This window comes from Nesoenas mayeri (genome assembly GCF_963082525.1).
Source record: "Nesoenas mayeri genome assembly, chromosome: 6".
Classification (NCBI taxonomy): Eukaryota; Metazoa; Chordata; class Aves; order Columbiformes; family Columbidae; genus Nesoenas; species Nesoenas mayeri.
This window is the reverse complement of record NC_137545.1, coordinates 41,979,158-42,123,336: the sequence shown is the minus strand read 5'-3', so window position 1 is coordinate 42,123,336 and position 144,179 is coordinate 41,979,158. Positions and strand designations below refer to the sequence as shown.

Here is a 144,179-nt window from a genome sequence, read left to right as displayed (position 1 = left end):
GGTTGTCTCCTCTTGCAAATCATCCTCTATTATTTTGAGCTACCCCGAGATCTGGCAGATGTGAATGCTTCATGCTGCACTTAAACCAGAGCATCAATTTAGGCTCTCAGCTCCTGTCAGGGGTGGTATTTTTCCCCTCCATCCCAGATCACCAGATCTTTTCTCCTCCAGGCCCAACTCACAAAAAAGCTGCAGTTTCCAGTCGTGCTGGCTCAGATTTGGGGAGCCCTGTGACACTCCCGTGCTCTCCAGCTGAGTTTCGACAACATTTCTCTTGACTCAGACTCTTTGCTTCCATTCTGCCAAACTTTGCTCTTCCAAGCACAGATTTCTCTCTTCAGTTCATTTTTTCCAAAAGTTAGTTGCCTGCTATGAAGACACCGGATGTGGTTTATCCAAAATCTTTATGGCGTAACTCTTCCCACAGTGGTTCATAATGTTCTGTATTCAATACTCTCCTGGAAACCCAAGCCTACATTGCTCATTTCAGCAGCATTTGGTGATAACTCACCCTGTGCGCTTCTGCATCTCCGTAAATAGGGTTTTCTAACATTTCTGAACACTTGCGCATCCTTCTTTTGCCTTCCCAAATCAGCAAACCTCTCTCAGGTGGCCACGCTCTCAGCTCTAGTAGCCAGGGCCACCTGGGCTGAAGCCCAAAGCCCTTTTTCACAGATTTTACGTGGTGGCAAATCCAGAAATCCACAGCCACTTTCTTAAAAATGAAAGCATATTTTTGGATAGGAAGGGAAAGGAAGGCACAACACGACAGAAAACATGCCCGCTTTTTGTTCCAAACCTCACACAGCCTCTCAAACCACAGAATGGTTGGGGTTGGAGGGGACTCCTGGAGATCATCTAGTCCAACCCAAAGTTCTATCCTATGTTACTATGTCTGTAAATCAGGCAACCACTCCCAGCCAGATAGGTATTTGGGAGAGCAGTGCTTACAAAACCCATATTCTGAGTAAGAGAAGATTAGTAAGGGAATTTTTCCTCTTTCTTACACAAGAAGTTGCAGCGTTAGCAGATGAGTTACACGGGAACGGGAGCAAAATCAAAGGCAGCAAAGCTGAACCCATCAGGTGTGTGCACACATGGGCCTGGGCAGGTACCTGCAGCACGAGGAGCATGGGAAAGCTCTTCCCTGCACGAAGAGCGGAGTCTGACGGCAACCTGAGCAAACACCAGGCAGGACCAAACCTACCAGAACACGCTGAATGCCGCTCGAGATGGCTCAGAGCCACACGGAATCGGAGATCGAGGTTTGAGCCCCGGAAAGAGAGACGTAAAGGATAAACTACAAAACCAAACGTATTTTCCATAAGAGTTATCCTATGGTGTCAGCTCTACGACGCTTCACCAAAATCTACGTTAAGACTGTGTAAGCTGACTTGGGCCATCTCTCTCTCTGTAGTAAATGATAAAGTACTTTTTTGAGGAAATATATCTCGATTTGATGATGTTAGCGTCACTTGTGGAATTCTGGAAAACAGAGGTGGGTCATTTCATACACGCAAGAGTCAGCCTGAATTTCAAACCCACAGCGCGAGGGAAGCTAAATTGGGTATATCAGCACTTGGACCAAAACCATCGGTTCTGGCTTTCACACCATATAAGATCTCAAATGGCAGGGTGAAAAAAACCAACCCAATTCCCCCCAAAAACCCCAAAAAGCTGTTTAGAAGCACAATGGATTAACACCAATAGGCAGCTTAGATCAGTTCAGCAGAAACAGTATTTTGGTCCAGCATATTATTAGATGCGTAAGACACCATTTGTGTATCTGATTTGCAGTATTCCCAGCACGTATGAAATAATTTAAGAGCCAGCAGCAGCCCTTGCTTCTCTGCCTACAGATTCAAAAATGCTCTTTTTTCCAATATCTCTTCCTATATAACTGTGGAAAGGAACTTCGCCCCAATTTTCTCAGACCCAGAAGGGTAGGTTGACTATTTAATCGCTCATTTTCCATCTTTGACGACCAGCATGAATAACACCATTGTTACACACACATCAGTGCCCAGTGCTAGGGTTACACTATTTTGGAAACAAGTAGCCTTCGGATTGACCCTCGTAACAAGTATATATATATATATTTTTTTTTCTTTTAAAAAGGCATAATGGTATATAAAACAAACACTAGAAAAAATAATCGTTAGCTTATATTCAGAATAAAAAAAAATGAATTTGGACCAGCTAGCAAACAAAGTAAACCACTATCTTTCCTCCACATAAACAGAATATCCCAGCCTTCCATTCGCACTATCTCCTTGCATTTATCAGTTTAAACTAACAATAGGAATACTGAAGAAATCCAGCGAGGAAACACAGAGCTATTGAGTTGCTGCAGCCTATCGAGGATTCTATCAATCTTAATGTCTAATGCCGCATTCTTCCTCGCTTAGATTTCAACGGATACGAGAAAGAGTTGAGCAAATTTTATGTAATTGCCGTGCACTTAAGAGCTCCAGAGGAGACTGTATTTCACATTTAGATGCTTTACAAGGCACAGACGAGAAGTGTAGTGGGCTAAGAGTCACCTTATTGAACCCTCAGAGCTTCTATATTGGTCACGCAGCGCTGTTTGACCTTCACTTGTCATATCCAGAAGAGTAAAATACTTAAAAAGTTCACAGAGAGATCCTTACCAAGACACTTTACTGGATCTTTAGGCGAAACTCGCGTTAGTGCGTTATGGCCGGAGACAACCGGCTCGGAGGGAGAAGAACAAGAAGGAGCAAAGCCGCTTTTCACGTGAGACAAATTGCTCGGTCTTTATTTGCACTGAGAAACGCATGTTCATGCTAGTTCTCCTATTTGAACTCAGGCAGGATTAGTCATATGAGTAAAACACTCAATCGAAATCTGTACCTTAATGCATTTCTGGCAGCTTTAACAATAAAACCACAGGGATTTATTAGCAATAGAAATTACGATGATTTTTATCCTCTGTGGATAATATTTTTCAAGTGTGCTTAACGACTTACAGCCTATTGTCCACTCTAAGAATTTGGCTTTGACATTTTTGGCCAGGTTTTTAAGGGGATTGGAAAATTCCTTAGGAATAGTTTTAAAAACGCTGCTAAGTAGCAACTTTAAATCCCTATTTTACTGAAAGTGAGCAGAACTTCAGCCATCACCTCCCTTCCCTTGTTTGGAAAAGAAAACTTGGTACCTCAGCATCCCAGCAGTTAAATTTGGAGCCGCATTGCAGGGTGACACGAGCCCAGTTGGGATGACAAGTGTGCCCAGCTCCGGATACACCTGGGAACGGATTCTCCCCTCGCTGCTTTTGATGGTTGAAAACTCAGGTTGAGGGTGTTTACACCATTAAATTTTAAAGCCTTAGGCAGGTTTGGTGCCTTCTAATATATCCCCATAACACCCCTGACACGCACCAATCGTGCACTTTACAGAAGAGCAAAGATAGGAAGTATTGCATGATACAATTACGGAAAAAGAATTAGAATTACCCAAGTGTTCAAAACACTTGGTTCTGTGCTCATGGTTTGTTTGGTTGTTTTTTCCCCCAACACTTTCTGATGGGCAAACCTTTTTCAGTGCTACTTTATTAGCCATGGCCAGAGGTCTAATTACTAATTAATCCTAGAGAGTAGGGGGGGTTTAAACAGCTGCTGCAGTGCAGTTCTGGAGGGTATTGCTGCAAGATGAGGTTATATACAACTAGTGTGAGTGCACATATAGTGTGTAAACTGGATAAAGCGACCAATAAATTAACTAATAAGGTCTCATAAAAGCCAGTGGCACAAAAATGCTACTATGACTTGCAGTTTGGAGGAACAAATGGGATATAAAGATTATTACTATGTCAACGAGACCACACACAAATGCATTCTGTAGGGGTACTTCTTGGTTAAAAATTAAAGGGAAGTCGTGAGAATAAAACAAAGAGGGAAATTTTTCCAACAAAGGGATTTTCCAGCACAACGCTCAGCTACAGTTTATCTTCTGGAGAAGGTTGGGTTTTGTCAGACGGACCCTTTTGCTTCACTTTGCAACTAACAGGGAAACCTGAGCACTTCTAGCCTAAGGCCCCGCATAAATTCTTCCCTCCTTACTAGATGTTTAGATCCAGCTTTTGAACAGAGAAAAAAGAATAAAATAAAAGAAAGAATAAAGTCCATGAGTCCCATGGTCCTTGTTGTCCTGTATGGCCCACGATGGTCATAGAAATAGCTCCCACACAGCACAAGCTGAGATCCTACAGAGATTTCTGTTGGGTTCCAATTGAAGTTTAAGCAGGCAGGGGCCACAGGTTCCTTCCAAGTTCATCACAAGGAGAAATAGTGAAAGAACATAAAAATCAATACATGTAACTGAGGTATAGAAGTGAAGAGCAACGACTCTGCCTCCCTATGGCAGCTCTGGACCCCTATATCTGAGATAAACACGGATCAACGCGCAGCACGTGGGGACAGATGCATAAAAGATGAATAAAAGAGATATTCTGAATGGTATTTCGGTCAGCAGCTGTCTGGCTGTTAATGGAAGCTGCTTCTCTGAAGAAAGACTAATAACACGTCTCACAAACACCCACGGCGGTTTGTGACAAAGCAAAAAGACTCTGCCCTGGGCTGTTGAAAAGGACGATGTTATGGGGAAAACGCAAGATACGTACTTACAACACACACAGAGCCTCCAGTCCGAGCACACAATTATTCTATAATGGTTAACAAATTATAATTATTAAATTAATAATTTAAGTGGGACTCAAATGCCTTCTCTAAGACTGAAACCCAAAAGACACATGTTCTTCATGGTCATTAATCCCACACGGGTTTTGCCCCCCAAACCCAGGCAGAGCGAAGCTGAGGGGGTAGAGAAGAGATTTTTGCCCCACTTTGCAGAAAGGGAACACAAAGTCAGCTGCAATCATATAGGGAACATATAGAGGTGTTTCCCACATCCCAGCGCTGTGCCTGGCCACAAGCCTTTTGCATCCTCACCAAAAACAAAGCACAAGTGTCTATAGGGACCACATAAACACTCTGTGCCTTTGTTTTCTGGGTCTGATTAATGACTAATTTAGCCACACTAAACATATCAGGAACCTTCCATCTCAATTATAATAACGCCTGAAAAAATTAGTTTAGCGTATTAGCTTCCGAATCCATCGAGCACTTTAATGCATCAGGTTATTCTTTTGTCCATATCACTAACTTCTTTCTCCCTCATCTGTTTTCAAAAGTAAAATACAAAAAGAATCCCCACTGTAATTCAGTCACTATTACTATCTCCAAAATCATCTCCCTGCGCTGGATTCATACCAGAGAGATTTACAGGACTTAATGGCAGCGAGGGCTGGAGGTCACTTAAGGAAGCTCTGAAATTACTTGCCTTAGGACAGTAAATTCCACAGCCGCGGCAGCGAAGCACCGTCGTAATGACTGTCCTGAGCGCCGATGACAGACGGGACAAAGCTCTGTTACACGTGCGGTGCCGATGTCCTTGTGTATGGAGTGATTTTCCTCTTGGTAACATTCCTTCTTGAATCAAGGTGTTTCAAGCAGCATCACCAACACCTGGACTCTACCTTCACCTGAGCTAAATGTCGGTGCAACCGCTGTTACAACCGGGATGCACACACTCAGACTTCGACACAAGCGTTATCTCTCTGCCTCAGCCAGAACGGTTTTAGGTTTCAAATCAAATTTACACCCTGCAGTTATATGATGAATTGCTGAGCTACCGCAGCTTCAGTAACCACGATTGCTCTTTCATCCTCCACTATACAGAAGATTTCTGTAAATCAAGTTTCCTCACGCTACCGCTGTTCTTTGCCTTCCCTTCCCCACGTTAACCCTCGGATTGCCTTGCAATTGTTTTTTCAGGAGCGGGTGGCCGTGCCAGAGCAGCTCAGCAGCTGCCACCCCCCCACGCTTTCTGCTCGTTCTCTCCCAATTCTCGCAGCCTCCCAACCCATGTATTTCAGCAGGAATCCCCTTTTCCTCCACACTTACTGGCGATGGTGTTTCAGCGAGGGAGCAGCAAACAAAGCTCCCTAGTGAGAGACCTCGCTGGCTCTCCTGGTGATCCGGGAGATGATTTGGCTCGGGGGGACATTTGACACTTACTCTGCGATGAGTTGAGTCCTGACCTCAGCAAACATCACCCCCCGCCAAACCCCACTGAGCGCCCCACCTTGGCCATTGCGGTACCAATAAATATAGAGAACAACAGCAGAAAAGGTGTAATGTTGACTTTTTTTTTTAAATATCAATAACACATTTCTTACAGAACCATATAACCTCCTTATATTTCCAGCCTACACAAGAATGTGTGAAAATACGGTAAATGTAGCTTACTATAAGTTGAATAAGCTTATATTGAGTCTTTTTGGAAGCATCTACTGTAAAATAGTTAGCACAATAAATTACTGTGTCATCTGTAATTTGCTTTTGGCTTTTATAGGCAACAAGATGAATGGTTTTTTTCCAACAGAACAGTATTCTCAGTAATTTTCCTCTGCTCACAGTCACCTACGAGTTCTTAGCAACTTTCTAAGGCTACTGGTTACTTAAAAAGCAGGAGGCTAAACACACAGAATAGTTACATGATAAAATGAGAAAGGCACGTTTTGCTCAGAAGGCAACGCAAAGGAGGGAAAAGGAGGAGGAGAGATTTTCAATCTGCTGGAATTGACTGGGAGCTCCTGAGGATGAGGCCATGAGAAAGATAAAGATGATAAATACAGAAAACGCCCAATTCTCGAGCAGAGCAGACAGAGACTCTCTCGCTTAGTAAAGCAAAAAAGATAACCATCTCTTTCAGAAACTTAAATTGCCAAAGAAAAGCTCCAAGATGTTATCAGACGGTTCAAAGGGGGCCTGCGTGAGGCACACAGAAACGTGGGCCAAGCAAAGCTGTGCTGCATCTCTTCTACAGCGACAGTCACCCAAGGACCAGAACCACCCTAAAATCCCAATTAGTTATACCAGAGGGAGAACACCTCAGGTTTTAATGCAGAATCCTTCATGAATTCCAGTGATTAGACCTCATTTTGCAGCTAATCCAGAGGAATGTCTTAAAACCACCAGCTCCTGTCCTGCAAACACATGCTGGCTGAGAAAAGGCATTAAGTGAAGTGAGAGGTTCACCCTTTAACCTGTTCTGACCCACACATCCCTTAAAGTTTCCTAAACAGACACCACCTCTAGATCTATCAAAAATACTCTTCCCTTCCCTCCTCCCCATTAAAAAAAATTACCTTTCAGTGGGGCCTTTAGAGAATCCACAGCTCACTCAAATTTCGTTTACAGCCATAGGCTGAGACAAACATTTCATCCAAAAATGTTGATCCAGCATTTTTCTGGAGATTGATTATATTTTCTATCTGTCCCCAAAGAGGTTTAATAGAATATTATTAGGAAAACTGATTATAAGAAAAAAGAACATTTGAATAAAAGAATAAAGCCCATGAAATGAAATTATAAAGGTCATTGATCATGACATTTCATATGAACTCCAAAATTTTCAGGAACATTCAGAATTTAGAAGCAGCTTTACTAAGTGGCAATCCCAGGAGCTCCCACTGCTCTTCCTAAGTTCAAACAAAAAGAACTTCAAACACAGCTGCTGGCAGATATCGGTGCAGAAATCTGATGCTCTGACTTATATTCAAGCTATGCTAGTAATAAAATCTTAAAATCCCTTCATGTTTCACATTTGCTTAAAATTAAGGGCATAAAGCATATGTTAAGACGAAGGGTAGGAACATCTGGGTAGGAACAACCCCAGGTTCCAGTATAGGGTGGGGAATGACCTATTAGAGAGCAGTGTAGGGGAAAGGGACATGGGGGTCCTGGGGACAGCAGGGTGACCATGAGCCAGCACTGGGCCCTTGTGGCCAGGAAGCCAATGGTACCTGGGCTGGGTTAGAAGGGGGTGGTCAGTAGGTCAGAGAGGTTCTCCTGCCCCTCTGCTCTGCCCTGGGGAGATCACACCTGGAATCTTGTGTCCAGCTGTGGCCCCTCAGTTCCAGCAGGACAGGGAACTGCTGCAGAGAGTCCAGCGCAGCCACCAAGATGCTGAAGGGAGTGGAGCATCTCCCGTGTGAGGAAAGGCTGAGGGAGCTGGGGCTCTGGAGCTGGACAAGAGGACACTGAGGGGGCACTCATTCATGGTTACAGATATATAAAGGGTGAGTGTCAGGAGGATGAAGCCAGGCTCTTATCGGTGACAACCAGTGATAGGACAAGGGGCAATGAGTGCAAACTGGAACACAGGAGGTTCCACTTAAATATGAGAAGAAACAACTTCCCAGTGAGGGTGTCAGAGCCTGGCCCAGGCTGCCCAGAGGGTTGTGGAGTCTCCTTCTCTGCAGACATTCCAACCCGCCTGGACACCTTCCTGTGTAACCTCATCTGGGTGTTCCTGCTACATGGGGGGATTGCACTGGATGAGCTTTCAAGGGCCCTTCCAACTCCTGACATCCTGGGATTCTGTGATTCTGTAAATATTAATCAATGGTATAAAGTTGACCAATGTTTCAAGATGTGCATGTCTACATGCGCATGTATTTAAATCATGCCATGGAGCAGACAACAGCACAAAGTCTTGGCCAGTCCTCAACTGCCTTTACACTCATTTAAATTAAACTTCTAAAATTTAATTTAAAGGAGGGAAAAACTTCAGCTGCTGAAAACCCTGAGAATCAGAGACGTACAAATGTGATTTAAAGCCTTCACTCACCAGTGACTATTAATACTATATGTGAAGAAAAGCAGAATGACTGCATGTCAAGACCAAGTCTTCTTGTAAATGGAATACTTATTTATAGGTGCAATACCAGAAAAAGCTAGTTCTGGAAATAATTCACAAACAGAAATAAACTGCGAGTTGCATGTCACTCAACTAAACCCCCCAGCACTGCCGATGTTTGACAGCTGGGGTAGAAGCTGTATTAGATTTATATGACTTTAAATGAGAAGCTTTTCAATTCAGATTAATCAAAGCATTTTCCGAGGGAACAGGAGGAAGTTGCAGAGAGATGGAGACTTTTCTGGCTGATGGATGACAAGCACTTCTAGTGCAGTGACACTGTAATTCCCCAAGCGACTCTATGCATCTCGACAGAGTCAATTAAACACACAATTGTCGGCAAATCAATAAAATCTATCGAAACCAAGAGACTTGTGCTGTTCGCTGCGGTTTTCCATGCCAAGTTCCGTATGCAGACACCCCCAAAAAGTTCTATGACCAGGCTATCACCTGATTCTTTCACTCTGGTGAATCTAATTATGCTCATTCAAATTACTTTCAGTTATACTAACTCTTGAAATATGGAGTTAAAAATCACCTTAAATTCATAAACACTGGTTAATTCCATTTAGGTAACATCCAGCCATTACAATATAGTATAAAAGAGTAAGTATATAACACACACAGATAAGAGTCTGGTATAGAAATCACAGTAAAACAGGCAACTTCTAGTGATAGGAGAAGACAGTCTGCACATCAAAAGAGAAATAAGGTAGAAATCTAATGTTTTTAATGATTCCTATTAAAATTACCTGCACTAATGCGTTCCAATGGATCACTTAGAGAATCATACTAATAAAAATGTTCCATGTTCTCTCATTTTGCAGAGGAATAGTCAGATTTCTCACCAAGCCTGCTGTGCTGGTCTCTACATGTCTGCTAAGACCAGAGTCTAAGGGGTTGTTCTACAAGGCTTGAGAGTCCAGAAGCACCAAAGCATGAAAAACCAAGATATAAGGCTGTAACATCTACAAAGAATCTAACCTGTAATTAACACTCTGCGTCAGGAATGATTTAAAGCACAATGCCTACCTACATCAGCCACAGCAATAATAAACCTCCCGACAGAATTACAAGTCACTATTGCCCTAAAAAGATAAGTATTCGCCCAGCTTTTCTTCCTTTCAGACTTCAGTTTGAGAATGACGAGGGATATGCTATTTAAACATGTATTATTTGGGTTTTATGACTTGAATGCACCTATTTACAGTTTCAGAGGAGGCGGTTCGAAGAAAACTAGCAATCAGCTGAATGAAACACTGAAGGAAAACAATGAGGTTGACGTAAACCCTCTGAAACCGGCCTGCAAATGCACAAATCAGTTTAGCCATGGGATTATAATAAAATAATATTCCTTTCAAAACAAGCAAACAAGCAGCTTTCCTTCAAACAATTGCTACTTGTAGCTCTGAACAATCTAGTAAAACAATCCGCAAGGATCTGAAGCACAAAGAGTAGAGAACGATACTTTGGTTTTAAGTCTTAACCAACTCCTGATATCCTGATGGGTTTTCCAAAATAACTTTTAATTTCAATTCAGTCTATTCTTTCTATTTACTGTAGTGCAAAGTAGCAGAAAATCTCCTGGCAGGGCGCAAGAGCTGATGTTTTCTAAAGACTGGTAAGCAGTCACAAACAATGACACTATAGAAAAGCTTAATTAGTAAAATGTGGTTCCTGTGACAAGAATATATATATCTATATATATTTAAACTTAAGTGCCAATACAGACACAACACATACCCAGGGCAACTGCCCTCTTGAACCAAATGGTGACCCCCAACCCACGAGGTGTTATGTGTTTGCATTGTTTTGGCAATTCAGGCAGTGAAAGTCCTAAGGCGGCAATTAAGTTGTCCCTAAACCCTTCCTTGACAGCTTCAAAAGGTACAAAGTGCCTCACAGGCCTAGAGCTGGCTTTCCTTACCTAAAATACGGTATTGATTACAGAGGAGACAGCATCACTTTCAGTTCCTACTTCAGTATCTTATCTAGAAATATATTAGAATCTTTCGCATATCTAAATTTCTTTTGTTTTCAAAAAAGCTGTTTTATTCTCCCCATTGCTGGTCCCTGACAAATCCCAACACTATTTAGTGAGATGCAAGCGAACCATGAACAGGAGTGGGCTTTACCACCATTTGTCTCATCTCTTCCAATTTAGGTCCCACATTCTCCATTAAGGCAAAATAATCTTCTTTAAAAACAAATGAACACAAACCACCCCAAAAAAACCTCCAGTCCAGTTTGGGGGGTTCTGCAGGGAAAAATCATTAATATAATGTTCTCCGTGAGACGTTTCTGAAACGTTTGCAATACTGCCAATATGCGCTGACTAATTGCGCGTGACAACTGCCCTCCCAGGCTAAATTAAAGTATTTGCACTCGGCACAGATCTTAATCAATTACAGTAATGAAATTTCTACTTTGAAGTATTCGAGACTGAACTCTAGTGCAGGTCAGTGGAAAACACCTTCCCAGGGTCTGCAAAAGGCACATCTTCATTTTCTGTAAGTTTACTGGTATTTGTGAAAGAAAATTAATGTATAGTTGCAAGAACACTTCCATATTATCACCTGATATGATTCCAGTTCATCAAGAGATACAACAGGAAAAGCAAGACATTACTCCGTATTTTTTAGGTGCTTAATATATGAAACATAACATGGATTTAGTAATAGAAGAAATACATCAGATATTTAATACTGGAGGCCAAGCACTTTTAAAGTATTTGCCCTTTACAGAGCAAATAACGCTACGATTTTCATTTAAATATCTGCCCATCTTCAGATCTTTGGCCTTAAATCGTCTCACCGTTATACACTGAAAATCCATTTTATGCAACTTAAGTGGTAAAACAGTTTGGAAACAGCAAAGATACCTTGAGAGGGCTCAGATCCAAGCAACAGAGGACACGCTGTCCCTTACCTATGGCCTTCGGGACGTGCGACTCCATCACCAGCTGCTTATACAAGGTGCTTGTGGGCAGATGATGAAAAGCCAGAGGAGAGAGTAATCGCATTTTCCTGATCTTCACCATTTCTATCAAATTATTCTTATGCCCTAAAAACAACAACAAAAAAATACTTTAAAGATATCTCACTATTATCTTCAAAAGAAGATTTTGAGTATTAATGTTTGGTCTTTTAACTCCTAACTCAACAGCTCATGAGTTTCCAATAAATGAATTTCCCCACTCCTTGGTGTAATCTCATCTGATACGTGTGATGAACTGCAAATCAAACCCTAACAAAAACATCTCCAGACACTAAATACTTGCATAGTCTGTTCCCTTTAACAGAGATACCTCCATGGTGTCAAAACAATTAGAGTCCAAACTTAAAAGAATTTAAGTGGCAACAAGGACCTGGCAATAAGGGATCTGGCTTGTTTTCAAGCAAGAATCGCAGCCCATGAGATGAATGTTACAGGCTAGAGATGGTGAGGAAGAGCTTCGAGTTCACCTTTGAGAATAACGTAATTTTTGTGATATTTGCTAGATTTTTCTGCTTTCGCTTCATTTTCCTTTCTGAAATCACATCAGTTTTTAAACTTCTAAAGATTTCCTGCATCATTAATCTTATTAACATTAAAGCCAGTAATGATTCTTGCTATTTCTTAAAACCATGTCTAGTCAGAGCCGTGCAGCATTTCAACAGGGATGACAATTAGGCTTTGATTCTTTGAAAAAAGCCTTTTTGGCTATCAATTTGCAGGGCAACTTTCAAACAAAGCCTTTCAGCTGCAAGGAACACTTAAATGAGCACTTAGATCATCTGCAGCCAATCTCATTTGAAGTCATTGGGTCTTTTAAAAAGTCCTTCCTAATGGTCACATTACCATGACTAATCTCCAGCGTAAGCTTCTGCAGACCTATATATATATATATTTGTCTTATTTAATCAAAGCAGTAATATAAATTACCTAATTGCACAGCAACACTGACATATATACACACTGGTTAAAGTCCCAGTCCTACCCATGGTAAAATTGCCATCAACTCCAATGTAAAAAGGAATTAATTCACAGTATTTAAGACCTCCCCAGTTAATGAAAAACAAGGTTTTTACAAACACATCTCATGAAACCATCCACATCTCACATGGATACTTTGGCAGCAATTTCTTTCTTCCATAGTTAAACCAAATAGAAGGGACTGCATATGAGGCTGGAAATACTAGTCCATCAAACAAAGGAAACCCCAAAAATGTATTTTCTGATTGATTTCCCAGTGACACACGCTCCATCTGCATTCAGCAAGGGGAAAAGATATACTATACTTACTATCTACTCTGCTCCTTGAGAAAATAAAATAGCTATAGTGCTATAACCATTTAGACATGCATAAATTACTCGATATGCATCAATGTTCACTAGACAGAAAAGCCAAGTGTTTGCAAAATATCAGAACAATATCTGACAACTGCATTGTAGTGTAAAGCTGCAAATAAGCAGGACAGTCTGCAGCTCAGGACCCCAGCGATAGAGCAGGGAACAGGGTGTCAGATCTATTATTTACCTGCAGAATAAGAGACTGGAGAAAAATCAGCCATGAAAAAGTCTTCAAGGGAGCATTTTAGTTCATTCTGCTCAGCTCAAAGTGCCTCTAGTGAAACCATCCCCAATGTGAACCCTGAGCAAATTGCTGCCTGAATCCTTCACTATAAAATGAGGATAATGCATTCCTAAGAGGCAAAATTCAGTAAAAATACTCTGAGGACCACCCTGTGATAAATAACATTAATGTACACTTCAATGTTAACCAAATAGAGAGATGGGCAGGAAAAAAAGAATCAGATGCAATGTAGTTTCTGGTACGAACTCAGAATTAAATAAAGAAATAAGAATCCAGCACGTTTAAAGGAGACACCAACCAGTACTTTGCTATAAAGAGAATATTTCAACTTCTGGTGTTACAGCCACCTAATAACCAAGTTAAACTGCAAATTGGTCTGAAAATACATAGCTACAAGCTGGAGTTTATTCTTATTCTTCCTTCTGTTCATAGCAGACTTTGAGATTTTCTACTTCTTTGCAGATTGGTCACAAATTAAAACTCAACTGACTGGCATCGACTGTTTCCATCCCTCATTGGCCATGGGTGCGTTGTGGGAACCCCATTCTTCACAAATCCTTTGAATCCCGGCCAAAACCAGCCCTGGGAAAGCCCAAGAGCAACCGGGAAGTGTAACAAGTTTGTGGGATGGAGCCATGGGCAAGAGATTAGTTTGTTTTGCTTTTTCAGAGTAGGAGGAATACACAAGGGAATCCGTGAAATTCAAACCACAACAAAACGCTACCACAGTTTATAGGACCTAAACCATACATACTTTCTTTAAACACAAGTGACATTTTGTATAAATTCAGTGAAAATAACTGCAAGCCGATTTGTCATTCACTTATTTTTTTGCCTCATTCAATATATCACTTAACCCACCTCCACTCACATATTTTCTACTTACTGCAGTTTATTTTGCCCCAGCATTCCCAGTACGGCCCTGGTTACAGTGGCACAGTTCAAAGGGCAGAGATTAAAAAAACCCCTGAACAATAAATGCTAAGACTGGGACAAATTAACACAAATGAACTGTGCAATGTGACCTTTAAACCCCCATCTAACAAAGTTACCTTTCTTCTTGCAAAATCTACACAAACATCAAACATCTACAGTTTTACCTCCTTTAACAACAGCTCCTTAATAAAGTACTGACGAGGATGTTAAAAATGACTTTAATAAATCATTTAAGCAATCTAAAATAATGAATTATGGCTACTAAATATTACTTTATGTTCTCCAACCATGTCCCCCAAACTTACAGCCGGTTTTCTGCATCTCCATGACTTCTCAAAGGCAACAGCAGAATGGGTGATATTAAAAACTCACACACACCACCAGACATGTGCTTTCTGCAGAGACATAATAGGGACTAATTAGTTACATGGTGCCTGCCTTGTTTCTACAAGAGCTGAAACTGCCCCCCCGGCTTTGGATGGGTCATTATTTGCCCCACCTGAGACTCAGACGCAGCTTCACGGGGGTGAAGTGTTGATCTGCTCCTTGTTTCTCTTCATTCGAAACACCTGCAAACAGCAAGACCTGGAAGAGCCACACACTTCTCACATGGTAAACCAATATTTTGTACGGAAACGGTTTTGTCCTCTGAAATACCTTGGTTTTTATGTTTTTAATCTTTTGATGTTATTTGCTACAAAAACCAGAAACTGCACCTGGACTTGAGTTTCTCTGGGAAGAGGCCAACGTAGAAGCCCCATTCTTGCTTTAAAACCTTCCTGTTTAAATGTAATGCTAAAAAACTTACTCCCACTTAAATGCCTCAAAACTATACTTAGAATTAGTAATTACTACAGCAAGTACCTTTTCAGAAACGCAGCTGAAATCCAGCTCTTCATACCTTTTTAATGCTTCTGGCCACGGCACGTCTCCACCAGGACAAACTTCCCTCCAAGGAGGGAGGGTTGGCAGCAGAGAAATACTCCTGAAGCTACTGCTGTAAAAGCAGCTGAAATAATAAACCATACCCAGGACATGGCAGAATTCCATTTACACTCAGATTTTGCCAGCGTTCCCTTAGCTGTAGGAGGAGTTTAACAAGCAGGCTCCTCAGGGTACATAAATATACACATATATCTTATATACCTGCGATTTTTTCTTCAATGGAACTACATTTTCCTTAAGAAAATCAATAAAGGATCTTCCTCATAACTGGTCTTGTCGTCTTAAGAAGCGAAAGGATTTTTATCTTTTTCACATCAACCATTTTTTACCAGCAAGTGTTTGAATATTTTTAATGAAAAGTGCAGTTTCTGAAGACGAATTGAAACAGTGACACAGCAGTAAGACAGCATCAGATAATCCAACACTGAAGAGGAAAAGAAGCTTTGGAAAATAAATCTTCTATAGACTGTCTGTTGCAATGTAAAATAATTAATATTACAGGCATATGTATTATAAAATGAGATTTATCTTTCCTCAGCTGCACAAATTGATTTACTTGCCATTACTCAGGAATTTGTTCAGGTCCTAAGGGGAATACAAAGGGATTGTTCTGCCTGTGAACACACAGAGACGCCTTTGCCAAAGCTGCGTGGCTAATTTAGGCGTTAACAAGTCATATAGATTTCAATGACAACACCTGCGAAGCCAAGAAATACCGACATTATGAGGATTCATTTTCTCAAATCAAACAATACTGTTGTAGGTCCCTGTGAGTCCTTCAGGCAGAGAAAATACACCTGATACTTGAATCTGTTCCATAAAACAGAAACGTTCTACCATCAGTTAAAGCCTTCCTGCCCAGCCAATCATTACTATGCACTCTGGTGAATTTTAGCACTATTTTCTTTAATAAGCAGCACACATTGCTTTTCCTACAAATTTAGCTTTTAATGTTGGCCTAAAATAAACTGTAAGCAGCAGCGTACAGGTTTTTACATACATGAAAAGCAGCGAGGGGTAAAATTGATATTCACTCCTAAATTCCATATTTCCTCAGGCAAGTGCCAATTTGTGCAGCATTAACATGGCAATAATCACTTTTGCAGATTCATTTTTCTAGAAACAACAGCCCTAAACTTTGCAATAACAAAGGTGTTGATGTATCGCAACGATTAGAACTCATCCTTAACATCCTCTGCTGGTGGGATTCTATTACACTCAAAACCAAACCTTTGGTGACACCAAATCCTTTCGTACACCCAGGTCGCTGTCTTTGTTGCTAATGTTAAAAAGATGACAAAACCAAGCACACCATTTTGGCACTCCAGTGGAATTCCTCAATTATTTGCTTTTTAATTATTCCAAACAATTCTTTACCAAATTATGAGCAGATTTCTTGATTTTTGAGTGTGGCAAACAGGAAAGAAAAATCATTTAAACAAGAAAAGCAAACATAGGGAGGCGTCCCCTCCCAAAAGGTCTTTTGGCCTCAACCCCCCCTGGGCAGCTCCAAACTCTCTGGAACGGCATTTGCAGCATCAACTCACGGCAGCACTGAAATCATTGTAAATTATCCGCAGTAAACTCATGTAAGACTATAGGGCACTTGTTTAGATTGCAATAATTATTCCCAGGAAAAAAAGGCTGAATACCCTGCAGATCATGTGGCAAAAATGTGATGTTTAATGGTGAAAATCACTGAATGTGCTTGGTAGGATGTTGGACTCCAAGATTAGTCTATTGAGCTGTTACCTGGGGATGATCACTGAATAAAACGAACCATTTCCTCCAAACATCCTGAGCACGTTGGGCTGTGGGATGCACAGCGTCATCGGATCCCACAGCCTGCAAAACCTCGACTTAGGCAGCAAGAATTATTTTGCATTGGGAAGCAAAAAGTGTTTCCATCCAGTTTTTGCAACTACACAACTGCCCATCAACACATCACAGACTTTCAGACATATTCATATATTCTGAAAATACTGTGTTTAGAATGTAAGCAAACCCAAAAAGCTTTGAAAAATCTGTTTCTCCACTATTAGTCTAAATACATTTCGTTATGTAAAACAACAAATAATTAAGCCAACATTTAGGTTTAAAAATAATCCCAATTTAAAGTTACTTGAGTTTTTCGGAGAACAGTTACAAACCTTTTCTTAAGAGTAACTTTTAATGATCTGTCCTCCCTGAAAAATAATTCAAGAGTTAATCGTCATTTTAAGTGCCTCATTTAAAATGAGAAAAAGCCTCTAGGTCAGAATGATCTGTCTTAGTGGTAATTGTATCAGGATATTCATAAATGAATGATTTAGGAACAAAGTGCAATTGAGTTCTTCAAACCTGCCAGGTGAACTCCTCAGCTGTGCCGCAATGTCTGAGATTATCAGACAAAGTTTATGTAAACGGTCTTTTAAAAGACATGGAGTCAAATAATCAAACTACGCAAATGAAGCACATTAAACCGCCAATGTTGGAATGCAAAATAAAATCTTGACACAAGGTTTTCAAATGGGGGTGGGAAAGCTACAAAACAACGATGGCCAGGGGTCTGGGACACCCAGCATTTCTGGGAGAAGCTTCTGCAAATCAAGAGGGAACACAACAGATTTCTCTCCTTATTTATACCAAGGGCAATGTTTATGGTAATGCAGCTGCGATTTCAAAGTCACAATATTACCACCACTTTGAACAATATCACAAAGGTTCAGCTGCGGTGAGACTCTATTGCAATAAAATAACCCCTTTGGGGTGAGGGGAAGAATTCTAATTTAGGTGCTCAAACAGTTCATCATTTTTAGACAGATATTCTACATAATTTCACACTGGTTCAAAATCTGAGTGCAAGACAAGGTTTTACAGAAAATAAAGATAGATAGTATTATTTTGTATTATTTCCCGTAGAAATGATAGCTCTGATTGAAAAAGAAGAATATTCTCTCATATATGTTCTCTATGAAAACCATAACTAAAGATAAGCTTAAATACACCTGTTGATCACGTCAAGAAACTCCGTGCCATTTATGCACAATGAAAAACAGTCTAAACACAGTTTCCTTTGAGATACCTGTTGGCACATCATCCATTGAAAGTTCCTTTTTATCTCACCTGGCAAAGTCACTTTCTACAGATGAATCTTTTATCTGTTCAAAAAACATGCCAAGCAATGTGCATTTTCGTGATAAAACAGTGAATTATAATACCTCGAGCACAACCCACTGCTTAGTCAACCAGTGGGTTGTTGTGTTGGCTTATTTTTTTAAATACTGCAGACCATATGAAGTATCTTCACTAAAACATCCAAGGACTTCACGAAGTACACTTGTCTTTCCGCTGTCCCCTTATATTTTATGTATTGAAGCGCCAGTGATTTCTCCTTGCACGTACTGAAACCGTCTCCTCGCGGTGTCTTGCGGAGCCTCTCGAGCGGGTGTCACCAGGGGACATTGCGTCATGACAACGCGATTATCAGGACCGACACCAGCACGGCGAGGTTGACTGTCCGCCTGCTGCCGTCCGACGTTCTCCGGGCATGCAGCACGGCAAATACCGCGTTTGTGTGGTTGGTCGGGATTTCAACGTTGCAAATCATGCCTTCGCAGCAAGAAACGCACTCCTGGGGAGAAAAAGGAGATCCCTGGACATGGGGTAACTCAGCAGTGGCTTTCAGAGATATATGTGATTTTCAACGGATTGCAAAGGTTGCAGCTAAACATGTAGAGAACATATACTACGACTTCTACTCCAAATCACACACCACAGCCTTCCTGGAGTAACTTGTCACCTCGTGCTGTCACTGGGCTTGGGAACTGTGATGTGATGTGACACAGCCACGTCAGCTGTGCTGACAAGTTCACTAACATTGTAGAAAGTAGAGAAAACTTTCCACCACTTTCCCCTTCCATTAATAACTAAAACCATGCATTTGAATGTTTCAAGTTTCAGCTTTTTAAGCTGAAAAATTCTGACTGTAAAGACTTTGTTCCAATTCACTTCTGCCCCTCAGGTGTCTGTATTCAGTGTAGCTTTGCATGCTGAACTTCTCATGCTTTCAGTTTTCCAGTGCCACTGAACCACTGACACAGCTGATTTTCAGGAGAGAATCTGAAAATACATTTTCTTACATGACAACCCTTACTAGGAAAGCCAAGATAGTGCCAATTTTTATCTAAACCAAAGGCATCAAAACTCTTGTAAGTTAAAACACAGCAGACGGCAGGCTGCACACTTGTTTCATGCCCAGTCCACCAAAACCTGTTGAGATCAACAGAAGTTGATTCAGATAACGTACAGATCCTTTTCCATTTAACATGGGTGTTCTCTGCTTCGTCTTTGGTGTCTGAAATCTTTCATGTTAAAAATAACATCACGAGCCTCCTCAACTGTTAAGGGATTAGTGGATAACGCTTTACTGCAGTGAATACTTTGGTGAGACAAGGCAGAGCGTATCCTGGGCTGCATCACAAGGAGCAGGATCAGCAGTGGAGGGAGGGGATTGTCCCCTCTGCCCTGCTCTGTGAGCCCCCCTGCAGTGCTGGTCCAGCTCTGTCCTCAGCACAGGACACACATGGACCTGCTGAGAGGGGCCAGAGGAGCCACAGGAATGATCTGAGGCTGGAACAGCTCTGCTGGGGACAGGCTGAGAGAGCTGGGGTGTTCAGCTGGAGAACAGAAGCTCTGGGGAGATCTTAGTGTGGCTTTTCTGGACCTAAAAGGGGCTGATAAGAAAGATGGGGACAGACTTGAGCAGGGCCTGTTGTGACAGGACAAGGGGTGATGGTCTTAAACTAAAATAGGGAGATTCAGGACAGACATGAGGAAGAAACTGTTGCCCCTGAGGATGGTGAGAGCCTGGCCCAGGTTGGCCAGAGAGGTGGTGGCTGAACCATCCCTGGAGACATCCCAGGCCAGGCTGGACGGGGCTCTGAGCAGCCTGAGCTGGTGCAGATGTCCCTGCTCATGGCAGGGGGGCCACTGGGGGAGCTGGGAAGGTCCCTCCAACCCAAACTATTCCATGATTCTATGATTAAGAACAAACTTTTCCTTAGCACCCCAAGGATGAGACAAGGCAGCGATTCTCACTATTTGTCCTGGAACAAAACCTCGGTTGTATCTTGCTCAAGCGACGGCCTTCATGGGCAAACGCAGCCCCGCTCTGTGCACCGTGCAGCGTCACCCACGCTGTGTTGTGCAGACATGTCTGCAGTACCTGACTCCCAGGCTGGTTTGCCCAAGGGCTGACGGTGACACAGCTGTAGCACTGTGAACATCAGTGCTGGTTGCACAGAATCAGAGAATCATAGAATAATTTGTGTTTGAAGGGACCTTAAAAGTCACACCCTACCTGAGCACCCTACTCAGAACTCCGAAACCAAGGCCCATACACACACACACGAAAGCCCCACGTTTTTCTTTAGTAGTTATTACATCCCACCACACAGCAGCACAAATAGGAAAGTAAGGGCAGTCATGCATCTGTTGCAGAAATGTGATTTCTATTGTTAAATACTAGAGAGTGTATCTTGGCACATTTTCCTCGGCTCAACAGGAAAAACAAGTACTGAAATGCAAACCGCCAAGGCAAGGCGCTGCTCCTGCACAAGGAGTGGTGCTTACTGTGTGGCCGCTCTCCTGGTGGTGCTGGCAGCCCACAAAGTGACATTCTTCTCCAGTGGCACATTTTTTGGTGACGGATGTGCTTTTCCCATGGGCTGTGAAGAGGTGAACTGTCAAACAGTACCGAGTACCTGCAAAAGTACATTTTAAAATGTTTATTTGCAGAAAGTCTGCGTTCTTTTACAACATTTAAAAGCTTCACACAATTTAGCAAAATATTCCCATAAAAGTGACTTATTTTGGTTGTATAAAGCCATTTTTCAACTTGATCAAAATACCATTTAGCGATAAATTAATTAGTGATGAAATGTGAAGCTTAACTGATTCTTCAAACCTCCAATAAGGCTGCTATCACTTCAACTACTTAATAGCACTATAATCAACATTTATATTCCATTCTCTGCTCTTTTTTGCAGCACATTCTTGATTTCTCTGTTTCAGATGTTTCCTCATTCCTCCAGTGCGTTTCTTCCCCTTTCCCACTGTTACTGTGAATATCACTGCGAAGATAAATGAGGAAACATATTTCCATTCTTATCTATCTATCTACCTATCTATCTATCATCTATCTATCTACCTATCATCTATCATCTATCTATCTATCTATCTACCTATCTATCTATCTATCATCTATCTATCTATCATCTATCTATCTATCTATCTATCTATCTACCTACCTACCTATCATTCTTTCATCCAATATGATGGCTAATCACTCAGGTCTTGCTGCTCACAGGCAAGTCGATAACTTAGAGACCATGAGAGCTGGGGATGGTATCCCAAAGGAAGGGGATAAGGCTACAAAAGAAATTCTTCACTTATTTTAAACAACATCTTTAATTCCTAGGAAGCACAGCGTTATCTATATATACACACATAATCATTTATTATACTGTTAATATATTGCTTTCTATGTTAATAATATATTATTGTATGTTATATTAAATGTTTTCTACATACATATATATAAATAATTTTTCACTGCTGCTTTCCACACTGAAACGGCCAAAATATTCCCCTCAGCAGAAATCATATGAGTCAGTATTACTAATAAGGCAAGCGAGGGCACCCCTGTGTTGGCATGTTAATCCTATTCAGTGAGATTTCCACACGATGGCTGAGTCAGGAAGCAGCGAATTGAACCGTCATGAAGAATCTCCTCAGGACAGAGGCACTTACTCTCAGGACACCACCTGTCTTCAGCCCATCTGTTACAATTGTAATTGTCCACCGCATTATCGCAGGTAAAGCACTTGAAACTGTTTGGAAATGGAGTGGCTTTAAAAGTAGGAAAATATAGTAAGTTTGCAAATATTAAGAAAAAAAATATTCACAATAATACTACAAGTACTTGTAGACACATATACTTACTAAATATATGACACACTTTGACACATTTTCAATGACACATCACCATTTGACAAATAAAACCTATTAAATGACTTTTGTTGGAAGCTTTTACATTTTTAACTGGTTTTGCTGTGCCTGAACTTTAAACCACCTCCTCCTGTTTTCATTCTCTCACAGTCCAAAATGCCATTCAAGCAGTGGTGTGAAAAACAGGAAAGAAAGAACATCTTATATATATGTATACATATATATATGCGCACACACGATAGTACATCCGCATGTACAGATACACAAACACAATCTACATTCAAATGGCTTTTGATTCCTTTGATGAAAAAAAACCCACATCTTCAAAACCAGCTTCAGATCTTGACAAAGGGATCGAGGGAATTATTTAAAAATCTTATTTACATTATATAAATATCTAAATGATTTTAAGCTGCACAGTTCCCTAGATGCACATACATTCCTATGACATCTGGTTGTCTCGACTGTTCTCATGATACATATCATGAAAATCTTCTGCCCTTAAATGAAGGGATAGAACACTTGTGATGCGAGATGAGAGGCAAAAAAATGATGCTATTAGTGACAACTGGCTTCACAGGTCTCACAAGGTTTTTAATTACCTTCAGTTTGAATTAATTGCATACAGCACACCTATTCTTTCCCTTACAAAAACGCCCACAAGATAAAAGACAAAAACATCCCTTCTGTATTATGAGAAATCCACTGCATAATGTGCTCTGTGGGGAGACGTTTCAGAGACAGAAAAGTATAACAAAAGCATTTAAAATGTGAAGACTGTTGCCCTCGTGCACTCTTTAACTCAGCAATGCATGCAATCGTTTGCTTTCATTCAGCCAACTCATCAGATCTCAGGAATAAACTAAACTAATGCAGGTTGAAAAGGAAAAGTTTCATTTTAAACTTTTTTTCCTTCACGGTTGAAAGAGACAAAGAAGAGATTGAATGAATATGGCAATCCACCAAATTATTAAGCAACAATTGAACACACAAAAAATGTATAAGTGTCTACTTACGGTCTAGTGGGGGTCTCACATTGTAAAAGTTGATGTTCTCAGCTGAAACCCAATATCCTGAAAGCACGAAGAACGGAAGAAAAGCTCCAGCCAGCATGTGATGGAACAACAGCATGCTGAGTATTGTTGGGCATGCAAAGCAGAACTCCCAGGCCTAGGAAAGAAAGGGAATACGGTATTTTGGGGGAATTATAAAGAACCGAGCATGGAGAACAATAAATTTCCTAGGAACGACTTCAGGAACTTGACAATTCAGTCGGTAGCTCTAGGCTGTGAGGATGGTTAATGCAAGCGAGCGTGAAATGATGAACAACGCAAAGCTGAGCAGTTGCTGCCTTCTGCTGGCCAAGGTCCTCTACACAGTGCTTACATTGCCACAAATGCAAAAGTTCATTTGCTTTCTTTAATCTATGTGTCCTTCTAAGCAATGTCAATCTTACAGATTCCTTGTAAGCATTCCAAAAAATCAACCCCAGAACAGAGCTCCTTCGTATCCTACTGGAAACAGACAGGATTGCAATAACATTAAAGAAAGTAAAACGCAGACAAATGTCGTTTTTCACACCAACAGCCTAGAACCCAAGACCAATTCCTTATCTGATACAGATCTATGTCTATCTAGTGACTTCAGATAAGCCACGTCATCTGAATTGTAAGTGCACTTATCAGCGGCATAGCATTAATCATCATGAGTGTAAATTAGATTTATTTCTTTGTAAAGTGCATACCAAGGCAATGCTAAGGAAGATGCCTGGTGATGTTCCACAAATTCGGGAGAACTGCAAAGTGGAAGATTCCGTTTTAGCAGAACATACATGTTTTAGGCATGGCACGGCACATTTATTTGGGCCCCCCTGAGTACTTTGGTAAGACTTCATCGAGAGGAAGAACTCATCAATGAACTTTTTGATCAGTTTGATATTCAGATGCGCACACACAGGTATGTAGAGCAAACTGGAGTGACACTGGAGACCTGGTGCAGATATTAAAAAGCAGAATCAGATTAAGTGGCACATGGCCCATGCAAATTCCCAGCAGGAGAAAAGAGCTCGAGGAGAAGTGCCGCTGAAGCAGAGACGTCGCTTGGAGCTGCCAAGCGTGTTAACTCATAAAACCGCACAGCGCGGACACGCGTCTGCGCAGGGGGACCTGAACCAGGCCAAGCACGCAGCTGAGAATTTGGGGGGGTTTGCTTTTATTTTTCTGGTTTTTACCCCAACTGCCACAGACGGGAATTACTGGAAATACGGCTTCGCCAACAAACCAGTCAACAGAAAGTTCAACTTCACGCACTGAGTTTAGCCGTCCTACTTAAGTTCTGGTTTTTAAATCATGGCTTTACGAATATATTACAGTAGATACTGAGAAAACCACTGCGTACCTTTGCTTGTGGCTGTTTTCTGTGGATGGTCCAGATGCCTTCTGACTCCAGCCCAGGATCTAAAGAAGGGTTAAGACAATAAAAAATGAGGAAAACAAACTGCAACTGCTCATTGTAATTCTGTCCCGAAGGAACTAATTAGCTTAAACACTCTGTGTGTGTATTTATATTGAAAATTAAGACAGAAACCTAGAAGTGTGGTGGGTTTTATTACAAAATACCCAAAGAAACACCTGAACCACCCATGTGGCTCTGTCTTGTTGAGCGCTAGCCCATTGCAGGTACATGGATTCCCTCCTCCCCGTGATACCCCAATGCCAAAAAAGACGAAAGATGAAAAGTGAAGCAAGGAGACTCCTTAGTCCTTCATGAGGATGAGTTTACTCCTCTTGCAAAGGAAAAACATCATTCAGACAATGATCTAGACAGGACCAGGCTACACCAGCTGAATATATATTTTGTACTCTAGGGTCATCCAAACTTTCAACACATGCTACCAGCAAAATAGAAGCACAAATCAGCAGCGGGGCAGCACCAAAGAGCAAAGAAAACCATCGGCTGCACATTAGAGGTTATCAGCAAACAACAAAGTAAACAGGTCCCCCCAGTTCAATCCTCACTGAAATCCCCAACACCACTGCAAAATCCAAACTACATTTAAAACACAGTTACAATTAAGCACACGACATTTGCACAGTGAATGTTCCATAGCATTAATACGTAACCTGCTTGATTTGTCCCACTAACACATACTCAAGGTGCACATTTCAAATGTACACTTAGTTTTAATGTTCTGTTTTGGTTTGGGTTTTTAATTTGTTGAGAGACAAACCTGTGCATTATGGCTGGATGATCTTCTGACACGTCACCCAAAGTCTATTTCATGACCCTTTAATATCTAATAGATCAGCAGAATGTGGCATTATCCAGGACAGGATAAAGGGAAAAGAGGAGACGGTGCTGCTACTACAATTCATGAATAATCCAACATACTATCAACTTAATTTCTCCAGTTTATGTTGGTGACAACATCTCTCCCTCAAGTTCCTTTTGTTTCACAGGCTTCATTTTAAGTTAGTGTTTTAAAACTCTGTCTTTTGCCATCTCTATCTAAGGCTCTTCAAATCAATTTCTGCTCACAAAATAACCTTTTATCCCCATGTCAAGAGGCGACAGAATTTCTGTTCCAGCTGAGAAATTTGATAATTCGCCAAATTGTTCTGTCCCCATCGTCTGCTTAAAGGTATTTTGGATCAGGATTCAATAATCTAACCAAGAGAAGGAAGCACCATAGTGCACCAAATGCCTTCATTAATACCATAACCATTATTCTACATCAGTTGAAGAGTTAATATAATAACAGAATATGTCAGCATAATTTCTATTAAATTATACTTTCCATGAAAATCACCAATCTGAGAAAACAATAAGAGCTAAAGATGCAGAAAGGCTAACTTAAGAGAGCTTTATTTCCCACACAGAGGAGAATGGTGGTTTAAAAACCCAGATACCCCCAAAGCACAGAGTATGAAACACAATCACGCAGCACTGAATTAGCCGGCGCTTCGGGAACATTTCTGACATACAAGACACATCCCTCCTGTCCCTGTGCTTACAGGTTGTTCTTTCCCCCACGTACCTGCTGCCACTGGAGCCCGAGCACAGAACAACGAGATGTTTGGTCCCACAGTTTAAAATCTTTTAAAAATACAGAAACTGCAGTCAAAGTGTGGGCTCAAAACAAGAGGAACCCCAGTTCAAGCAGGTACCGATTTTCAGAGCCACACATTTCCGATCCCAACTACCTCCCTTGTAAAATAACCCTACTTATGCTCTTTGAATAGCACAAGCGAGTTACTTTTAAATTATCAACCTGGTTTTAAACAGGCAGTAAATTTCAGTGTATTTTGGGCAGCTCAACAGCATTTAATTCTTTCCGTTTCACTCTGTAGGAAGACGGGGTATTGAAACGGTTGCAACATTTCTCTCCTTAACTTCTATTTTCTGCAGTTTCTCCCAGGTTGAGGAAAATCTGCCTTTATGGGGAGACTGGTCTGTCACTTGATCTGACGCACCTGGACAGCAAATAAAAGGCGCAATTACACTTGTGCCATGTTTCTACAAATTCAAGCTCCCTGCGGTTCCCCCCCAAGTTCCTGCTGTTTTCCCCAGAGAAGCTCAGGCCAAATGGAAAATTGTAGAGAATATAAATACCAAAAAATTCTCCTCTTCAGCTGGTGCAAGGCACAGTAAACTGACCTCCCAATTTGCTGTAGTCAAAGGTGTCCCTGTTTGCTAACCAGGCCAATAAATAATGGATGTCGTTTGTGACGGCCTTAGTTACACAGCTGCATCACAAGCTCTTCTCAAATATAATAGGAAAATATTGGAGGAAAAGAAAAAATAAGGCTTCCATATGTTATGAAAAATATATAAATGTTTATTTTCTTCATAGTCTCTCTTCACTCATGCTTTCGTATCTAGTAGCGTGAGTAAATATTTCATTACGCCCAATTAGGGACTCCCATTAATGAAGGAAAGAGCTGTCACAATACAGAAGATTAACTCCTATAAACAAGAGCAAACATGGAAACGTCGCGTCCCTGGGGTGAGGGGACACCCAGGAGAGATGGGCTGTTAACCTGTGATCCGCTAAGAACTTGGAACCAAAGGACATTTCAAGAAAACAAAGAAGAATACAATGGCTGAAATAATTCATATATTCCCGAAGGTTTGAAGGCTCAGATTGCAGAGTGCTGGATTTCTGATTTTAATAAAATTCAAGTCTGTCTACATTGTTTTCGCTGGCAGACTCTGGAGGATTAGCAGATTGAACATCAGATATGGAATGCAAATGAAACTTCCTCCTGTCATTTAGTAAGCAATTTTCAGGTGCTATTAGATAATTGCGAATGCTTATGTAAAGCTTGTTAAACACCACTTCAGGACATATGAGTTAGAAATACATAGGCAGAAAGGTATTTATATTAAGGGCTGAAAAAGTTCCAGCCAACACCTGACATCATCAGGTGTTGGTGACAACAACTCAGAAAGGCCCAAACTGACACTTTGACTTCTCTAAAAGGACAAAACCAGCTCCTTGGCGTCCCCGTTTCTTAGACAAATCCTGCCCGTCTCATGTTCTCCCCTGGAGACCATTTAATTTGATCTGTACGCCACCACTTACCCCACCTGAAAACTCAGGCAGTGAATGAATGGATGGAACGAACAAGAGAAAAACCTTCATTTTCTTTGGGAAAAAGGCAGAGCATTCTCTAAACAAGAAGAGGGGGAAAAGGAAATATCATGAAGGGCCTACAAAAAATAAATACTATTACAGATCTGCAAATTAAAACTATTTGTTACACTGACCTACTGAGCTGAAGTCTCGGTTTTCTGATTTTTCATTAGTACAGAATAGCACAGCAAACCAGATGTTTCCATTGCACTGACAGACATCTGCGACTCGGAACACTGACAGAATAGAATTTCAGAAATCAACATCATTTTTAAAGACAGCATATTTCCTTATCTTCACCCACAGTGCACTTAACCATGCCTGGAATTAAATTTGGTCTTAATTACAGGAAATTATAGAGCTCTTTATCTAAGATCTTCTAAAAGTAAAACACACGGAGATCTGGTAACGACACCGTCTTTAGCTTGGGGTGTAATGCTGGCATGGGAAATCGTGATGCAAACCAATTGGGAGACATGGAGGTGTCTGAATACACAACACATACAACTTCAACAACTCTGAAAAAATTAATGGATGATTAACATGATAAATCTGAAGTGGAGGATTTGCAAGAACAAAGCATGTGTTTGTTTTTAAGCTGATATAAAAGAGAAGATCTGTGGAATGAAAATTGACATTGCACAACATGATGTTGTATCTCATTCCTTTTATAGCCAAAACTGCTCAGCAGAAACTAGTCTGACATTGATCTTAAAATTCAGAATCCCTGATCATCTTTGGAAAGCAACTCGTTCTATCTAAAGATCCATTAACGAGAGATAAAGGTCCTATTCCCTTCTGCAAGTGCACAATTTCCTCAGAGAACTGCATTGTTTTGATGTTATGGACAACCAAAAGTTTCACACTTCAGCTTGTAACAGCTTCTATATATCACATAGGCAACTGCTTTACATTTCTCTCTCCCACCTGTGCAAGATTGGAAATACGAACTTAATAGCACTCTAGAGAAAAGAGATTATAGGAATAAGCAGCGTTTCTTCTTTCCTTGAGCTCATTAGAGCATTTTTGTAAAAATGAGTCTAACCATAGGAATTTCACAGAATATTTGGTTAAATACCTTGGTGTATCAGACCAGTATTAACTCGTTAAGCCTCACTCCAAGTGGGGGGATAGAAGTGAAGCAGAACTACCTCTCTACACAAGGTATCGGGACCCCAGCTTCCATCAGCCAGAGGACCCAACCAGCTGAAAGTACAGTGCAAAATGCCCATTTTCAGTACCCTTCTACAATTTTAGCACCAAAACACAGCCAATATTTAAAAGACTTATATTCCTGCCAAGCTAAAGTTACTCATGTTCAACCCAGACTACAAGGGAAAGCTACTGCTTGTCGCAAAAGAATGAAGTTCTGCAAGATGTATTTTGGAACATGACAACGGTGGGACAACGGCACTGCTCCAGAAAATCATATATGTCTATATACCATCCACTAACTGCTATTAAACAGAACATGCAGGTTTTAGCCAGTTCAGCCTCAGAAATATGCTTTGGTTTTAATGCCTGTTTTTCCAGGTGAGACCTTGTTTCTAACACACACTTTGCCCAATATACAGTTACATATGCCATAAAGTTACATATACCATTCTAGACAATAAAATATAACACAACAGAAATGAGAACCTACATGATTTCCAGGTGTGAAATTAATTATTACATTCCCTTTCAGACTCAAATGCCAAATCAAGATTTGCACAGAAAGATTTGCTAGGAGAAAAGGGTGTTTGCACGCAGTCCTACTTCAAATATTAAATGCACCAAAATCTGTTTGAATGCAGAATGGCTCGATGGGATTAGATAAATTAGAAGGTATGGCGGGTTCTGCATCACAAAGAGCTTCACTAAAATCACAGACACTACATTTTCTACACTAACACAACACTAGAGGGACTATTAACATTTTGCCTTCACTTTCCCAGTGACAAGAAAAGGGTCAGCGATGCCCTCCTGCCACCAGCTTATCCCACTTTAACACTAATCTGCTGCGCAATTGAAGAAACCCACACACAGAGCCAACCACTGGTTTATACTGGCAGGGTCTGATGTGTGAAATCCATAGTGCTGGTACTTGTCTGATACCATCTCTGCCTCATGTTCCGATTGACTTTTTGTCACTACGCAATCCTGGAAATAATAAACAATATTATCTCCTTGAATGCACCAGGAACAGCTGCAAACGCCACTGGGTTGGCTCCAGTGGCTCCCAGGTGTGCTGTGCTGAGTCCAGCTTAACACATCAAGTTTAGAAATCAGTTTTGAAGAACAAATTGTCTTCATATTGAACTCCTTGAGAAGCTTTTGTCCAGAAGCACCAGTAAGTCCCATTATTAAGAAACAAACATATCTGAATTAAACTCCTTATGGAAAAATGTAACTTTAAAAGCACAAATCTTTTGCAGGTTGTATTTTCAATGGCCTACATGATGCTTACATTTATTAAAAGGACAGATTTGTACTGCAAATGTGCCGGAGGCAGGGAGTGAAATTCTGATTACAAGTCAATACAGAATCTACTATCCAGTTGACATAACAAATACCCCCTTGACATGGCATCACCTGCAGCTCGGTGTCATCAGCATATATAACATCTATATACATATATACATCACATACAACATTACTAGCAGTGAAACATAAGTAGCTTTGAACAGAAAATTAATCAGAGTGTCACTAATTACACTTGTGAAAAATGGTTTGTGCACAGAATTCCCCCTCTCCCACATTACTCTTCCACATCGCTAAGGCACGTACTTTGAGTCACTGAAAACGGATCAAGTATTTCAGTAATTCCCATTATTCTGCCTTGCCCTACGCAAGCTGACACAACATCTCAAGACTGCAGATGTACTTCTCAGTAGATTAAAAGAATTGTGCATTTCCCCCTGTTTTGTCTTTGAAATCTCATACCACTCAGAAGCTATGGATATTTAAATATTGCTTCCTAAATTATAGACGAAGATTTTTCTATTTGAGATACAACCACTAATGGAGAAGAGACGATGCAAATCCCACTCGCCAACTAAGGTTTGCTGTTTGTAACGCTCTGGTTTTAAAACCCTTTTCCAGCTGAACTCACTATTTGCCCCCAAAGGGTGATGAGAGGCCTTTTGATGACGGCTTTTAGGAAAATGTTACTATATAATACATGACAGAATGTATCGACACATGTATTTTACAGCATTTTCTTCTTGAGGATTTACTTGGAAGATACATGCAGAGGCATGTGAGCTCTGAAAGGGGGTAAGGAGAAAAAGGCTTGGTTTTTCTAAGAGTACCAAGAAAATCTGTTTCAATTCTTTACATGGTTACAAACACAAAAAGGTTTAGCAGTCGTTTGTTTGGTTTGAAATGCTTTGAATGAACTAGGCTGAATAAATTGCTGACCCGTCCAATGTGACCTGGTGTAAAACGGCATTTACTGCCAATCGACGCTGAAAACACCACAAAGCAAATCTCAGTTTTACCAGCCGGGAACTATTACCCACGCGCAGTATTTGGCAAAGCTTGTTATTTGGACACCTCGGTCAGCCTCTGTTGTGTTGTGAGAGAAAAGAGATTTGCCCTCATGGCAAAGGGAGGGACAAGACAAACAGAAAAAGTTCATTTTCACAGGTTTGCAAAAGCTGTGCGGACATATATGACATATCACAGAATGGACTGGGTTGGAGAAGACCTCAGAGATCATCAAGTCCAACCCTTGGTCCAACTCCAGTCCATTGACTAGATCATGGCACTAAGTGCCATGGCCAATCTCAGTTTAAAAACCTCCATGGCCGGTGAGTCCAGCACCTCCCTGTGCAGCCATTCCAATGCCTGACCACTCTCTCTGCACAGAATTGCTTTCTAATATCCAGCCTCAATTTCCCCGGGCAGAATTGAAGCCCATGGCCCCTTGTCCTATTGCTGATGCCTGGGAGAAGAGCCCAATCCCCACTAGAACTGCCCTTCAGGTAGTTCTAGAGAGTGCTGAGCTCAGCTCTAAGCCTCCTCTTCTCCAGACTAAACAAGCCCAGCTCCCTCAGCCTCTCCCCATAGGGCTTGTGTTCAAGTCCCTTCCCCAGTCTTGCTGCTCTTCTCTGGACCCGCATCTTCAGCTACAAACCCAAACGCTCCATTGGTTTCTTCCTCTAAGGCTCCAATCTCTGCGGCAGAAGCACATAGCTACAGACACAACCTGGTGTTAAGCATTTATAATTAAATAGGCTAATATTTAATTAAAATTATGTGAAAATAATTATTTCTTTACACTTGCTCTCATTGCCCTTCACCATAAACATCCACGCTCTACAGCTGGAATCTCATCACTATGTACGACAGCAGAAAGACAAATCACAAAATCATACTTCCATCATCTTGCAGTTACTTGTTATATTTGCTAGAGGCTGAGCCTTGAATATTATAGTAGCTGAGGGAACATTCCCAGCATTCAGAAAAAACCCAACATCCATCATTTCTGGTCTTTTCATCATTTTCTGGGACAGACGTACAGCATTTCAGAACATTTTTTCATAGTATTTTTAACTGAAGTGTCACTATCTTCTTTTTTTAAGAAAACCCAAACATTTTCAGTCCCAGCATCAATCTAGTCCCTTCACTTCTTGCAGCTTTAGCTCCCACTTACCCCTGCAGCAGTAACTGAACAGCACTGGTTATCTTACCAATCCGAACCATTCGCAATGGTCCCGTCCCCAACTCGGCTGCATATTGAATATTGGAAGGAAACGGGTAAAAGTCTATTACATGAAAAAATCCAACCCCGACATGTGTTCTCTGCCCCCCGAAGGGACAGGGTATTGCTCCTCATCTCTTCACGCGGCGAAAGATCCTGTGACCGTGGGTGTGATTTGTGGTGGTTGTTCTACAGAAAGGAACCGAGCGCCTTGGGTTTGCCTGGAACAAATGTTCCCTTCCCGTGATACACAATTCCCATTTCTCAGCCGTTTCTTCTTTTTTGCTGTTGGGTTTTTTTTGCTTTACCTCTTCAGTGTGATGCTATCAGGGCAGTGACATTTTCTGGCTTGCTAGAGGGGTACAAAAGAGTTTATTTATCATTAATGTGACAGAGCTGCTTCTATTCAGCACCATTCTGGTTCTCCTGATACTCTCCAATGACAGCAAATCTATTTACCCTTCCGATGTGTCCTTCCCACCTTCACTGCTCCGAAATCCTCTCTGAGACCAAAATACCATTTAACTTTTGGATATTCCCGCAGAGCAGAGCCTGGCTTGTATTTCTCAAAGCCTAACACTTGCTAAAGCCTCACGCCTGGCTCCTTTCAGTCAATGCAATAATATAATAAAACAAAACATGGGAAGTAATTTATTGCCTGGAATAAAAGATAGTTTTCATTCAATTAGAAGAGCAACAAAAAGAGACGAAGCGCACACTCTGCATCTGCACTTACCTGCCCTAGGGACAATGACACATTCTTAAATAAACTGGCAGTGGGTACAAGATCAATAAGGACGCCCCTGGGTGTGGAGATTTATTTCCTATACATATCACCTGCGATACGCAGAATTTAATCTGACAAATCAAAGTTGGCAAATTTTCTGTTTCCTTCATTTCCTCTTGACAAATTGAGAGTGATGATAAACGGAAAAGCACTACAAGGAGAAAACCCCAAATCCTGCTTTACTAAAACCAATAGATCCCTGGCAGGTAAGAGATCTATCCCTTTTTACTTACGTCCCCTGAGTAAAAACATCCAAGTATTGTATTGTAGAACCAAGTGTCAATTGCTGTGTCTGAAATGCCATCAGTTGTTCTGCAGCAGAGTTATGAACTGGTACGAGGGGACTAAACTCCAAGTCAAGAGCCAAGTGCTTTATCCTCCTTTTTTTGTTCTTCTTTTAAAAGTTTCAGCTGCTCCCATCATTTCCACACAACCTGAGAATTGCTCTCCCTCTGAGCAAGCAGACGACCAATGCCGCAACCACTTAGAGCAAACTAACTTTGAATATCGATAAAGTTTACCAGCTCGGACACAAACAAAATCCTCCATGCAAACCAGGCGATATTTGCATGCTACATCTCCAAACAGGTGCCCGGCTGCACAGAAAGGGTGAATAAATGGTTTATTGTCGCGTTTCTTGTGCTTTTCATACGCAATAGGCCAGTTCCAAGAACTATCAGATGCCATTTGAGTGAAGTATCCATATAAATGAACACAGATGAAAACTTGCCTGGCTGCTCTTCCCCTCCGAACAGAAAGCAATTCACTGGGGAAAGAAGAAATCTTATTCCTTTTGTGCCGGGGAGCTCACTTGGGAACTCTCCGCAATCAAAGGCACCATGAGCTTTTTCGGGAGGTTACTCAGAAACCCTGGGTATGACCTGCGGGGGAGTTTAGGCAGACGGGTCATTATCAAATTAGCGCTGGGATACACTGGAAAGAGAGACATAAGGGAAAAATAAATCACCAGTAAGAAAAAAGTACCACCAAACCCAAACACTAGTCATGGAAAAACACCAAACACTGTTACAAACGGAAAAAAGAAAAAAAGAAAGAGAAAAAAAGGAAGGAGGAGAAAAAAGGAGGAGGGAAAAAAAAGGAGGAGGGGAAAAAAAAAGGAGGAGGGAAAAAAAAGGAGGAGGAAAAAAAAGGAGGAGGAAAAAAAAGGAGGAGGAAAAAAAAGGAGGAGGAAAAAAAAGGAGGAGGAAAAAAAAGGAGGAGGGAAAAAAAAGGAGGAGGGAAAAAAAAGGAGGAGGGAAAAAAAAGGAGGAGGGAAAAAAAAAGGAGGAGGGAAAAAAAGGAGGAGGAAAAAAAAGGAGGAGGAAAAAAAAGGAGGAGGGAAAAAAAAGGAGGAGGGAAAAAAAAGGAGGAGGGAAAAAAAAGGAGGAGGGAAAAAAAAGGAGGAGGGAAAAAAAAGGAGGAGGGAAAAAAAAGGAGGAGGGAAAAAAAAGGAGGAGGGAAAAAAAAAGGAGGAGGAAAAAAAAGGAGGAGGAAAAAAAAGGAGGAGGAAAAAAAAGGAGGAGGGAAAAAAAAGGAGGAGGGAAAAAAAAGGAGGAGGGAAAAAAAAGGAGGAGGGAAAAAAAAGGAGGAGGGAAAAAAAAGGAGGAGGGAAAAAAAAGGAGGAGGGAAAAAAAAGGAGGAGAAAAAAAAGGAGGAGGGAAAAAAAGGAGGAGAAAAAAAAGGAGGAGAAAAAAAAGGAGGAGAAAAAAAAGGAGGAGAAAAAAAAGGAGGAGGGAAAAAAAGGAGGAGGTGCCCAGCCCCACAGGAAAAAAAAAAGGAGGAGGGAAAAAAAGGAGGAGGGAAAAAGACGAGGAAGAAAAGGAGGAGGAAGAAAAGGAGGAGGAAGAAAAAAGGAGGAGGAAAAAAAAAGGAGGAGGAAAAAAAAAGGAGGAGGAAAAAAAAGGAGGAGGAAAAAAAAGGAGGAGAAAAAAAAGGAGGAGAAAAAAAGGAGGAGGAAAAAAGGAGGAGGAAAAAAGGAGGAGGAAAAAAAGGAGGAGGAAAAAAAGGAGGAGGAAAATAAAGGAGGAGGAAAATAAAGGAGGAGGAAAATAAAGGAGGAGGAAAATAAAGGAGGAGGAAAATAAAGGAGGAGGAAAATAAAGGAGGAGGAAAATAAAGGAGGAGGAAAAAAAGGAGGAGGAAAAAAAGGAGGAGGAAAAAAAGGAGGAGGAAAAAAAGGAGGAGGAAAAAAAGGAGGAGGAAAAAAAAGGAGGAGGAAAAAAAAGGAGGAGGAAAGAAAAAGGAGGAGGAAAAAAAAAGGAGGAGGAAAAAAAAGGAAGAGGAAAAGGAAAAAGGAAGGGAAAATGTCCCCTCTCCTTCCCCACTCTTGCCGTGATTTATTAATAACTGTTTGCTGCCACATCCCCGGCTCAGTTGTCTCTTTTCCTAAGCCAAAAAATGTAAACCTTTCTCATAGGTGTTGAAGATCTTTAATGTCCTCTGAATGTTTCTTTTGGTTCATAGTGTATATTATGAAATCAAGGGGAAAGCAACCACCAAGCAAAGCGTGAGTACATATTACAAGGAGGGGCAGTAATACACACACACACAGATATATATATATATACACATAAGCCCTATACTCCCCGCAATCAAACTTTGTATCTAAACTGAAGGAAGAATTAAATTTCCATTACTGCTAATAGTATAATAAATTTCCTATTGTTATTTCTATATTAATTTTCACAATGCAGGTCATGCAATACATGAATTGTCCATAGGTTAGCAATATACCTTTCCAGAGGTTAACTGACTTCTAGAAATAATCAGTTAATTCCTACTCACACATCAAGCAATTCCTCAAAACGTATTCTGTGAATGTCAACGGATGAATAAAGAGTTTCAGAGGGTAACTCACAGCTTCATTACTTTTATTCTGATACTTCTAATGTGATGCACGGATTATGCTGATGTCGACGCAAACAGAAAATTAATTGTCTACTTCAAGGATTTACAGCTGTGTGTAAACAAAATAAGAACATAAATGAAACATTTCCAAAGTCAGATCTTCAGTTCCAAGTGTCAGCCTGGAGCAAAATGTTATGTCTGAGCTACAGCATTAAACCCCCCAAACACGGGAAGGTTCAAAAAGAACAACCTTTCAGACTCTTAATTATGACTGTACTGCAAAGCAGAGGTTAGCGAAACGTCTTCACTGTGCGGTGACAGGAGGAGGGAAAACGGAGGAAAGAAATGCAGGATGGGCTGCATCAATTAACCTGACAAGACAATGAAATACAAATACAGACAGAAAGGCCAGGATAAGTTAATTGGAGGAGAATCTAAACAGTGAGCTGAATCACTAAATCTTAGAGCTTTAATTGAAAGCTGAAGAATTCCCCAGAACTAAATTCCCCAGCAAGCGGAAAGCTATCCCTTCCGTAATAGCAGGCAGATATATAGGAAGCAATAAACTTTATTACAGGAAAAAAAGAAGTTCAACAGTCTTTTGAAATAAGAGAAGTGTCTCGCTACAATTCTGTGCTCTCACTTAATCTACCATGAATGGGCTCCAGTGACTGAGAACAGGGAGAAGAAAAAGAGACGAACAACATTCCTGAACAGTTCTGAGCTGAAGCTTTAATCATCCGTATTAGCAGAATGAAGGGATGCTGCACCGCAAAACCGCCTCCGTGCTTTCCACAAGTATCTTTATACATTACTAGAGAAATACTGCAATACGTACAAAGCAGCGGATGAGGAGGTGAAGGGAACACAGTTTAGAACAGAAGGGACGTGTGTCCATCAACCAGCATTGCCCAGCAAACAGAAATTATCATCATGTGCATCTGGTCACCACCTCTGTCCCTGATGGAAGAGATTTTCACCTTTCAAAAGAGTTATATTGACATATGTGGCTGTATGTGCTATGTAAGTATTAAAATATACAACACTACATGGGATTGGCCTGTGCTACAAGTATGAATCTGTAACTTAGCTACGTGATCTTAATAAAAACTAAATATTATGGACCATTTGACCACAGCAACTGATTGTTTAACAAAACAATCAGTTTCACAAAATAAATCAGCAGCAGAATAAGGCAGAACAGAAGGGGAGAGACCTGTCTCTTCTGTCGCTGAATTCCTGCGAGCCAGAAAGAAGCAGAAGTTGCATTAAACTTTGGTGACAACTGCAGCCCCTTTTCCTCAGCACCACGGTTTCCACCCCCAAAAACATCCTTCCACCAACATACCAAGAAGATATGGTATGATGATGATGTTTTGAAAGCAAAACAAGATTAAAGGTTAAATACAACAACAACAACAAACCTTTCAGACAATATTTAATGAGCCTCAAATCCTCCCGTTTGCAGGGAGGGCTGTGGATCCAGCCAGATCTGCTGATGTACAAAAGGGTATGAGAAGAGGCTTCAACTCAAATGCCTAAGAGCACAATGCTAATTTGCAATGATTATCTATACGTCGCTTCCTGCACTTGCCACACCAGTGCGAATTAAACCTCTTTGAAGTTCCACCGCTTCAGGTCCAGCAGGGCATCACCCCACTCGCCTCACCCTCTAATTCCACCGCAAGAAACGCTTGTGTCTGTGTCTGACCTTTAATTTGAACCATCTGCGAGGGCCTGGAAGGGTGGATTGCAGGGCTGGAATGGGGTCGGATGATTTCAAGGCTGGAGTTAGGAAAACACTAGAGACAGAACTAGAAGTTTCCATCACTGGGCAGGTCTCTGATTTCTCCTATAAGCGTCGTCTGGCCGCTGCTGTTCTCATCACGGGTACACGGAAGCAGCGATATGTTGGAATTTCTCATTGATACATCCTTCTACCGCACCTTCTGCACAAGGAAAATAGCAATTCACAACATTCAAACACAATCACCGCAGCGATTACCCCATAGCAAGGGAAGCACCAGCTCCGCACCCAGCCTTCGGTTCTCCCCATCGACCGTGGAGATAAAACCTACACCATGAAACTTATTTGAGGTCTTTTGTTCACCTACCAGATCCAGTTTAAATACTCACAAGCCTGTTCCACAGGGCTCAAAACACAGCCACAAATCACAAATAACAACCATAAAGGCACGGTGGAAGGATTCTTAGGTAGGAAAGAAACTCCTTAGCCAAGAAGAGAATAAAAGATCCTCGTTTTCCACACAGGATCAGTGTGAATCACAATCTAAGTGAAGTGAGTTTTTTATTCCTACAAAACAATTTTTCACTGACACAGGGTGATGCTATAACAGGGGCAGAATTCCTCCAGCTCTTATCTGACCCTGTGTAAACACCATAAAGTGCTGTGGAAAGATAAAATTCTCCATCTGCTGATGGTTGCCACTGTTGGCCAAAACGGGGTCAAAAGTTAACGCACCCGGCTTATGCATGAGGTTTTATAGCTGAGGCCCTTAAGAATGAAGCCACGTTACTGTCCCTTTGGAGAAAAAAATATATCACGTTGTATGTAAGAGATTCAGCCAGAGACAAGAGATAAGGCATGGAAAGGAGAGATTAACCTGAACCACCAACAGCTTACTCAAAACCCATGTGAGTAATCAGTAACCAGAGACAAGAAAATGAATTGTTGGACAATCTTCTCCAGAATTGATTTCAAAGACAAAAAGAGCATGAGGAATTCTCATTAGTTTTCAAAGTTATTCATAAGAAGGTTTAAGTTCTCTCTCTCACAAAAAAAATAATCAATTGACTGAGCTTTTAGTTGCACATCAAACAAGGAAAAATTATTCTATTATTACAAGCCTAAGACTTGGAAGACGTGGTCCCAATTTCCCACTCCACTACAACCATCTACCACGAACCTTCTCATTTTTCCGTCATGAAAATAATAACTGCATACCTTCAACACATTTCGTCTTACACTAATCCATGACAGGCTGGGAGGTATTTGTTGACAGCCATAAATGCTGTATTCTTACAGACAGGAATCCAGTTTTACACTCAATAACCCTGAAAGGAAGCAAGTCTGTTGAAACCCCCAGTCACACCTCAAACAAACATCAGACTGTTTCAAAATCTAATATGCAATTTAGTCTAATTACTTTTATCTGCATAGAAATAGCCAGTATTTAATCACTATTGCATAAAGGAAAAAGGATTATTTTGTCCACGGTTTAGCCACAGAAAAATTAAGTACCAAAGGGGCTTCCTACAGAACAGAAGCAAAAGCATCCAGCTGATGATCACGGGGACCCACATGTATAAACTAATATGCATTTCAATCCAGTTAGCACTGGGATTTATGGCTAGTCGGAGATTAGCACTGGTATCGAACTGAGCCAAAGCCAGCATCATTCTCTTTCTATGTTCTCACAGCGCTGAATAAATAACTTCAAAAAATAAGTGCACAATATTACATCAATATTCACACATGCACATCCCAGTTCATCCCAGCCATTTTCAGTTCTATCTTGCGGGCTGGAATCTCTGTGAGCTTGGCTCTCTGCTTTACTCTGGTGACACAGAAGGGCAGGGACGCAGCAGTTCTGCTGGGGTGACCATCTCGATTGAATTCTATAACCTGCCAGCAATCTCCGGCACTGGAAGCACTCCAGGAGCTCTGAGACACGCCAGAGGCTGCGCCCTCTTCAAAGCCTTCCGAGGGGAGGGTGGGGAAACTGGGGTGGAGTGAAAAAAACATAATCCTAACTTAATTATAAATAGAGCTTAAGAATCCCATCCACGTGAAAGTTCTTCTGCTTTGTACCATGAATACCTCCAGGGCTCAGAAAGCCGCCTTGAACAGAAAACACTCGGAGTGATCCTCTTGTGAGTGGCTCTTAAGTGCTGATCCACGTGAAGAGGACAAGGGAATATTCCCCAGTAAGTGCTCCTTCAGCAAATTAGTACAACAATCAGTTACTTTGCTCCAAGTTGGGCCGCAGTCTGTACCAACAGCTGGCAGCCTTGGAGAAGGAGAAGTTCGGAATGACCCATGGAGTCATGGACCCAGGGTCCAAAAGCTATTTCCCCTTGACTGTCACCAAGCCGCCTGCGCTTTTTGGTGTCATTCTTCTCCTTATTCTCCTTGCTCTCCCTGGTGTTATTATTTTCAGGTTCAGCTGTTTTAACCACTCCTGTAACAAACGGGTGAGAGGAAGGAGCAGCGGTGGGGGATGGAAGAGAAAGAAGACATGAGATGATGCTCCGGAGAGGATCAATCATGGCAATCTGAGAAACTTCTTCCAACAGGAAAAATAATATGAATACTCAGAGCTCAATCAGTTCGCTACAAAAAGCTCTCTTGGGCCTCCCTGCAAATACAGGAGCCTTTTTGTTACCTATTTCCTTTTTCTCTCTTTGTGTAAGCTGCAAAGAAATAGCATTTTGTAACTCCCTATGTCAACTACTTTCAAATGCATTCCTCAGGTTCCACCGACATCGCAGCAGAAAAAGAAAATACTAATAAACCTAACATGTAACAAATAGCAAGCAAAGGTCAATGCAGCACTGCCCTGAACATGGAAAGAGCTAAAGGTGCTCCACAAAGCCATATTTATTAAAAAAACATACGGAACTAGTTCTTGAAACATCACCTCCTACTTCAAAACGAAGATTTGTTACAAATTGCACTGATACACTACAGAGCCAACCACTAATTGCAATATAACTGCAAATGAACCCAAAGTGTGATATGACTGTAAATGAACCCAAAGGAAAGCCTTATTAGAATTTTCTTCTCGAATTGAGAGCAACTGCTACATGAGTGAAGGAAGCATTTCAACAGTTCTGAACCACAAATGTGAAGTGTGACAGTTGGAGTTCTCCATAATTCACAAATTGGATAAGGAAAGGATCACAAGCCTTGGAATCTATTCACTCGGCTTCTTCATCTTCCTTTCAACACTTGTCACTGCTACCAACTTCAACCAACACATCTGCTTAGGTGATAAGGGCTTGCAAAAATGTCTGAAATAACTCCGTGCCACCTACAAAGGCTGTAGAAGCTCTCAAGGTTTCTGAACAGTTTATTATTTGAAGAGCATTAACACGTGCAAAGAGAAAAACGGCATTAATTTTCACATAATCTCTTTAGTGTTATCTTGATAACTTCTGTAGAGACACCAAACATGACGCGCAACCCCACTAAAATGTGAAAAACTGAGGGGTAGCACAATCTGAATGTCTCATAGTCCTGGTAGCATTTTGACCCATTGCTGCCCTCCCAGCTTCAGGGCACAGAAGCCAAGCAGGGAACACCTGGCCTTGCTCATGCTGAACTGGATAGAACTCATACATGACACATTTTAAGGCCAAAATATATATTTTTTTTAAATTCATTACGCTATCAAAATAGTACACAAGCCACAGAAATAGCGTTCTCACTTGACGGAGACAACACGGATGTAATTCCTCCAACAGCTCACCAGTTCCAACAGCAGAAGCCTCTGCTCGGCAGCTGCTGCTGAACACCAGATGTTGCGAGGGGTTCTAAACAATTTCTTTCTAGAAATATTACCTACATGCCTTCCATTCCAAAGCCACCCCAAACTTACACCTTGTCTACAGAGTATAAAAGCTGCTGTGCCTCATCAGGCTCTGCTTATTCAGGCTTGATAGGCAATACAAAAATCAGCACCTGAATGCTGATGTTCTGTAATCCCTTGGCTTCCAGCAGTCTGACTGCCGGCAGAGCTCTCTGCTTTAAGCGGGGTGTTTTGCTTGTAAAAGTGCTGAAGAGAAGTTTCAAAGCTTTAGTTTTCATGACAACTGTCACAGCTGCAAAGGAACTAACACCGCGCTGTGTATCTTGCACAACTGGGATGTTTTCTCCCATTATGCTGCTGACAGAGTTGTTGTTTTTCTTGTCTTCAGTATAAAAATCTCTTAGATATCCTCTACTTCTAAAAAAAAGAGCCTGCACATGTATTCACGCTCTTCTGTTTAGCCTTTTTTTTAATCCACGTGTCTTAATAAATACCAAATAGATCTAGCTTTGCATAATATAAACACAGAAGAACATAGAAAGGAAAAACAATTTCACAAGTTTATTCTGTTCTTACACCACATTCTTAATGTGATTTGTGCAGTGCAGGGGGGAAAGAATAAATCTTTCTCATAGGAGATGTAAGAACCAAATTGTACACAGATTCCTAAAGATTAGCATCGCAAAGTTTTGCCTAAAAGGTGTCTGGACTGAAAATTACTTAGCACCACCCACACTTGCAAAACCTGTGGACATTCAGTGATTTAACATGCCCAAGGAGCTTGTGCCGAAGTGGGACGCGTGCCGAGGAGGGACCAGGGGCCGGCAGCCGCGCTTTGGGTGGCGACCACAGCCAGCAGAGACGCGGCACCGGTTCCCCAGACGGCGGCTTAGACGTTCATCAGCATCGCTAATTAAACCAGTTTAACCAGCAGCCAGTCCCCAGCTGCTCATCCCCAGACGGCGTGTGTGGCCACACCACGAACCAACCCGGGGAATAGCTCCAGGTTAAAACTAACCCCAAAACCATCACTTTCCAGCCCCGTCCCTTCCCCTGGCTGCGTTTCGCAGCTGTATAAATGCCTGTGCAAACACGGCGCAGGAACCGGCAGGAACAGACGCCGCGGTGCTGGTTTCTGCTCCCACAAAGCTCCCCACCAACTTCACCCCCCAAGCAGTCTGGCTTAAAATAAACTTTGTTCTTTCACTGCTGCTCGGAGCTGGTTCCTGGGGAGCTGGTTTGCATTCCTCACGTGCTTTGGTAATAGATCAATAAATACTCAACAGGTATGCCCGTATTTAGACACCAAGGTGCTATAAATACTAGACACAGATGAACGCAAATTGCCCTGTGCAAAAGCCCACAGGGTTATGGCTGCAGTTTTATGTGACTTGGCCAAAACAGTTTTGTGAGGCACAGGCTTGTGATTTTGACCTGATTATACTGTAGACATTGTTGAGTGTGGTTTGTTATGAGTCCATGTGCAAGAAAGTGCACGGGGTACTTGGCCAAGACACAAAAGCAGAAAGAAGGATGGGGCACAGCGGAGAAATGAGAATTTAATGTCAGTTAAATAATCCAGCAACTCAAAAATTTGGAAAAGCAACCAATGTGAAAAGATGCAAAATCGAATCGCTCCTTTTCTTATTCTTACATGAAAAATAGCATTTAAATCTTCATTTTTGTATGTTACTCAATAAAGGGTGTGGAAGAATCATTCCTACAATAGAGGAGAGAAGGCTGTAAGACACTATCAAAAGGTGACTTAAAGTTGAAAGGTGACTTTAAGCACAGGTAAAGTTATGAACAGGATTGTCACAATTAGCGTAAAGAACTTCAAATATCCGAGAAGGTAAGAAGCCCAGTATATTGCAAAAAAATATTTGAAGTAAACAGTGAAAGTGTTTTCCAAGGACCAGACTGGCACAGAAATAGGGTGAGATCTCTTTTTGAGGGTGTCAGCACTTTTCCATGAGTTCGGAGTCCAAAGAAAGTGGAAGAAATGATAGAAATAGTCCTAGGCAGAGTTTTAAACCGATACAAGTCTGATATAAGCCATCAACAACTTGTAGGACTGAGGAGGGAAGAAATTTGGAGGAAACGGCAGCAGCGAGTGACCGTGAGAGCACAGCTGGAGAGAATCAGAACGAAGGACAAGACAGGCTGTACTGAAAAATCACATTTACACGTGGCTGAACCGCACCAGAACCCCTTACATTGCACTGTCCAAACGCAAAAATCAGCCTTTTCACTCTGCTCCTCCCGCCGCAGCAGCTGCTGTTGTTCTCTCTTGTACGTACAGCTATCGGGACAAGTATATTGGAATTTGTATTATCCATTGGAGCCTGGCTCTCAATGACCCTTCCCTTGCTGCAGCACTGAACGCAGCTGATGTGACCAATGAAGCTTTTTTTATCATTACAGATTAATTTTTTTTTTTCTCTGAAAGGAGCAGTAGTTCAAGTATTTTTATGGACAGAAAGTTTGCTTGGCGGCGCTGTGATCTTCTGTGATCCCTTTAAACAACAAACAAAAAGCACTTGTCAAGTTTTACTGCAAAATACAGCATCTTCTAGGGCTTCTACAATGATGCTTCTTATAGGGTCCTGTGAATTGATGAACTTAAAGAAGGGGTTTAAAAACTGTTAATAAATTGGAACGTTTCTGATTGAGAAAATAGGAATGTTACACTTCGAAATGACGCTGAATATATCCAGCATATAGCACAGCGGCGAGGCCGGTGGAAAGAAGAGCTGCCTGGATCACTTGCAGAAATGGAGGGTTGGAGCTTTGAAAGTCCCTTCCAACCCAAACTGCTCTACGGTTCTATGACAATAGTGACAAATCAATACCTGCCACACACTGATGCTCAAAACGCTCATGATTGAAAAATCCCATTTAACAAATGTCCTCCGATATACCAGATGAAACCATTAAAAACAAGAAGATAAAACAGAATAAGCTTTTCTTATTGAAAATGACTACTACAAAATGCAAGTCAATAATCGTTAGCGGTTTCATCCCGGTTCCAAAGCACCTCTAAAAAAAGGAGGCTCATTACGCAGCATCTGATAAGTTCTTGGCAGAGTTTAATGATCAACAAAGGGGCTCTGTCTGCAAGTCCACTAAGAATTAATGTCCTGCGAAACTCCTCACTGCCAAGGAGACACCGACCAACGCATTTGCAATTTTCCCAGCAAGCTAAAGAAAGCAGGGTGGCTAATTTAATGGACTGAAGCCAAGGAGAATGAGTGTATATTCAACACCTGTAGGTCGTACACTTCAGACTTAAAACACATCAAACATAAGGAGTCTCTTTTCCCAGTAACACGAATCCCATTTTATTTGAAGCATGCTTTTTAATTGGTTATTATATTAAACAAGCGCTTTGCTTTTTTTTTAATTTAGAAACAAGGAGAATATAATGAGAATTCAAGAACAATTGTTTCCTTTTGTGCAATGAAAGAGTTGGCATGCTTGTTTTATGCAAAGTAGAACAAGATATCTAATGCTCACTTAAACAATTGTTTAGGCTTGGAGAAAAACCCTACACATTACAATAAACAACTTCTCAATTTCTCTATGACCAGTAAAATGAATGTAAAGACAATAAACAAGCACAGGGTTTACATCAATTCCTGACACTTCGAGAGAGTAGAAACTACAGATTAAAGAATCTGGAAAGTCTAATCCCTGGGGAAAGATCGCTTTGTTTTGGTAATCTGGAACCACACAGGTTTAAACAATTCAGACCAACAGCACCTGCTTCACCGTGGCTTCAGCAAACCCCTCCATACACTTCACATGGAACTGAACAAGAATTGTGTACCTGAGATATCAATCTAATTTGATTTTGGTTTCTAGTACAGGGCAGTTACCCTTGGCTTCTAGGGGGAAAAGCCACAATTCTGCTTCAAACACATTCCAAAGGTTTGCGCTCAGCGTAAATTAATTTAGAAAGAGATTTACAGCACGTACCTTGGACGTCTCTTCTAATTTCACAGTCTCCATCCAGGCCCTTGCTGAGCTCCAGTGAAACCTCCCGGACCCCAGTTGCACTGCAAACACGTTGTCTGGTTCTAGACACCGTATCACACCGAAACAAAAGCCCACACAGAATTCAATCGGTGGGAAAGATTTGCTAGCTTCTCACAACAATAACTTGTTGCTTTGGCTCTTTGTTTGTTTTTTCCACCAAAAAAAATAAATAAAAATAAGCAGGCACATATTTAAAATACTTCAATTGCCCCAATTCACTTGCATACCCAGAACAGAAATTAAGACATGGAATACCAAGAGGATTCACAAATAGCATCCCAACAACCATGCAAAATACTTTCAGCATTGGTCCGTAAGAGGCCTGGGAAGGTGATGGGGACGTGGGGAACAGGCAGCAAACACAGCTACAGGAACCAAGAAAATATGTACCAGAAAACTCTATTTATAAAGAAAAACAAAAAGATAAGTAAGAGCCAACTATTCTAAATATTTCTGAGCAAGTTCAGCAAAACATCAAATAAAGAATAAACCCTCAAATCCCTCCCCCCTACGCAGTTTGTACGTACGCGAAATATTTTTTGCACCGCAGGTACCATGTAAACGAGGCCTATTAAGAGGAAACAACCTCTGCCAAATGCTGCACAGAACCTTCCAGAAGGCAGCAGGGAGGAGCTGCAGGGCCTGGGGGTGTCCCAGCTCCCGTCAGCGCCGCGGTGCCGGGAGGCTCTGACGCTTTAGGAGACCACAATAAATGAAGATTCCCCTTTTGGTATCATCCAGTGATGATTCTGGTAATGAATTTCTTAACTTTGTGTTATAAACGACGTTTGAATTTGAGTTATTTGAACTATACAGTTGTTTCCTTGTATATTTCCTCATTTAAAAGAAGTATGAAATACATGGTTTATATCTCAAATACTGTTCCTTCTATCACCTCTATTCCTGCTGTACTGACAACTGTAATTTTTCGCTTGACATGACAACCTGGGCTTACATCAACCACTTGGTTTCTCAAGTTTCTATTCCATTTTTCCATCCATTCCTGTCCCGCGCACTTTTCAGCAACACACACTGAGCCACAAAAATGTTGCTGATATAGACTGATATATAACCGAAACAAATTTTCAAGAAAGAAGCTGAAACCTTGCAAGTAGTCTATTTTCTGCCTCTTCTGGAGGTATACTGGCTGCTGGGCTTCAAAGTGAAGCACAGAAGAAAACGCATTACTTTCCAATATCGGTTCTTGCTGTTAAAACATAAAAATATCCAGTTCAGTATATAATATACTACTACTAGACCTGATGACATACCTAAAAGCTACATCGTTCTCAGCCTTTTCAAGTCTCTTTCCATGTCAGAAAGCAGAAAACCAAACAAGAACTGCAGAGAAGATCAATGTCATTCAATGAAACCCTCTCCTCTTGCCTTTTCTCTTTTTTCTTTAAACATTGCGTACATTCTTGAGCAGGAAATGATGACAGATTGAATGTCAAAACCTTTTAAAAAACTTTCTAACCTCTTAATTTTTTTTAACTCTTCAAAATAAGCGTCACTACTTTCGCCCTGTGCATTGTGAAAGCCAAACCCATGTAATAAAAGGTACACCTTGCCTTCATCTGAAGCTAATTTAGAGACTGTTATTTCTTCCACAGGTCTAATCATATTTTATTGTAAGAAATACCTTGTTAAGATAAACATTAGGGTGTTTTATTGGGGTAATTTCTTTAAGATAGCAAATACAGTGCTGACATGATTCCAGTCAAGCGCAGGAAGCTGTAACTCTGGAATTCCCTTCCCAGCATCATTTCTGGCTGCTATTTATTTACTTTAGGGAAATCATTGCCCTATTCTCATCTATCAAACACCTTCTTACCTCCAGGGCTGGTGCTGATGTATGTCATATAAGCAAATGCTGCTTAACAAAAACATGATTTCACCTATAGTATGAATTTCCAGGTGTGTTCTTTAGTCAACCTCCCTCAGATCCCAGCTCAGCAAAGCTCTCTGCCACAGGCTTTCCCATTGACCTTAACAGATTTGTGCATACAATGAGGTGTTTAGTTTAATCACGGCAATACAAAGATAAGCCAGATTTAGTTCACAGTGCGATTCCATCATCTACCACCCACCACTGTGGAGAGACAACACAGAACCTGAATAAACTCTGTGTTTTGGCCTCTGATATTCATTATATTATTAATACCCTTATCACGTGAGAGACGCAGATGTGGGGACCAGCAGGTTTTTGGGGTTGTCTTACTACAATATGCATCTGCTGTCGGCCACCTAATACCTGTCCTTAAAAATCACCCTGCTGAGCAAACCCAGATGAACCTCCGTAAGCCATTGAAAAAGTAATGTAATCCAAACAACAATTCGCTGCTTTTAAATAGAACCGATTTCTCAAGACTCAAGTCACAGTGGGAAACAGGATCTTGAGTTTTGAGCTGTTACAAGTCTAAGCAATTAAATCTCATACAAAAACACATTACTACACGGACTACAAGTTTCTGAGGTGAGGAAAGATTAATAACTCTGGTATTTAACATACTATTATAGCTACAGGCACAAGGAACTTCCCCTGTGTCTGGTATGCTATTGGGTATTGCATTGCACGATACTTATTCACAGCCTCAGAACTGAAACAGAATATAACAATCCCAGCTTTCTAAACCACTGGTCACTGCACTGACAGGTCAGTCTGTCCCATACAGAGACATATTTGGGTGATTTATCAATACCTAGGATGTGAAAATGCATCCAAGCACAACCTGCTAATCCTAAATTTAAGTCTTTCTTTACCAACACAGAAAAACCCTAAACCAAACTAGTCAAACCATTCCTGTGTTAGAACTGGCATTAGCCGTGAACTTCATGGCATTCATATACAGAAATCCACCATCAGAAATTATTTCTGCGACTGTACATCCCAGAGTTGAGCTGATTTTGATGAGATGGACCAATGGGGTGTTTTTCTTGTAGAGCTTAAACAGCAACTTCTTCAAGCACCTAGGGCTAAATTCACAAAAGGAATTTATGTTTCACAAAAATAAAATCATTCAAAAATCACAGCAGACACACAAATGAAAAACCCCAGTCTTCACATTCGCCCTGTCAGCTGCTACCAGGATTCTCCCGGCACCTCCAAGTTTTCCATTCTCTAATCACACGGAATTTTGCTTTCAGGCACACCCAGTTTTGGCAGGTCTGAGCAGCTTAACCACCCCGGCCTGCAGCTTAGGCTCACGCTTGTATTCACAAGCCCTTCTGCAGGGTTTCATCTGAGGGGTTTGATCCAGATGGCACTCACACCAGATTCCTTCACTCGTGGGGATGAAGATTAATGAGTGAAGTAGCTGGAGGTCGGGCTGCTTTGCCCCACTCTGTAGCTCCGTTCGACAGGAGTTAAGTCACGCTTTTGCCTCAGATGCGGGAGATCTGGGTTAATTCTTGCAAGGATTCAGACCATGTTTCTCCAAGAAGCTAATCTGATCCACATCCCAGCAGTTCATCTATAGCAGGATGCTCTTGATCTCTGTTGCAGAAACAGATACACCTTGTCCCAAAAGGATCATTATCCAGCATCCAGACACCAATTCACACACAGGGCCAGGGTGTAATATCTGCTTTATTTGCCGTTCTGCACAGAAAAGGGTGCTAGGCGATCGTTCACAAAGCTAGCACCCCAGAAGCAGGCTGAGATACATATTTATAGATTTCAACTTTTAACCTCTCCTAATGTCTTATACATATTTATGCCTACTCAAAGCTTATCGGTCTAAACTTTTCTCAGCTTTGTTCTAAAGAAGCAGCAACCATAAAATCTTCTGTGCATGCACAGTGAGTAGTGGGTCTTCCCCTCTAGGGGGGTGGCCTTTGACGAAGAGGTGTGTTTTTGTATTAAAATGAGCATAGTTCACCTAAGTTCACAATATACCACTGGTCCTTGCCAAATTTCATGGTTTGTTACTATGTGTGTCTTATTCAAGCTTTATCTCCAGGTTTGTCCTTCAGGTTCTTCTCACAAGTAACCAATTCCTGTTCTGTTTGAATCGTATTCTTTGTTTCATGGTCTGCTTTGGCCTGTAAAACCCCGTTAAACTTAACAGAGACATCAGGAACAGCCCAGGTCCATCCTGCAGACAGGACTGAGCACACACAGGACAGACCATCACCTGGGAGCAGGAAGATCTGAGTTCCAGCCTTTGTCTCAGTTATCAGCTCTTTATCCATTGACTTTGGCACATAAAACATCTGAATTTTCAGTGAAGATAAATGCCTCTGGTAAACCAGAATAAGGCTCCTTATTTCCAAGACAGTCGTGGTTTAAAAACCTGTATTTCCCTTGCTTTTCTGCATACCTTGAGGCACCTTCCCACAGGTGGAGCGCAGGCTTTTCACAGCCACTGTGAATTCCCTTCTATTCATAAGGCACAGAGAACACTGACGTGAGGGTTTCATGCAGCATTTCCTTATTTCAATACCATTTTAAGGGCTATTTTTGAAACTCGTATCAGAGTTTTAATGGATTCGGCAACACGTCTAAGCTACATAATCAAGGTCTGTTGTAACAGCCTGTGGAAAACATGCAGCCCTTGCTGCTGCAGGGAAAATGCATTTCACCAAATTAATTCAGACACTTCTGAGCATTGGTGATAGTGATTAACAATTAACCCTCTTCTAAATAGACTTAGAAGTTGATTAACTACTGCATCCCTCATACAGAAAGGAAACAATTCATTTAAAGAAACCTGAATAAACACAGTTTAAGGTTCTCCCAGAAGAAAACAACCCATTTCTAGGAGCACAGTTATAATAACAGTTCTGAAGGGATTTCCCCTCAGCTACTTCTTCAAAGCACACGTACTACATTCACAATATAAACCAATGTGTTTTACGTGTGTGTACATTAGAGGCATTTTCCTGCAGTAGTAAAATGAGTAAACCTGAGACTTTGAAAGCAATTTTACAGCTCGTTTTATAGATTTCCCCAGCCCTTTGATGAGCTGCCATGGCAGGAGGCAATCTGAGCCTCCAACCTGCGCTGCCGCTGCTCACCTCACCCGCTCCCATTCCCAGGGCGCCTGTGGGAACCAGCCCGACGTCTCCCATCAGTCCTGATCCCAGCAGAGCCACGTCCCATAGAGCATCACAAAGACCGTCAGCACGGGCACTTCAGCGCAAAGTCCGTTATGGAGACAAAGCATGAAATGGAAAAGATGCAGAGACAGCAGCCACCGAGGAAATGGTATTCTAGAAAATCCAGGCTCGCTAACAGCTGTGTTATCTGCAATAAAGATTGGATGGCTTTATCTCATATTAATAAAGTTTAAACCAGGCTCTATCCAAGTGCCAGCAGAACTACGTGTCCTCCTCCTAGCAAAGTGGCAGCTGCAAGCATGTGAATTCTCCACATCTGTAAGCATCTTATTTCCAATGGGTCAGATTCCAGTGGATACCTTTAAAAATGAAGATAATTATACCCATCACACGCTACTTTTTTTCCCAGTCGGACTGGGAGCTGTTCCATAATCCCTGTATGCAAAATATTCCCTCATCCTTCACCGATACCTACATCTGACTCCATCACAGCACTGACATTAAAATCACTGATCAATAACACTATTAATGATACGTACGGGGCCAGGAGGCACAGCATGGAACACATATGGTTGACTTCGGGCAAAGGATCAGCCATGCTGAGGCTGACCAAGGAATGTAAATCTTATACACAGCCCTAATCAAAGTATCTGGCATGGCAAAGTGCAAGAAGCAGAGATCCAAAAAACTATAACCAAGATGACAGGAAAATGAAAGACACGTCCCACAATCCACACAATTGCTGTTACTGCCGCTGTTCTGGGGAATAATCTAATGCTCAAGGTGCTCATAGTGAAATCCTTTATTTAAATGCCCAGTTTCAAATGGAAATACAAAGGAACTACACTCCACTAAAGATTACCGAGCGAAATAGCTGCAAAGATGATTATTTTTCAGATTTGATCTGCATAACAATTGTGCAGCAGGACAAGCCGCTCACCTGCCTCGCTGCTCTGACCGACTGCTAGTCACGCATTTCTTAACAGATCTTATACATATATAGTCTCTAGATATTCTCTCTCTAGATTTCTATAAAAATTTTACACTTTAATATATAGACACATACATATAGACACAGTGATTTTCCTGGTAAAATAACTCGTACTAAAACACAATGACCGTGGTGGCATACTCTGAGCGCTCCAGCTCAAATGTCACTTTTACCTGATAAACTTCGGTGAAAATTGAAGAAAAATTACACTAATAGCTGGGACAAAGCCCAGATTAAGGCAGTACTTGGTATAAATTCTCTTTTCCTTTCCATGATAACTAAGAGACAGGAACAACAGTCAAAGAGATGCACTGTGGCTGCTTTTAGCTATGTTGACTTAAAAGTGCGTATTGTGTATACTGCCAAGTTTCAAGTTTCGTATCTTGTATATGTCCAGGCATGTGATTTAGCACATTATCAGAACGGCTTTAACCACCGAAGCCTCTGTGGAAGCACTGCAGGAAAACAGGGCAGCGCGGTGTTGCAAAAGGCTCCAGCACATTATTCAGAGAAACAGCCACTTAATAAACCGGTAACATTCCTCGCAGCACAGAAAACCTCCCAAAGCCAAAGCCAGCAGAAAAAAAGAATGAAGCACAAAGAAAAGTGATTTAAATGTGAATCATATCGTGGATCCGTTAGGTGTTAGCACTCCCAGTAAGGCAGCCCATGATGTTATCGGGTGGTGGTTAACCACAGGCAGGGCTGCAAACAGGGGTTTAACTGGTGAAGAGGGCATGCTGGCAACGCCGAGCAGCTTCTGTTCCCTTTACTTTGGCAACTGAGTATATAAACAATGATTTCTTTTGCAATCGCACATTCTTGTTAAAACAGCCTACCACAGAATTACTTCTCTATGGTGGTCAAACTGCACTGACGACTCACAGAGCCCCAAACAGATTCACATTTTTAATAAGTGTATACCTTCCACCCAGCTGGGTATTACCAGGGAAAAAATACTCATATATCCATAGAGAATGAATGAAACCCTCCGTGAGACATGATACAAACTGGACTTTCTCATCATCACAGAAACAATGCTGCATTCTTGGCAACATTAAAAAAGATGGAAATATGTTTTTAAAACCTCCAAACCCTAGAAATAACTAGAGGCTTAACTAATCTATGCTTTAAAAGCCAAAAAGTCTTCAACTGTACATTCAACTCCACAATTAAACATACTCAGGTAGGATATTAACATAATAAAATTTTTTAAAAAGCCATTTTGAAATACTATGTCAGTACAAGTCTTTCAGCACCATTAATTTTCTTCAGCACACATCCAGAGAAAGCCAACAATATCCTGGATTCGTACTTCGAACAAGGCTTTGTAGTCTCTTCTGGCCACCAGCCAAAGGAACCACCACCACCATGGTTGTCCATGAGTCTGAACGATTACACAGGCACTGACTGCCCAGGTTCATGATTTATATAAGATATTCCCCTGATATCAACTCAACTGGACCCAGAGCGCATCCATCCCAAGACCGCCAGGCCTTGAGGTCAACCCTAAAACCATTTTTGCTCCCTCCTTTCTGAATGTTCAAAGTCAGAGCTGCCCTCAGAAATGACGCCAGGCTGCCCAAAGCAAAGAAAGGAAACATCTCCTTCTCTTTCTGCACTGCCTAAAATTATCCTACGTGCATATCTCCGGCTATGGAGATTGTACACAATGCATGCGCTCAGCCCCCAAAATCGCCGGATCTGTCTCTAATTGTACTTACTCTAGCATGACAGCGGGATACAAAGACAGTTCATAAATAAATTCATGTGTCCAATGACATTTTCCGGTGTTTGGACACTGCTGGACTGTTTTTTTCAAAACAGAACCACCCCTAAAAAACAACTAAAAGTGGCCCTGTTACTTTTTGATGCCCTGTACCTACTATCGTTATATTTCTGTATTGATTTTTCAAAAGATTTGGCTGCAGCAGCTGACATCTGTTTAAAATCCTGACCCATACTGTAGCTCTTCAAGAATTTTGTATGGAATCAAGGCACCAGAAGAGTTGCTGTTTGCCTTGTGCGGTCTCTAAAAGAAGTGAAAACACAGCCTTTTTCAAGCCAAGGGTAGTTTTGTCATTCAGCTTGTCGGGAGGCAGAGTTCCACCCTACAGCTGCAGTCACTAAAGGCTTTTCAAGTCTTATTTTGCAAGGATGGGAAGGAAGCCAGCGGTTTGAAAAATCTAAGCACAGCTAGAATACAAAACCTGCCAGAGCTTCAGGTTATCAACCATTACTGTATGTCTAACAGTTCAGAAAGCACCAGTCACTGTTAAAAACTGATTTATAGCAAATGCAAGAGAAAAGTGAAACAGCCCCAAAAGCCACTCCCTTTCTGAACGGGACGAGATGAAACGCTGTAGGTTAGTCACGGTTTCACCAAAATTGGGAAAGACGGTTACCCTCGCTCGCTCTTCTGTTCCCAGGTGAGTCACACCAGTGCCAAGCCAAGTCCAAAGTGGGTAAGATTGGAAAAGCTGGGTAGGATGGTCCAAAGCTCTTGCACAAAGTTTTGCCTGCCTTACACAATTAATAACATGGTATTTTGATTTATGAACTGCCTTTAGGTACCTATAGTAACGTGAGGTTTGGGGTCTGTAGTCTCTCTCTCAGCTCCATCCTCTTTGTCCTTTAACCCTGTGGTTAATTGACCCCAGACAGCAATCAAACACTGACCAGTTGAGGCTTGTTCTCTCCCGCCTCAGCGGGATGAGAGAGAGAAATGGGGAAGAAAACGTGAGAAAAACATTGTGGTCGGAGATAAAGGCAGTTCAATAAGTGGTGGAGAAGGAATTGCTCACCCGTCCCACCAGCAGACCAATGCCCGGCCACTCCTTGAGCTATAGCTCTCTTGGAAAGTCTACCTACCGGTTTTTATTGCGGAACACGACATTATATGGTATGGAAAATGCCTTTGATCAGCACGGTTCCCCACGGCCTCCTGCTCACCGCAGTGTGCTTGCCGGGGGAAAAAGGGAGAACTAGAGACCCTGAGCAACTGCCAACACATGGGGGTGTTATCAACAATGTTTGAATCCCAAATATAAAACCGAGCAACCATATGGGCTGCTATGAAGAAAATTAACTCAACCCCAGGCAATGGCAGTGCAAACCCCCATGAGCAAACTCCTGTAGGAGTGTCGGCAAATAAACTGTTCCTTCCAACAACTCAAAGGCAGCGACCTGATCACCAAATCACAGCATTTCTGGAGTTGGCACGGGGCATTTTTCCAACTCCTGTGTCCAAGGAGGGCACCTACAGTGCTTGTCCAGACAATTCGTGAATATTTCCAAGGAGGGAGAGCCCACAGACTCCCTGGGCAACACACTCCACAAAACCAAATTCTGATGTAGAAGGACAAATTCTGGTCATTGCGTATGTGACGCAGCACAGAAAAAATGCAATGCATTAAAATATTTGATGTGACTTCTGTTACACTGTGTATCTTTTGGCATAAGTAACAAAAGGTAAGAAACTGCTCTCTATCAAAAATCTACAGCAAATAACTATCGTTTTTTTAAAGTTTGCCCTACTAGGTGGTGGGCTCACTAACAGGGAAAATTAAGTCCTGCGGCAATAAAGTATGTCAGCAAAGGCCTTTTCTTCCTCTCTTGTTAATTCTTAGTGGAATATTTTTCTATACCTCTGAAATGTGGCTTTGAACTACAGCAAACAATCCTGACCCATCAGACATCCATCTGTTTGTCAAATCACTAGGGCGTTGCTAAAGTCAATGTTGGTCAGGAAAGGGAATAAAATCAACTTCAGCATTCTCGCCGGGCCGTCAGAATAGCTGAGGAATCGCTCCGAGGGACCTGAGATTCTGAATCCTGGCAAGCGGGTGGAATGTATAAATCTTAGATATGAAATACACGCACACAGACTTGAAATAAAAACAAACTAAAACCACAACAACGATCATTTATCTTCAGTATTCACACCCTAGCCAAGATGTGCAAGTCTAATCAAAATTATTACTCGGAGAAGCGCAAAATCTCACCAGCTAATAGAATGATAAATTCAAGCTGCATTAGCCCAGAATATGGACCAATATGTATCTTTTTATTCTCAACAAACACCCCTCAGCAATCGCGAGCGTCGTGACATTGACACCGCTGCCCTGGGACACCCAAGAGCCACCAATGTGCAGGTGACACCTGGTGAATCCCCGGAGACCCCGAGCAGGTGTCTCTTCCTGCAGAAGTTTCCAGTTGAGGTGTAATGGCACCGCTGGGGATGGCAGCTGCCAGCTCAACACAAACCAGCTGTATTTTCATTCTCTGCAAGACAAATCCATAAATAATATCAACGGATATCTTCATTATTTTGAAAGTATGATCTGCTTAGTTCCTCAGAACCCAATACTTGCACTTTCTTATAATTGAATAAGCTGTTGTGCAAACCGTGACAGAACTAAAAGGACCATGTAACATAACTGTAACTCATTAGCTTGGACATGAGGAAGATAGCTGGGCCAACAGAACTGAAATATCTATATTTAAACAGATATTCCATTTATTAAAATTATTGTTTCACGTTAAACACCCTATAATGACAAGTCCTTATCAATAGGATGCAGTTTTGAGTACACACACTACATATCCAGAGATTAAGATAGCACAGTGGTCTCATGAAGTGTTACTAGCTGAAAGCCCTGATACCCAGTACTTTCAAAAACATGTTTATTTGCATTATCAAGGGAGGAAAACTAGAGAATGGTCGTGAGCCTGAAGAGCAGATGCCCTGAATTCCAGTTTGATTTAGCACAGAATTGGTGCCTGGAGGCACTTGATGCAGGCAGTGATAACCTCTGAAAGAAAAGAATAAAAGCCATGTGCATTTTAGTTAAATTAGCAGGCTGGTTCAAACAAAAACTTAGTGTTCCAAGTATCTTATAGCACCTGTATTACAGTGTGAAGTTCACACGACGCTGTCAGCCCTACACACAATTCAGCCCTGCACACCCAATCCCCCATTTCCTACAGCCAGTGAACCACAAATCCTGCCCCACCTGACACATCGTTCTCCTTGTCTAATTATACTGTAATTATTAACTTCATTTTGTTGCTTCACAGAAGAAGAGACATTTTCAAGTCTGTGCAGATTAGCCATACCTCATTAATATTTTAAACACTTATTTTAAGTTTTTCCACACTAGACTCAATTTGCAGTAGTGCAAATTCTTTTTAGCCGTAGTCTCATAAATCTGGTACTCTCTCCAAGTGCCAGATTCATTACTGCGAGGGTAAGACGGGAATTTTGTTTCTGAATAGGGTTATTTTGAATCTCTGGTCATTTCAACAAAGCAGCTTGCGAAAGAACTGTCCTGAATCAACAGAGCAGGTGGGATATATTATATTATATTATCAAGAAAGAGGAAAGCAAGCCCCCCTGAACCCAGCAGTGATACTCTTAAAGCCTAACACTTAATTATCCTTTTCGGTTTTGATCTAATGAGTGAGAATTTGTAAATTCTGTTCTACAATCTAACAGTAACACCTGTAAAACTACAATACATACCTCAATGCATAACATTATAATTAGTTTGATCTGTGTTTTGGTGATAACGCACACATGTTAAAGCAATAAATCCCTCAGGTTTTTTTAAATCAAAATAAATTGATATGAAGAGTAATTACTGAAGCATAGAGAATCAATACAATAATTAAGAGGAACAGGACGCAGCCCAAGGGTGAAATTAGGATCCAGAATGAGCTTCGCACAGGGTGACTCCCCGGGCCTTACAACCAGACGGTGTTTCAATAACTGATACAGCACAGGAACGGCTGCTCCAGTTTGTTCGGATAAACCACTTGCTTCACATCTATAGAAACTGTGCTGCTGCTTTTTTATCTATACTTGAAAACAATTTCTATATCCTACATAAGCATCCTCTGATTGTACAAAACATGTGAGGCACATGAGATGCCATTACCTTGAAGCTGGACCCCACAAGTGGAATGTTAAATTGACACGTACCAAAAAAGAGACCAAGAAAGGGTCCTGTCTTCAGGTGTACCACATAAAATAAAAATCACCATTTATTCTATAACCCCAGTGTGCTGGTGTCTGGAAACTAGTCTGTTCTCTGAGTCTTAAAGAGGAAAAAAACACTGTAATCTCTTTTTTTAATGTTTGACTTGTAGGCTTAGTTTTAAAGGCTGGATGCAGGATCTGCCCCCTTGGAGCAGGCTCAGATTATGGAGCAACCACATTACCCTGGATGACATCTAATAATGCTCCTTGGATGAAACACCAATTAGAAAATGATTCTCCATAGTTCTGAGCCACAGAGAGCTGGAAACTACAGAAACAACTGTAATGATGAAGTCTAAGGAAGATGTTACATGACTTAAGCCTGGTACAATAGACGGAGACAATGAACTTCAAGGGAAGTGACCCCAGAGAACAGTGTTGGGTACATGGAGGGTGTTGGTTTCTGCTCCCAAGGAACAAGCGCCAGGACCAGAGAAAACCGCCTCAAGTTGTGCCAGGGGAGGCTGAGGTTGGATCTGGGGAATAATTTCAGTTACCAGTTGAAAGAAGGAGCAGCAACACGTTAAGATCACATCCAACCACTACTCCCTATGAAAGCACCAAAACTCTTCATATCTGGCCTTAAATTAAGTCTAAGGCAAAAACTACCTGTAACGAAGGTTTTAAGCATTGCGAGGATAACACCAAGTTAGCGATACAAGTGACGTCTGCCGATATTTCTCTCTCTTTCATAAGCTTTTAGCTCCATTTTGGCGCATTAAGCTGAGCTCCGAATTAGCGCAATTTGCCGCAACAGGTTTATTCACATCAAGACAAAGCCAGGGCGGCATTTTTCAGAAAAAGGGATTACATGACTCTAACCGCTACCATCGGCACTTCTGCATGTTTAGACTCCGAGAAGGGTAATCACTGCACTCCAGGGCACGATCTCCAGGGGTCAGGGAGATAATCTTACGCCCATCTTTGTGTTTCTGACGTTGCCCAATTGGGTAGGCGCATAATAGAGGATATTAGTCTGCCCTGAAGCGTTAGTTATTCGTCGCAGCTTTGCAGAGCTGGGGTGCTGAGCCAGCCTAGGACGGCAGCCTGGTCGTTCACACTCTGAAACGCAACGTATTTCAGACACAAATAAGGGGATTTATTGATTGATTTATTTATTTTATTATCATTTTATTATTATTATTATTATTATTATTATTATTATTATTATTAATTATACCAAGGGTCTACAGATCACTGTTTTATGAGGGTTTTTGTTATATTGCCACCTATATAATAGGCAGAAATGACAATATCTTGCATTTAAACCTACAGCAAATATACAGATACAAATCAAGTATCGCCCCTACAACTGGATTTAGTTTTCAATCGATTTAATCCAAATAGGCCTAGGGATTTCAGTCTTAGCTTCTCTATCATTTGGAAATCACAGTGTAATCTTTTTAGGCTACTGGGAAGGTAGACACATTTCTTTTTAGAGACACAACAAGGCCACTTTGACTGACACGGGAAAGAAAACAGTTCTTACAGACACACTAATTTACGAACAAAACAAATTAAGAGCATGAAAACAACTATATTTCAAAAATTTGATTAAGCAGTAAATTCAATCTATTTATACATCTCATTTTTCACCTACTTATTGCAAGCATCTCCTCTCATTTTGCTGAACAGCGTGTACTCCCCAGCTCATGGTCACCTCAGAGATGATGATCTTGTTGATCTGTCATTACGGTTCAAACGAGCTGGGTCACCTTAAACACGTAATTAACAGGTCCTGGCCAACCCAGCACATTTATTCCGCAAGGGTGTAGGGAACATTTACAGCCCGGCCATTAAACCAGAGAGTCCACAGCTCTCCAGCGAGAGCACTAAGGACAGGATGGGCCCAAACAGCTGTGAACATGTCACATGTATAATACAAACTTCAAAATAACTTGTGTGCCTGCTACGGAGGTCCCAGACCACAGCACAGTGACTTTATGTAACTCAGTTGATAAATGGCACTGCTACCCTATAATGTTGTGGGGTTTTTTTAATCTCAGCGTTTCAAATAAGCCATTTTTTCTCACCATACTTTTGACAGATGGGATTTGTTATTGAATTGTTTTATGGACTGTGAGGAAAAAAAAAACAGAAAAGGAAATAGAGTCCAGATTTATTTTTTTTCACATGCTCTGATAATTTAGTTTAAAGCTGGACTACCCAATACTGAAAATAACTAGACATGCTTCGCAGAAACTTTCAATTGGACTTTCCCACCCTCCGCCTTGACCTATCAGCACCTTTAACAGGAGAGAATGCCACATTCCATGTGTACCGCAGCACATGATGACACTGAAACATGGGGAAGCTCAGTGCGCTTGTATTTCTTGGGGTGAAACTGGTACCCCTAATAATGCTGTCATTGCAGGGCTGTGTGCGCTGAGAGCTCTTTACAAACTGATCCATCTTCACAGCAATTCATGGAAGTAGAAAAGTCATCATTACTCCCATTAATGAGACAAGGATTAGGCAAAAAGAAGATAAATGACTTGTCTAGAACCCTTCAGCAAGTTAGGAGATAGCTAAAGCCTAGATCTTTTAAGAAAGAGACTTATATTCTAATCCTTTCCTGCCCCATTTCTAGACCTGGAAAGTGATATTAACACTGGGTTTTTTTAAGTTTGCTTCAAGCAGGTTTCACACAACAGTTTAGGTTTAAATATCAAAGCACAACCTACACAAACCTCACCGGGTGAACGCCAATTTACCCCGATTTGGTCCCTCGCCAAAGCCCGGAGTTCAACCCGGGTACATCACAAAGCCCCGAGCTGCGGGTGGGAAACGCCAGCCCGGCGCGGCTGGCGCGGGCAAAGCGGTGCCGTTCCAACGCCAAAACGGATCGCAGCTCCTGCCGCCTGTTCCGGCTTCTCACGGGTGCCGGGTTCCGAGCGTTCAGGAAAACAACCATTTGCACGTGTTGTTCTGAGCCTTCGCTTCAATCTGGCACAGGGAATAACCACCCGGTGAGCAGATGTCTGCTGCAAGCACGTGAAAAGTCTAGAAGATGAAGCCTCTTATTTGAAGATTCTTGCAGCAATTAATGGAGAAATAACTGCCAACAACACACGCACCGTACAATACTACTTAAAGCTTAAGGAAAGCCACAATCTGAAAGTCCTTCTGAGGTTTATTGGCGGGGCACCATTGTACGTACCCCTTCACCCCTCGTGAACTGATAGACATGTGCCTCTCACCCCTCTGAGTCACGCACACGAATAACTGAAGCATTCCTTTCCTTTGAATCTACAAAATCCAGCTACTGGATGTGAAGAAAGGAATTATTGAGGAATTTAGACTTAAAAAGAAGGAGATTTTTCTGAAGTATCAGAATTCATGCAGCGAAAATTGTTTTAAGATGGAGGACTTTGATTCTAAGGAAACCTTGAACTGGTAAGGGAGGTGCGGGGTTTTTTTTGGTGCAGCTTAGAGCCGATTTGGACTGAGAAATGACAGACAGCCCTGGAAAATTCTCCAAACCTTACCTACCTTGCCCTCCTTGAGAGACACTGAGTGTGTGTAAAGTGTTGCCGTACTTTTTCTCTCTCCTTTGCTGCCCAGTTCCTCACCCGCTGCCTGCACTGACTTCTGCTGGTTTGTAACCTGAATTTCCACCTCCTGCCTTTGGACAGGGCTCTCCTACATCATCGACACAACTTGCATAAGCAGCATAAAAAGGAAACATTCCGTTATCTCTACTCCCACAGCTGACACTTGGGCAAATGGAAAACACAGCGCGAAGAGATTGCGAGAAACCAAACGCGTGGCATCAATCAACCCATGAGTTCGCAAGGTACACGTGTCTGTTCTGAGATCCCAAGGGTGCAGGGAAAGGTGCTCGTTCTTGCAGAACAGCTCCTTTCCCCTGCAGCAGCTCGCGCTCGCCAGCTGCAAGCCTCCCCCACAACAAGGGCATATCTACCCGCTCCTTGGCTACGCTCTCCCGCTTCTCCTCCTGCCACAGGAGGCACCCGGCGCCTGCTGCCAGCCAGAGGACGGGCTTCATCACAAGCGTGTCGTGGATGAACACACGGGATCCATCCTACAGGAGCTGACGCAGGTCAGAACTGAACCCCACATTCCTGTGTAAGTTGGGGAATGACCTATTGGAGAGCAGTGTAGGGGAAAGGGACCTGGGGGTCCTGGGGACAGCAGGGTGACCATGAGCCAGCACTGGGCCCTTGTGGCCAGGAAGCCAATGGTACCTGGGGTGGGTTAGAAGGGGGTGGTCAGTAGGGCAGAGAGGTTCTCCTGCCCCTCTGCTCTGCCCTGGGGAGACCACACCTGGAATCTTGTGTCCAGTTGTGGCCCCTCAGTTCCAGCAGGACAGGGAACTGCTGGAGAGAGTCCAGCGCAGCCACCAAGATGCTGAAGGGAGTGGAGCATCTCCCGTGTGAGGAAAGGCTGAGGGAGCTGGGGCTCTGGAGCCGGACAAGAGGACACTGAGGGGGGACTCATTCATGGGGATCAATATGGAAAGGGTGTCAGGAGGATGGAGCCAGGCTCTTCTCGGTGACAACCAGTGATAGGACAAGGGGCAATGGGTGCAAACTGGAACACAGGAGGTTCCACTTGAATATGAGAAGAAACTTGTTGGGGGTGAGGGTGGCAGAGCCTGGCCCAGGCTGCCCAGGGGGTTGTGGAGTCTCCTTCTGTGCAGACATTCCAACCCGCCTGGACACCTTCCTGTGTAACCTCATCTGGGTGTTCCTGCTCCATGGGGGGATTGCACTGGATGAGCTTTACAGGGCCCTTCCAGTTCCTGACATGCTGGGATTCTGTGATTTACCAAACTCCTGACAGTTCACACCGCTGGAACCCCAGATGTCAAGCGCTGCAGACATGGCCCTGGCAAACCCAGTTTGAGGCAAAATGCCGGAAGATTATCCACTCTGGAAGGGATGTCACTGAGAGGACACGACCGGCTGCTAAGAGAACGCTGCAATTATCACGCTGGGAAACGCTAATTGACTTAGAGCAAGTAACGCATGATGAGAAGAGGGAAAGACGCTCATCAGCAGCACTGGTAACTAAGTTAATTGTGGATTGACTAGAAAAGCAAAAGTATTACCCTGCAAAGATTGATGAATCACCCAGCCGTGCCCGCTGTACCAAACAGGACAACTCCCTTCATCCATGCTATGAAACATCCATCTATTAATACAATTCCCTCTGGAATTCACCTGCGGTCTGTTCTGCTGGGACCTGGCCTGGCCGTGCTCAGCCGGGCACCGGCGACACGAGGCAGATGCATCAAAACAAGGATGGACTCTTTCAGCTTTGAATTCTCTTTCTCCTGGTGTGTCTGGTGTCTCCTGGTGTGCGAGTTCTCAAGCGCCAGGCAGGACTTTCTCACTGTAAACCTTTAATTTTACATCTGTTTCTTCAAAACCCATCCAAGGAGGGGCAGAACCACGAGGTTCATAGTTACAAGGGAAAGCTTGAAAACTAAACCTAGAGGTTAAAAACCAACCTGAGAAAGAGCGATCACAGCGTTTAATATTTTATTATCTTAAACAAAAACACGTTCATGGAGGGAGGGAAACTTGAGTCATTATCTGAGCATCTGGCACTGCCGGTGCGGTATCCATGGGAGAGGTTACAGCACACGGCTGCCTGCGCTGCTCTGATCTCTGCGTTACCCTCTGACAGCCGGGAAATCACATGAACCTGTTTCCCTGAGATCGCCCTTAGGAACCAGCCAGCTGAGTCTTGCAAACCAGCCCTATCTGTGCAAACCGCGTTCGCTCGCCAGCCCTGGGATGGTTTTTATGATCCGTACAACCAGAGCACCCACGGGCCTCGCAGAGAACCAAGCCCCGGCACCCTCTGTACCACACCAGCGCTGCCAGTTACCGTTCCAAGGACTTTACAGCCTAATTCAGCACAAGAATATACGTTCAGGTGTAGGAAATACGTTGGAGAAGCCCATGCGGGCTGTGAGGAGCTGCAGCGCCTCCGCAACCGGCCCAGCACCCGCCGGGGCCGCCACAGTGTGCGCCTCTTATTTTTTACTTACTTTTTAAATTTAATTTACCCACTTGCATTTGCTTCAATACATACGTATTTTAATGTTTTATTATTTTCTACAGCTAAGCCTAACACGCTTTTTTTTAAAAAAAGAAAACGAGTGAAAGGTTTGCTGAGATACCTGTGAAAAAGGAAGAGCTATATAACCACGAGCAGTGTTGTAATAACTGCACTTCTACAACATACCTATAAAACACAGTCCGTATGCCGGCTCTGAAGCACTCGGCGCCTCTCGCAGCCTCTTTCCCGCAAATGTCCCTGCTCGGTCTCCCCGAACCGGCACCGGTACCGGCACCTGCCCGCACGTACCACGCCGGGCTCGGCGCCACCTGGGCCGAGCGGGACCGGCCCGCCCGCCCGCCCGCCCTGAGGGGAGGCGATGGCGGCCCGCGCTGCCCGCGCCCCTCACGGGGAACTCACCCTCCGCGGCGCTCCGGGGGCGGCTGGGGCTCGGCGAGAGGCGGCGGCCGGTCCGGGACAGCGGTGGCTGCGCCCCTGGCGCGGCGGGAGGCGGGCGGGGCCGCTGGCCGGCGGAGGTGGGGCCGGGGCGGGGAGCGAGCGGCTCGGACACCCCGTGCCCGCCCCCGGGCGGTGCTGCCGGGCCCGGCGGGGCGGGGGCGCTTCCCCGCGGGCTGAGGGGAGAGGCGGGAGCGCGTGCCAGCGCGGGGCTGCGGCGGGAAAGCGGCGGGACCGGGCGGCCTCTCGGCTTTTGGCCACACGGCAGAGCGGGTGCGTTCCAGTGGGCTCGGCTGTGAGGGGGAATCCCAGAAAGGGCCCTGGGAAGCTCACCCAGTGCAATCCCCCCATGGAGCAGGAACACCCAGATGAGGTTACACAGGAAGGTGTCCAGGCGGGTTGGAATGTCTGCACAGAAGGAGACTCCACAACCCCCTGGGCAGCCTGGGCCAGGCTCTGACACCCTCACCCCAAACAAGTTTCTTCTCAAATTTAAGTGGAACCTCCTGTGTTCCAGTTTGCACCCATTGCCCCTTGTCCTGTCACTGGTTGTCACCAGAAGAGCCTGGCTCCATCCTCCTGACACTGCCCCTTTCCATATTGATCCCCATGAATGAGTCCCCCCTCAGTCTCCTCTTCCCCCAGCTGAAGAGCCCCAGCTCCCTCAGCCTTTCAACTCGTTCTGTTTGCTGTGAATCAGCCTCACAGTGCTTTAGGTGTTTGGCATCAGCACTGGGGGGGCTGCAAATAACACCTGTTTTCTAGGGAACGCGGCGCTTGCGGAGGAGTGAAGGAAATCTGACGACCCCGGAGCCAGATGTGCTGCCAGTGTTACCCCGAGGAACAGACCCGATTTCAGCAGCTCCTCAGACCCCCCTCGACCCGCAGGGATGTCGCAGGTGCCACCTTGGCCCCAGATCACCGCAGGGACACCGTGCACCAGCCTGCGCCAAGTGCCATCAGCCAGACAAAGCATGAGCTGATACAGCGTGACCAGCAAGCATCTCAGGCCAAAACTATTGAAAAAATACAGTCCCCATTGAGTTAGCACGGCTACAAGTATTTAAGTTTTAGCTTAGCTAAAAGTAATCAGTAGCGACTTTTTCTAGGGATGCAAACCCCTCTGCTTTGTTTTCTACTGTACTCTTGTGTAAGCCGAATCTTGGAAACACACACCGTAATTTGTGTTGTTTTGATAGAGCTCATTAAGTGACGCAGTCCCACACTCTGAAATGGCAGGGATACGCTTGCAAACAGCCTGCTCTGTAATTGTGTTCATCCTCCAGACACAAGCTTTATCTAAAGGATCTTAAAGGCTGCATCTCTCTGACTCATGGAAAGCTCTGGTGTGGCACCGGCCGGCGTTTGCCTTCGTCTGCAGGACGGGTAGGGATCACTGTGACTCCATGGCTGCCCTCCCTGATGTAAACCATCTACATCCGAAAGCCTTTTCATCCCCGATGGAGCCAAACCTCTTCATCCCGCACGTAGAAACCGCTCAGACAGCGCGAGGAAGAAGCGCCCCCCATGCACAAAAGCAGCATGAGCAAAAGTACATTCTAATTTAGAAATAATTGACTCTGAATTTTGACAGGCTGATTTCTAAGTGGTCTGGGTTACAGAGCCTGGCTCTAACTGGCTTCCAGTGCTTCTGGGTTCCTAGCGTACCTGAATAATGATGCAAAATCACATCATCCTCTTCAGAAATCCACTCAGCAGCAGAAGCAGAGCAACCCGTTTCTACAGAAATTCTGAAGCGCCAGAAATTTGCATTGCTGAGTAAAAAAGTAACAATAAAATTGAGAAATGCTCTGGGTAATAATTACTGAAAATAAGCTGTTTATAAAGCTCCCATATATGACTTAAGGGAGGTATGAGGACGCAGGAATTTTTCATCCACTATATTGTATATAAAGTGAGTGTAATATTTCTATAAAAATAGAAATGCATGCAGAGGGGAAGTGGAAGAGTCTCCCCGTCATCCTCCAGGCTACTGGGAAATAATAGGAAGAAGGAAGATTTCCAGGGCAAGGTAGTCGAAAAGATGCAATTATTTATAAAAGGATAACAATAATCTTATGCTCTTTTCTCAGCGAGTCATCCCAGCCTTCTAATTACCTTCTATACATTCAGGGGAATAGCTAAAATCCCGACTGCAGCACACTCGAGCCACACAACACGCACACCGCAAAGTTTAGCTCAGTTTTATTTTCCACTGTAACGGTTTTCGAATGATACATCATGCAGTCTGCCAGTGTATCCATCCATCTCTGGGAGAATTTCAGAACGAAGATAAAAGATTTATCTCCAGGGGATGGGGGAAGGAGGGTTCAGGTCTGTTATCGAGAGTTTAATACATTTCAGCATCGTTTGATGCAATGGCAAAAAATTTCCCCTTGTTACCAGCAAAACGTGTCCACAATTTATTTTTTTTCCTAAATTGAACACTACTGTAAAGATACATAGAGCCCAGAGAATACACATCTGCAGTACACATTACACACTTTACAAACTAGACATGTATAATTCTACAGAATGCCTCAACCCCCGTGGTTCTCCCCCAACGAAAAAGTGTTTGGATGAACGAGATGGTGAGAGCGAGAGAGGAGCGGGTGGAGCGGTGTCCGTCCTGCTCGGCGATGTTCTCCAGTGCACTTGGCAGCTTGTACAGGCACAGTGAAGACGAAAGAATCAAAGCAAGGGTAGGTTAAGATTATCCCGCCGACTTCTTTTTGGGTTCTTTCCATTGCCAGTTGGGATGTACTTCATTCGTGTTTACACAAAGTCCTGCTCCTCTGATAAAGGAAATGGGGTTAGACCTTTTCCTTTTGGACCTGACCATTTGGCTTATTCAAATGAAACTATGTTCAGCTTCACATTCTGTACTTCCTATATTTCCAAGCCTTAGTTATGAAAATTTCAGGCAAATGTGTATCTTAGTCCATTAGGCTTTATAAAACAAAATTTAAAAGTTACTCACAAGGTTCTGTAGGAATAAATTATTGCAGTAAAGTTTTTTTGTGACTTATTTTTCTTGTTTTCAATATATTCAGGATAATCCACTCTCACCCTTGTTGAATTAAATACAAACTTAAAAATGCATCAGCCAAGATTTTCCAGGTTTAAAACTTTCCTTGCTTTCGAGAAAACAAGTTCATGAAATGCAAACTCAAGGACGAACACAAGATATTTTAACATATCGTTAAGAGAAGCTCCAGTGAGCAGGAAATATTTTTAATTACTAGCAAAAAGAACAGTATGCACTTTAGTTCCATCTGAAGTATGTTTTCCATTTGTGAACAGCATTTCCACCAGATTTGTCCCATGCATGACATTTTGGATGTGAAATTTAATTTGCGCTACACAAACCGCAACTTTAAAATGAGCCTGGAATAAATCTAACACAACATTCCAAGAGCAAAGAAAGAAAGACAGGGTCAAGTAGTGGAAAGAGCAAGAGACAGGTTTTGATCTCTGCAGAACAGATGTGTGGTTTTCATTTCCATATAGAAAATGTGTTAAGACTTCAAAATGGTACAAAAGTTGAATATACAATATGCAATACAAACTTAAGCTGCCTAATTAAACTAGGCTTACAAAACAAGAAACTATATATAAGCACAGTGAGTTCATTTGACAATAATTTCCAATCCTTTTGTACTTCTTTTTGAGAATTTTAGCCTAAGGCATCTTTTCAGCATTTCAGTTACGGAAAGTCCTTCTCTAGCCTTGATGGAAAAGTGAACTTGGAGAAACTCAGGTTATTTTAGCTACGTGGACTGACTGGCCGATCAGCACTAGCACAATTAAGAGATGTCCAAGTTAACGTATTAATCAAGCTGAAGAAAGCTGTCCAAACTGCCATGACGAATTGATGCCGATGGCATGAGGAACTTCATACCTTTTCTTAAGGTAATTCAGCACCTACGATGTACTTCACAAGAGTCAAACAAAAGTTTTACTACAATACAAAATCTCTGGCAGCAATTAAGTTTGGTATCTTTTCCAAGACGACTGTTTTAGAACCAAAACAAGAGGATCATTATTTCATAGCAGAAATTTCAGCTCTGGGCAGCTGTTAAGATAGCACAGAGTAGTTCTAAATTAGTCATTTTATTCAAGATTGCATACGGCAAGTTCACAGTTCATTTTTCTGGCAGTGCACGTGCACATAAAGAAAGAAAATATAAAACTTTGGAAAATACAAAATAAATTAAATACATGCAAATTTGCAACTTCATTAAATATTTTTAGCAAAATGCTCCCCAAAATAGTGCAACATTAAAAAAAAAAAGTTAAATTAAGTCCAACTTACTTTGCAACAACCTCAATAATTTCAGTAGAAAAAAAGAATATCTAAAGTCAATTCACAATCTTTCAAAACGTTCTACAATAACTAAATACTTCTATGTCTACTAACGAACACATTCAGGAAATAATAATAATAAAAACCTCGAATTAAATAAGAAGAAACATCTGCAACACAAGACTCGAGGGCTATGCTTGACTGGCACCTTCCTAGAATCCGCGCTCCGTCAAGACGTAAGGGTTGAGTACTGTGCACGCCGGAGATGGAGGGTCCGTGAGTGCACAGCAGGTGTGAGTAGGGAGGAGGAGGAGCAGCAGCTCTGCCCCAGCCAAACCCTCCGAACGGTTCCAGTGCCCCCTTGCTGAGAAGATGGAAAATTTCTGTCTGGCACAGAAGATCCAAGAAAGGCAGCGGCCGCATCCTCAGCTCCGTGACACCGTCCGTAGGACGACCTGCATGTCGTAATTTATAATTGCAATACGCTCTTTGCCTCCTAACAAACGTCTTCCCAAATGTAATCTGCATCGGAGTACACAGCTCTCACCGCCTTTTTAGACTCTCTCTACATTATTTCTGAAGGTAGGGTCTGGGATTTGGGGGATTGTTTTTGTTTTGGTACGGCAGGCTCTGATCTGGGAGGGGAACGTTCACTCCGGGATCTGAATTCCGGCGTGACCAAAGCCAAGCTTTTTGCCAAGCCGATATTTCGGCAGCATTCTGAAAGCCTTCGACATTTCATAGAGAACAACGCTCACTAACACAGGGCCAGCCATCACACTCTGGGAAAACCCACCGCCGTGGGGAAAACTACAAGCAGATCAGATCTTAATTTTAAGATAGGTCACACAAAGAATTTCATGTAACTACCAAACTTCAAAACCTAGATCTATACTAACAGATTTCTCTGCATCCCGTTTGATCTTTACCAGGTACTGCAATAAAGGTTATTTTATACAGTCCAAAGATTTTATCAGGATATTACAAATGGTTCTTTGGGGAAATTTATTTCTGAAAATGTAAGCAGTAAAATTAAACCATATAGCAGCACATTTTCATCCCCTAAAAATATAAAATAATATGTATATTATACAGTAAATCAGTCATGACAGAGCACAATCACCTGCCTTTGATGGCACTTGGTCATTGAATAATTCATTCTTTGATGCCACAAGTCGGGATTTCCCGATGCAACAGAGGACTTCGAAAAAGCATCAATCTGAGTGTAGAAGCCTCAACCTAACCAGCGCCAAGGGGTCGAACGCAGTCAGTGAGAGATTCTGAGTGGCAGACTTCCTATCATTACTTAGGTGGTTATGTTAAATATATTGTACAAGTATCTTCTGTACACGTGGAGATCCTACGAAGCTCAGGAGACCTGGGAGCGGTGCGTCGCGGATGGTGGCGGGAAGCGCAGGATGAACGGGGTGCGGATCGGGTTGAAGAGGGGAAAAAAAGAACCTAGTGACTTAATGACAGTCCTTAACATGCTAAGTGGAGTTGACCTGTCGAAAGAGAGCAAGAAAGGTGCAGATAATTAGCGGATATTTGAGATTAGAAAGCACATATGCAAAGCGGCAAATCTACTGGTACCCGCGCTCCGCAGAAATGCGATGTGCAGCGTCCAAAGAGCCACCGTGACAGCGAGGAAACGGGTCACGTAAAGCACCGTTTTAACCATTCATGAAACCAGAGTCTCAGTTACGAAGTCTTGGAGAGGAATTTTGCCACATCTATCTTGGAAGTTTCCAGCCCGCACACTGGTACAGTCATAATGAAACAATTCTCTTGACTCTTTGCTCCCTGCACCACAGCATTACGTCTCGTCTCCCCTAAATACACCTGTAACCACTATCTACACCTCCCTTTTTTTTCCCCTTCTATCTCTCTGTCCTTTTGATAGGAGTTTCTCTCCACTGGTCAGCACTTGAATATGCTAAAGAGCAGATGTGCACATACCTTGTAGAACAAATAGGGAAAGTAATTGCAATTAAGTTTGCAAATGTATAACAAAAAGGATGAGAAAATGCAGATCCAAACCAATCCTCTTGTTCTATATATCTCCTGACAGAGAGGTGCTTTCCTCATATATATACACACATCATATAAAAAAATGTGTTTACAGAAATACATGAAAAAATGATATAATATTCTGATAATATCTTACTAAAATATACTGTATAATTTTATATAACATGTATGCACATTATACAGGAATCTTCATCACTAACTTAATAATAATTCCATCCAGAAGCAAAGTTCAAGACATGTTACCAAGTACAAGGGTGATTCAAAGTTGATCATAAAACATTTGAAATTCAGACTTTGACAGACTCTCAGGTTTGAAGATCTTCTCCCACATTTCTTATCAGTCGTATGGAAAGCGCCACATAAGTAACTGAATGTGCCTGGCACTTTTTTCAATTAGTTAATAAAAAATCAGCCTTACAGCAAGAGATGTTTTCCTCGGTAACACATTTTCTTGTTTAGTTATTTGAAATAAAACTTGCCCGCATTCAAGTACAAGTAATACAAATAAATAAATAGCTAAATATCGATGCATCAGTATTTTTATATTTACCCTAAATTAACGCTGGGAATTGTAGTTAGCTCCTAATTGTCGTCCTTATTAACACCTTAAAGAAAACCAGGATGGTTATTAATTAATGCATCTTATTGACTAGATAAACTATGATGTGGGCAGATAAAAGACAGTTACTGATGTTGCTCAAGGATGGGGAGGTGCTGGGAACACACCAGACACTTTACGATAAGGGACATAGAGACAAGAGCGTGTTTGCACAACGTATTTCACAAATACAGGTCCCGGTGCACGTTGTTCAGTGATTTCGGCAGGCCTCGCTGGAGCATTCCTGCCACCCTTAGCACAGCTTCACGTCAGCCCTGACCCCAGTATTTGCGGTTTGGCCTCCCCAGGTCCCAGCACAGGGACGGTCACTGCCCTGGGCCTGCTGACCACACCGGTGCTAGTACCAGCCAGCGTGCTGGTGGCCTCTTGGCCACCTGGGCACACGCTGGGTCATGTTCAGCCGCTGTCACCAGCACCCCCAGGGCCTTTTCCACCGGGCAGCTTTCCGGCCGCTCTTCTCGTAGCCTTCTCTTCCATCCTTCTCTCCACCCCCACTGTCCACCAGCTCCTCTGCAACGTGTTTCAAGCATGACCTGAATCTGCTCATCCTCCACCACCCTCATATCAAAAACTCAGCATCTAAAACATTTGAGAGGTATTCTGAGCCTTCTGATTGCTTTTTGACTTCCGCAGCCCTATCTCGTTACACACCCATCCAGCTTTAAATGTATTTATTTTCTTAATAACTTTCATTAATCAACAGTTGTTCATTTGACATGTGCTATAACTAATGTGTGGCCTGCTTGAGTCTGACAATTTCCTAGCAGATGGTATATGAAAGGCCCACCCAGATTAGGCAGGTAGCAGCTTTTTTCCCACAAAAGCAGCTGTTACGATACATGTTTGAAAATATTTTACGTGCCTCCATATCACACTTTTCCCTTTGCTCTTTCACAGAGGTGGGAATGCAATGAGGACGACAGACAGAGCCTATCTTGCCTGGGAGATGGAAAAGCCAATTTCGGTTTAGAATGAACTAAGGCACAGAACCACGCAGCAAAGACTTGCCCTAATTCATCCACAGCGAAAATATGTTGCTCGCAGCTACAGGGCTTATGGAAAACACAATGAACAGAAACAATCCACACACCACAATAACAGCTTGAGTGCGAGGTGATGGATGGCTTTGCATGCATGCGTGACATGAAACGGTCTCAAAAATAAAGAGAAAATAGAAAGAAAAAAAAAGCCAAGAATGCCGAATGCCTAAAGGAAACCGCATGCTCTCACAAGAGAGTCATGAGACGCAATGAATTCTCAAGAAGGGAAAAAGCCAGACTTTGAGGGATAAGTTAGCAGTGCACTGGCTGCTTTTCGCAGCTCCTCACTCCCATCCAGCTCTCAGTATGCCTGTAACATAAAGTTATCATCTAGAATAACAGCAGATGTAAAATGTCCCGGAAATAATGAGTATTTCAAGAAATAAATGGGAGGGTATATGAAGCAGTCTCATGGGAATATGCTGCTCATCTTCCCAGGCTGAGGTTTTTGCTTAGGAGAAACTCTCAAGTCTTTACGATTAAAGTAAAATATTGACATTTTTATCTGAAGAGAGCTGAATATGAGTGCAAAGCCAAAGGAACGCAAGTAAAGTTTGCCACGTAGTGACACTCCAATTGGGATAACTCTGTGCTGCTGCCACTTACAGCTGCTCTGCCCCATCCCAGGCTGGAATATCACAATGTGGAAACATATTTGCGTTATAGAAAGCAGAAAATTACATCGGCAGAAGCAACCTCAGAAACTATTTTTACTACAGGGGTTTCACACCTCTATTTGTGAATTTCAGTACTGATTTACCAGAGCATTTTAGCTTATTAAAAAGGCTTTAAGTGATAAGTCATTAAAACCAAAACTCTCATCAGCAGCTTGCAAAGCATTCTAACAAGGCACCCCTCACTTAAATTACTCATTTTCACAGTTAAATTATCAGCAAACGATTCCTACTAAAACTAGAAAAAAACAATACCGTGCATCTAAAAGCAGGACTGAAAAACAAGGAAACTGAGTGATCAGCGAAAGCAAGGATGAGTAAGTTACTTCGTTCTTACTTCTCGTCTATTTGGTGTTGTGGTAGTAGCTGGAGTTGGACATGCCTCCCCCGCGGATGGCGTGGACGGCCGTTGGAGAGGACGCGGGGTAGTGGCCAGGGCGGATGGGCTTGGCTGCAGAGCAAAAGAAGCAAACCAAACAAGACATTTACCTTCCACACAAGGTTTTGTACTTTCATGCCCCATTTTAAACACCATTTGATTTCACACACACATTCGGACTGCACCACACAGATGGATCGGGCGTCGAAGAGTTTTGACTTCACACAGCCCAATTAAATCACAAGGAGGAGTAATGAGGAAAATAAAGATGAAGGGACAAGGTCCAGAAAGGCAAGGAAAGAATGAAGAGTGTGTGGGGGAGGAGGAAGAAAGTGAGGGACTAATTTGAAGAGACAAGTTTTCAGGTCACTAGAAGGGCACACAAGACCCATTATGCCATTTATTTACTGAGTTAAATATGCACTTTAAATTTCAGGTGGGGCAGATTCTATGAAAAAGTGAAGCCTTTGAAGATTCCTGTGCAGCAGAGAAGCAGAGCCTGTGGTTTCCCCTGAACTGCTGCTTTCAAAGCTCTATTTAAACATGAGCAAAGAGCCCAAACATGAAGTACGCGAGCAAGCACTAACCACTCAACGCCATGTTCTTACCGATTTGAGCGGAGTGCGCTCTCCGGGCCATGTTTTTGGCTCTCACGGCCTCCTTAATGCGATCCACCTCCTGCTGGTAGCGTTTGCGGTCCCGCATGGCGTTCTCCTTGGCCTCCTTCAGTGCGCTCTCCAGGGCCTTAACTCTCTCTGCCGTAGCTCGAAGTCGTTTTTCCAGCTTAGGAAGCTCACAACGAAGATCTGCATTATCACGTACCAACTGCAAGAAAAGCAATTTCCAGAATATCCACTGAGAAGGTTTATTTCATTCAACAAAATTTCACAGAGCGGATCCTGAAGGGTGAGTGGAGTGGAGTGGAGCACCTCCCTTATGAGGAAAGGCTGAGGGAGCTGGGGCTCTTTAGTTTGGAGAAGAGGAGACTGAGGGGTGACCTTATTAATGTTTATAAATATATAAAGGGTGAGTGCCACGAGGATGGAGCCAGGCTCTTCTCGGTGGCAAACAATGGTAGGACAAGGGGTAATGGGATCAAGCTGGAACGCAAGAGGTTCCACTTAAATTTGAGAAAAAACTTCTTCTCAGTAAGGGTGGCAGAGCCTGGCCCAGGCTGCCCAGGGGGGTTGTGGAGTCTCCTTCTGTGCAGACATTCCAACCCGCCTGGACACCTTCCTGTGTAACCTCATCTGGGTGTTCCTGCTCCATGGGGGGATTGCACTGGATGAGCTTTCCAGGTCCCTTCCAATCCCAAACATACTGTGATACTGTGATACTGTGAGGGCTCCAGGACAAAGCCATCTCCTGCACGGCTCTCTGCTACCATACCTGCTTTTCTAGACTTTAAGAGTAACTGCGGCAGAAACTCCACATTTCTTCAGAATGCAGACATGTCCAGCATTTTGCAAATACTTGATCACCGCATTATTTCAAAACAGCAATGCTTAAATATATTTTACAGACAACAATCGTATCATCAAAAATTAATCACCTCCGGTGGTTATGGCATGTTTACCAACTTGTTTCCTACCCAACCTTATGGGAAAAGTGGAAGCTTCAATGCCTCAAACATCGTTAAGAATGATTCTAAGGTCTGTAGTTATCAATGTGATGACTACATGCAACTTCAAATTCATGCATTTCCTCAATTCAATAGGAACCTGAGCAAGGTCGAGCAATTATCAGAATAGCATCTAACTTTACATGCAACAAGAGCCAAGAGAGAGGATTGATTTTCTGATAAATTAAAAAACCTGAGACAAACAGTTAGAAGATCCAGTACAGTTCCTACTGAACAGATTATACCACTACCATAAGTCAACAGAAAACTGTTCCAAAGGAGTGCTTCTCCCTTTTCTGGAGGGAAGGGAAGAAAGTGGTTTAACTACCGCATTAATAATGCAGTAAAGCAACAGCATGTACTAACATTCACACATTGTTTGACAATCAAAATGTTCTACACCTGCTAGTCCAGGCTCAGTGCCAGAAAAAACACACAAACAAAGCTAAAAAAATACTGTCACAGTATGCGAGTGCTCAACAAAATAGTTGTGATATGACAAAAGAGCAGGATGATATCACATTCAGGTCAAGTCCAATGTCATATTTCCCCCTAAGTTTCTTATGAGACATGGACTCCTAGTTGGTTTTGAGTAAAACAAGCTAATGAGAGCTATAAAAATCTGTATCTGAAAACCCAGCAGATGCGTGAACTGAGTGCAAAAAAAGGCAAAATATGTAGTAAAAGGAAAAACACGCCTAACGTCCCAATTTCCACATTTAGAAACTGTGTCTTTAAGCCATCTGTTCCCTGGGAATTTCACAATGCTGAACTGTAGCGGTCACTTGTCACGGTCCGGCACCGCTTGCTTTTCTGGCACGTCCGCAGGAATAAATAAAGCAAACTTCAGAGAGCTCTGTGTCTCACTGATAATGGGTTCAGAAAAACTGCACTGAGAATGTTGTCACTGCTCAAAAATGAAATCCAAAGCATCTTTACTAGTTTGTGTTCCACACCTGAACAGTGGGACACAGTTCAGAAATACTGACACCTGACAAGAGGGTGGAAATGTTCCAGTTTTATCTAACGAGGTGCTGCTTAGATATATACAGGCACCAACGATATATACACACTTCTAGTAAGCAGAGACTAAGGCTCGTGCTTTGACATATACACAAAACACTTGCCTACCACATGTAGGATCGTAGAATCATAGAAGAGTTTGGGCTGGAAGGGACCTTTGAAGCTGATCTAGTGCAGCCCCTGCCCTGAGCAGGGACATCTTCACCCAGCGCACAACCAAGGACACAGGGAGTTACCTGGACCCCTCAGACCTGCTGTGCTGCAGACGGCGATTCCAGTTTGCAGGACCTGAGCACTTCATGGAACATCATTCAGCTCAGCGTGTACAAGATGGAACCATGAGCCAAGACCTCATTGCAGCCCCGGTTCTTCACGTCTCTAAGCCCAGTTCAATTCCTAAAGCCTGACCAGCCCCAGCTCACCCAAAAGCCCATTTCCAAAAGGCATATTGTACCAAGTAGTTCCTGAGCAAGTGATCTTGGTATCAGTCACCCAAAGCCTTCTTAAGGAAGCATTAAAAAAGCCTGGCCTTGTTCCAGGGGAGGGGGGGAAATTAATACTAGCTTTAAGAACAATAAAACCAGATACATTTCATCTCTGGTCCAAAAGGAGCCTTAAGGTCTATGACAATGACAAAGTTAGAGGCGTTTGGAGTATTCGAGTGGAACAAAAAGCCTTGGGGTAGAAAGAAAACAAAATATATGTAGCTACATATACATTCTCAAGAAAACCTGTGATAGAATAAAGGAAGGTTTAAACCCAAGAAGGAGTTTATTAAGTTTCTTTCAGCATCTAGGTCTGTATTTCTTCTTTATATTGTAATGAAGCAGTCAGACTCTCTGCACTTCTGCTCCTAAGATGAATGCTGGGCCTCAATTACTTTAAAGAAACAAACAAATGGCAATTTTGGTCTCGTTTCTCCCAAGTTTCCAGTCAAAAATGTCTTGTTTATTTATTAAGAACACGTTCACAAGAAGTACGGGTAGTGGAAAGAGCAGCTCTTACACCCGCTCCTAATGCCAAGAATTTTAGTTGAGAACTCTAGGTACCATTTCCTCAGACAGTACATGTTACCTTCAAAAATTATCCTTTGAAACAGTAATTTTAGGGTTTTTTTTTTAAGGAAAGAGAAGGAAGGCGGTGGAGCCCCTACCTGTTTGTGAACCTTTGTAAGCTGTTCCAGGTTGTTCTCAAGAAAGGAAATCTTCTGCTTCTGCGCGGCGCTTCCGCCTCCGTCGTCGCTGTCAAGTTCAACACTCTGCACAGAGAGCGGCAGCGCTCAGCAAAGCCGGGCACAAACTCAACAGGAAGCTCAAGTCTTCTGTCACTTTAAGCTTCCCAAAGGCAGAAAAGTCTTCCAGAGCCCCAAATAAAGAGAATTTATCTTACCTGTTCATTTGACATTTAAGAGCCACATTCACGGCTACGCAAAAGATAAACTATTCCTACTGAACAGCTATGGGGGGGATCTTGAACACAAAAATCATAGATTTTCTTGGAGAAAACCCTTTTTCCTTCTTTTTTTCCATTCCTGGCAGGCATTTTTACGTAATATGGGTTTTCAACCTTCTTCAACAGTTAAAAATACATTAATTTCTGCCAAACTATATTTTTTCCAGGAAAAGGCTGAGTAGTCACAAGCCCATAGAAAGAAAGGGCCGCAGCATTCAGTCTCGCATAAGTTACTGCAAGTGATATTGAATAATTTCTGGTACCCATTAATACCATCTTTGAGAATTTTGTAACTGAACTGAACTGGATTGGTTCATTTTGCTTAACCACCAGGACTTGTCCTTAACAAACTGGCACCGAATTAAAATTGATAAACATCAGAACAGTTTTAATCTTCTTACTCAACTGTTATTGAAAAGGAAAACATCCCGTTTTGTAGCAACATGCACGAAAAGCTTCCAGCAAATCTCAATATTGCAAAAAAGATAAGACTTGGGTTTAAAAAGGTATAGTCTTACTTTTTTAACGCGGGTAGTGAGATCTTGCACAAACAGTTTACGGAGGTTGTGAAGAGTCTGAAGTTCTCTTGCCTGGAATCAAAACAAAAAGGCACAAACCAGTAAGAGGGAGTAGATAGTCTGGTGTAAAAATTCTCCACAGGTTTGAGTCGCTAATACGACTTTATGGTGATTTACTTATAGAGATGTGCCTGCCTGTAGGTATATGCAGCCCACGCTGTTCCTTACCAAAGAGCTTTTATGCTTATCCACGCACATCCTGCAATTTAAATGAATTGCTCAATAAGCTCCACCACAACTCCAAGCTTTTGAACTTGTTTTTTTTTTTGTCTTTATCTCTCAAAAGAAAAAGGCAAAACTGACTAGAAACTTAAACAAAATAATCCCATCTGGGTTTCTGCAAGCTGACGGTGTGGTGCTGCCTAATGCTGATCTCCAGCTGCCTTAACTCATTCGGCATACACCGAAAATCGAGTCTACACGCAAGCTCTGTAAGTATGTGATGAGTATAGTTCATATCAGAAAGGCTGGGTACATCTCTCCTTTGCAGGGGTTTATTTTAACAAGGTTTATGTCTGGGGGAGCCATCAGGAGCCAAAGCTGAAAGGACCTGAATAATTCAGCTTCAGATTCTTTGTAATGAACTCTAATGGATCCTGAGGCCACGCTAAGCTTAGTTTTTAAAGCATCACACACAGGAGCAAACATCGATTTTGAGTTTATAACCCTTGCAACACCAGCAAAAATCACTGTATGATGCTCCTAAACCAGGTGTGGTTTAGACCAGCTGCTGAGACCTTTGAGCAATACTGCCTGTTTTACAGACAGCTAAAAACGAAGCTTCTAACAAAACTGTGCAGCACCAGCTTCAAGCCTGAAGGCACCACCCATCGTAGATCACATTTTTAACATCACACGCACAATATCGTATTTCTTTGTAAGTTGTTACACTGGTCAAATTAGCGGCAGGTACGTGTCACCTACCTGTGGCTACGCTATTCCGTACGCTGGTTATTTCAGGTGATTTAAACGAACAAGGACACAGTACCAATAGACTTAACAGTGATAGCTTAATCAGAGGAGGCAACAATAATGGCATTTATTATTAAATTTTAAAATTCAACTTCACGATTTGGCAAAATGCACAAATTTATCCTATTGTGATATAAACTAGTAATCTTGGGCACAGATACAAGTGTTTGATAACACATTGGTGATTAAGACCTAGGGGGAAAAAGCTCAATAAAGGCTAATAAAGACATACCACTGTTTCCTCCAGTCCCTTAAGATCTTCTCTTGCTTGTTCTCTTTTATCATTAAGCATTCTAGAAAGATCACAACATTAAACACAAATCAAAAATGTTGAAGTCATAGAAGAGAATCAATCGACGTTCAGTTTGAGTAGAACATCTGCAGATGTGAGCGAATTGTGCGTCTCTCTGCCTCGGTAATGACACTTTTGGCTGCCGCAGAGATGCAGCTTTCTCACAGCGAATGGCTGAGCCATCATCTCCAGTTCTTGTGTGCACACGGGAAATTTTTCTCTCTCATTTTCAGGAAAAGCTTTTACTCAGGTATCTGATTTATTATCAGCCCACATCCCAAACCCCAACTTCTTTCTTGCCTGTTTTTGCTGTGCGGGAATACATGGGAGATTTAAAACTTTTTATAATATTTAATACAATCAAAGCTCTACAAATCTATCTATATAAAATTTTTTAAAATATTTTCCAGAAAGTATCAAATCCACTATTAAGGACCCTTAATATGGAGGAACTGGTAATCATTTTAGTACTGTACATTGGCTTTGTTACTGAAATGTTATTTTCAGCATGAATACTTCAACACAAATGCTTCTCAGTTGGACATTTCCTGTGGACACGTTTAAAGCCACTATATTCAAGGACAGCAGATGAGAAAACTGTTGACTTACATGAGCTTTTCCAGTTTCATTTCTCTTTCCTGGTCCTCAATTTTTAATTTATCATAATCAGCGCTCAGTTTCTCTTGTTCCAGTTGCAATTTCTGATTCATACTGGAATGTGAAAGAAAAAAATCAGCACAGCTCACTCCTGAACCCCATAAACAAGGTTGGGCAAATCTCCATAGCCAAAACAGGGTCAGATAGAGACAGTAAAGCTGTAACTCCCTACTGAAATATTGTGAAAGAAATTAAGTATAAAGAATCTGAAGAACAATAGATTTTATGTTAAAATACTTAAGAAATAAATACAGTGGCTTGCGTCCTTTATCTTAAAGGACATGAACGGTTCTTGCAATCTTTCTGCCCTGCTTCCTTATGTTTCTTATTTCCCTATAATTAGTCTTTGGCCACACAATAAATACAATGAAAGAATGAAGAGTATATCAGGATTGCCTGGATTTAATAAATGCTGACAAAAAGAAGAGAACAGCAGCAAAGAACTCAGTTTTTCAAGTGCTGGAGTATCTCACAGACTTATGTTGCTGTGTCAGGAAGAAATATTAAGGGTGTGAAAATGGGACACATTCGAGTCAGCCAGACTCACAGAAAGTCTGTGGCAGGACTAGTAGCTATAAGAGGCCCTCAAAACCTTTATCTCTTTTACAATCCGTTCTCTTCCAACCTTCTTTTAAATACTGAACTGCACGTGTAACATTATTCTTTCTTTTCCCCCTCTGTAACTTTATGGACTTGTTAAAGCTCCACCATAAAGAACGAGGCACTATAATCCACTCTGCAAAATAAGTAGAGAGTTGGCTGTTGAATGTAATTTGTGTAAGACACTGAAGTGTCTAGACACCATTAAAACTAACAAACCGACCCCAAACCATCCCTCCAGCATCACAGAACAGGTCAGGGACAGAGAAAGGGATGGAGCGAGTGAACATACTCTCTGATTTCATCAATTATTTTCTGCTTCTCTTCAATTTCATCCCTCAGCCTGGACAGCTGCTTCTGGTGGGCTTCCCTGTGACTCTCCATCTGCTGCTCCAGGGCCTTCTGCGGAGCGCAAACAGAGCCAGACGTGAGACACAAACCCAGTTTATTCACCTGCTTATTCACCGAGAAAATACACGTACAGCTATACCCGTGACAGAAAAAAACCCCCAAAACAGCCTCCCCCTCTCTGAGAATTGTTTATCCACAGCCCGATTTTTTAGCTTCTAGGATCAGGTGTATCTCAACTAGTAAGAAAAACTCAATGTATCCTTTAGATTGCTAATAAAATACTTCCTTATTTTCTTCCAACCGTAAGGAATAATTGTGCAACTATTTTAATAACTTAAACTTTTTATAATGGAGGTAAAAGTTCTGAGGCTGAAAAACCTCTATCATTATCCTTGTAGAATTATATTTTTCCTTTTATGCAATTTGCAACCCCATCGGAAACACAACTCACAACTCTCTCCTAACATTTCTTCGTTGCATCCGAAAGGAAGAGGAAAATATCGGAAAACAGGTTTTTATTTCATTATTATTTCTAGGACATAGTCAGAATTCTTGCAAAACAATTTGGGAAAGTGGTCTGGCCTCTATTTTATCCAATTTTAGTCCCTAAATTACATTAGCCCCAATACTCTGATTCACTACTTAGCAAATTGACTTTCAGCAGAGTTCCACTGGCAAAAAATCGAAGTAACATAGAGGTGAATCGGTATCATTTTTCAGTTGTATATAACAAAACTGTTCTCGAGGATGGATGCAATATACTGGCTCTTATATTTCGCTTCTCCATTCGTGTGATCTGAGGAACCCAAATGAACACAGTCCACTGAACCTCTCTGCTCCTTGAAGTTGGCTCAGCTTACAAGCTGCTCAGAGGACAAACTCACCTCAGATATTCAAGCTCTAACTTACTTTTTGCCATCATCTGGTCAACAACCTCAATACCAGCAAGTTCTCTAATTTCCCAAAGGTCACTCAATTACATGAGGTCGGATTTTCTAACAGAACCTGGCAATTCTGACAGAGGCCGAAAGTGTTTTCTAAAAGCACATAACGTGTGAAGGGAGACAAAATTACACCCTAATTATCAGCTTAATGAACAATGTCACTGAGAAATGCCTTCTAGAATTGCTGCACGCCACGCTACCTTCATCTCCTCTGCGTCCTGAAGCCGGGTCAGATGTTCCTTCTCCTTATCCTTGAAGCTGACTTCGTGCATTTTTTCTGTTTAAAATGGGAGACAATTGAGGATTAAGTGCACAGTTCCAGGACATGTTTTATCCAGCCATTTTAAAAAAAGCATAACAAAACTGTTCCTGCTTTTGCAGGGGAGATGGGTTTGGAGGGGCAGACACAGCCATGATTTGCAGTACCCAACCTGTGACCATACTGCCCAAACCTTCTTTTCCTCTATAACAACCCACATTATTTTCAGACCACCCACCACATTGTAATTAAACACAAAACAGGAGCTCAGCAATGCTACAAGAACTGCTTTTGATATACATTTCCTACATTAAATCAGAAGTGGGATAAAGCAGCAATTCTTAGAATGAAGTCAGCTGGATGCTTTTACTCAATCCTAAGGGAAGCAGCTTCCTTTTGAATGGGGCAGGGGGCAACTGAAATTAGATGGATATCCAAGAATTTTACAGAACAGAGATTTAGCAAGATTGATTGGTGCTATTTTGCTAAAGGTTTTTTATTATTATTATTACTATTATTATTATTTCTTATGTCATTAAAACATAAGGTTAAGCGCATCACAAAATTTTTGATTCCTTGGAAAAATTAAGTTTCTCTGTATTGTGTGAATGGACTGGGCTGAAAGGGATAATTCTGGTTTTATCTGAAATGCAACATAAGGAAATGCAATCTGTTAAATATTCTGGATCACGATTTATGTCTTCACCACAAAATCCTAAGCAGACAATAAAATGTCGTGTACTGTACAGGTGATACTTCAGCCAACACTGAATTTTCTCAGATACAGCTGGTAGAAGAAATGATGACCACAAGACCCAGTGTTGTACCTTGAGCACGTAACTTGGCAAGTTCTTCATTGAGAGAGTCCTGGGACTCTTCCAGCTGCCTTCTCTTCTGCTCCATATTTTGCATGTAGTCTGTAAGGGACTTGATCTTTGCTTCATGCTTTAAAGACACGGGGGATAGCAATGAGAAGTGAGTACCACAGTTTGTTACCTAAGAACACATGTACTCCTCTACATACAGGAGATAAAATAGGAAGCTCTCCACATCCAGAGCTGATGACTAGGAGACAATACAGCAAACGATCTGAGAAGGAGCTAACAGACCAAAAGAGGCTGTGTTTTGAAAGGTCACACTTAGTAGCTGTGGCAGGTACACCTCCCCTCCCTCGAAAGCACCAGAAACTTGTAGATCAATGGACTACAGTCATGTACATGCCCCTTGGTGAACAGGCAGTGTTCCTGGCCAACGAAACACCTCGGCTGAGAGAAGTTTCTAGACCACTGACCATGTCTGACCACAGCTCAGATTCAACTGGCTTTGCAGTCTCGTCTCTTATATTTCCTCTTTCCACAAGGATAAGCCTCAAATCCTAACCCTCCATTCTCCTCTCTGTAAGCAGGTACAGAGGACAGCAGGGCTCGCTTGTGACAAGCTCTGAGCATTGAAGCTCTCTGTGATTCCAGAGTGACCACACTCAAAGAGGACAAACACCACCCCCACAGAAGAGCCCGGCTGCCTTCTGCTCCCTTCCTCACCGGGTCAGCGTAAGCCAACGCGACGGCTGAAAGAGACTGTCCCACCACCACCTGCCAAGACCTTTATTCACAGGACAGTTTGGGTTGAAGGGACCTTGCAGCAGGGACATCTGCACCAGCTCAGGTTGCTCAGAGCCCCATCCAGCCTGGCCTGGGATGTCTCCAGGGATGGTTCATCCACCACTTCTCTGGCCAACCTGGGCCAGGTCCTCAGCACCCTCAGTGTCAAAAATTTCTTCCTCACGTCTAAAGCTCTATTTCCAGCTCAGCGTTGCTGCTGAAGCGTGCATACAGCTGCTTTGTGAGGCAAGCCTTCATCTGCTTTACTAGCCTAAGCTCCCAAGGAAAGGGAGCAGCACAGGCTGGCAGGATGACTTCCTTCAGTGCCCGTGCCAAACCACGATCTACTTTAAGACAAGTTGATAAATATAGTTTTTACTTGACATCTTTGGCCAGCCAATACCATCAGGACTCCAACCTCCCCTTAATATTAAGAAGCAGTCTTACAGCTACAGCTTTATTAAGCAGAACTTAATTAAGGTATTGTGCTGCAGAACAAGAAGCTATCCTTGTTCCAGGTGTTGTTACACTAACTGGTAGCAAATGAAATACAGTCAGCTCTATTGTCTCCTGCCCTTCACGTGTCCACTTCAAAGCAGTTACCTCCTCTGCAGCAAGTGTCACCGCTTGTCACTGCTGCCCACTGTGAAGCCTTCCTACCATCTAGATTTCTAGCTTACATGGTAATATTTTCCATAACATTTTATATATTGCTGCCTAGTTATCTTGTTAGCATACGAACAGACCAGGTACAGGAGGCTCTCTGAATGTCTTGCTAGTGAACCATACAATCACTGCTTCTTTTCTCAGGTTGCTTTGAAAGTGATGGTACAAGATACAAATGCACGCAGAGGAAATCCAATTCGAGGAGGACTTTCAGTATTATGCCATAGAAAACATTTCGAGATCGACAGCAGGACAGGATTTTGCCACAGAATGTGCTGAAAAACATTGAGGGGGAGGAATGGGAGAAGAGAGAAAGAAAAGAAAAACAACAAAACAGGAGAAATGCCACTCTGCACCCTGAATTCTAATTTCTCACTCCCAGCACACACATTTCATGAGGAAGGGGGCTGAGAAAGTCAAACCTTGCTGCAAAGGGCCAAGGAAGGAACAAACACCTGTGAAATGAGGAGCTGGCAGGCTGCGAGCTCCCTCTCGCTGGCGTTCATCTTCCTGTTGGAGTCTATCTGGGCGCTCTCCAGCTGTTTGCTGCGGTTCACCAGAGACTTCACCTCAGATTTCATCTTGCTGATGTAAAGCCGTGCCATGGTGAACTCCTCCTCAATCACCCCGTTCACATCTGCTAACTAAACACACACAAGATTGCGATCTTTAAGGTGTGGTTCCTACAGGTAAGTCAACGCAAAGCGGTTTTCCTGCTGTGAAACTCTTGTCTAAAGCTAGGAAGCCTCTGTGAAAGCACGGCAGCACTCAAGGAATAACCACAGACCTTCAGGTCACCTTTAAACATGTTGTACCACTCTGTTTCTTCCCTGATAAGCCTCAAAAGTGAGAAATTAAGGCTTGCACATACAGCGTGCTTCCTAAGTTTAGTGGTTCAATATCTAAAGTAATCAAGCCCACCATTATGTAAAGAGCATGTTTTGGAGAAACCTTCTCATGTCGCCAGCACAGGAAACTTTCCTTCTTTCAAGCAGCTGTAAGCTGAGGAGCATTTTCAAAGTATTCCTTAAAGAAATCTCCTCTTGAAGGGTTGTGCTTCTTCAGTAAGGAGCTGTTAGACAGACATGGGTCTGGAAATCCCACCTGGCAAGAGGGAAGTAACTGCTCTCATTCTAAATATTAATATCATTCTATTTACACATCATATCCTTCCCTGGTTTAACGTGCTGACTTTTATTTGCATGTCTTCTCTTAATGATTTTTTCTTCAGCTACTTAATTCACGTAACGCACTGACAAGCTGTGAAGATTCTCCTTGAGAAGCACATGGCTGGCAACTTCATCTGCTTTTTGCCTTTTTCCCAGCACCACGGGAAGAGAACACGCGCTGGAGCTTCTCCCAACAGCCTAAAAAATGCAACTGCTTCCAAAATCCTCAGTCTGGTCTGAAATTAAACACACTTTGAGAGGATGCTAATTGCCAACAAATTGGAAATTATTCTTCTAAAAGCTTCTCAATCTGGCCTTATTTACAGTGACAGCTGTCCTGTAAAATGCTGACATCCTGGTTACTATAAAAACTTGTATCTAACAGACTCCACCTCCATTTTCAAAGATTTTGTCCTATGTCCCGTAGTTCCTATGACAACGGCCACCAGAGGTTGCTGTAACATCTAGCAAGGTCTGGTACCTGGGATGGTGGCCTCTGCAGCAAGAGCATCTGCTGGGCTTTACCAGAATATCAACAACTCTCCGAGTCTCCAGCTGCACTTACTTTTACATTTGACCTCTGAAAAAGTTCAGGAGAGATCGGTGCTCAAAAACTGAGAAGTGAAGGAAAAGCAAGAAAATGGAGTGCATTGCAAGTAAGAGACATACAGGTTGATAATTCATTTCTTAACCAGTTTTAGCAATTGCTCTTTTTCAGGTGGTGCTAATGGCATCTTATCTGTCCTTTTAAAATCACCAGCAAGATTTTCTAGGTAATGAAAAGTTGCTATGAGAGATGTGTCATTTAGCAACGACTATACAAAAACCTTGTCTGAGGCTTTGCATACTGTTCATCTACAACACGAGACGTGTGACAAAGTGAGTCGCTACCTCCTTTACACTCAAGAGACAGACAAATTTCAAAGCAAAGCTGGCTAAAATTTGCACCAGCTCCAGGCACGTTCAGATACCAAGGCTTTTGCTGCTTCAGCCACCTTCACCCCCATTCTCACCTTCTTACCTCAGAGGAAAATGATCCTCTGTAATTTTTCATCTAGAAAGGCCATTGGTCAATACACAAAAGTTAAGCTGGTCCTACCATCATGTAAATGTTTATGTGGTATCTAGCACAAATTCACCAATGCTGGGAATCAGTACATTTAAAGCATCTTATGTTCAGAAACACACATGGAAGTGTGGGCTCTTTGAAGATGTCACCATCGAAAGGCAATACACACTAGAATGCACAAAACACAACTTCCATGCCTATTTTTTCATGCGAGTGCCCCAGGCAGCCATCAGTACAGACCTGTGGCTTTGAGAACTGTTCAGCTACAGCACAGTTTTAGGACAAACTTCAAACAAAAAAGTAGCCACCCAGAAGCCACATCTCCCCAGTAAAGATTCTTCAGGCTCTGGGTCATGCCAGTTAATGAAGGAGGAGGGCTACGTGTGTATTATTCTGGGGGAAACTCAGCTACCCCCCATTAATTAATGCATCGATACACAGATGGGCTGCATTAGTCTGGCCTCAAACACCGAGCTGGGAATAAATGTGGTAATTGTGTGCACAGACACATCTCTGACCCTGACAAAGATCTCCTCGGTATTTAAACAGCAGCATCCCGGGAGGAGAAACCTGTATCGCACACTTTCCACCTCAAGTATTTTGATACTACAGGAGCTTTGGGGTCAAGCAGTAAAAATAGCCAACTTACTGTTTTAACGTCATTAGTGCCAATGATTCCTCCAATCTCTCCCAGGTCCTTCAGCAGCAAGTTCAAGATTTCTGTAGCTCTCTTCTTCTGGTGGTTACTGAGCTCCTGCAACTGGCCCAGCTCCCTCTGCGTTGCTGTCAGGGCACTCTGGAAAGGTTGAAAAGCAAAAGTCACCCCTCTGCAGACAGGGCATCAGTTCCTCTCCGAGATCCATTACACAGTATTGTCTTGTATTTTCTTCAACATTCCTACTGGATCAACATACTGACGCTAACAATTCCCCCTTGCCATAATCCACTTTCACAACTCGCTGCTTTAGATCTACTGAATGTAAATGTAAATCCTCTAAGAATCTTATTTGCATAACACATGTCAAAGGTTAATCACAGACAAACATATATAGAAGGATATAAAACTCATTTTTTTCAAATGGATTTCATGGTAATCTGTTTTACTGAAGTGGATGATGAAGTCTTCCATGAAAACAGACCTGTCAACAACAGCTTCCTCAGTTTGTGTAAGGAATTAAGGGTGTATTAAGCTAGTAAGCCAATCTTGATTTTTCTCAGATCAGATTTTTTACTTAGATCAGTACATGTAAAGCTGATTTTTTTCGGATTCCTTCCTTGAAATCTCCTGACTGTGCAAAATTGCTGCTCCATGGTGCAGAGTCCAGAAAACCACAAAATGCTGCAATGTGCACAAAGCAGATTTTCACCTCTTTCTTGGCATGACACAGTTTTTCAATAACCAAAACACAGAATGGCCAGTTCTCACATTCAGTTCAGTTGCTGCTCTGCTGTGCAAAATACAGAGGTTGCAACAGAGCCGCAATCTGCCATCAGCTCCCATAGAGCAGCTTGTGAATTCCCTTAATTTTATCGTTTAATTAAGATAGAAGAGAGAGGGTAGCATTGGCAAATAGGGATCTTTTAACAGCTTCCCTGCTATTCTAATTTTTAACCTACATAACAACATATTGTGAAAGATTCCTGAGATGGCAGAGGCTGGCGGTTCTTCGGGAGCCCCTATGGAAATCTTGAGGGGAAATGCAGAGTTGGGGGTGAGGAGGGAACCAGGACTATAAACCCCTTGCTCTTACACTCTTCTGTGCCAGCTCGTCAGCCAGCTGCTCGTTGGTCCTTGTTTTGTCCTCCACTTCTTGGGATTTCTGGTCATAATTGACAGCTAACTCTTCCAGGGCCTGCAGGACCTCTTTCACTTCGTCTTTCGCTGCTTCGTTCTCAATCTGAAGACGGGTCAGCTCCTCTTGAATCTTCTCATAATCTCTCCTAGTGGAGGCCAAAAGCTGGAAACCAGATATCACAGAGGCGTTAGGTCACCCAAGAACTCATTCAAAAGTAACATTGAAAAGGGCAAGAACAGACAAAGAGAGACAGAAAGAAGAAATCCTGCTACTCTACCAGAAACAGCATCACTTTCAGCATAAAAGTATTCAAAGGGAACAAAAAAGTGCTAAACTTCAATGAAAAGAAAAATCTTAATCAAATCCTATTATGACACAAGACTGAAGCAGAGAAACTTATTTTAAACAGTATCATAGCTCAAAATGAATTTTCTGCCCTCAATCCAAAGCTGCATCTAGGACCAAAAAATACCACAAAGTAAAATGTTTAAACACGGACTCACAGCTTTGAACTGAACCAAGTGAAAGGGCTCTCTGAGGCAGCCTCAAAGATCCTGTGGCAGTAGAGGGATATTTTGATAAGAAAACCTATGATGATTACTCTCAGTTATCATCTGAAGCACGATGCTGCAGACAGATTAGTTGCTTATATTTGCCAAGGGAAAACACTAACTGAAGAAGAAAATACAGATTTCACACATACTAGTGAGTATTTCTGATTTGTAAAACTTATTAAATGTGCTCTTTGGGTGCTACTAGGAGAGATGCTGAAGTTTCAGTGGCAGCGCTGATTGTCTCCTCTTCCTTGCCGCTGCACTACTCCATGCAGGTGTTAAAGGCTCAAAGTTTCAGCTATCATGTTCTTAGCACGAAACCAGACTCAACAGCAGTCATATACTGCAGAATGATGGGAAAATAAATAAATAAAAGGTGCCACTTAACATTTATTGCCAATAAAATACTTTTGGGAAGAACAAATTTTGAGAAGAAAAACATAAAATATAGAGCAATAACATCTAAAATTTAGCGCATGAGCTACAAGTAGGCATTCATGCTTCCAGGTCATCCTAACAACAAAGACTGGACACTCACTCACAAAACCTGCTGATTTCCAAGCCTTCCCATGGATGGATTAGTAAAATATTGCTGTAGTGCAGCTTTCTTGGACAGGAGAACAAAATCGGCACTACTGGTGGACTTGTGGCCTGCCCCACCACTGCCCGCTGCCTCCCAGGCCATCAAGAAGTTCAGTGGGACACCCCAAGCTAAACAGAAACATTTCTCCAAAAAGGAGCACCTAAAAGGAGACATTTCAGAGAAGACACTGGGTTGTTTTGCTCCGAGCGCTAATGGGAAATGGGAAGCCAAGCCGGCAGCTTCAGGCACTGGCACATGCCCAAAGTGGTGAAGGGAGGATTCGGATGTAAAGGAAATTTTCCTCACTGGAAATGCTGCAGCCTCAGAAGTGCACTCACGTTACGGAAAAACCCACTGAATTGCCAAAGCCAGATGGCATGTAAATATTTAAACAACAAAATAGCTTAAAATAATCTTTCTACTAAACACAGATGGAACTATTATTTACATTTACTTGAGAAAATTTCTGTGTGAATATTACTGTGACTGCAAGTAAAGGGAAGTGTTACATATCACCTAAAGCAACAACACAGCTCCCCAGAAGATTCTTGTTGATACAATGTGGAAAAATACACCATCAAGATTTCAAAAAGCTATTGATAACACGTTATACTGATCAGTTGTCAACAAAGGGAAGGAGACGGTGGCTGCCGCACTTTGTGGATCTGTTCACAGCACAAAAGATGAAGAGTGGAAGACTCACAATCCCCCCAAATACAAACCCTAAGAAACAGCTGGTGGTGAAAATGTACCAAAAGATAGCGGTATCGGCACATATCATCTGTGGCAGGCCTTAGATTTATAATTAACCTGCTATATTAATCAAGCAGAAAAAAAGCACTCTGGTTAATTAGAGGGAAGCGGAATGAGGCAGCTGCTCTGCAGCACATCTGTATCATAGAGCTAATCACGGGCTCCAAGAATCGCCCCCACAGAGCAGGTGAAGCTCACACATGGACGACAAAACCTCGAAAAACTAATTCAACACCCTTAAAGAAGAAAACAAAAATAATGCACTGGCTTTCAAAGGTAAGAGATGGACAAGTGTCTCAGATGCAGCAGCGAAACCTGCTGAGCAAGCAGTGTAACATCAGCTGCGGAGGCTTCATCAAGTCAGCAAAGTGAGACTAAAATATGTGTGAAAAGTGGGGAAAAGTGGTCTGCAAGGCCACTGGAAACTTGATTCATCTTCCAGATGTGTATTGAGCATGGAACAGAGAGGGTGGGGAATAAGCCAGCGTACAGCACGCTCCCAAATATGTAACACAAATTAAAGGAATGCACTTCACTTATAAAATAAGACACAAGAGGAAAAAACAAGCTTTAGATGAGAACGCTGATGTAAAAAAGATGGGCAAAGTGAGATGCCTAAATAACACACATCAGAAAATAATGTTGCTGAGAATGCATAAAATTCTGTTACATTTGTATAGCCAGGGACATGGGTAGCATGTAACACAGAGTCATAAAAAGGAACTTGCAGCAAGTGAATGAAGAGCTTCATCATGGAGTAAAATAACAATGGTGATTCCTGCAGCGAGGACAAGTCCCCAAAGGTGGCAGGTAAGCCACGAGTGACAAGTGACAGACATTTCATACAGCGTTCTCTCCCTGCTAAGGAGACGAACTTTGGAAATCCTTTCTGCAGGTTTGATTAAGGCACGGACAGAATCATTTTTCCAACTACAAGAGAGGTTTCACACCCCAAAAAGCAGCCAGCATGATGCTGTACTCCAGCTGAAGTGGCTGGGACAGCTGGGAGAGACCAACACCTCGAAACACTAATAACGAGTGAAGCTCCACACCAGGATCATATTGTTCATTGACGGGTCCTCCTGCAGTTTCCCACAGTTTGAAAACCAGCATAAAACCATCTTCTAAGAAATATTATAGCAACATTCAGGGAACTTGGTAATTTGGTGTTATTGCCAGATTTTACATCTTCAAAACCTCTGTTAAACAAATGATAGATAAGGAAATGACTGTAAGTTTAGTGTTCGTATTCTCCAGCTTAAAAACCACACTCATTTTATGGACCGAAGCAATGAAATAAAGTGTTTAAAGTCAGAGATCCAAGATTTTAAAGCAAATCCGTGGCAGTACCCATCATCAATTTTCAGTCTCACAGATTTCTCACAGTACTGTCTCTAACCACCAAAATAATGAACATCAGTAATTTATTACCAGGTGTAATTTCTATACTGTCAAACTAGGAAATGTGGTAACCACCTACAGTCCATGGAGTCTAGATAACTGAAAGGATACGGACACTTGAAAAACACATCTGAAGTTTAAAAAATACTGGCCACACTCCTTCCTTGGTACCTCCAGCATCACTTCCCAGCAGGATAGCATGCTATTACAAGGAGTTATCAAGGCTTAATGCTCTTCTGAGGATATTACGAAATCAGAAGTTTAAACCCAGCTGTCACATAGGTTTCTCTTACCTGTTGAATTGTATCTGGTTAATATGAATATATTTAGCCAACAACTGTGACAGGATCACTAAACAAGGGTCTCACAAGCAAAATGTAAGTTTGGTTTTGATTGGTGGGTTTGTTTTCGGTTTTTTGTTTGTTTGCTTTTTTACCTCCTCTTGATCCAACATTTGTTGCTTTAGTTTCTCCGCCAGCTGGCTCTGCTGGTTGATTTCATCATCCTGCAATGAAACAGGGTTGGAGATTTTTAGTTGCTTTGCACAGTTCTCATTTGGTCACTTTTATTTCCCCTTTCTAGAGAAGAGACACGAATAATGCCATAGCAAACCTTGTGCATGTTTGAGGGGTGCAAGGGGGGAGAAAAAGTACACAGAGCTATATAGTATAAGCAATGCTGTTTGCTCTGGTATATATGCTATTTACACTCCTATACTTAGGCAGAGGAGTCTCTGATGGTAATCAAGACACTGATATGGTCAGAGTTACACCTTAGAACTTGCAGGAGGCTTTGCTGACATATGTGATGTCTTATAGATGAACAAACACATACACGCCCTCCCTCTCTCTGTCCCCAAATTTCAGCTGAAGAGAGATCATTAGAGGCAGGTTTATTAACCAACTACAATTTACAGCCAGCCGTAACTGCGTTAATGAAAGAGGAAGCTCAAACCACAACACAGAACTTGGACCCCTCAACTGCATTTGCTAATATGAAAATAGTCCCAGATACAACACAATAACGTATCCTGTTATAAATGGTGACATTTTAGTTTTGTTTTGGAGATCAAATACCTTCTCATTTTCTGTAGCACTGCAGTAATGCACTAAATGATGCTTCCCATGTTTTCTAGGGTAAAACAAACCTGTTGCGAGTTCCCTCAAGAATAATTCAATGGGCTTTGCTACTTTTGATGAGGGGAAGTGAAAAATAGATGACTTTTTTTTTAGAGACTGCTATGGGGAAGGTATTCTCCATCCCAGCAAAGCTGGAATTTCTTGGAAGTTAAAATCATGTTTTGATTCATGATTAACGCTACCCTGAAAACTTTTGCCTTTTAAGCTGTTCTCATCCATAACGGTCAATGGTTTTCGCATGCCCTTCTTCCCCCCACTTCTTATCTCCACACAAGCCAGAGCTATTAATGGCAAGTGCTCAGTAAATATCTTGCTGATAGCTTTAAGTGCCAATGATGTATATCAAGCTGTGCAAATAAATAATTTAAAAAGGCACCTGCACTCCAAGTGGTGTTCACAGCTAGAACAACACGAGCAAAAGAGACCCATGGGATGGTCATCTGTTTTCTTTAAAATTCTGATACACAAGAAATACATTAAAAATATTAAGATACAGTCTCCCTCTTTTTCATTCTCTGAGGTGACGTTACAGTTTGCCGAGGTGCAGAAATCACTGAAGAAAAGGAGTGCTGAAAAGCCTGTATGGAGCCCTTAATATGAAAGGCGAAAGTGGCTCCGATTTCATGGAGAATGCCCCCAAACACTGTCTGCAGAGGGAACAAAGGCAGACAGCCGACACTATAAAACAAGATCTGTTTTTATACGGTGACAGCGTTTCAAACTTCGGAACATTCGCCAGTTCATAGTGCTCAAGAAATACAGAGACACCCACCCATTTTGGCTTAGTTTTCCATTTACACCCAGCAAATGGAGTCAAACCAAATGTTCACACCTTATCATCCAGCTGTCGGTAGAGACTGGCGATCTCGTCATCATATTTCTGCTTCTCCTCTGTCGAGATGCTGGCAACAACCGGTGTGATGTTGTCAATAATGGGGGTGTTATCGCAAGGCTCCAGGTTCTTCTGGTCCTTTGCGCTGATCTGTTCATCTTCAGGCACCGCTTCTCCTGCAGACACACAGTCCGTGCTCATTACAATCCAAGAGAGCGTTGCCCAAAACCATGGACATCCCAGCATGGTCCTTCACAGCTGCTGAGAGGGACTCAGCAAAGCAAAGGGCCAGACGCAGCTGTGCAAGGCAGGGAACTGCCACACATACAAACGACAGGAAAAGTAGGTGCGGAAAGGTGGCCAAACTCATTAGAAAAATGAACTCCATGGTTCAAAACATGTAAAATGCAGCAAGAGTTCAACTGGCTGCCATTAAAAACACTGAACTCCTGGTTCCCCTGTCACTCAAGCCCGCTACAGATGAGTTTAGCTCCATGGATTAACAAAAGTGTAAATAAGGAGGGAAAAAAACCCACATGGCTATCAGCCTAAAGCCGTATCAAGTCATTAAATGTCTCTTCCTCTCCAAATTTCCAGCTGCCTTATCAGCTCTTTCTCCCTCACAATGAACTGTTGGAGCATCGGGACAACAAGCCAGACAGCTGCATTTCAAATTATATTCACCTTCTGCTTTGTCACATCTAAAATTAAAGCGCATGCACCAATTTTCAGATGTTGCCTATGCATACCAAACAAGATGTGCTCCCTCTACATTTTCTTTCAAGATCATTTTCTGCAGGGAATATTGTCTCCGGTATCACCGTGTGTCACAATTCCGAGCCTGCCGCAGTTCAGTGAAGAGGGACGGGCAAGGCACTCATGCCAAAAATTAAATATACTGTGAGAGTCTGCGAGCCACTGAAAGCTCCACTCACTGCTTGAGGTGTGCAAACGTTACATCCAACCCTTCTGCACAAACAGGTTTTTCTCCTTTTCTGTGAAAAGCTACAGTATTTTAGTCTCTTAGAGCTTTACTAGCCATTCCTCTTGCCAAAACAGTGTAGGCACTATTTATCTTACTGCCAAGGAAACAAGCAATCAGGACAAATATATCAAAAAGCAAAAAGGCAGGCTAATTCAGGTCCCAAAGGAAAACAAAACAGGGCATGAAAGAGCATGACCAAGTAACAGAGAAGATAATGTTTTCAAGCTTGAAGCATGAAAAAGAGTAATATGAAAACAAGTACCACAACCTCTATAAAAGTACTCCACTAAAAATACCTTTTGCTCTATCCTTAATGGCTCGATTATTTATTATTATATATTATTTTAGATAATATATATATAATATTTTATATTACTAATGAGAAAAAATGTAAATTGCTTTTTCCTGGTTGCATTTCCCTGGAGCAGAGTGGGAAGGTGGGCTCAGGTCAGGCATGGGACCTCGCACGCTGAGCAAACGCTGCTCGGGCTGCAGAGAATCCATCAGGATCATCCCCAAATGGGTCTGTACATTTTCATTTTGTTGTGGTATTTCACGTTGCTCAAAAGGTTTGTATGGCAAACTACCACAAATGAAAGGAGGAGGGGAGCCTGGATTTGACAGCGATGCTTGGATGAGAACATCTTCCTACCTGTAAAACACTGACCAAACTGTGCGCTTGCATACAAGGCTGCACAAATCCTGCCTCAGGGACAACTGGGAACACCCATTTTCTGCTATTATACAATTATATTTTGTATATTATTCTCTAATTTCTAGAACAAGCTACACCAAGCACATATTTATGCATCTATCTTGGATTTCATATTCAAGATGCAATTTCTGTGACACTTGCATTTGTGAAGAGCTCCCTTTGACAGAATACCCTTCCAAATGACACTATTTCAGAAGGTCAGACAAGAAATCAATAGTATTTTAAATGCATTGAATGTATTGCTGGGCAACGCCAATAAGAAAAGCAGCACAGACATAGGGGATGAGGGGGTGTGTGTATATTTAGACAAAACAATAAAGACAGCACGTTATAAGGCTTGTTCACACAGTACGTAGAAAGGATCTATATGAAGATTTCTGAAAAAAGAAATGTTTCTAGAAGGGGAAGGAAATGAAAGTCATCACATTTAGCAAACACAGAATGAAAGACGCAGAACGCAAGCAGGTTGTAAATCCCCAGCGCTCCGCAGCACCACGAGCAGCCCGACCGTCTCCATAGCAATTGTGCTGTGCTGATAAGGGAAATATTCCCTGGGCTGGAGTCTCCAGAGAAAGACACGGAGCACAATCATTAGGTAACGATCTCATCAGAAAAGCCAAAACCAGCACAGGCAGCCGACAGAAAGCAGCGATTTTTTGCACCCATAAAGGTCAGTTATTATCTTTTAAGCAGTGATTTCACCCGGGATGTTCAAAACCAGACGTGACGGCGCAAACCAAATTGTGACTAATAATTAAATCACAGATTTGTTCTTGCTTTAGATACTTCACATTTGCAAGGATTCCAGACTGTTGAACTGTTAGACGCACGGACACGCAGGATGACAAGCGGTTTAGAAGAGAAAGATGATTCAAAGAAGCAGTATTTTACTGTCGGGGGTTTGTTGGGATTTCAGGCTGTAAGGTGGAGCAGGGTTGGTTTGTTTGTTGCTTCTTGGGGGGGTTGGTTTTGTTTGTTTGGGCTCTTCTTAACATGTCAAATAAAAATGAAAACTAAGGATGGTTTCCTAAACCTATTTGGCAACAGATTAAATAAAGAATCTTTACTTAGTATGTATGCATAGAAATATTCTTCCTCCGCTGCCAACCAGCACTTGATCTTAAAACGCATCCTGAACAGCAATTCCCTGTGTTTCTAAACAGAAAATTGGCTGTTCTCAACATAAATTCCACTTAGAAGCAACAGAAGGAGCCAAGTGGTGATTATTCTCATCAGAGGACATTTCTAATCATTGTGCTAATGGACTAATTATTCCAATGCTAAATTCAATTATAAAAAGAACCCCAAGATGTAGTTACCTTAAAGCATAATAGAATGGGTTCTCAGGCCTGAGGAGCAAAGTTCTTTAAAAAAAAATTAACATAATGTAATTTTACCTCTTCTTTAATAGTATTACCAATATTATTAAAAATTATTGATATTCCTGTATTCTCTACAGCTGCTATTCATGCCAGTTTGGGCGTTTAAAATGATACCTTCTGTGCATGGCTGCTGCTGGCTTCCCTGGTTTTTGCTTTTCCACCTTTCATTTATTATTATAAAGCGTGAGCTACAACTCTGAACAGTGATCTTAGAACTAGTATTTTTGATTTACGGCAAAATTTAAACATACGTAACTTAAAAATACAAAGACCCATATCCATTCCATTTTCTGGTACGTACCGTTTCTCCACCTGTTCAGTTCCAGCTCTAGGTGCTGGATAACATTCTTCAGACTCTTGTTTTTGTCCTTCTCCTTCTCGTACTTTTTCTTCCACTCCTCCGCGGTCAGCTCCAGGTTCACAGAGACCGTGTTCTTAATTGTCTTAGCTCTGCGCAACAAAAACAGGTGTCAGATTGTTTGGTCTAAAACCAACAGTAAGGATTCAGAATTCCTTCTGTAACACAAAGAGAAACCACTATATGTTTGCAATTTATTTTCTGAAATGCAACGCCACAATTCCATTTGCTCTCAAACCCTACCTGGAAGCCTGAATTGAAATTTTCTGTATCAAAATGCAGCAGCCGCTGCCCAGTTAGGCACGGCTCTGCCTCTTCTGATTCCTCCAGAAAGGGGAGCTCCGGAAACTGTTCTTAGATTTAGGATGAGACCAAGTCCTGTCATTATTGCTCTGCTAGGTAAGCTGTCACCTCGCAGCTTCCCCTGGCCTGGGACCTGCTGTAGAACATCCCACATCCCTTAAACTCCACTGACAAAACCATATTTCAAGTATCACAGCATGAAGGATGTCAACGGAGTAGAGATATAGGAACTTAGCCCTCTTGAAAGGCAAATGGCGCTTTCAAATATGTTTTTGAGGGTGGAAAGAAGGGGAGGAGGAGAAATGTTGGTCAGCAGCAGGTATCGGGGTGGCTGTTGGGCTGAGGAGAGTTCTCAGTGGGAAGGGAGCCCGATCCCGAGCCTGTTTCGCTGCAGGCAGCCTCACGAGTTATTGCCTCTCTAGGCAAAAATAGCACAAGATTTAAACCCTTCTAACAACAGCCACCACCACTTTGTTATTGTGAAAGCGCTTAGCTCCAATGGAACCAAACAATTGCCCTAGAAAATGCAAAGCAAGCAGAAAAAGCTGCCCGGCACCTGCTCTATTAAATCCACATTTAAAAAGAAGAAAACAAACACATCACTATGAATTAAGAAAGCTTCGGATCTTTGCCCTTCGTTGCTCCGGCACCAAGTCCCTCCAAATGACTCCAGTGTTACTGAATAAAATAGAGGCTAAGGAAAGGAATAACAGATAAACCTGCTAACAGTTTGAAAAATGTCAGTGCAAGAAACTATGGCTATGCATGAGCTATAGATACGCAGGTTAACTGTCCTTTGGGGAGAGCACATCAGCTTAATTATCTCCTTTGCAGCTTCACTTACTGATTTAAAGCATCCTTGAAATGTGGCCAGTCACTAAAAAGTCTGAAACTTTGTTTCATTAGCAAGAAAACACTCTCACCTGTGGCTCATACTCCAGTGATTTGCATTGTGTGGCAACAGGAGTTTTATTACCTCTGAAACATTTTTAAATAACCCTGTACTTTTATAATACACAGATGCCTAATGGTTGGTTTCTACATATTGTCTCTGCCAAAAGCATGGCTCAAGTTTCCACTCATTTAACTGCACTACGGGAAAAAAATGCCGCATCATGAAGTTTATCAAGTGTGCTACCCTATGATGGATGACGTACTTACTAGCAACTAAACGCAAAACAATATAAAAAACACACAAAAAAAAGATGAAGCTGAAAGAGAAGGAATGGACTCACTACTAAGAGGAGCACATGCATATGTTGATTAGTTTAAGCGGGTCTGGGAAGATGAATTTTACTCCTGATACCTATTTTAATGGTGATATAACTCTTTTTTGCTAGGAAAAATGGAGGAACCAGCAATCACCCATGACTCATATACTTTCTCTTTAATGTTATTCAGGCTCTTAACACCATCCCATCAGAAAAATGAGACACCACAAGCCAAGAGGCTGTAAAAGAAACCACTTCTCCTGGACAGCAATATTTCTGTGCAAACCGCTGACAAATACCGCTGGCTACGTACAGCACGTGTGCTGCTCTGCAGGTCCAGTGCAGCACTGTCCTCCTACCTGCATCCTGTATTTCAGCCCAATTCTAGAGCTTTTAAGCAAACAAACAAAACCCCTACAATAAATCCAAATCAAGCACTTCCATGAAGGATTTAGCTATTTTCCCAGTTCTTTCAGGTGCCATCCTAGTCCTCAGTAATGGACATGTTAAAATCGTTCCTCCTCCTAGAAAAGTGTTAGTCACATCACATCACTCCAAACCTTTGCTAGCCAGGATGCACAGAGTCGGTTCAAAATTGTTTTGCCCCCAAAAGAAAGGTAAGTTTACCAAGATATGAAACCAAGAGAAATGTAAACTGAAATAACAGACACCTGACTTCCTCTACACACACTTCCTAATGTACCCATATATACAACTGCCCAGAGATCCTGGAGCCCTGTTATATATTACAGAGCAAAAGAAACCCCTTTTAATCTAGATTAAAAAAATAAAACATTTTTAAAAGATATTTTACCTTTTAATCTGCTTAATCTGAACTACTACACTTCACTGCTTACATTTCTTCTGACTTCAGTCTTCTGATTTCTGCACTTTATACTTTCTGAAGGAAAAATTATCAGAGCTTCTAAGTAGTTCAGCCACTGGCCAACATGATCATCTATTTTTCTGGTACCATAGAGAATAAAGGGACATTTTTTCTCAAGTTCCCCAGTACTGTTTTTCTAACAAGTGCAGAAACTATAACCTCTGTATTTTAAAATGCCCGATCATCTCGCTCCCCTCGGCACGGCTGTTTCAGAACATGTGGAAGAGCCCAAGTAAGTGTCATCCAGCCAAATGCCGAGCAGGACTCACCGCTGTCCGAACATCAGGGTCGACTTAGTTTCTGCTTCGTTGAACACAGAAGGAGAACAGCAGATCACGATGGTGGTTCTGCAGTTCCCACCAAGGGAATCCTGAAGTATTCGGGTCATTTTGCTGTCTCGGTATGGAACATGGGTTTTCTAATCAAAATATAAGGAAGCAACAAGAACAATTTTTTTTAGATGATGATATCTTAATGAGAGGGAACATGAGTCGATAATGCAGGTTTAATGGATCTGAAGCACACAACCCTGAAGAGTAATTGTTCTGATTGTGCTGAGATTGGATAACCACTCAAGTGAAATCACTGAGAATTAGACTCTTATCTTTAGCAGAATAGCAAAAGTGTCACTGGTTTGTGGTTGGAAAGCTAATATTTTCTTAATTCTGAATTGAAATGTTAGCTTATTTTTTTTATGTGCATGGCAAAGAAACAGATAGATAACAAGCCATTCTCCAACAATACAAAACAGGATTACTTACAGTTCCTTCTGCCAAGGCAGATATCACATTGCCTAAAGCAGACAAAGACTTATTGATATTTTTAGCTTCATCAAGAACAGCCCCCTCCGCTCCAGTTTTGCTGACCTACCAAAGAGAGCAGGCAACAGTCAGGCTCAGCTATCAGCGAGCGTCTGTACAAATACAGCTCCAAAGCAGATAGTGCAACAGTTAAAGATGCTCTTGGAAGAAAAACAGAGCAAGCTTATCATCAGCATGAAGGAGAATTTTAATGTATGTTTTTGTTAGTTGAAGCCTGTAATAATTCCAATGTTCTTCCAAGTTGACCCTTACTTTGCAATGGGAAAAGCTGGTGAGGCTGTGCTGGCCTGAGGACACCTGGGGACCATTTCCAAGCGCAGACTGTCCGTGTGTCCTCAGGCTCACTCCGTGGCACAGCAGATGCCACCAAACGAGGATCCTGGCTTTGCATTTTGCTGGCACGGATCAAGAAGATCAGATCCTGCATGCAAGGGTTACTGGTCCACAAACTGGATGCCAAGGTGGCCCGGTCAAGAAGTTTGGTGGCCTGGGAGCAGCACTGTTAGACAGCAACCCAGGTTAGAGGCTTTTCGCCCTCTCCTTTTTTTTCTTGGAGGTGGGGTGGGTTGGAAAAGGCACAGAAATGTAGGATAAAGCCATATATTTTTCTCTACATTAAAACTATAGTACCTGTACTTTCCTCTAAAAATGTCACATGACGTAAAAGGAAACATAATTGTATCTTTTAAGAGACAATCTACCTAGGAAATCCTTATTTCAGGTTTTCTGTACAATGTGCAAACGAATATAATAAACCACAAAAGCGTAGTTTTCAGAGGAGAGCAGAGCCTGACTAGGCACTTCTTTACTAAACACCACTATGAGTTTTAAAATTAACATTCAGTATTATATGCAAGAATAGAAATGAACCTGATTAATCACTCAGGTGAACGGTTTCCACATTGTACCGATGGGTTATCAACGAGCATGTCCCCAGGAGCATTCTGAAAGCTGCCCGGTCTATCAAACAAAATCTTTTCTTTTACTTCTCATTTCAGAAAGAACTAGAAATCTCCTGCCAAAGACATCGCTTCACCAGCAGTAATTACTTGGACGCGCACGGTAGTTACCAAGGATCCAGCTTGATTAAAGAATTCCATAACATTGCAAAATGACGAGATTTATGATTTATAATTAATCTACAGTTCAACAATTTTGACCACTCCAGAAGATGTCAGACTGAGAACTGGGAAACACTGACATTTTCCAGTGCAGTACTGTTCTGGACCATTACTCTTTGGTAAACAGATACAAGTTCTTTTCTGGTTAGTATTTTTCTATACTGGAAAGCGTAAATAATCATCACAATCAAGAGAGACATTCAGGGAACTTCAAATAGACTTCAGCTGTATAACTGCATTAACTGATGTTACTTCATTCATCTAATACACTAAATAATTACAGAAAACCTAGAAATAGGATGTCTGAATATAAGCAAATTAAAACAGCTAAGTTGACAAATTACATTAGAATTATGTTACTTTCTTCAAATACCCATAACTAAATGATAAGCTATACAAAAGCACCCTGGTTCAATCCACATCATTATAAGTGAAGATATATTGCAGATTTGGGGGTTTTTCATTTCATAGCAATAGTCCCAATCTGCTCCTTTTCTCCATCCCACATTGAAGAAAATAAATAAAAGATTGCCGTGCTAATGTTAACCAAAGCCAAGACTTGTGTAAAACCTGGCTTCGTTTTGCACTGACACACGTTCCCATGACCAGCTTAGGGACCCACCAGGATAATTCAGCAGTTTAGGAAAAAGGAAAGATCACCTTCTCGCTTCCAGCCAAGTCTACCAGGTAAAGCTTCCCACTGAGTTTCTTCTCAGTTTCCACATTCTCTTGTTTAATATTAATGAGGAAGATACTGTGGCTTCTAGAGCTGTGTTCATTCATATCTGCAGAGGAATCGCAGTTGGAAGGTTTTGTTTAAATTACTTTAAAACCCTACAGGAAATTATATTTCATCAGAGCTAAAAGTATGAGAGAAATAATACGGTAAGAAATAAAGGTTCCGTCCTTTTACGCTTCTTCATGAGTACAGGCAGCTCACAGAAAAACTGCTGGGATGTAACAGAGAACTACAATGAGGATGTGTGTTCGGAATCCAAGACCAAGGAATAATTCTGAGCTGAGGAAGAGAATTTCAAGAGAAGTAATAATAATTGCAATAAAAAGAAATTGGGCAGGTTTCAGTGCAATTGTGTGAGATCTCCCAACATGTTATGCTTGTAGTTTCATAAAGTAGCAAAAAGAAAACATTAAGCATCTGGAAACTACTTTCTCAACTGTCTTCTCTATTTTCTCTGTTACCATAAACCCCACTACCACCTCTCCTCCATTCACATTCACAGCAATATCTGTATTTAGATGAACTCTATTTTTCTCTTCCTTCTCCAAACTCTTTTTTTTCAATAACACCTCCAAACTTGCTCCTTGCCATTTCAGTCTAGCTAAAATTCATTCTGTCAACTTATGTCTGAACTTTTCTGTGTGCACCAAATGCAACAGGTAGTATCACAGCAAAAGGTGTATTCAGATATTTTTTGTTAAAGAGAATAGCAGAAACAACAGGAGAAAACATTACTCAGAAAAAGAGAGATAATACATTTCTATTAGTATGATGATAAAGGCAAAGGAAAGCTAAAGTAATATAGTATTTAACAAAGCAAGGAGGTAGAGGAGATGTGGAAGAGAAAGAAATTACCCAGTGCCTCATAAAAAATAAATTAAATAAAATAATAAATACCAACGCATATCCAAACCTCCACCCCATCACCAAGACTGGAGCTCCAGGCTGAGGCTGTGCCAAGCTCACTGCTCAGATCCAAGGCTTCTTACAGTATAAATTGGGAAATGAGCCAAAAATACCTGCCCTTTTTGTCACCGTACTGCTAGTAGGCTGCATGCGACACAATGTCAACAAATCTGGCACAGGCTGAAGCAATTATTATGTTTTTCAATTTAGGAAGAATGTTTGCTTTGCCATCGTTGGAACTCAATCCAGGTCATTGCTTCACTGGGATGACTTGCAAGAGCTGAACAGGGAAGAGTCTGATGACTGCTCTGCAACCTTTGCCTGCCGCTTGGCCAGTGGATTTATCTGAGTTGTTGACTTGTAGCAAAAATGAAGAATGTATATCCATCATTTCAGTTATATATAATTTCAAAATATCTATACTATGTGTAACAATAGATGTACTGACGTTTTATATAACAATACTATAAAATACCACACATTAAATCCAGTTCTCAAATCTGAAAGTCAATAAATGTTTCTGTGCGCAGTGAAGCGGTAGGAAAAGTACAGTTGCATTTATTTTAAAGTGCTATAATTTGTGCATCATTACATCATTCACATAAGTAACTCCAAATACTTTGAGAACACGAAGAATCAATACATCACTAGGAAGCTACAACCACCCACACGTTATAGCCAGAAAAGCTCTGACAGAACACGTACTTGTAACGGCTACGTGTCGGTTAGCTTTCCCTTCATCGATGACATCCAAAACTTCTTCAGGACTAGATACAAATCTTTCTGTACAACCCTAGAAGTATACAAGTTGAAAACAGGAAAGTTTAGGATGTGTCCTAGTAGTCCAAATGCAATCAAGAAGAATATTTAGCACTGATGTACAAAATAATTAGAAGAACCATCTCCATCCAACATGATCGTTAGCAAGGCAATGGACCAAAACCTGCCTTTGTGAGCCTTTCAGTCTCTGGGATAACTTGGGAGACTATTTTCTTTCACGAGATTAAAGATGTGGTCAAATCCAAACACACAGCTGAGGAGAGTTTCTATATTTAGCACACATAGAATGATACAGTATATATTCCTATTACTAATTTGGGTTGGATTACAAACTCAAATCAGTTTTTCTCTCTCAAACTATAGGACAAGATGCATAGTTCTTGTTCTCTGCCTTAAAATAATCCTTCAGTAATATTGCATTATCTTTTTTTTTCCCCCCAGGATGAGAATAAACATAATATTATATGTAGACTGCTAAGGCTTACATACGTTCCTAACAAGTATATTACATCTAAGTGAGGGCCCAGAAAGTCATAAAACAAATTCCTAACCCAACAAATCTGTTCTAGGATACTGCAGGATTACAGCACCTATGCAACAAAGTATTACAAAACAGAATTCTTCACAGTGTTCTCTTTCATATCTGACACGAAACGAGAATATAAATACTTAAAATTCAACAGCATACTAACAAAATGTAGATGTTTAAAGTCAGGAAAATTAAGTAAACATGACTCAAGCCTATTAATATTGCAGGGAACTGTCTAAATCCAGGGACCAATGCTATTTGAACATTCAAGACTCTGCACAAGTTGAATCATCTCAGCAAACGCACTGGGATACAAATGGAAATGTGTAAATAAATGCATATGTGAGAAGGGATGAAAAAACAAGCATCACATTTTCCTTATACCTTAACATATGGGACTCTGTTTTTATCTTCATGTACAGCGAGGTTTGTCTTTGACACTAGGAAAAAAAAAAGGATGGAGAGCATTAGGAATATTCCACATTATTATTATTATTCCATTAGGAATATTCACATATTCGTGAATGAATTAAATTTGTAAATGAGAACTGCAGTAATCTCCCACTCCTTATTAACTACCAATATTTCTGTCACGTAAAACTTGTTTCTTGTTCTATCAATCTTGTACCTGTTTCTTTAAAGTTAACTTTATGGCACAAGAGCTTTTGTTTATCGCTTGGATTAATAAAATAAACCAATTCAGATTTTGCCAAAGCAGTAAAAATTTGAAAAGAGACAGAAGTCACGGGAATGGAAAGCTCAAATACATATTCCTGGGTTTGTGTTACCATTAGCACACACAATTCACACTTCCATCAACGTACAGCGTGAATACACAGCCACACAAATGGTAAAAGAGACAGATAACTCCCAAGAAACTACCTAACAGAAGCTAAGCAAGGAATAAGTTGAACCAAATGTATTCTAAATTTAACAATAAAACCTCAACAGAACACTATATACATTTTTAAATTGCAGTTTTACTTTAAGAATATACATTGCCAGTGAGGCTCAGACATGCCTCGAAGTCTGTAAAATTCTCTGTACTCAATGATTTCTAATCGAGCTCCGTAGCACTGCAGAGGCGGGTGCACAGGAGTCAGAGATCCAATGACTTCAGCTGCAAAATTCTCCTTCACAACGTCAATCATGCAGCTTAAATGTAAATCACTCTCAAAGAAAGTAAGGATTTCCCCTTAGGCGTTGATTCAAAGCACCACACCAAGCCCAGCGCCACTTAGTCACATAAGAAATGCAGAACTTACCATCAAGTAGGTCCCTGATTTTGTCCAAATATATCTCAAAGTAGGAAACCTAATAAAGTAATCATAAACGTAACAGATTTCAACTTTGGTGATCTAAAAATCTTTGTACCTATATGTCCATATCTGTCACAGTAAAAAGCACCAAACTAAACATAGAAACCACCTCTCACATACTTTGAATCACATCTTTCACATGGAAGTATTTGTATTTTGAGTGATCTACGTCTCATTGATCTTCCTCCATTTACCAATGGTTCACCAGGAAAGTACACAACAAAACCCTTCAGACAAATCTTATCTTCATAATTTATTTGGATGCAAAAATATTGAAGAGAATCAAATGAATCCTGCTAATACCGCACCAGTACAGCTGCATCAGGAGGAGGTGAAATGTTTACAACTGTAAGAGGTACATTGATATTCACCAGCACAAAAGCAGGCAGCCAGTTCAGGGGTTTCACATACAAGTTACATAAGCTTAAGCAATATAAATTAAATTAAACTTTTAAGTGAAGCAGATGTAAAAGTTCTGTCCTGAATCAACTCTCAAAGAGCAAATGGAAAATGAGCTTTTCTGTGGCAAAGAGAGAGACAATTGTCTTAAGGGAAAACAAAAAGAGAAAGACTAAGGAGGGGGAGCATGAATGACTGACTCTGAATGAAAGGGCAAAAGGAAATGAGTTAGGGGGTGATGCTTAACCATACCCTAAGTAAGTTTTATCTGTGGATTACTTAGGTAGAATACTAGATGGTGGAATTTTAGGTATCAGTAAACTCCAGCTATCTAGTAAAGTATCCTTTTCTCTCATGTGAAAAAGAAATTATATCTATTTTTTTATATCGATGACTTGATCTTCCTATGTGACAATTGCTTTAAACACAGATATATTTTGCTTTTGTGCATTTACTTCACCTGTGCCCCATTTAAAGCATCCTCTGGACCAGCCCTACCAACAGCCTGGTTCGCCCAGACTCATCTCTTGTGCTTTATTTTCCCCTATGAACACTGTGCTGAGGACCAGCACAGCCAGCGGACAGCAAGCTCCCCTCCCCATTCCAAACTCATCTCTATTAAAGAGGGAGAGGGAAAAAAATTATCTTCATTTTCAATGTTGGCTCAGTTATTAAAAGCGTGTGACAGTTTGGTTAAATTCTTGCTCCCGCTGACAGAACACGCATTTCTCTCAGTGACAGCTCCTTGTACAATCACTCACTCATTCACTGCTACTTAGGCAGCTTTTCTGTTAAGATATTCATAACCGTTAATAGGAAACCACTGAAACTATTCAGTGCTGGCAGAGTGTGATTTATAAAGTGATGATCTTCTGCCGGGACAGGAATTTACTGTGTTTTGTACAAGAGGGTCCACATCTGTTGGTCTCCAAGTGCTCCCATGTAGAATAAGCAATAGCCACAGAAGAGCTTTCCAGATGATGAAAAGAAATCAGTGTCACTCCTACGGAAGCCACTTCTATGAAAATTCAGAGGTATCTCTTAAGGAGCTCAATATTTTACAATTAAAATAGAATTTATTTATTTATATGGTTTATTTGTACTTTGTATGTCTGTTTCTTTTGTCTGTACTTCATGAGCACACCCACAAACAGGCTCTCAGTACAAAATGACCTGCTCATTCTGAGACATCAGTAACTGGTTCACAGGTACTCTAGGAAAAAAATAATACATATATACCCCCAGAAATGCTTCAAAGGATTCAATACAAGCAGCACTAAGAAGTTGCTCATCTCCAATTTCTAGGCACAAGTGGAATAGAGGAGGAGATCTTCATTCTCAGAGAGCATCCCCCGCTCACAGCAGAAGAAGGGACAGTGTTTTCATGCTCAACCTGTGTTCAGCTCCTTAACCTTCCTGAAGCCACCTAGGTATATTCCGTGTGTTTTGGGGGAAGGATGGCACAGCAGAGTACTTATATTTCCTGTAATCCATAGGGTAATTTTACTGCTGTCCACTTGGAAGAGAGGTGTACTCTGGCCCCAGCTGGACCTGAATGCTCCCCAGGAGACTGGATGAACAGCAGGAATTCAAGGTCATGCAAATAATTTGAGATCATATGTTTGGTATCACAATAAGGACAGGGAAAACATACCAGCTGTTCAACTCAGCTTAGTCTGCCAGAGGTGGTAGATGCCCCATCCCTGGAGACATCCCAGGCCAGGCTGGACGGGGCTCTGAGCAACCTGAACTGGTGAAGATGTCCCTGCTCATGGCAGGGGTGGCACTGGGTGACCTTTAAAGGTCCTTTCCAACCCAAACTATTCTATGATCTTAAGGAACCCATATGTAAGATTTTGAGACTAAAAATTACTCCTAAACATCCTTCCTTAAATTGCCCAGAGCCATCTTTCCTCCATTTCAAACCCATATATTATGGAGGGCCATTTATGTCACTGAGATAGGAACAACATGTCAGTATTCTCTCAGACATTATGCAGATCAGTAGTATTTACAGTCAGTCGGGCTGAGGTACAGTCTTTGGAGAAGCTGCAGTGAAATAAGTCTGTTCTTTCTTACCAAATTGCCTGTCAACAGTGGTGAGAGACAAGGCAATCAATGGACTAGCAAACCTGAGCTGAAAACACACTCAAAATAATTTCTATAGTAACTGTATTGGATTATTTCTATTAAACATCCTCAGTAGTGTTTTTTTTTTGAGTTGTAACACGGAGAAAGGAAAAGTTCTGCAGCACAACGTTGTAATGCAACTGCAGATTTCCCATCCAGCACAACTTTCTTCCATCTGACCCATTACGCAACACATCATTCCACATTTACCTTTATATGAAACTCCAGGTTTTCATCCATGGAATAGATGTGATCAAAGATGTCATGTGCAATTCTTGGAATGATTCCCATGAGCTGAGGGTCGTGCAGCTTCCCCTGCGGACACAAAAGCCAACGGTAACTTGGAAAGCCTTGCTCGGGCACAAGAGAGGAGAAAACCTTGTCCACACACACCTTCATCCAGTGGGTCCCTGTGGCTGCTGCTCTGGGGGGATTTGCTTGATATAAATGCACAGAAAAGGTGGCAGAACAACTTGGCATGTTACCGCTCTTCACTCAACGGAGCATCTATTAGTTTTGTCAGCTCCTGCCATTTGCCAAGCGTGCTGTCCTGCCGCTACTTACAGTGTCACTCTCCGACCAAAGACAGAGGAATAAACACAAACGAGCGTACAGATTACAGCCTGCTTCCTCCACTTCAATCAGATATTTGGAAACATGTCAGAAACAAGAAGTATTAAAGCATTTTGTTTCTCTTTCACTACTATGCTAGAAAGCTAAAGGGAAATCTGGGTTGCGGGGATTCGGGGATTAGAGTAATATATTCTGATTCGAGCTTGCTGGGCCCATTGCCAGGGAACTGTGCCTTACAAACACCGCTGCTCTCCATGTTAATTTGCACAACTCCCTTCCTCTATTCTGTCAGGGACTGAATATTAACTAAACCCCAACAATATCCCTGGCTGCGTGGCTCCTTTTTGTTGCATTGCTCTTTTTGGAAAAGCCAGACACGTACAGGAAAGCAAAACAGCACTTGAAAGCTGAATAGAAATAACTCAAAAGGAAAACCTTTTCTGACTACAGCGTACACCATATTGTTATTTCCAAATATTTTATGAAACCGCTTAAATATGCAATAACAAGTCAGTAGGTATAAGACTCCATCAGAATGTAGTATCTAGAAACTCTAATACACCTTTCGAATATATATTTGTCTAAGTATCACAGTCCATAGCAACACAACAAAGCATCTTACGCCTATGTCAAATAGTGGTAAGAAATTATTTTGTTTTAAATACAGTGGGTAACTATAGAATTCCAAATCATGAGAAGTCAGATTTGATCTGTAATTGCTAAAAGTTATTAATCACCTTTTTTTTTGAGTAAATTAGGAAGAAAATTATACACATGTACCTGTGTTTCTCAATATTATGCATGTTTGTGAATGACCAGTGGGGCACACTGACCAGTTTTCCAAGTTTCTCAACCTTTATTAGTATATTCAAATATAGTTTTTCTTGACATCGCTCCCTTTATGCTAAAGCTGGTGAAATGACAGTCAACTTCTAAGCATCAGCCTAGGATGAAGGAAATTTAACATGAAGAACTGACACCATCTCTCCCTCTACCTCAAAGCTTCTATTTAAAGCAGTTACGGCTCCTGCCCTTGAATTACACATCTTGGGGAATAAAAAAGTGGGGGGGAATACAGAAAAATCAGTTACATTGCTGATTGCCTTTCCTCTTAAAGCAGCACTCAGCTGAATCCAAACCATTAATATTTTGTGTATATTACACATATAATATTACCTTCTGCAGCAGAAGCAGTGAAATGCTATACCATATCCAACATGGTAATAAGTCCTTGTTGTATGATACATGATTTTATTTCAAACTATGAGAATGAAAAAGAGGGTGATTAAATACACTAAATCCCTGATGCAGGGGAAAGCTTGTATGCATAAACACACAATTAAACCAACCCCCAACACTTTGTATTTCTTCAGTGCACATGAATGCAGCCAAAGGTCTGTCTGTGCGATATAGCCCTGCAAGGTGCACGATTCCTAAGGCAGCAAAGGCACCTCCAGAACGAGAAATGCTGGAGCTACGCAGTGCCCTGGTTTCTACAGCAGCTTTGATGGAGCTGGGTTGTTAGTTCAGCCAAAAGACAGTTTGAATTCAAAGTTTCATTGCAGAGACTTCTGTCTGCACAAAGATGCAGCAGCCTTGGGGTCACTGCACCAGGTAAATCTCTCCCCTAATGATTACTTGGGCTCTGGGTGACAACTTCTAAAAGTATTTCAATTAAAGTCTCCTAGCCTCAACAAGCCCTCTAATAATTATGCTTTCCTTTACATAGCTTTGTCTAGCTCAGAAGAGAAATCAGTCTGTAAAATATGATTAAGTGTGTATGTAACTTAATCGCTGCATCTACATCTTTTTGGGCTTGGGCTTTCTCACGGTTTAAGTCAGTAGGAACCTCAATGAAGCAAGATCACATTCAATCCTTTAGGAAGAAAAGGTTAAGAATTTAAAACACTGTAACACCAGCACACTGATGCATTGGAAAAAAAATATCATTTTTACTTTATTATAAATGGATTTTTTTTTAAACCAAGAGATGACTAAGGCAAGTACCACTATAATTTATGGAGACCATAAACTGGAAGGGAGGAGGAAGGTAAAGGCCGGGTACTCACTGGAAAGCTGGAGTCAGAAAACCCAAAGCACCCTCATGGATTTCGCTGTGACCTCAGCAGAGTTTGGGGAAACGTGCAGCTGCTGACACTGCAGTTAGTGACTCCCCCCGAGCACCAGGACACAGAGTTCTCTGCTCATTAAAGCCTCTCATTTTAATAAGTACATTAATTTCCACTTTTAAACATAGCAGGCAGGCAGTAGCTAGTGAAGCGTAGACATAATAGCTACAATCCATAGGGACCTAGTATTGGAAACTCTACTATATGAACTCTAAGCTCATCAATACAACCTTATGGGCCAAAATACATCATTTTTAAGAAGGTTTTGGTTGTATCCTGCTATACAGGTTGGCAAATGTTTTCTGTAGCACAGAAGAAAGACCTACGTCTGTCAGAAAGCCCACTCTGGCTATGTTATACTACTGTGTCCTGTTCAGCTTACCACCAGCACTATGAAGCATTTCACAGAAAATCCTCCATAACAGCTTTACCAAAAGGATTTACTATTTCTTCAACTTCAGACTATTTTTTTCTTCCACAACATACTTCAGCAACTTTACAAGAGGATGTTAGGTTAAAAGGGAGATTAAAACTGAATATAGACTTTATTCCGCTCTAAAATGACAGGTCTTTCTTTATTAAAGAAGTAAACCAGCCATTTTTTCTACAGTCGTTTTCTTTATCGCAGCTTGTAATTCTGAATACAAATTGGCTTTAAGAGATCTTTCCCCATGCCATGTGGAAGCACCAGCTCAAGCCCTGCAGACATTTTGATTTAATTACATTCAGAGCTGGTGGATTACTCAGCCATGGTGCCATCTGTGAGGGCTGAGCGAGTGATTTCCCCCATCCTCGCAAGGACAGACTTAATTAGACACGAGGCATCAGTTATTGCAACCTCCAGGAAAGGAACAACGGTAGCAATCGAACAGCAATTTCACCAGGGCCTGCTGGCTTGGGAGAATATTGCTTCCCTTCTTTAACCTTCAGGTTAGATAGGTCACCTCTGTTAATTGTGTGGTGCAACCATCTGATGCTGTTAAACAAATGAAAGCTCCTTTTTTTCCTTTTATTTAGCAAAATTTTGCTGTAGCCCTATAAAGTTCACAGTTGAACTGAAATGCTCCAAAACATCCAAACCGAGCTCATACAGCGTTGCGATGGAACAATCCTACGCGAGGATTAAATGCTTGAATGATCTTCCTTTTTTAGCAAGAGCCTAAAATAACTGTCTTCTAACCGAACAGATAAAAACACAAGAAATAAAAAAAAACCAAACTACATTGTCATACTTCATGTAGCAGAAATATGAAGAGATCTAGGACTTTGGCCACTGGAATTTGGTATAATTTGGTATTTTTCTCCTCCAAAGCACCAGTTCTCAAATTCATCCATCTGTGCTGCAGCATGTGAGTGGTATTCCCAGGGGAGTGCCAATGAGAAAACCAATAACCCAGGCATGAATTGTCATAATCCTGCATGCAAGGGAACTCTGCAGACCCTAGTTACTGTTTTCATTTGTGGATTAACAAATCTCACTCAAATCCTTTAAAATATACACATACCTAAACTATTATGACAAATACAGAGAAGCTATACTTGATATTTTTGACTCACCATTTGTTAGCTTAGCTAGATGTCTATAGACATGTCTTGAAAAAGACACATGGAAAAAATACTACAGCTTAAAAGGCACTAGAAGCTAAACATACCCAGATCTCTTTTTATATGTCACTCAGAGCTGAGTGCTCCAGATAGCTGGCTTGTTCAGGTAATTGGTACATTTAATTCTACAGTTGCTACCAAACTGAATTCATTTTGCCACCGTACCTCCATAGTATGCGTTTTTCCTGACGATGTCTGTCCATAAGCAAAGATTGTGCCATTGTAGCCTTCGAGAACATCTGCAAGAAGAAGGAAAACAATTAAAAATCATATTGACATCTGAAAGCAGGACTATCGGCATTTCCCAAGCCTTCTACAATGCTGATGTTCAATTAGAAAATAGTCTGTGCAATAAAGAATGGAAAAAATACGACATAGCTACTTATCTTTAGGCAAAACAAATTCATAACAAAATCTAAATCAGGGAATTACTGACATCTCTCTCACTTTCTTGGAAAAAAAGCTCTGGACACTAGATACTATCCAATATGCCTGTGTAATGTGCAGATGCATTTTACACCATCACGTAACAGAGAGAAACTTACACAAACTCATACTTTTTCTACTACTATAACAACCTCAACTGTTCATGGCCTCATTGATTTCCAAACTTGTCTGCAAAGCAGGAGAGCAAAGCAAGAAGTCAGACAAAGAACAATTTGATTTATTGAAAATGTACTTCTCTCAAGGCACAATGAATAACTGTATATTGCATTCAGATATATAAATATCCATTTTTAAGCTCAGAAGGATCCCCAGACCCCTGAGGGCAGCAGGAAGGACACTGGCCGGGGACTCGTGGTGGGACACCCGCTGTCTCTGTGCCACCGAGCCCCATGCTCAGAGCTGGGCTAAACGTTTGTTCCGTTTCTCACCCTCTGTATCAACACTAACAGGTGCTACCAGGAGATAGAAGTATGTGTGTTTAACATCTTTATTGACGATTTAGATGAGGGGATTGAGACCATCATCAGTAAATTTGCTGATGACACCAAGTTGGGAGGGAGTGTCGACCTGCTGGAAGGCAGGAGGCTCTGCAGAGGGATCTGGAGAGACTGGAAAAATGGGCTGATTCCAATGGGATGAAGTTCAACAAGGCCAAGTGCCGGGTGCTGCACTTTGGTCACAACAACCCCCTGCAGCTCCAGGCTGGGCACAGAGTGGCTGGAGAGCAGCCAGGCAGAAAGGGACCTGGGGGACTAATGGACAGGAAGCTCAACATGAGCCAACAGTGTGCCCAGGTGGCCAAGAAGGCCAATGGTGTCCTGTCCTGTATCCAAACCAGCGTGGTCAGCAGGACAAGGGCAGTGATCCTTCCCCTGTGCTCTGCATTGGGGAGGCCACACCTGGAGTGCTGTGTTCAGTTCCGGGCCCCTCAGCTCAGGAAAGAGATTGAAGTGCTGGAGGGTCCAGAGAAGAGCAACAAGACTGGGGAAGGGACTTGAACATAAGACCTATGAGGAGAGGCTGAGGGAGCTGGGGTTGTTTAGTCTGGAGAAGAGGAGGCTCAGAGCTGAGCTCAGCACTCTCTAGAACTACCTGAAGGGCAGTTCTAGCCAGGTGGGGATTGGGCTCTTCTCCCAGGCATCAGCAATAGGACAAGGTGCCATGGGCTTCAACTCTGCCAGGGGAAATTTAGGCTGGATATTAGAAAGAAATTCTTTACAGAGAGAGTGGTCAGGCATTGGAATGGCTGCCCAGAGAGGTGCTGGACTCACCGGCCCTGGAGGTTTTTAAACTGAGATTGGCCATGGCACTTAGTGCCATGATCTAATAAATGGACTAGAGTTGGACCAAGGGTTGGACTCGATGATCTCTGAGGTCTTTTCCAGCCCAGTCGATTCTGTGATTCTGTGATTCTGTGTGTGTGTGTGGATTTACAGTAAATATATACACATGCCTGTATTATAATCTCCTTTTTTGTATCTCCATACCTATGTTTGTAGATAGTCCAGACAGGAAGGATAATTAAATGAGTTACATTGAAAGAATATAAAAAGAATGAAGAATAAACAAGCGTTAAAAAAAAAAAAATCATAGAAAAACCACAGATAGGTGATTTCAAAGAAAACAAACAGATAAAAGAGAGGAAATGCAAAGAGATCTTTTTCAAAGACAACTCCTACACAGACCTACTTTTCCCATGCAGCAATACTGAGTAAGGGTGAAACTGGAATGAAGCCATTTTATTCATTTTAAATAAAGTCATTTAAAAATCTATATTCTAATTAAACACAGAGTGTAACTGCTTAAGTTGTGGCAAACTATTTTGCAGAGTGGAGAGGACAGACTGTGGAACACCTGCCAGAGGTTACACAGAGCTCCAAACAGGATTGCTGCGGAAAATTTTCTACTCTTAAGATCTAGGAGGTAGACAAAATTAAAGACTATCATTACTGTCATTCCCGTGTTAACTCTTCGTATGAACTTGGCATCCTCATCTGTTTATAAAAGCAGAGACACTGCTTAACCTTGTTTTTAGGAAACAACGTTTAAAATAAGTATTACTAAATAATACCCTCACACACACATAGAGAAGCACAAGAGGGGAGCAGTCATATTTAACTTTTGAGGCTACATCCAGTTGTAAGTACCCCGTATCTATTACGTATAGAACTCTCTATCTTTGTTAGCCTGCAAGACGAGAAAATATTTGGACTTTCCTAAAATCTAGCTGGAAGGTGTAAAAAAGTAAGGTTCCTTATCCTCTTTAGATGAAAACAAGCAAATGGGGAAGATGAGCTGAAGTGTGAGATGCACAGAACTAGAATCTCAACAGTGTTTAGGTATCAAAAAATACAAATAACTGTCCCAGGGGGGTCGGTTCAGAAATCCTTGAGCAAACATGTGCAAATCCTACTTGGTTCTAAAGCATCCAAATACCTTTAAATCCCCAGGACAGTAAAACAGAATCTAAGAGTTCGCTACTACTATTTCCTCTTTTTTTTTGGGCAAACTTGGTTAACTTAATAAAAAATAGTTTTAATTAAGGAGAATAAAAAAAGGCTTATTATCTCCATGTGAATGCAGGTACAATGTCAGCTCTACACTGGTACACAGCCTGAGGGGAAAATAATCTGATTAATCAAGTGTTACGTAAGAAAACTGGTCAGAATTTGCATAAACATATACTAAGATACATTGCTGCTTGAGGAAGCACAGATAGGTAATTTACCTTCCCAATTAGCAAAAAATATCTTATTCTATTAAAAAAAATAGTCCTTTGCTTCACCTGCAATTAAAAAGATTGGTCATCTCAGTAGCAGGTTATTTTTGCTAGAAGGCTTTCCACCTTAAGGTAGTTAATATACCATCTGTCAACTGCATAAAGAGAGAAGACAGTCCCCAATAAAACAGCCTGCACAAAACTTAAGAGCAAGGAAAAAAACAACAGATGAGAAGTGACTGAACAAAGATCAGTTGGGATTTTTACATAACTCACAGCAAATTTAAAAAAGCCCTTTTCTTATTGCTGGTCCAACTCTCTCTACAATGACTTGCAGTTTGATTTACCCTCCCCACAAACGTCACCCAACTGCTGCCAGATGCCTTTTTCCTGACAAGGATGGGCAGGACAAGCAGCAGCAGTCTCCAAGTGCAGCCTTTGTGTCGGAGCTACAACACAGACTGGCGCAGGTGTAGGACACGGAAAGTCTTTGCAGCAGCCCGGGAGCACAGCAAAGCTCAGCAACACGTGCCCAAGAGCGGCGGTGGACTTGGGACCTTATAAAACGAACAACCAACAAGTACAGGAGTCTTAATGGCAAGAAGAAAGACCAAATGGTCTTTAAAAAGTCCTTTCACCCTCACTTCTACAACCAAGTTTAGCCCAATACTTATTATTTCCATCCCTAAGCTTTCTAGTTGTGCAACTCAGCATTTGAGGCCCATATTTGGAACCAGAATAGAACGTCAATGCGCTACTCAGTGAGAGCCACCCCACCACCCCAAAATCATTAAAGCCATTTTCTCCTCCTCACAGAACAGACAAATATGCAGATGTTCACACGTGCACAAACGTGCTCACAGCTCCAGCGCTCAGCAATAGCTTGGGCCATTATACATTCTCCCTTGAATAGAATTGTAGGAAGAATGCAAAATCCAGACACAGACATCCATCTGGGTAGATTAAGAAAGCTGTTTTCTGGCAATTGAGAGCAATGAGGAACAAAGCAAAAGTGATGGCAATCACACACTATTGTTCCCTTTCAGATTTAGCGCTATTTCTTAGTTTGGTTCAAAAAATGCAAACACAAGTCCCCAACCTGTGGCCATAGGCACCAGTGATGATTCCCCAGGCGCTTCCACCACGGGTACTTCTGCCCTTGGGAGAACCTTGAACAAACCCCACCCCAGCGTCCACTCTGATGCAAATCTCTGTAACACACGGACTGCTTCTCCTCCTCTACAAAACTCCTTGTTTCTCATGTTTCTCACGTATGGAATGTGAAATACTTTGACTTAGCCACTGTTTACTTAAACCTAATCCCATTTCTTCTTTAGTGAAAAAAACCTCATTTAGATCATTCTTATTGTCAACATAGTTATTATAACCATTGTTTTAGAGACTGTCAGGCCAGCTGGCATTTTCTGTAAAAACATTAATCACAATGAAACCATCAGCCATTTCACTGGAGTATAATGCAATCTGATAGCAAATGGTAACCTTGAAAAGCTATCTGAAAAAGTCTCAAAGATTTAAATAGTGCTCCAAGTTGTAATGCATTCAGCTCTTATTTCCATACAATAAATTACATTGCTCCAGTCTAGCAGAAACAGCCCAGTCCATTTCACATTCTTCACTTTATTAGGCTTTACACTGAAAATTAAATATAAGGAAATGTAAGCTCAGCATCACTCCAGTAACACCGTGCTCTGCCCACCTCGCTGTCTCACATTCTCCTCCTCTCCTCCCTCTCCCTTTCTCTCCCTCTCCACCCTTCTCCTTCTCACTTTTTCTTTCTCTCATTGTCTCTTTTTTTCCCCATTTCTCTTTTCCTCTCTTCTACATCCTCCCCTCCATGTTCAACTTGCCTGTCAAGGTATCTAGAAGGTCCAAGTTAACATATGTGCAAAAGCATATTTTCATTCTATTTTCAAACAGGCCTTTGCAAAGTATTGGCCTTTATATTTGGTTAATGAAGAAGACTTGGTCACTGATTTAGGTCTTCCAAATTGCTCTCCAAGAGGATTTTATTTGACTGTTTTCAGAGGAAACCAATTTCCACAGGGGATATAATACCCTCTCCAAGTCTACAAACAGCGATGTGCTGCTTCTGTCAGCACACACTGACAGCTCCTCAAACTTCCAAAAGTTGAGTGGCGTGTCAGCAACCCAAACTAATGATTTTTAAGTTCTACAACTCCAGTCCCACCAGCTTTTATTACAGGCTTAGACGTCTGAAGTCAGAATTGCCGTAATTAGGCTCCCCTCTGAGAAGAGGCAACTGGAGTCTTATGACTCATTTCCTCTCTCCAACATCAAATAATTTAGCTCCTGGTCCTCACCCCCCATCATCTAGACTACACGCACCAGGTTGCACCAGGTTTACTCCAGGTTGTCCTAACAAGCCAAATAACTTCCTCCAGAACAGAGCCCAGGGTTCGCCGCAGGGCTGCTCACCCGGGGACATCTCCCCACTGGCAGACACAGAAACTCTCAGCAGATCCAGCTCAGCAGATCCAGATCTTTAACGCTGCTTCAGTAGCTTCTGCCTCTCTGAAAACCCCCAAAGCTCTCATGCCACTCCCACTGTCTCCGTACTTTGATTCAAAAACAAAAACCAAGAAGCAGATCCTGTGGGGAACAGGGACACCACACGAGGCCAGGGAACAACTAGACCAGTTACTACTGGTAGCCCCTGAGATGCTGGAGTAGTTGTAATACCAGTGTGGATGGACCATCTGGCACCAGAGCCAAGCGGGAGGTCTGAGGGTGGTTTGGGAGGTGTCAATTAAATTGGCCAACCCAAAAAGATTGATTCTTAAGTTCAAAAATTGAAATTTCCGTTTTTCATGAAGGTTTTGTTTTAAACAAATAGGGTGCTATCCCACAGGGACTTGGGCTCTCATTTTATTTTAAAAATACAGCTACAAAACCAGTGCTGTTTTCCTTTAATGGCCCATCATTCCATTCAAAGACAGAGCTACTCCACGCTCATCCCATCCTGAACAGTCCCACACTGCATTAAGAATACACTTTTTGTCACTTATATCACAAAAAGCAAGTATTTACGTGGAGTAATAGCCATACACAAGGAGAAAGCAAGGAACAACTAATGCAATTCATTCAGCTGTTTGTTTTCTGGTTGGGTTTGGTTTCTTTACACAGACAAGCCCTTAAAAAAAAAGAAATGCTTGGAGTTACTAATTACTAAAGTCCCATACAGACAACTAAACAGTTATTATCCTGTCTTCAGATAGCTTGAGGGGATAGTGAGACATCTTTCTCCCTTCCCCCAAACAAGAATAAACAAAGACAACACCTACCTTTAACAATCTGCTTGGCACAGGCATTATAAACTTGTTCCTGCGTTGTATTAGGAGGTAACACTCTATCAAAGACATACGGCTTCCCTTGCTGCAAACAGAAGAGAAACTCTGTGAGATAAAGATCACTTAAAACGGTTTACAGACCCAATTTAACAGGCATCCTGAAATGCAGCATTTACTACAAAGGAAGCCATTCAGTGCAATGGAGACGACAATATTTTGTTGACTAAACAGATGTGACATCTCATGTGCTCCAAAACCGTCTTTTCTATAGCTGGCAAATAAACTGTGGCATATGTTTTCTGTGTGTTCACATTTGGGTCAGCAGCTACAGTTGCAGGAGACAACAAGCTGAAATATCAGCAATTGAAAGTTGATTATTTTCTCCCTCTCTTGGGAGTTATGGGGGGAATAGCCATATAAATATTTGCAAAGGATTTGCTGTTCATTACTGGAAACCAGTGAAAGCTGTGGTGCAAGAAACGGCGAACAAAGGAGAGAGAATGAGACGTTTGCAGGTCCTGAGAGCTGCCTCCTGCTGAGGCCGGGGTGGCCCAGCACACAACATGTTCCTTCAGCAGAACCAGCCTGGTTTCATTTCTAAAAGCGCAGGTTAGACCCCATTCAGGCACCCCAGTCAGGCTGCTATGTTGCCCTAAGCTTGTATTTTATCCAGAAATTGTCATGATTTTTTTCCTTAGCACCAACAAATAACAAGATGCTGTGTGGAAAGAGCTCCAAGATGATGTTTTGAATGGGACTGGGGCCATTTCCAGGTTTTGAACCACCACAGACACTGAGCTGCCCTAATTCCCAGGTGACACCACAGCTGACACTGGTTCCTATGTATATACGGTGTAGCACAACCCACACATACACTTGCAGAACATGTTGATTCCTCTTTGTAGCAAGTATAATCGGTTACAAGAGAAACACATAATAGCAATCCTAAAAATAGTTTTGCATGACACTTAAAAGGCAAATCAATTCTTAAGACAGCAGTTCAGCTCCTTACAACTCAAAAACAAGCAAGACATTTGCATTTAAAATACAATTCCTTTATTTAAAGTTAGACTAAGCGGACGTGCAACATCTTTCTCATTTTCCATCAAAGCCTGTAATATTTCCCTTCGAAGACATGACACCTGCTCCGAGAACAGTGTAACGAGGGCTTCAAAGCTGACTGCGAGGTGGCTGGGTACCCGATGCAGGAGTCTCGTTCTGTTCAGTTGATGTGCCATTTCTGCCATTTGCCGCCAGCTGTTCAAATGCTGTGCTCAATTAGCCATTTTTGTCACACTTTGATTTTATTTCAAGCATATCATAAGCTTACACTTGCCTGCTCCTTAAACTCGGCTACTTAACAGCCATAGGGGAAAATAAGACAGAGAGATGTTTGCCTGCAACGTGTGTTTGTCATGTTTCCTCCCAGAATTTCAGATCTCAAGGATAAGGCAGGGATTTATAAATCATTTAGTAAAGAATTCATGGTCTTGTGCTGGCATGGGGTGAACACCGGGACATCCAAGCATCCCACTTGGTAAGACACAAGATCAAAGAGGTGGCCCAGACCGACATCACAATGCAGCCCCAGACTGATATCCCAGTGCAGCCCCAGACTGACATCCCAACGCAGCCCCAGACCGACATCCCAACGCAGCCCCAGACCGACATCCCAACGCAGCCCCAGACCGACATCCCAACGCAGCCCCAGACCGACATCCCAATGCAGCCCCAGACTGACATCTCAATGCAGCCCCAGACCGACATCCCAATGCAGCCCCAGCCCTCAGTCCTCACCCCCAGCCCCCAGGAGAGCGGTGCAATGTTGGGTGCACCCAGCTGGCACCCACCTCAAGCCCTATCTCTCCACAGCTTTCCACAACAGTGCACACTGTGTGGTTCTCAGCCAGACACCGCTCTTCATTCCCAGGATGAGAAGGGCCACCCAGCCTTGCCATAACTATTCTAGAACAACTTCTAAAATCGTTTTTTTTACCTACTTACCGCTGTTTGGCTTATTCCAAGCACTAGACAATGAGCCCTAATGCAAGAGGCCAAAGACCACATGGACACACAACCTCAGCCATCCACTTATCCCATTTATTTCTGAGTTGAGGCTTATTCACTAAGCAATGCAAGAGAGTAGCAGAGAGCGATGCCAGCACATCATCCCATCACAGCAAACACAGCGCTCCAGGCACACATTGCCCCGGTGCCATCAATCCAGCTCTTCTACCGAGCTCTCAACAACTATAATATCAGAGATACCCTGAGACAATCGCATCATAATTGTGCTGCAGGCAGCTGAAAGAGGCACTGGCTGCAACTGTTATTTATCTGCCAAGCTGAAAAGCTGCAAATGTTAAAGCAGCAATTCACAAATGTGCTACCTAAGTCCAATTTCTTCCTCCCTTCTGGGAAGCTAAAACACTGAACACCCATCACTGATATGTGAAGAAAATACATGAATGTGAAGGATCACAAGGCATCTGTCACCAACTGCACAAAATGAGAGCGCTCTGTCATCCAAGCAGCATTTACAGGTTTTGGGGGAGGGTTTTTGTGCTTCAAGTCTGCCTTGGTTTGGGGATTTTTTCGTTTTGGAGGCTGTTATTAAGCTCTTCATTGTGACAGGCTTCCCTCAAAGGTAACAAAAGCCACATCCAGCCTACAAAGGCAACATGCTGGTAGATCCCAAGGTTTCACTCCAAAACACAGAGGGACGGTGAGCAAGCATGAACATCACCTTATTTTTAGCGTGTTCCCAAGCAGTACTTTGGCCCTACTGTCAACTTCAGAAATAACATAACTGCTTTTATTTTTTTTTCCAAATGTAACTCGGCCTGAATTAAATGCCAATATCAGGGAGATTTCAGCCTTATTAGAGCTTACTCAAGAAAGCAGTAAGCAGCTAGAAAGAAAGTGTTATTTTCTGAGCTGATGATAACAGTTTTATCTGTGCACCTCCTCCATACATTATTTTTCAAACTTTCTCATTATATGCAGTGTATTATCTCTCATACATAAATCACATTTTCCTTCCTATGCCATTACTTCCTACCGTCCCCCTGACAATCTGTTCCATTAACTTGTGCCACTGCTGCATAATGGCTGGGATAAGTGCTCCCATCCACCCACACAATTCCTGTTCAAGTTGTATTGACAGCAAGATAGATACTGTTCTGGCCCTTCCATAGCACAAAGAAAGATATTCCTATGTATTGCCAATTATTTCACCAGCTTAACGTACAGAGTTTCCTATTGAGTTTACAGGCTTGGCATTTAAAAAAAAATAACCTGAGGATATCACAAGCATAAAAAGGACCAAACCATAAATGTACGAGTTACCTAAACCATCATTTTTAAGCAACATCACAGAGCAGTGCTATCATTAGAAGCTAAAGCAGTCTCAATTAAAGATAATCAAATATATTTCCTGTTTTTTTAAAAAAATAAATAAACCTCAACTCTCCTAAATTCCACATAGACAGGAAATGAGAAGTGCTCAGTGCTTAGAGCTGCATGCTAAGAATTAAGAGTCTTAATGCAATTTCATTATTAATTCTCTGTGATCTTCAGACAGATGTTCAGGGTCGACTCCAGCAGTGTACCTGTGGGTTATGATGCTAAGCAAGACAACACCCGACTTCCAGGAAACTGAGCTCGGAGGCAGAATCCAGAGCTCAAGGCTCATCCCCAAAGTGCTTTATAAAAATCACAGGCCAGGTGAGATGGCTCAGAACAGAATCTCCAACAGCCAGCACGTAGCTCAGATATTTAATTGCTAAAGTAGAAAGGAAGAATAGAGCCTGAAAAATGCTGCGTTTCTCTGCTTTTTGGGGGGCTGTAAGGAGATGTTTGAGTCTGAGGAGGAATTATAGCCTGAAAACATCCCCTAGAATTAGCGATACCATCCAGATTTCTCCCAGGAGAGATATAAGTTTGTTCTGCTTGAGTAGACAACAACTGGGAGCAAGTTACGTGACACCTGGCAGTTGGGAATGTGCAGTTCTGACCCCAAATGTGCTGATGGCAGAGGTGAAGCTCCCTCATACTTGCCTGCAAAATATTGTGCCAGTATATCCTCCAGGCAAGGAAAGGGAGGGATGCGGGTGGTTTGAGAGGAACAAACATGGGACAAAAGGACAAAAGCACCAGCCATGTAAGCAAGCTGCTGGTCACTACACTTGTCCGGCCACGTCCCACACCTGATCAGCACAGTCCTATCATCTTGTTATTAATAACTTCCTTTCTAACTCTGTTTCTGGGTGAGGGAGTTAATTCTGTGTGCACGCATGTGTACAGGGGTCTGCACACCAGCAACCAAAGTGGGACCACAGGTCACAAGGTCCATGTGGCTGTGCCACCAGTTGTATCTCTGTGTGAGGAGGTCGCCAGGCTGGCAGATTTGGCTCTTTCTAACAGCCAATTGTTCGGGCCCTCAGCTGAAACGGGCAGAGGGATCATGTACACAGCATCCCTCTCATTCATTTTAGTCCTCTGTCCCCTCAGAAGGCAAGAATGTGCTTTTCTCCACAGCCATGTCAAACAAAGGCACCCCCTTTGCCCCTATAAAAGGGGTGCATCAGTCCTGCAACCATCAGCCGATAGCTCAGGAAACCTTTTGGCCCCTGCAAATACAAAACAGGGCCAAATCACATGGCTTCATTTATCAGATGAATTGTTTGGCAAATCATGACTTTGCTGAAACTCTGTCATTATTATTCTGGCTCTCTATTCAAGTCAAAGAGTTTTATTGATGCAGTTGGAATGAATGATCTATGAGTGGGTTTAATATACCTTACAAGACGCCACTGCCAGTACAAACAACGCATGAGTATACAGGTAATAGAATCATGTGATATGTAGGAGCTTAATTAACAGGAAATTATTTCCCAGCTAGTTTTCACTACCATAAGTGCTCTTGTAGGAGAGGTTTTATAAATAAAAGATGTATAATTGCAGGTCTGGAAGGCAGAATTATTCAAAGAGCAGAAAGCAAACTATTAGCAGCAGCAGTTCAGTTTTTCAGTGGAGGCACATCCCTCACCCAGCACTGAGCTTCTCTCTCAGAAGGCGGCATAAAACACATTTCTCCCCTCTAGCCTATAGGAATTGGAATTAAAGTCTTTACTTCCTCTCAAAATATAGAGGAAACATTTACTGAGTGCTGTATCAAATGTGCTCCATTCACAAATGGGATAAATAACTGGCCCTGCAAATTTCTCTGCAAGGACTTTTTTGCCCACAAGTTATAGAGGTTCTGCAACTACAAAGTTGTTTCTAATTTGCTGATAAAGCACAAGAAAGAAACAGTATCTATCCCCTTCTCCTGAAGCCATTGATCTCCAGTGAGGATTGAAAACATGAGGATTAAAGACAGAGGGAGGAAATACATGCATGTTAGCAAACCAATCAAATTTGTTTCTTATGTTTTCCCTTTATTCAGTCGTACCTGTGAAACGCTACTACCATCCTATTCGTTTTCTGTGTTAACTTGCTCTTTGAAAACATTGATGCAGTAGCAATTCCCCCAGTGGACTGGAATTCAAAACACTTGGGATAAAAACATATAGACATTTATCGGGATAACCTGAATACACTACATAGTCAAACTAAGTTCTCCAAAAGAAATTCTTTAATCTTGGTAATACTCCTAAATCTCAGTTGGAAAATAAAACAAGCAGTCATGTATGAACAGGCACTGCAGAGCAATTTGAGTCAAACACAACGTTACTTTTGCATAGCAGCCTTAATTATTGATCTGCCTTATGAATATTTCTGTGGAGCTGATGGAATTCGGCTCAAGGCCAGAGATCCACTTTTAGCTTCCACTCTCAGCAGAAAGCACCTTTAACTCCTTGCAACAAATCCTGTTTCGAGAAAGCATTATTTTAGTTTGGTATAGATCTACAATTTAGGAAACCAAGCCTTAAAAATTATTTTTTAAAGTTTTTCTTCTACCTAGAAACATGACCTGGAAAATATAGTCTTTGAAAAACCTCAGATGAATTTTAAATATAAAGAACTCCCAGTACAAAGACAACTATTAAATAATCCTCTTTAGCAACATTATTTTATACTTCTGACACAGCAACACTCAGAGTCACAGCTCTCCATTATTATTTACTTGCACTGGTGCAAACCAGTCATCACCATCCAGAGGATGAGATGAACCCGGAGCATTCAGCCACCACAGACCCCACAAAAGCTCTCTGGAAAACGGGACCTCTTCTTACTTGAGGGCAACCGACTCGCTCCTCCTCCTGCTCCTCGTCCAGGTGTCCCCAGCACCGTGTGGCTCAGGAACGGGATGGGGAGGTGGAAAATCGCTAGGATGCAGCCTCCTCCAGCTCCTCGCCAGCCTCTGCCCAGCCAGCAATGGAACACCCGGCAGCGCTGAGCACGGCGTGTGGATGCTGCGGTACCGGCAGCACTTCGTCTGAGCATCCTCTGGTATTCCTGCCACGGCGCAGCCCAGTTCCAACAGGATTAGCACCATCCTTCCAGCCCACCAGTGCCCTACAAGGCAGCTTGCAGATTTGGGCCTCGATTACTTAACTGCTTATGCAATGGCACACAACTGAGTATTTGAAAGTGGTGTTATCCTCCCACAGTTAATTTAATCTCTGAAAAGATGAAGCTATGTTAACAATCATGGGGAAAAGGATCTAATTTGATGCTTTGTACAGCACTAGCTTAAGCTGTGCATCACTCCTCCTTTCCCAGGTCTTTCACTCCACATTAAGAAATTTGGATAACTTTTTCACACTTGTGTTTCTTTTGCAAAATTTTTTCTTCATTTTTTTCCTCACAAAATGAATTTTTAAGTACGCATGGGACTGTAAGTTCAGCAGAACTCTCTGCTTCATCAGAAGTATAAACCCATCAGAGCAAGGAATGAGACAGAGGCTACTCCAATGGTCTTTGGGGAAACAGGAGAACATCATCCCCAGCACCATACCTCTGGCTTTCAGGTAGCTTGCCCCACTGTATTACGTGTAACAGATAAGTACTCATTTAATTTAATATGCTCTAACTTATTTAATAAACCTTTTCGTGCCTATTCAAAGCTCCCTTCATAATCTACTAATTTTACTTCAGCAAAGCACAGACAAGTTAAATCAAATTAACTTTAAAATGCTGTCACTCGCATTTCAGATAAAGTTCCTCTGGACATCAGAGGTTCTTAAGCAAACAGAAATCCTGTGAGGATATTTACTGCATAATATTCCGAGCCACAATGAGAACACAGGGTCCTCGTCTGACCTGCTTTTGATAGCTTCCACTTGCAGCAGACACCTTTCAAACCCTCGTGGAATAAAAAGCACTCACCCAGCTCTGCAGGTGAGCCAGACTCAAAATTATCAACATTTCTCTGGTTTCACCAGGCTCCAGCATTTCAGCCAAGCTACTCTACTCCCTTACATCAACTGGAGAAGAGGATTTTATCATTTCTTTTGTATACAAAATCAGGCAAACTAACAGTTTGGAAGGAAAAGACAGAAAAATATTCTTCATAGAAGAAAAGAGAAAGAAAACTATCATAATTATAGGAGCCTTGCTCCTCTAACTAAAGATATTGTGATTTTTGTAGCGGTTCAGAATAAAAAGAGAACAATGTATTAATTGTCTGTTTTGTAAAAACGCAGTACTTCAAAATTGGTTTTAAAGTACTCGGGGTGTTGTTATTTTCTTTAAACAACAACAGCAACATTTCCTACCCATAAAGTAATGTAATAAAACCTGTCCTCAGGCAGCTCCCTACAGCAGCAATGGAAGAGGAGTCAGCCGAGGCCACCCCATGGGTGGGCAGCCACGGGAATAAGTTACTTGTGGAGCAGCATCTCTGCTTATTGTCAGTGTGTATAATATTAAAAAAAAACGACAACAACAACTAAGTGGACATTTCAAAATATGAAGTGAAGCAGTTTTGGTGAATTAAAAGTCCCAAGTAAGATGCTGACTGTCAGCTCTACCTACAGCAGAGAAGCACAACATAGACCAGCCCTGCTTCAAGACATAACTACATCTTAATTCTGCTGTGGCAGCGTTGTGTTAATCTCCACTTTGTTAAACATATCACTTACAGATTTATGGGGCAACTGGGCGGCTCAGGAGATTAGTAATGGGATACTGAGCACTGTCAGATGTAGCTTCAAATCCACCTCGGGTCAGGAAAGGTCAAAATGAAATGGGAGGGCATCACTGGTCTGTAGAGCAGCTTTCTTTTCAGCATGCTCCGCAAAAGCAAGGATTGAAGGGGATCAGAGAACAAACTACACCACTGGGCATAGAGCGTTGTGTCAGGCTGGATATATATTGGCAAAAGAAACAAGTGAGACGCTTGCACCCCACTGCCTGCATTGTGTGGTGTTTGTTCTGCAGAGAAAGCATTTCACAAGCGTAAACTCTCCCATTTGCAGCTGGGCTATATACTCATTCAGTCTCCCGGGGATTAATCCAGAGCCACTAATTTATTGTGTGTCGAATCGTGACGGAGGAGTTCCTGGAGGGTCTGGAAGCTGCCCTGGCAATCCCAACCGCAGGGAGCCCAGACCCCAAAAGGCAGCATGGGGCTGGGCCCCCTCTGCTCCCCAAACCGACCCCCATCACCCTGACCCACGCGGACCCCAATGCCATCTGCGTGGTGGCACGCCATGGTGAGAACACGGTTCTCCACTGAGGACACGCTCCGCCAAGCAGGGTTGAATTGTTCTCATCCCGTTGTCACTGATAACAAAGTGTAGGACCAACAGCGACACCAGTGTATGTAGATTATTCTCTGCCCTCAAGAACTGAGAGATCTCAGGTGTTCAAAAGCCCAGACTAGTCGCATCCAAGACAGGTGAGAAAGGACAAGACCAGAGTCCATAATCTAATGGAGGAACTGTACTCCCAGATATCAGGAAATAACCCTCGCCCTTGACACCTTGCTGCTTGAGCGTGTTCCTAAGTTACTGGGAGACCAGTAACAATTTAGACTTGGTTCCTCATTTACAAACTGAGACACTAAATGCCAATAGTGCTAGGAGCTTCAGTGTTTGCTGACCTCCTGTTTAAAAGCATGCAGTATAACAGAAATATTGTCACTAGTCTGCCCCAACCTCCTCTCACGCAATGCAATTAAAACCACACACACTGAGTATACATCGGGGATTAAGGAAGGAGAATGACCGCACCACTACTTCTTTATTTCCCTTCACTTTTTCTATCGAAAAGTGATACTCAAAAGAAGAACCAACAGGGCAGCACACACGGCAGTGTTGTATCTAGTTTTATCTACAGAGATATTTGATGCACAGCTGCCCTGGCATTACCTTCAATTTTATAGCTTGACTGCTCACAGCCCAGACTCGTGTAGTATATTGGAAATATTCGGCTCTATAGCTATAGTAACAGCTCCAATTTGAGCATGGAAGAGCCTTCACGGAAGCTCAGATGTCGAGGCAGGCAGTGCAATTACCCTGTCACCGAGTAATGCAGACAAGTTGCTCCTGGCAACAAACCTCTTCAAACACAGCCAGAGAACAGAGACCCCACTCGCGAGCGCGGCCATTTTGATGAGCTCCCACCATTTCTCCCCATTCTGGTAGCGAGGACTCTCCAGCACCTGGGGCAGACCCACTGCCGCAATACCCGCCTTTCACACGCCAAATGCACATCTAAAAGCTTATTTAATAAGAATAAGGAGTGAGGTCAGATCATCTTGGAAGGAACATGCAGTAACTGCAGCATTTCATGCAGCCTTTGATTCCTGCTGCGAAAATCGCTGACCTCCTTCCACTCTGGTAATGCTTCTATTGATATTTTTACCTTTTCTTCTGATTCTTATCTCCATTTGCCTAGTTGCTTCTCCCCCTGCCAATTCACCCAATTTAAGACAGGCAGGGGTGGAAGAGAGAGGAGGCAGCTCCACTTTGGGAGGACCAAACCCTCCCAGAACCAGCCAAGCACAAGTTGGTCATTTGGAGCTTCAGCTCCAGCTGGCAAGAGCACCAGTTTCTGGCATCCCCACCCTTTACCCACATAGACAGGAACCCACTCACTCCCACCTTAGAACCAACAAGCTTCTTGGCTTGTTGCACTGATTTCCTTATCTAGCTCATCTCATTATCTAGAGGGGGGAAAAAAAAAAGCAGAACTCTCAGTTTTACTCTATATCTCCAAATCTCACAATTTGAGCACCAATCACCTAGTCTTCTTCAAGCTAAAGCATTTGGGGTCAAGTAATTATATTTTTTAAATCACATTTTAAAATAAAATTTAAAAAACTAAGGATTCTGTCTCTGGGGGGTAGGAAAACTTGAACAGGGAATTGTTAAACAGAGACCCCAACGTTATTTGTAAAGCCCATACATTTGTGGGAACAGGGTCATGCTACTGCAGTGCTTGGCTTGGTAATACTCAGCAATCGTATTCCAGCGCCAGCATTCTTATTTCTACCTCTAGTTCCTAGTAATTAGACAAGTAGTGACAAAATAAACCATCCTTACAAAAAACTGCAACCTCTTAGAAACTGGAATTACTGCCTTCTCCATTTTTGCACCAGTTATTAGGATGAAAACAAAGTATTTAAGAATATGGTTTCTGTATTTCTGGTAAGTTAATCCATCATTGATGAATTAAGTCAATGATCAAGTGATTCAGAAGTTGTTTAAATCTCATTCTGAATTCGAGTAGAACTGGTCCCGAATGGCTCTGCATTTGGTAGTGAGAACCCATACCGAGAAATCTGGTGACAACTTGTGCTTTCCTGGACAGCTGGCACAGGGATCTGATTGTGTTAATACACAGAATAGAGCTCAAATTGTTATACAAATAATAGAAATAAAAGTGATATTATTGAGCTGGTTAAAACACACGAGGCACACGTGAAAATATCCTCCAGGGAACTTTGTAAGAACAAAGAGCTGCAGAATTTCTTTTTGAAACACACTGCTTGGACCTTCTTTGGTAATTTTTGTTGGGTTTATGTGCAAATATAGATTTTTTTTTGGTCTCATACCTCCTTCCTGTGCCTTCCCTGCAGTTAGAAATGCACTAATATATAAGCACGTCTCTTCTTACAGCACAGCAATGAGATCAGCAGACCAGCCCCACTTTCTGCTAAATTATCCAGAAACAGGCAATGCTGGCTGGAATTATCTGACAGTAATTCTATTATCAGATTTAGTAATGCTGAGATATTCCTTCTGCATTTTCCAAATCTTCAAAGCAGGGCATGATCTTGCCTCACAGTGGTCAGGAGGCACAAAACGTGATCACGTTAAATGTTTACACACAAGTGAAAGCACTTGTACGGTTTTGTTTCTTGACCCATTGTGGCAAGAAAAATGAAGAAAAGACCTGTAAGACGACAGTCATACAAATGCAGTACCTGTCTATTACATAAATCATGGTTCATATTCCTATTTCTCTCCAGCAGAAATGAACAAAACCTGCAAGACATGGGACTGTCAAGTAGCAGAAAATAAGGAGGATAAGTAGTGTGCAAACACTCATCACTCTTCCTTTTAAGTCACAAGCCATTCTGCCAACAGACTTCAACCTCCAGCTGCCCTGCTTACCTTTCCACTCATTATTTGGTACTATTTCCAAACATACCTCACACCAAACTCCTTAGTTCTGAAGCCACAGAGATCTCATGGCTTCCCCGTCCTTGATGTTTATTCAATTTACAATGTCTAGTTCTCAAGGTCTCTTAAATCCATGCCACTCCAAATGGCAGGTTTTAATAATAAGTAAGATGATAATGAAAAAAAATGCCATTCAGCCATTGCATATGGTGAAAATACATTTATACACTTACTGATGGCTCTTCAGTAAAGCAGGACCCTGAAGACAGAAGGAACCTCTTTGCAGGACAGAATAATTGCTCTGAAATCCCATGTCTGTCAGCAAGACTACAGCTTTCAGGCTTGTTGTTTTAAACAAGGGGTCTCAAATGACTTTCTCAAAACGAAACCAAAGAGCGTACCAGCAGCTCCCATAGATCAAAAACCAGAAACCCCTGACATTTAAACCACCAAACCTAACAACAGATGAAAAGGCTTATTTCCATTGTATAAACAGGGACCAAGGCACTAATAAGCCTAAGGTCACTTCTAAGTCAAATCCAGGCTTGTTCAGTTCCAGTACCAAACCTGAACCCAAAGCTGGTGTTTCCCAAGCCGAGCACTGACAAGCAGAGGTTTTCACCTTTCACTCTTTTCTCCCAGCTCACCGGCTCCCACAACACTTGAGGTGCTTCCATTTTGCTCCAGCTCCCAGCAGCAGAGTCCAACCTTCCTCCCGCACAGAAAGAGGGGAGGCGACGCTATCACAGCGCTTCACAGCTCAGTGATCACATATGGCACGATAAAATAAATTGTTTACGCTGGCAACAGTTTTGTTTGAAGTTTATGGCTAAGGTTACTCCATAATACTCAGAAAATTTGGGCTGCACATAAAGCAAGCAATGGACAGAATAAATCCTTTATTACTGATATAAGCAAACATTTTTCTCAAGTATAAAGAAACGTGCTTCTGTATAGCAAGATTAACTTTGCTTTAGGATTTGTTTGCATCATTGAACTATTCTGCTTTGAAGTTAAATTGTAAAAGATACCATAAAGTGAAAAATAATCAAGCCAATGCGTTTATCAAATGACAGTAGAGTTTTCCACGGAGTATTTATAGTTGACCCAGAAAATAAAAAAGCATACAGATAGATTCTAAGAGAGAAAAACCAAACAAAATGCAAGATAAAAAAAGGAGAGGGAAAAGAAATGTAATACAAAATGGGAGAGAAGATGAGAATGAATATGACATGGGTGAAGCAGTTTGAGACCAACAGGTCAGTCTTCAGTAGTGGCACTTTGTGTGATTTATATGGTGACAAAAATCAGTGTTGGGCTGTTAAAAAGGAATTAACTGCTGCAGTTGGAGAAGACTGAGCTGTACGGGTGCAGAGAACTGTGTCTGCAGTGTCACTGAAACAGCTACTAAGAGCATCAGCAGGAAACGCGAGGAGTAGCGTGGCTTCCCAGGGTCAGAGGAGTCACAGCGGTTCAGAAGGACATGTGGCATCGATCGAGCCATCAGCACATTCTGTCAGGTACACAGCAAACAAGGCAAGACAGACCTTTGCTGGGACTGCTCCAGCTGAACTGGTCACAAGCACCTCTTGATGGGACACAACTGTGTGTTACGAGCGAGTCCAGTATACATACAGACACACCCATGGGTATATACATCCTCCAGCTGCGTTCTGCGCTTCCCGCAGCAGGTGGTAGTGCCTGCAAGTACAGCCGCTCAGCTACTTGTACTACTGAGCAATGTATTAAAAAGGAGCCAGATGACTTTCCTTAGTAGAGTTTTGGAACAGATTATTACTAAGTGAACAATACGAAATCTCAAAGCCCTGTGAGAAGTTGCAGCGTTATCCACATCTCCCTGTTGGCCTAAATACAGAGATTCAAGCAATTCAGGAGAACGGTACAGTGAAGAAAAGAGATTACAACCGCAGAAAAATCCAACTTCTGTTAACAGCTTTGCTAAAAATACTCACTAACCCAGTTACCCCAATTCAGATAACGCTCTCCTGCACATCCTTCACTAAGTGAGAGAATTATTTAGCAGTCATAAAGATACTTGCGTACCATAGACTCAACTTCCCTGTAGATTCCCAATGTGACTTTAAAAGTCAACCTTCACCCCCAAAATAAGAGGTCTCCTTTACCACACAGGCTGCCACAGGGACAGTTAAATAGAAAATACTGTGTCATAGCAACAACATCTAAGTAAATTGAAGAATATTTTGTTCAGGAGTACAGCAAAAGTTATTGCAAGCCTTTGGGCCATTGGTCATATAAGAAAATGTGCTTTCCAGCATCACATCCTCCTCACACAACAGAAATATTTAACAACAGCTTCAAAACAACCACAGTTTTTCAAGAATCCTGGTGCTCCCTGACCCAGGAGAGATTCTCTTACACGACCCAGAGCATCTGCCATCCATCATCATAACTAGGTAGTGAGTAATATTTCTTTTAGCAGAGAGTGAAGCACTGAAAAAAAAATGAAGCACTTTTACCAATGACATCTAAGAGGAGCACTATTAAATATTTAAGTTCTTACCTCTGAGTACTCATTTCTCGTGGGGAAAAAATCCAACATTCTTGGTTTCAACTAGACTTTATCTCATAATTTGAAAATATGCATTTTCTGAAGCTGTCATGGGACCAATTACTGCTTTTATAATGTGAATCTGATAACAATCACATGCATTGCCAGGACATCCCATAAAAAGTCAAGAACCAAAGTGGCCATAAATATGTAGAAACAGCTTGGCCCTTTCCAGTAGATGAATAAAATGAGGAATCCATCAGAAATACCACGCCTGTGAGTCCACACCTTTAGGGTTTCTAAGGATCCCATTTTGGATATTTTGAAGTAAAGGTTTTTTTGCTGTTGTGTTGGTTTTGGTTTGTTGGGGATTTTGTTTGTTCATTTCTTTTTCCTTCTTTTTTGTTTGTTTGGGTTTTGTTTGATTTTGTTTTATTAAGTATGCAATATTTTCGCACTCCCAAATCCAATAAAATTGAACAAAGGCATTTCCCAGTTCACACAGCCAGCCCCCAGACAAGCACCATGATCCGATGTGCACCTTCCAGCGGGGCTGGCAAAACCAAACCAAATCACAGTCCAGTCCAAAGTGCCAAGCAGTCACTGAGCAACTCTAAATCACTTTTCTGCTCCTATATCCTTCAGCATCAGCTGCAGCACAGATCACCCTGTATTGCAGAGCCAGGCTGTTGTCTCAAATAACTTGGATCCAGTGTCCCTTTGCTTTTTCTGCCTACTGCTGCCTCACCCTGCAGCTTCTCAAGAGCAGGACTGAGAGCAGACCCTGAACCAAGACTCATTCCCACACAGATACAGGGGTTTTCCCCTTAGTAAACATCTTTTCATATTGGGTCTTACCTCTTGGTTTTAAAAGGCTGCAGGAACACAAAGGCAAACAAGAGGGCAAGTAAAGAGTCTGAAAGGAGCTGGTAGATAATTGTGTTTGGTCTTGTTGGGCTACATTAAGACACAACACATCAAGCTCAAAGGGATCCAACAAAAACAGACACAAAATATCCTGTGCAAAGGACTGTTGTCTATATTAAGGAAAAAACAAACAAACAAAACCAATCACAATAAATCCCCTTGTGTAGAAGAGTTCTTTTGATTAAAACACTCATATCAAATTCCAAATGCACTTTTGTATTCAGCTAAACCAGCCAGAATTTAACAAGAAATGCATCAGCAATGAGACTAACAGGTAGAAACTGAATTATGTGTGCATCTTTTCCAGATCATCCTGTTCTTCTTTGTCACTGCTCCCTTTTCAACACGTGTCCACTACTCCCCTTTTCCCTACCTGTACGGTATTACCAATGAATGACACAGCTCAATTTATGCACAGTGAAGTCTTCAAACAAAAGAACAGACAAATACTGATGACACAAGATATTTAACTTGCATTTAACGTTGTTCTCAGTGGAAGGAAGCCCACCTTTAAGAAAACACAGTTGTGAGATCTGCAGGTGTTGCAGCTCTGCAACTTGCGCCAATACACTGGTTACAGAGTTAGGAATGGACCTTAGTGCCTGGAAACACATCGGGCATTTCAGAATCAGGATATTTGAAAGAAAATAAATCCTAAGGTAAGTCATTTTAATCACAACAGGAAGGATACAAAGGTAATACCAAGGGTGTAAGCAGTCTAGTTAAAAACTGGCAAGAAAAATGGAATTAAATCCTCCTTGTAAGCATCTGTTTTTATGGAAGCATCCCCACCCCCACCTCAGTCCTCAAAAAAACTACTACAGAGAAAAACATATTAATATTAAAGACTTATAAGTGGCATCTCATCCTTCATTTTATCCTTTGTAACAGCATTTATTCTTGCAGCACAGTTTGAAACACTGAAACAATATGTGGAGATGTAAGTGCCCATCACTCCCTACCAGCTTCCTCGCTGCACGTTAAGCCTGCGTTCAGGGCAGGAAGCTTCAGGAGAAATCATCTCCAGCGATGCAGAACAAAAAAGTACTCCCAGACTTCCCCAAATACTCATAAATCTGCCTGTACCAGACTGAACAGCCATTTACTAAATGAATCCAAAGCCAAGTGACTAACTGCTGCATCCCAGGGGATGGAAACAAAGCGCAGAACAAGCTGGAACGAGGTACGGGAGTGCAGATGCTGGAGGGTGGAAACCAAAGGCATCCTGCAGCAGCTACCAGAGGGGAAAAAGACAACAGGGAGAGTGGCATGAGACTACATTTTCCAGTTGTTTGACAATCTATCTTGTTGAAATATATCTTCTATTTTTTCAGTTTCAAAGCTTTAAGTAGGAATTTGTGGTTTTGACAGGATAGGTATGCAGGATGAAGATACTTTTAGAGAAAGATATCCGAATGGGACTACAAAAATGCAAAAAAAGTCTTCAACGCCCCGAGGAAGCAAGAAAGGAACTTGCTTTGGTGAAAAAATAATAAGCTGTGTATTTTGAGTAAACCATCTTTCTAGCAACACCAAGAAATAGAAACAATTTTCACACCTTATTTCTCACTACATTTTTAGAAAACAGAAGAGCACATATAACTTCATCCAAGAAGCACGCATTGATCTGTGTTAAATAATTTTCCTCCAGTTCAGCACTTACAGACAAGCTTGAAAGAAAATCCTTTCCAGCACAGAAAGAGCAGAGGACCCAGAAAAGAAACAAACAGAACCCCCCTAAGACACACTGTCCCTGCACAAGTGACTGTCTGTGCTTAAATCTGGCAAGAATGTGACAAGCAGCGTTTAACACGCCGAGGATTTTGCTTTGAACCTTAACTGGAAGGGATGTATCTTTGTCTCACGAGCATCTTAGAAAACTGGTTTGGTGCCAGTGGAGTCCCCAGAGCCAAATCGGCTGCTGCTCATCCTCATACCAGCGATGCAGCCCAGGGAAGCCCCCAGACCACCAGGACCCACAGGGCTCGGGCAGACACTGACCCTCTGGACAACACCACGCTCTGCCCCTGTGCGACGTGTCAAAGCTCTACATCTGCCAAATTGCCCTGTTAACCTGCAGCATTTCCGTAGAAATTCATCTCCCCATCCCAGGTTATGGAATTGGACAGATGCAAAGGCTGGTGGTGCAGAAGGAGAATGTTTGGGGTTTGGAGAAGCTTGTAGATACTGACTTACATTACAGAAAAGTAATACTGTAAATTACCTTTGCTTCAGCGCTTTATGGAAGTATCGCTGTGTCAAGAAATAAATGTATTGTATTTCTTGATAATTAGATCCAGAACTATGTGAACCTTTAGCCAACAGACTGTAAATAACAGAACAAAAAAACTACTCTATTGGTGATCTCATCAGTCCCATGATTCTAACCTTCTACACAAATACCTGAAAATAAGCGTGAAGCGCAGCAGTATGCCTTAGGAAAACAACTCCTGTCTTTAAAAACCAAACATGGGAGCAGCTCCCTGAATGGCTACCACACCAGTTCTTCAGTGCATGAAACAGTTTCTTCTGTAAGACACAAAAAAGCCATCCTGAGACAGCGGAATCATCTTGTATTTGTTCTTTCCCAACTGAACAGCAATGTGGTGTGATCTGCAGCCTTCCTCTTCTTCCCAAGATACTTCCTGGCTTAAGCTACTGAGAGAAATCACCCAAAAAAGCAAGTGCCAGATCTGTCAGTCTTGTGCTGCTGCTGCTCTGGAAATAGTCTGACCTGAAAGCAACACAGCACAAAGCCACAGGGGAATGAGCACAGCACATCATGGTACATCTCATCCACAGAACAGGAAAATGCAGCAGGTTAGAGACATGGACAGCTTATGCCAGGGTACAGGAAAATCTTAGGGTGTGGGAGGATTAGCAACACTTTTGAAAGAAACAACTCCCACAAAGGTATTTGTCAGCTTTCGGTGTCTTCAGCTACCTGTGATTCCACATAAATGTCATGCCTAGCTACACCAGCTACTTGTATCTCACAACAGTCGTTCTCAAAAGCCTTCACACAAAACATGCCCAGTCTTCGCTGGAATACAGGAGTTGAGCAGAGCTGGAACACACCCCAAAGATGATGGAGACAAAGCCAGCATTAGCTCCCCCAAGTAAGGGTTCTGCTAGGAAAATACCATGCTGCATATCCACTGACATATTTTACACCGAGACGGAACTCGCATCTCTCCTCACATCCTACATCAAACTGGAATGAGCTTTTTATAAAAGGTATTTATAGACACATGATGAACAACCCCCCCGTAAGCAGAATCGCTGTGTGTTTGGAGGTAGAGACGGATACTTGGCTTTTCTTAGAAGTACAATGTACCACACCCTATGAAAAGAAAAAAAGCCATGCAGCATAGGGTGGATATTTTTTTAAGTGGTAATTTATCTACTATCCCAGGGCTTCTTGTGGGTCTTTCTTAACCAGAGTGACAACTGCTTAACAGCCTACAGAGATGTCTGTACAGGAGGGAGGTAAGAACATGACCTTTTTTCCTAGTACAAACTCTGTTAGCATACATGAAATAAAAAGTAAAATATATCCAAATATTCTAGAGATGGAAACAAGCAAGAATCTCTCCACAAGACGTTCCAAACAGTACTTACAGCAGAAGGTATTAAAAAAAACCCCACAATGCTGCTAAGATTCCATCCTACCCACTGCAAAGGAACCAGCCATCAATTTCTGTTTTCCATCATTTCACTGAATCTGACACTGCAAAACAGCAGTGACCACTGCACAGCAGCACAGTATCAGGTGACGACTTTTTGTTTGTATTTAGGCACGAGAATTAGTTATGTGGAATGTTTCAGAAATGAAATAACAACATTTTCCCCCACGGGAGTCAGGCAGGAGCCTGCAGGGACTCTTCCATTCACCCTGTAGCTCTCCACCGGTTTTTGAGGTGGAGTTTGCTGGGGGAGCTGGCAGAGAGTTGTGCTAAAGGCCCCAGCGCAGGCAGTGGTGCAGGCAGGGCAGGAAGCGGTGCAGGCAGCGGTGCAGGCAGCGGTGCAGGCAGCGAGGGGCCGAGGAAGGCTCTGCACTGCCCACCCGCCAGCCAGAACCGCAGTGCTCAGCAGCTCGTGCTAAGCCAGGCTTTACACATGTCCTCACACTGCAGCTCAAAAAGCAGCTGACAACCGGAATGAAGAGTCTTTTATCCTCTTTCTGGTAATATTAACACGAGGATTCTGAGCTGGCTAGAAAGATTCGTTTTAGATGTTCTCCCTTCTAAACAGGAGATTTTGCCAGAAAAATATCCTCGGGGAGAGCATCCCACCAAGTCCTGAGCCTCCCTGCATCCTTCCTTTGCAGATGCTCAGGAATAAAAGCACTCGGAGGAAGGGGGAAGCAAGAAGAAACCGCAGGCCAGAAGTCTGCCTCAGTTGCTTACTACAGCAAACTGCTCCACGCTCTCCAATAAGACCAGAAGAAGTAAGCCAGCTAGAAAAATACATTTTTAGGTATGTCAGCCAACACAATCAATTCAGAAAGTCACCTTGAGGTTGCAGAGGAGCAGAAACATAAAATGAAGCTGCAGTCTGTTGAGACTGTTGGGTAGGTAACCGCAAAAGAAAGCAATGGATTTACCACTGTCGCCCTTTCCTGCCGTGGCTAAAGATGAGATACCTCTAAAAGGTTTTTAGCATTTACACTTTAAGTAGAAACAAAATACAGTGGGTTTTCTCTGTTTTAACCAAAGGAAAATTTAAGGTAGACATTTTTATCTTCCATACTTCACCACATGGAATATACAAAGAGCATGAAGATGGATGGAAGAGAATAAAAGACACTGGGTCAAATCCCAACGCCAAGGAGTTTAACTGGTTTGAATGGAGTTAGAACATTACGTAGGGCCTTCCCTGACAAAGAGCTCTGAACCGCAGGGCCAGGGCATTGTACAGACACAACTTCACTCACGACATGAAGGATATCCTGGGGAAACTCACACCTAAGTTGTAAAACTTCCCTCATCGCTGTTTGCTTCCAAGAAAGCTCATCAAGTCGTGACCTTTTTGTTGGAAAATCTGCTCAAGGCGCTAGAGAAGTATAATGGGAGGCAATGGTTCAGAAAGGATTTTCCCCACAATTGTGTGTTGGGAAGACGTAAATTATTCAGATTTACTAGTCAGAAAGAAAACAGACATTTTCTTTGAAACATTTATATTTTAAATTTTCTTATGTGATGAGTGAATTCCTTTGGGGGTGGGTTGCTGGGTTTGTTTGTTTAAATTTCAACAGAACCCCTTTCTTTCCAAAATTTTATGGAACAAAAATAAAAGCTGCATTGCAGTGTTTTTCAAGTGCTATAGTAAAACACACACACAAAAAGGGTTTGGGTTCTGGTTCAGTTTTGCTTTATGTAATTTTTTCTACGAGCTTTTGGAGAATAAAATCTTGCTTTTCTAGAAGGAAGTCCACTCTGGTCATTCCCTTCCACCAGAATTAGGATTCCACCCCGCCAGGCACTATTTGTTGGAGCTAAGCAGCCACTCTAAATCAGTAAATAATCACAAACCGTGCTGGTTTCTACTAACGTACTGCAGTGGCATCCACCGTACATCAAATTACACCAAAGCTCGAGGAGCTCAGTACTACAAATAAAGATAACAAAAACCACGGAAATATTATCATGTTCATTTACACTTACAAAACTACAAACATCCCCATGGAACCCCAGCCAGATGGTTTCTCTTTCAAAAAAAAAGAAGCTGTATTTGAGGACATAGTTCGCTAGTTGAGATGACTAAAAAGTGCACCTAAAAAAGATCTGTATTTTGCCGTATGAAGGGAAAGGAAATGCATCTCTAAGCTTCTCACTGGATTTTCAAGATGGCAAATAACCCCCCAAAAATGATCCTGCCAGACTCAATATATATTAAATATTTCTATTGATTTATATAAATAAATACATGCACTTTCCTTGTTTCTAACTGTTTTTTAAACTTCCATGGTAGGTAATTGACAGTTACTCTTATTTTTCCTTTTCACCTTTACTAAAGGAATTCTCTCCTGTCTGCAAGGCATAAACACCTTTTTTAAAGCATCATAGTTACTGTTTTTCCAGACAACTGATGCTTTATAGACAGATGCACATTGACTTGGGAGGGAAAAAGGGATTCTAAATTCTACTTCTCTTAAAAAGATAACATCATTAAGGGATTTCCAGTGCATGTATTTAATCTACTCTTAATATGTCTGAGGGGTTATTTACTTAAGGGGCAGGAGGGGAATTTGCTGACATTTGTTTCTAAAACATCCACATAACTGCGCTACAGTTATTCTTTGGTTCCGAATATTTGTTGACCCAAGACAGGGCTCCTTTGCTGACTGAGATTGATAACCAATTTGACCATTCTATTGTTAACAGACTGTTGTGGGTGTTACAGCTTTAACCTTCAAACAAAGAAAATTAATTTGGCTACAAAGAAAACATTTAATAAAAACAAATTGCAAAAAACAAATTAGCCATATGTCCAGAATTGACTATTTTTTCCTTGCTTTCCTATAACTGTTTTGCAACTTTCATGAAAATCGTTTTTAAAAAGCTTAGGTTTTAATAAGAATCTTCACAAATCATACAATTAATTGCTTGCTCTTTGCATTATCAATTAGTTTTAAGATCTCTTTACATATAGTATGGATCATATTATTGGTTTAACCACAGAGTAGACCAATATATAAAACAAAGCACCAAAGCCATGGCCTGCTTAGACAGTAAACCAAAAATCTAACTCAAATTCAAGCAGATTGTCTGTGTACACCCACCAAAACCAGCACCAGCAGAATCCTGAACACAACCCCAAGAGAGAAATCCACTTGAGAAAGCTCCAAGAATTAAAAGCAAAGGCGCTTTCCTATGTAAGGCTCGCGAACGCACTGTGCCATGTTAAACGCTCAGCAAAGGAGCCACATCCTGAACCACAGAGGGCCCAGACACACAGACGCTTTGTTCATTTTAAAGCCTTCGCTATTGTGAACAGCCGTACAAAGCATGGGGAATACGCAGAGTTGGGATGTGTAGTTGCTCCAAGCGGGGAGTAACTTGATGTTTAAACTATTTCATATTTTTTTTTTTAATGAGCAGAAAAAGCTTCACCTTGTATGGGTCACTGAACTAACGATGCTTATGCAGAACCCAAGTTGTTCCACAGGGACACATCAGCACCGGCACCTCGGTGTGTCCTGTCAGCACTGCCCAGCTGCCACTGGGACAGGGAAAAGGGGCAGTGTTTCCCCCACCCGGGGCCGCACCATTTGCTGCCAAGCATTTCGGAACCAGCTCGGCTTTGTCTGGCCCTGCAAAGCTCCGTGTGGGATGCTGAAGAGGGGGATGCTGAGGGGTGATGCTGAGGAGGAGATGACGAAGAGGGGGATGCTAATGAGGGAGAATAGGGGGGATGCTGGAGGAGCAAGGATGCTGAGAAGGGGAATGCAGAAGGGAGGGATGCTTGGGGGAGAAAGCTGAGGGTGGGATGCTGCAGGGGGGATGCTGAAGACAGGGATGCTAGGGGGAGGATGCTGAGGAGGAGGATGCTTGGGGTTGGATTCTGGGGGAGGAGGATGCTCGGGGGGGTTGATGCTTGGGGGGCATGCTGAGAGGGGAATGTTGGGGGAAGGATGCCGAGGGGGGAATGCTGAGTGGGGAGGATGCTGCGGGGGGATGCTGTGAGGTAGAGGATGCTGGGCGGAAAGGATGCTGAGGGGAGAGGATGCTGCGGGGTAGGCTGCGGCTCCGGGTTCGGAGCGCTCCCGCAGCCCCCGCGAAGGGGACCCCGCCGCAGCCCCCCGCGTACCGGGCAAACTTTCGCCGCAGGGGCGCGGCGGAGGCGCGGACGGGCCGCCCCCGCGGAGCGCCGGCGAGCATGCCCAGTCACCGGCATGACATCAGCGCCGGCAGCGGCGACCGCCCCCCGCGCCCCCACCCTCCCCGGGCCCGGCCCGCGACCCCCGCGGGGAGCCCAGAGCCCTCGCCCGCGGCGGGGGTGGGGAGGGGAGCGGGCAGCCCCGCTGGAGGGGAGCGGCGCCGCCGCGCCTCACTCGCTCCGCCGCAGCGGGAACAATGGGCGCGGGGCCCGGCGGGGGTGGGGGGGTCCTGTGGGCGGCGGGACCGCGGGCAGGGATGCTCGTCCCGGGCAGGGATGCTCGTCCCGGGCAGGGATGCGCGCCCCGTCACGGCACCGCGCAGGCGGGGAGGGATGCGGCAGACTCACCCCGATGACCACCGTCTCCTCGCCCTTGAATTTGGGGATGAATTTGTCCCCCCGGAGGATCTCCGCCTCGTTGAGGGGCCGGAACCGGCACATCACCTTGATGCTGCACTCGGCGGGATCCGCCATCTCGGCGGGGCGGGCGGGCGCCGGCCGCAGGGAGCGAGCGCTCCGCCGGGCAGGTGCCGCAGACGCCCCAGCTGCTGCCGCCGACCGGGCGGGGCGGGGCGGAGCGGGGCGGGGCGAGGAGCCGCTTCAGCGCCGGCAGCGGCCGCTCAGGCGGGCTCGTCCCCGGGCCGGGCGCGGCTGCGCGGGGAGCGGGGCGGGCGGGGCGGGCGGGGCGGAGCTCCCGCTCCTCAGCTCCCTCAGGGCTCCGCCGCAGCGCGCGGGGGCTGCCGGGAGCCGTAGTCCGCGCGGCAAGCGGCGGGCGCGAGCGGCTCTAACGGCCCCAACGGCTCTAACGGCTCCAACCGCCCCTCAGCGCGCCGCCTGCGAAGAGGGGAAGGAGGCAGAGACGGCTCTTCCCGCCACACAGCCGCCGTCTCCTCTCAGCCGGCTCTTCACCCATGGTAATTAACAATAGCGACACGACCTCAGGGGTGTATGAAGCAAAAAGGGGCCACACGGATCAAGTGTTCCGTTTACAGACAGCTTTTAAGGGCAGGTGGTCTGTTCCGGATCAGGGCTCCAGGTGCTGCTGCTCGCTTAGGGAAACTGAGGCAGGATGAAGGACACCTGCCCTTTGCCTCCCACACAAGTCAGACCCTGGGATGTCATGCCAGCACTTTCCTTCATTACATTACCCAACAGTAGGTCTGGGTGATGCTTTGACCCTGTTAAATCTACAAGTGTCATGCTGCAGTCAATGAATCAGCATCTGGGAAAAACTGCCTGGAGCCTGTTCCTGCACTTCTGGGCTGCTGTCCTCATCCTGCTCCTTCCCCTTCGCTCGCTGACAATGCTGCTTCCTTACCTGCTAAAAATACCTGCAACTTACCGTCCTGCCCCAGCCCTAGGCCAAGGACAGTTCATTGCACTGAATTAAAGTGATTAGAAATAGCCTAACAAACCTCCTCCTCCATAATTTTCTCCCTGCAATAAGATGAATGCAACATCTGTCGATGTCTTCTGGAAAGCTGCAGACACTCCCTGGACTTCAGCAACTCCAAGCAACATCTGAAACCAGTTTCCTCCGGAGCACTAGTCTCACCAAATTAGCCCAAGTCATACAACTAAGATGACAGTGGTGAGTTCTTCAGCAGTTCTACAGGGATTTTCCCTTTCTTCTGGCCACAGTGGTTGTCCCCAGTACCTGACGTGGATGGGAGAAGAGCAGGCCAGTTACAAAGGCTCTCATGCCCTTCTTAAAACCAATTACATCAGGGAGAGTGTGCAATGTGTGGCATGTGATAAGGCATTATTATATAATGTGATTTATTCCTGTGGATTACCAATTATCTAGCCCTTTTATTTCTCTTCTGTTTCAAGCTTTTACCCTGAATAGCAAATCCATAAGTCATGACAAGTAGGGGCTTAGTCATAAAAGATAACCGTTCTGATGAACTAATCCTTATTTTTCACCATTATCTAGAGCTCATTTTGGGAGCAAGATAGGCAAACCTTATTCCTGTTAGAGTAGGTATAATCTACAATCAGTAAGAATGCAATGAAGAGACATCTTTTCATAGCAATTTTGTCACAAATGATATTACATTCTCTGTATTGTAGTCAATAGTGTATTGTCACAAAGCTGCTATTTTTACTACTTATTACCAGATTACTGAATTAAGCAGCCTAGGAGGAACATGAGTT

General features: G+C 42.3%; 2 protein-coding genes across 2 annotated transcripts; both read right to left on the bottom strand.

The window, feature by feature from the left end:
* Positions 1-18,689: 18,689 nt before the first annotated feature.
* On the bottom strand, positions 18,690-23,362 carry LYPD6B (LY6/PLAUR domain containing 6B; the record flags this gene model as incomplete). The annotated part of the gene is made up of 4 exons (XM_080346675.1): positions 18,690-18,854; positions 20,855-20,985; positions 22,034-22,132; positions 23,248-23,362. The coding sequence occupies 4 exons, from the start codon at positions 23,360-23,362 to the stop codon at positions 18,690-18,692; spliced, it is 510 nt and encodes a 169-aa protein (XP_080202801.1).
* Positions 23,363-73,372: 50,010 nt separating this feature from the next.
* Positions 73,373-142,496, bottom strand: KIF5C (kinesin family member 5C; the record flags this gene model as incomplete). The annotated part of the gene is made up of 25 exons (XM_080347075.1): positions 73,373-73,479; positions 74,016-74,232; positions 77,205-77,309; positions 78,022-78,093; positions 79,286-79,346; positions 79,955-80,056; positions 80,895-81,004; positions 82,098-82,174; positions 82,984-83,101; positions 84,879-85,067; positions 87,311-87,457; positions 88,413-88,619; positions 92,185-92,253; positions 93,720-93,895; positions 97,103-97,251; positions 99,829-99,977; positions 100,321-100,425; positions 102,162-102,286; positions 103,852-103,939; positions 104,840-104,895; positions 105,721-105,769; positions 108,514-108,618; positions 112,776-112,849; positions 119,100-119,190; positions 142,371-142,496. 25 exons carry the CDS (start codon positions 142,494-142,496, stop codon positions 73,373-73,375), a joined length of 2,874 nt encoding a protein of 957 aa, XP_080203201.1.
* Between the last annotated feature and the right edge of the window lie 1,683 nt (positions 142,497-144,179).